The sequence below is a fragment of the Microtus oregoni genome, unplaced genomic scaffold (assembly GCF_018167655.1).
Source record: "Microtus oregoni isolate MIOR12 unplaced genomic scaffold, Mior012 000015F_ref0000493, whole genome shotgun sequence".
In the NCBI taxonomy this organism is placed as follows: Eukaryota; Metazoa; Chordata; class Mammalia; order Rodentia; family Cricetidae; genus Microtus; species Microtus oregoni.
The window spans coordinates 8,225,468-8,369,646 of record NW_024543074.1 but is presented as its reverse complement, the minus strand read 5'-3'; the positions used below and the strand labels follow the sequence as shown (position 1 = coordinate 8,369,646).

Here is a 144,179-nt window from a genome sequence, read left to right as displayed (position 1 = left end):
TCCATCCATTCGACATTTATTAATTAAGCTTCAGCAAAAGATGAGCATTGTGCTTGAAACTGGAAATAACATAGTGAAGACCACCTCCATAGATTTGTGCTACAGTGTGAAGAGACGGAATTAAAACATAACAAACATTTAGGAACCAAATTCTTTTTTTTTTTTTTTTTTGATTTTTCGAGACAGGGTTTCTCTGTGGCTTTGGAGCCTGTCCTGGAACTCGCTCTGTAGACCAGGCTGGTCTCGAACTCACAGAGATCCGCCTGCCTCTGCCTCCCGAGTGCTGGGATTAAAGGCGTGTGCCACCATCGCCCGGCAGGAACCAAATTCTTACTGGTTATGGTAAGGACTTCTCTTGGGTGGGAAAGACCAAAGTGATGCTTGCTGATGTCTGGAAAATCTCTTAGCAGGTGACATGAGTTAGCTTGGAGGAAGAGAAGCAAGTCGAATATTCTAAGGAGAAATAAAAAGCCAATATCCTCAAGCAGATAAGACCTTCCTGGGTCAAAGACACAGAAAGCTGGTATTAGCTGGAGGCCAGATAGACAAGAAGGTGGCACCTTGAGCAAGGGGAGTAGCTACGGAGACCTATGGGTCAGGGATGCATCAAAGTGTTACCTTAAGCATTTTGGGAAGCTAAAAGACAGTTTTAAGTAGAGGCACACACTACAATCTGTTTTTAATAGAGAGTTGTGGCTACCATATGAGAAAGAGTCTGTCTTGGGACAGGCAACAAGGCCAATTATGAAGCTTCAGTATCACAGGTAGGAGATGTTGCGTGCTGGTTTTGTTTTTGTTGGGCACTGTGGAATTGCAGTGGCGAGCTGATTGGAAATATACTTTGAAAGTGCTGTTGACAGTATTTGGACGTGGGGAGTGGGGACCACAGGAGACTCAACCCGTGGGGTTCTGGTCTTTTGCCTGTGAATTCTGCTGGACGAGCTGCAGACCTGCAGAGCCTGGTGCTTTGGTCTGGACTCAGTGTGCTGATGTTTAAAGGTTGGTGCTGAGCTCTTCTCTCCCTCCACTGCTTTGGAATTCTGCTGTAGGGCAAAGAAGACATAAGAATAACCTAAAAGCAAGAGGCAAAAGGGATATTGAAACAGAAAGTGACTAAGGCCTGCTTCATTATTCGCCTTGTTAAATGTGATTGCCACACTCAAACTAAATCAGAGCCCCTGCAGGTGTGTCCACCCAATCCGTGGCCCACATACCTTTCAGGACAGCTGTGAATGAAGCCTAGTGCATCGGTAGATGACACTATCATGTCACAGTGACAGATTGGGCACCCCTGCATGCTGGCTTCTCTGCCCAGGGCACTGAGTAGCTATTAGGTTGCTTTCTCATTAGGTAGAGAAGATTTCCACAAATGGGGGCCTTTTCCTTTCATCCTTAAACCTTTCTCCTTCTTTTGGCAGTTGGAGAGAGGAGGCTCAGAGTGTGGGAGTTTATTTGCATTTTGCATCTGCTTTCCCATTTCGGCCTCAGGAATGGTTTCTTCAGAAACGGAAGGAGGGGGAGGAGGCTTGATTGCACTCTGGCACATCAAGGGAAATTGAAAACAATTGTATTATTATTTCCCAGCAGAACAATGGTGCACATCTTTCTCATGGAACCCCACAGTAATATGGTCTCAGGATAGCAGCTTTTTACCCTTGTTTCCAGTAAAAAGCTCACCCCTCCACCAGGACAGGGTATGTCTGTCACAAGAGAGGAATCTCTCTATAGAGAGAGCTTCTCCCCTCCTCCTCTTCTCCTTTCTCTTGTTTCCCTTTCTTCTTCCTCTGCACATGTATGCACAGGTGTGTGTGTGTGTGTGTTCATGTGCACGTGTGTATCGTACACATGCACGTGTGGCCAGAGGCTAGCAACAGGTGTCTTCTTCAGCCACTCCAATGACTTCTGAGTCCGAGTAGCTCACTGAATTGGAGCTTACTAAGTGATCTAGGCTAAGTGACCAGTAGTGGGCTTTACTTGTCCCCATGTCTATAGCATTAGGATTACAGGTGCATGGACCTATGCCTAGTTTTTTTTTTTTTTTTTTTTTTGGTAATATCCATACTGGGGATTGAACTTGTCTCCACGCTTGCCTAGCAGATACTTTACCCACTAAGCCATCTCCCCTCCCTCCCACATTATTTTTAACCCGGATTCTTTCTGCCGGGCAGAGACCAGCAGACGTGGCCACACTGCTCCTTTCCTTGCAGAAGATGTGAAAGTCTATTCCCCATGCTGTGTAACGATCTGACTATTTTTAGACTTGGGCTGCTTGAGATAGAAGTTGCTATTTTCGTCTGCAGCCTGGTGGTGGGTAGACAGCTCCTACTTCACCCTACATGGAGCACTTTCCATTTCAGCCGACCTCAACCATCTGCGAAGCCTGCTCTTCCACCCTTTGGAATTCCTAGTAGGGTGTGCGCCTCGGAGCTCAGTTGTTACCTCTCAGGGCGCGGATGTGGTGGATCCTCAGATTCTTGGGGCAGTACGGAAACATTCTTCCCCAGGGTGTAATTCCTGTTACTAATAAGAGCTGCACAGCGGTGCTCTCATCCCATAGGAAATGAGTGATAGAATTTAGGGGATTACCAGGGGAAAGGAGAGTAGGCTAGGACATGCCTGGATCAATTCTGAAGCTGCTCGGTGGGTCCTTTGTCCTTCCATGGTAGTGAATACACTCAGAAAGTTCAATTAGGGTCTAGCTAGGCATCTAGTCCAAGTGAAATGTCTTCACACATGCCCACCCTGTACTGGGGATGGACTTTTCGGGGACTTCCTGTAGTGTCTTTCATTATTTGATCTGAGGATACCAGGTTCTTTTTTTTTTTTTTTTTTTTTTTGGTTTTTCGAGACAGGGTTTCTCTGTGGTTTTGGAGCCTGTCCTGGAACTAGCTCTTGTAGACCAGGCTGGTCTCGAACTCACAGAGATCCGCCTGCCTCTGCCTCCCGAGTGCTGGGATTAAAGGCATGCGCCACCACCGCCCGGCTACCAGGTTCTTTCTAATCAGGGGGGAAATCTTAGTTTGTCTTTTTTTTTTTTTTTTTTTTTTTAAAATGGTTTAAAGATGGGTGAGATTGAGTACTGGCAAACAAACAAAACGACCTCCAGACTGTCTGGATTTAAAAAAAAAAGGCTTTTGCTTTGCCTTGTTTTTTTTTTGTTGTTGTTGTTTTGTTTTTGTTTTGTTTTGGTGCTTTGCTTGTTGACAGGTGGAGCTCTGGGATTTCAAAGCTGTCAAGGCTTTTATAAAACCGTTTGTTTCTCTACCTGTTGCTTTGCTCTTTCATTCAGCTCTCTCTCCCTGTGTGTGTATGTGTGTGCGCAAGTGTGTATGTATTTTAGAGCCACGGCATCAAGGACTAACAATGTGTGTGGTGTTTGAAGCGAACTCTTTTCGCTCCAGGAGCATGGAGGTAAAAATGTGCCCCGTTGTTTAGGTGGCCTGGACACAGCTGGGTATCAAATAAGCTGCCTGGTGCCAGAACAGGTAATACAATACAGGAAAACTAGTCTGGCAGGCCCTCTAATGTAGGATGCAGGCTGTGCAGATCTGCATACAGAAAGCGTAAGGTGTCGTGTCCTGAGTGAGAAAGCAGAAACCTTTCAAATGCAGTGTGTACCCTTTTGTTTAGTGACAATAACTAAAAGGCAGGGGAGGGGGAGCAGAAATCCTTACTTTAAGGTTTAAAACTTGGTTATGCCCCACGCCTTTGATTTGGGGGTTGGGAGGCACAATGAGTTTGATACGGTTTCTGTTTGCTTTTGCTTGGCACGAGGTTTGTCTGTTGAGCAAACTCAAGGACTATTTTTCATCAAATAAACTAGATGTTTGCTTTAGATTCAGTGTTGCGGCGGGCCAAATTGACACCTCCTTAATGGCTTTGGTTTTCTTGTTGATAACAGCAACCTTTTCACTTAGAAGGGGCTGAATGACCACTGCAGGCTTCCTGCACAGCCAGGGTGGAGTGTTTCTCATGTTATGGCTTCTCTGTTTCCATAGTTTCATGAACCATCGGGCCCCAGCCAATGGCCGCTATAAACCAACCTGCTACGAACATGCTGCTAACTGCTACACACACGCAGTGAGTACACCTTTCTTATCGCCGTCGTTCACACGGGGCTCTGGCGGGACAAAAGACCTCTCTGGTAACTTTAGCACTAGCGATTGGAGCTGCTCATCCCTTTGACCTTAAGTACCTGAGTGTCAGTGCTGGGTTATGTCACCAGAATCTGAGTGTTGTGAGCATGGAGAGCGCTCTGGACACTCTACCCTGTAGCCCATATTTTCCTGGACTCACGGGCCTCAGTACATCTTCAAAAGATAGGAGAAGGTACCCTGCTGAGGGGACAATGAGGAAGCTTGCTTATTGGGTGCTGGGACACCTTGAAGAAAAGACTGCTACTTGGCCGATTTGGCAAGGGCGTGTCATGGTTTGTCGGAAAGGGGGGGGTTTTTTGTTGTTGCTGTTTGGTTCTTTGTTTGTTTATCTTACCAAGTGATTCTCTGAGACCTGAAGGCTGAATCTTCTCACCCTCACACTGGCCGTGGCATTTTCTTCTGTCATTCCGTTTCCTTTACCTTTGGCTTTATTATTCTCTTTGGAAGTTTCATTCTGTGAGACCCTGGGAGGGAATGCACGAAGAAGGGAAGGTGATGGATGAACTTGCTCCTTCAGTGATGAGTATTTAGACGATGCTTACATTACGGTTGGGGTTGGGCCAGTGTGGTGGTTTGGATATTCAAATACACAGCCTACCTTTAGAAATAACATGTGTGTAGGATGGGCTGAATTCTCCTTTCCTCTTCTCCACATGAAACGGTACTTAAATGGCAGTTTAGTAAAAACTTATAAAAGCTCCATGCTAATATTTTAGAACAGTGATCTTGTTAAATATATGCATATTTGGGAGTATTATAGACCCGTGATATTCCTAAAGACAGAAAGTATTTGCCGCCGCTGTTTCTGTAAAGAGAAGGTATTATCGGATGTGGTGATGCATGCTAGCAATTTGAAGGCTAGTAAGGATTGTGACAGCCCGTATCAAAACACACCAATACCACAGCAAATAGAAACAGAGAGGATGGATGCTTTCATACGAAAACAGTAAAAGGGACATCATCTCTAATGGTAATTTTCCCCAGACAAGTAAGTTTTTTTCTATATGAAAAATCATTATTATTCTCCCTGCTCTTGTCTTGTACTGGAGTAGTGGAAACTGGCATCTGATGTTGAGATTTGGGTCTATGGTGTAAAATATAACACAGAAGCTGACCATAGTGGCATGGTCCTGTAATCCCATCACTTAGGAGGAGAGCATGGAGAACTCAGAGTCATCCTTACCTACTTAGTGGTTGGAAAAGAAGGAAGAGGGAGGAGGAGGGAGGGAGCTGCAATCAGAATTTTTAGATTCTGGTTTCCTCAAACTTTGGGCTTCAGAAATAGATTATTCAACATGTACTATGTAAAATGATGAAAGCCCCCAAACCTCTTTGTTCTGCAAGCACTCCCAAATAGATGAGCAAGTTCAAAGTAAAGATCAGGACATACTAATTCCACAGCTGATTTGGGGGGGGGGTGTCTTTTATACAATATAATATGGGCTTAATTCACTACTTGTGTATCCTTTACTTAAACAGTGGGATCGCAGGCAGGATGGAATGCTTGGAAATCAGACCTCTCTGGGGATTCTAGAATGTACTTGATGTTTGGATATTTTTAGTACCTGTTCCGTTGAGATTAGAGAGGAGAATGGAACAGACTCTTATTAATGAAATTAGGGTAAAGAACAGCCATTTTGCAACAGCTGGGCAGTGTTGTGTCTTTGCTCGTTTCTGCACCCATTGGCTGGCCCAGTGCCCTGAAGCAGGAACATCTGCTTCCAGTACAGCTACGAACTCCATCCGCCTCTCGTTCTGATTATCCAAGGGAGACGAATGTTTGCTTAAAATTTGCTTTCTTAAAACTGGCAAACCTCTGTGTTTTTTAAGCGGAAGTAGACGCCATGGTACTCACTTCTCTTTCCCTTCCTTCCAGCTCCTCATTGTTCCAGCCATTGTGGGCAGCGCCCTCCTCCACCGGCTGTCTGATGACTGCTGGGAAAAGATAACGGCATGGATTTACGGGATGGGCCTCTGTGCCCTCTTCATCGTTTCCACGGTGTTTCACATAGTGTCGTGGAAAAAGAGCCACTTAAGGTACCCGGGGCGTGGCATGTCCTGTGCGTATGGACGCAGTTGGCTAAGCGTGGTCTCAATTCCCAGGCTGCTACACTTTAGTCAGGAGGGTGAAGAGTGGGCTTTTTCCTATCCTACGGGCTTTGAGAGGTCCCTTAGTTCAAGACATTCTCTTTGGGTTGGGCAAAGTTTTAAAGACCCCACTGCCTTGTTTGAATCTAAGGAAGCGGCATCCTAGCTGGCTTTCGAGGGCTTGCAGCTGAACCCGAGAGCTTATTTCCAGTTCTCTCACACACACACTAGAAATACTGGGAGAGCCGTAAGAGCCATAGCTGTGGCCCGCAAGGAAAGACGTTGAACTTTGCACTCCAGTCCTCCTGTGTTTAACCTTGAGTAAGTAATTCCACCTCACGGAAAGAGCCCCAGTTTCTTCCTTACGAAACTGAAGCTTATTGTGCTGCCTCAGAAGGCTGTTATGACGCAATACAGGGAATGAGGTGATACCTGGGAAAATAATTCAGCAAATAGAGAAAGGACGGGGTGACTAGGAAATCCCTCACAGTGAAGATAAACTGTGGGTTACTTTCCAAACAGTACCATAGTCCTTGGCCTGCCAGTAAGACTGCTGATGTGTTTAGATCTGTGCATATTAGAACGAAGAACAGAGCATTATTTATGTGAAAATGGCTGCTTACCAGATACAACCTTCAATACTTGAGTTGGTCAGACCCCAAAGAGGGAAACCATTTGCAGAAGAACGGAAAACGTGGAGCAGGTGGCAGGTGATTCAGAGGAGCCTGACACTTGAGCTGAGCATGGTGGCACATGCCTGTGGTCCTAGCCATGAAGAAGAAGTGGTAAGATCACAAGCTTGGGGCCAGCTTGAGCTGTAGAAATGACACTGTGCTTTGAACCAGAAATGTAAGAAAAGACCTTTGGTTTCATAGTGTCCAGAAAAAGAAAAAGGAGAACAGTATCCCCTGGTGTGATGGCCCTCATGTTTACAATTCCAGTGCTTCAGAGACTGAGACTGAGGAATGCCATGCGTTCGAGGCTACCTAGGATTACAGTGGGTCCCGGGTATAACTAGTGAGCTACAGCGTGAGACTCTGTCTCGACAAAAAAAAGCAAACAAGAACAGCAGCAAGAAAGAACCATTGCTAGTGGGGAGGCAGGCTTGGGCGGCAGGCTTGGGCGGCAGGCTTGGGAGGCAGGCTTGGGAGGCAGGCTTGTGGAGGCAAGCTTTCAGCCTGCACTGTCTTTTGTCACCGTGGCCTTTACAATTCTGCACGAAGCCTGCTCTCTGCTACCCCTTTCTGTAAAGTGGCAGTTCCATTCCTAGGATTACAATAAAACCACAGCATTAAATCCCAAGGGCACTCTGGGCCATACTCACAGGAGAGTCACAACAGTACCTGTGCTGGCTTCCCGGGACACAGAGTCACGGGGCACAGAGGCCCGTCTGGAAGCCGAGCACTTCATTATCTTCTTGGCACGCCTGATGCTGCGGTTGCCTCAGCTCACTTGGCTCTGATGTCTATTTCTGAATCAATAAAGAGTTGTAGATGCCTACTTCATATTCGGGGCCTCCCTGGCAGAGGCTAGAGGAGAAGGTAGAATAGAAACAAGATTCCCTTGTACCTTGAAAGGCATTGCTAGAATCACAAACCACATGTAGATTTTCTTTTCCTCAGCATTCAGTCACTGCAAAATGCCCAACAAAGTCAAATTAGGAGAGTGAAGGACAGTCCCAACTTCTGAGTTTGTGCTGGGTACAGCACTGAGAACATAGCCTACATTTACCACATTTTGTGTTCTCTCTGCTCAGATCGGTCCCCTTCTTGTGACATGGTGTGAATCAGAATGGTGGCCAGTGGAGCTTTTTGTTTTTGTAGTACTGGGTACTGACTCTAGGATTTCATGTGTGCTAGGCAAGTGTTTTGCCACTGAGCCACATCCCAAGCCCTCTTCTTGCGTTTTACTTGGGGAACAAGTTGCACTTGGATGCTCAGGATTGTCTTGAACTCACTGTGTATCCAGGCAGACCTTGACCTCAATATCATCCCGCTTCAGCCTTCCAGTAGCTGGGATCACAGGCCTGTATCACAAGGCCTAGCTGCTGGCAGAGCAGGAGGAAAGTTCTAGGTTTGACCGTCTGCCCTAGCAATGTCTAGAAAGCAGAATTAGAAAGTCCTCAAGCCTTGCTAGGCATCAAAATCATCTCAGAAATTCAAAACAAGAAAGTAAATTCTTCCTTGTCTTCCCCTCTCCTGTTTTCCCAGCTCTTTCAAAATAGACTCTTGCATCCATGAGTTTATGACTACCTTTATTCCCAGGTTTGTAGAGGTGGTGAAGTTTGGATGTTTGCTTCATTAGACCTGCCTCAGAATTATCAGGGAGTGATTGCAGCTCCTGCTCCATGCATTTTCACCAAGCTGTCTTTTATTTATTCATTTACACCTCCTTGTCAATCCACTTTGCCCAGCAGTGTATATAGTGAGGCTGCCCTGTGTGCTGAGGCCCCACAAAATGGTAGCGTTTACATCCTAGAAACCAAAAATAGACTCAAAATAATGTCGTGGGCCTGGACATTATAGCACGTGTCTGCAATCCCAGAACTGTGACAAGAGTAGGCAAGAGGTTCAGGAGTTCAAGCCCAGCCTCAGCTACATAACAAGTTCCAGGCCAGCCTGGGCTATGCAAGACCTTGTCTGAAAACTAAACAGTAAAGACCATCCTCTGTGCTTATATTTTCATTTATTCATTCATGCATATTTTAAAAGATTATTTATATGTATGTATGTGCCCATGTGTGAATGTATGCCATATGTGTGTGCTGATGGAGTCCAGAAGAGGACATTAGATTCCCTAAAGCTAGAGTTATAGGTGGGGGTGAGTTGCCTGATGTGAGTGCTGGGAACCAAATGCAGGTCCTTCAGAAGAGCAGATCCCACGGAAGAACAGTACATGCTCTTAACTGCTAAACCATCTCTCCAGGCCCCGCATTTATAATTTTAAATGACCTCAACAAAATACTGGGTCTTTTTGACATTTCGTGAGTCAACCTCAGTGAGTTGGATCTTTGTATATACGCTTCTTGGCTTTGACTCTGGACCAATTTACAAGTGCAGTGGCTACCCTTTCACAGCAAAAACACCATATTTATGTTTGTTATTGCTGGCCCTAAATTACTGATTTTCCCTTAATACCATGTACTGTCTACCCTGGCATGTTTAAAATTAGAGATGTGTAAAAAAACAAGAATCTGAACTCAGCAAAACAAAAGACTTGAAAATGGGAGGGGGAACCTAGCGGAAGGAAGGGAGGGGAGCTGGGGATAGTAAGAGATGGTGGAGAAATGAGTAGGACTGAATGTGTTGTGTGGGTATAGGGAATTGTCAAAAATTAAGGTCAGAAAAAGGATTTGACCACAGCTCAGGGCACATTAGCTGGGCACTAGGACTGAGCCCTGTTCTGTGATAGGAACCAGACAGTGGCTCTGGCAGAAATTCTACCCTCACGGAATTTTGTCTTCCAAAAGAAAAGGAAAACATCCGAAAAGACTCACGTCACCTGACTATCGTGGGGCTCCACCGTCTCATGCCTGTTACATGTACAACCTAAAAATATAAAGCTTTTACTGTGACTTCCTGTCATTAAAAAGAAGAGCCACAGCTTTGAAGGGCGAGCTATGAGTGCCCTGAGAAAATGAAACAAGCGTGGGGCTTTTGACCTTGTAGAGTGATAGCCCGTACTTCCTGTCTGAGCATCTTGACAAATTTGCTTGCTTTGTTGACTTTCCCCCAACAGGACAGTGGAGCATTGTTTCCACATGTGTGATCGGATGGTCATCTATTTCTTCATTGCTGCTTCCTACACTCCATGGTGAGACAGACTCCGCGGGCTCTGGAAAAGCCTCTTGATGATTAGAAGCCCTTACTCCTTTCCTCTCTTTCTCCCCATCCCGCCCCGCAGCCCTCCTGCATGCACTCCGCCCCTCCTACACTGCATACACACTTGCGCCTCCCCCCCCCCCCCCCCCCTCCAATTTGAGTTCCTTGGTTACAGTACTCAGTGCTTGGAAGGGCTATCTGGCATGAAATCATTTCGAAGGAGGTGCTGTAGATTTGGGTGTAGCTAGCAGACTCCCCGTTCCCCTCCATCTTCTTCCCATCTATCTCTACTGCTTTTCAGAATATTTGAAGAGGAAATTTGGCAAATGGAAATGCTGTAAATACGTACGAGGAAAAGCAAGCTTCCTTTTGTAATGTATACTGTTTGTTTCTGCCCACTTAGTACCCTTGGCTTAGTAACTAACCAAACTAGTTAACGCCTTAAACTAGTCTCCAGTGCCGTTCCCTTGATCTTCGTGCCCTTCAGATCCAGACCAAATGCAGCCTCTTGTTGCTTTAAAAGCTGAAATTAAAGAAAATTTAGTTGTCCTTTATTAAGACCTAGCCCAGTTTTAAACACTCAGCAAGGTCCTGTTGAGCCGTCCTTTGCTGTTGTCAATAGAAACTGCAGGCCTCCAGAATCCGGCTCATGCAGGTGCAGTCACTCAAAAGAAATGTAATTATCTGTTAGAATGAAAAAAGCATAAGGCCTTCTTAGCACCTCTCACTAAATTATAGGTCTGATTCATGTAAGAGCAGGCATGCTTTAAAGCTTTTGTGAAGCAATTTAAAATAAATATATATATATAAAATTAAATGTGAACGGAGCAAACACACGTAGAGTAGGAAATTTGTTCCCGTGCAGTTTTAGAAATGTCCGTGGTTAATTTTCCATTTGGGAATCTTAATTTTATAGTTAGAGCCAAACTGAACTTTTTTTCATATTTATTCTTCATATGCCAGGGCACATGAGGTTGTGGTATGTTGAACTGTGATAAGAGACGCCCATACCACAGGCTGCAGGAGTTCTCATATTCTGTCTTGGCAGAAAGATTACTAAAAGAGACATGTATTAGGTGTCTACTGTGGACATGTGATCCTGGTTCAGGATTGTATTCTGGGTTCTCAGTGAGCTTTGTAAGCATTCCAGATGCTTGGTCAGAAATAAATCAGCCAGCGGCCTTTCCTTCAGTGTGCCCTGCTAGGGAGAGTCAGACTCAGCGGCATGCTGGCGTGTCTGTTTTTAGCTGGTACTATTTTAAAATCATGTCTAATCCCTAATACTAGAATTTGACCAACGATCTTACCTTTGGATGATTAATTTCACCAACCTTCCCCAACGCCTCCCTGCTGTGCTGGAGGCCTGCTGCCCTTGTTTTCAGTTTGCTGTGACTAGGAGAGCCTGGGCTCTGAATTCCTGTCATTGACCCCTTTGTTGTCGTTTACATTTGTAGGTTAAACCTCCGTGAACTTGGACCCCTGGCATCCCATATGCGTTGGTTTATCTGGCTCATGGCAGCTGGAGGAACCATTTATGTATTTCTCTACCATGAAAAGTAAGAGAAAAGTCTCTTCCATTTGATCGTTTAACAGTTAACTGCCTAAATTATTCCTGTGTTACAGTGCGGTTTCCTTCGTGCTTGTACCTCACAATAGTAGAAATACATAAAGAGAAAATATATTGCTTTTAGTAAATCTTTACCTCCATTTGGTATTCGCTGTTGCTGGGCAAGTAGGGGTGGGAAGGCATAAATGGCGTGTGTATGTCATGATGAGGTTGAAAGACCAGTCCTTTTAGAGCCACTGGGACCTCATTTCTCATCCAGAGGCCAGCTAGCCCTGTCCGTTTCATAGACATCTTACATAAAAAATAACCCTCCAGTTTCCATGGAGACCAAGGATAACCGATTGTGTCACAGCACAAAACTTCCCTAGATAGAAATCTGGAGAATGTTTGAGAAAAGAAGCCGACACTGGACACATCTCCCCGACACCACACACTCATACATAGCTGTAGTCAGAAGTGTGAGCGACATAAACAGAGGCCTATGGAAATTTCCCATTTGCCGTGAGATTGTGTCTCTCGGGACTGTCAGAAGCTACGCCCATGTAGTTTACAGACATAGCCACCTGAATCGTATCTAAACAAAGAGAATACCAAATAGACATATTGATGCTGAGCCTATCACAGACACCTGACTCCAAGTGCCCTTTGAATGTAACGAATGCTAAATGTATTGTGTAATGTGTATCACTCCAAGGCAACATTTGGTTCTTGGGTTGACACTCCCAGGTGATACCCTCTAGACAGCATAGCAGGTAAAGGCAGACCTTTCTGGCAAAACAAGCTCTTGGAGCCCATTCATCCTCCGCTGGGATTAGAGATCTCAGATGTCCTGCATCCCAGTGGAATGAGACTGGAAATGCATGTACGAAATGAAGAGAAGCAGGAAACACATCCTTTCCTCTGGTTGCAACTCCACCCCTGCAGAAGGCTGTTCCTACCTGTTCTCACCATTTTAAGGTCCTTTATAACTCTGGTGGAAGTGGTGGTGGACCAACCCATGCTGGGAAAGGGAAAAATAGCGTACTGGACTAGATTACAACTAGCTTTAATGGCAAACCCGTTCTAAGCAGCCTGTGTCAATTTCTGCCTTTTTCATCCTAGAAGAAATGTTACCTCATCATTACCCAGTTTGGTATGTTAGGGAGAGGCTTGGCGGTCTCCTACTGGGAACTGAATTTCCTTTGAGTGGTTTAAAAGCTTCTCTTTCCTCTTTCAAAATGAAGAAAGGAGAAGCTGGCATGTGCATGATCTAAGCATTCCTGGGATGTGCGTCTAACTCCTCCTGTGTTCCTGCAGGTATAAAGTGGTTGAGCTTTTCTTCTATCTCACAATGGGATTTTCTCCGGCCTTGGTGGTGACATCAATGGTGAGACACAGCTTTATAATTTTAGTTCCTTCCTTCTAAATTCCTGATACTCTGATGTAATGCTAGGTAGGCAGTTTTGCCTTTTGGAACTATGATGTGTCTTTTAACTATAGATTGAGAGAGAAACCCACATAGATGATGCAGTGTGCCACCGACTAACACTGGGTACCACACAAGGGTTGGCTGGCAAAGCTGTGTATGTTAGGTTTGTTATGTATTTGTTTTGGATGATGGATCTAGTCCCCCACAACACACACACTAGGTCATCACTCTTTTTCCAGGGAAGAGTCTAGTCAAACCATTTGACTATAAAGAAGTGGCTGTTTCTGGTTAAATAATGTAGCTGTCAGAGCCTGAATCTCTGGAAGAGGTTATTAGAGATTAAACCTGAATTACTGACTCATAAAAATCTGAAGAATTAGGATTATGGTGGCCCACAACTGTGGTCCCTACCCAGCCGAGAAAGAAAAATGACAAGTTTGAGATTAGAAAGTTTTTCTCCCCCCCCCCCAAAAAAAAGAAAGAAAAGAAAGATTTAAAAATAAACACGCACAATTTGCTTCTGCATCCTATTGGATAGTTTTCAGTTCCTTTAGTTCTTTTTTTTTTTTTTTGCACTTGCTTTTAAATAATATTATCTCTTTCTGAAAAAGGAAAGTAGTCTTTTCTTGTTTGTTATTTTGCTTTTAACTCTGCTTGAAGATAACCTTTGGAAACTTAAAGTATTATGTTATCTTTAGTGGACTCTTGCATACAACGTATCTTAAATTCTCTTTCCAGTTGAATACTGCTTAGAAATCTATGCTCATCTCTCACTTGGACTCAGAAATATACATTGCAATCTGATCTAGCGCTACTGGCTCGTTGCTTATGTTCTCTGGTGCCTTGTGTTCAACACAGGGCATTAGCCACCGTGCTAATTAAAGAAGTCCAGCTTGCTCAGTTTGAACTCTTTTCTTTTTCCTCAGTTGCCCTGAGTCAGAATTGTGCTTGAGATTTTATTACTGAGTTTTTCCTTACAGTGTGAGAACATAATCCCACTACCTAGTGCCCTCCCTCCTCAGAAAAATGCCTCTCAGAGCTGAAACCTGGTTTTGAATATTCCAGAAAGATGCTTGTGAAAATGTCAAAAATTATATTGCCTTGAGATGTGAGCTTGATGATGTGCCTGACCCCATCATATATACATATATAAATACATACAGATCGATGTATATGTGTGTTATGTGTGTATACATAGGTATATATAGTTTATTTGGTAAAAGCACCAGAGAATGCAGAGAAAAGGGAAGTATGTGACCGAAATGAGAAAATGGGTCATGGCTGTTTTATCGTTAGAGGGCAATTCAGGACATCCAGAGCCATATAGGCAAAGTCTATGTGGATTGGTTACTAATTATTAGAACAGAATTTCAAGTCAATTCCCTCCGGCTGTCATAAAAGCAGGTTTGTCCGGTATTTTTACTAGCCCAAATCTTTAATCAGCCTTTTCACAGGTGGTATAATAGCCCGTGACTAATGTTTATGAAAATGAAGCAGGGTAATTCACACACTTGCTGCCACAGAATGTAGGGTCCAACACGCAGATACAGTTTCTGTTGGGTAGGAGACTAATAAAATTTTATAACGTCCTTGATGGGGAGGGGGGGAGATGAAGGAGGACAACTCGGGTTGCTATGGGAACATGAGATCGAAGTACTAAAATAAGTGATAGGTAAGCTGATTCGAAAGACGGGTAGGAACCGGGAAGTGGTTAGATGAAGCAGGTGTTACTGTTAGAGCATACAGCAGGTCTCAGAGTGAGTGGCACTGTCTTTGGAGAACTGATAATTGTCTGGGGAAGCAGAGTCCGGATCAAAAGGGTTATGTAAGAGTGAGCGCTCTACACGGTGGATCTCAGATTTAATCCCTCGGCCACAGAGAGACAGAGAGCTAGATAAAGAATTAAAGCATCTGGGTTTTCCGCATCGAGCACAGATAGTGCGGGACTGTGATGCTTGCGGTAAGAGAAGCCAAAAACTGAGCTCTGTGTTCTGCCACCTCCCCCAGTGTCTTCCTGTAGACTCCAGGAGAGCCCAGAGAGCAGTAGTCTGCCCACACGTCCGCTGGGAGACAGTTCATGGGCAGGGACCTAGGGAAGAGATTGCTGTCGAGAGAAACCTTTAGAAATCTACAGACGAGTATGCTGGGCCAAGCATCATGCTGGATTTGTGCAGGGCAAGATTCTGTAAGCCCTTACTAAGAGTAACCATTTGAAAGCAGTAAACAAAATGGTGATCCCAGAAGCTCCCGTTTCAGGAACACTGGAGTTCCTACCATCCCAAGTGGTGAAACCACACTGGACCTCAAACATCTTCCGCTTTCAGGTGACCAGAGTCACCTCAGGGCCGGAGTTCCTCTGCCCCCTTGTCTTAGGTGCTTTTTATCATTGTGACAGAAAGCTCAAAAATAAAAACAAAACAAAACAAAAAGCCACAAAAAAAAAAACCAGCAGGAGTATTTCTTCTGCCTCTTAATTTCAGAGCCTTTCGTCAACCATCCCTTGGCTCTTGCTTGTGGGCTGTGCATTGCAAGGCACAGTGTGGAGGAGCAGGATGGCTCACCTCATGACAGACAGAAAACTGGCTTAGGAGAAGCCTGGGACAGGCTAACCACTTCAGAGGCATCCCCCCAGCAACCTGCCTCCTCCAACAAGATCCCACATTCTAATAGGTCAGTATATAAATTCTTTTGATCAAAATAGACAGCATACTAGGCTATGAAATAATCTTGGATGCTAAAGAATTGCAACTGCCCCACAAAAAGAAGAGATAGAGAACATGCAAATGTCTGAAGATGAAACAGCACACTCCTATATAAACTCATGGGTCTCTGACTAGACGAAGAATCAAAATGCAACCTGACAACTTGTGGGCTGCAACCCAAGCGGTGTTGGGAAGGACTGTGGTGCTTCAGCTTTCTCTGTGAGTGTGCAGGCTAACGGTGTGAGTCATCTTGACCAGCCCAAGGTACCTAGATGTTTGTCAGTTACCAGCCTAATGGTTGTGAAGGTACTTCGTCAGTAATGTTAGCATCCAATTCAGTTGTCACAGAGTACATTTCCCTGTAATGTGGGGCCTCAAGCAGTCCCCTGAGGGACTTAGGAGAGAAGGTTTTGCTAGGAAGGGTCCTGTGCTGCCTTTGGATGCCAACTGCAGCAGCAGCATTTCCTGGACCGTAGTCAGTGCACCCCTGCAGAATTCAGCCTTGCTGCTCCGTAGTGACACAAGCCAGTGCCTTACAGTCTGTGTGTGCATCTGTGATGCATGCAGACATCCACATATGTCTTAACTGATTCTGTACCTAGTCCTACAACAGGGTAGTCCTGGAAATCTGGCTAGGGTGATGAGAGAATGAAGGAAGAACAGACGCGCATGCAGAATATCTGGGATCGGATAGCATGCCAGTGGAAAAGAACGGGAACTGGACTTTGTAGATGACCATCACTGTATAGAAGCTGGTATTTACAGAAAAGTCCTAGACATGAAGAATGAGTGTAGCTCAGTGAGTGGCTACACGGTCACAAGGAGGCCTCACACCTGCTTGTGCTACTGCCATTGTCTCTAGTGATCCCTGAAAAATTTTGATATTTTGTGAGTATTCAACACTTAACATCACTGGGATGCTGGGAAGATAGCCACCACAGCCCTTAAGGGTGTGGGAAGGAGATGGGTTTGTGTAGTGATGGAGAAAGACGACCCTGACCTCACCAAGAGGACTGCAGAGCTCAGGGAGGATGGGGTGGAACATGTGATCACCATGTGCAGAAGCCAGGCCCTTAGAAGACCCAGACAGGTCCCTGAACTGACGAAAGGATGGAAAGTACAACGAGGCTCTGACCAATGGTCTAGACAAGTTGTTCTGTGAGGACCCAGGGCAACTGAAGAAGATTGGAGCCCATAGAGGGCTATGCCACATCTGGGGCCGACAGTTGTCTATGGTCAGCACACACGACCACTGGCTTCTAGGACTGTACCCTGGGTATGTCCAGAAGAAATGAGTGTAGACCTTTTCTGTTTATTTAGGAAGCAGTGACATTTATATATGAACATGACTCGATTGAAGAAGGGATATGTTTTTAGGAAAAGGCTTAGAACATTTTGAGTGTCGGTTTCATGTCCTGCACAAACTTAATTTGAAGTATAGGCTTAGCTATAAAGTAGCTAAGTCTAAAGTTTCTTGAAAACAGAAACTTCAGGGACCTGGAACATCTTGTCATCAGTTTTAGGATAGGCACAGATTTTGTGAGCTACAGAAATAAAGACCATGATAGAAGAAAAGCATGTTGGGGAGTTTTTCAAAATTAAAGTCTTTGCTTCTCTAAGGACTCAGTAAAGAAAATGGACAGGCAGTCACAGTTTGGCAGGAAGTGCTTGCTGTGTCCGTAATAAAGGACATGTATCCTGAAAGCAGCCATCTGTTAAATATATGCTCAGTCTCTGAACCTCCAAGTCAATCCCAAAGTCATTTAAAGATGGGTAAAAGATTTTAACAGAAAGAAAAAAATATATAAAAGAACCCATAGCCCTTTGAAAAGACATGTATATAATTAGTGGTCAAGAAAATGGAAATTAAAACCCCTGTGACTATCACATTATACTCCAAAGAACAGGTATGATTAAAAATAGGAGATCCACACTAGTAGCCAGGATGTGAAATACCATGCCCCACCTCTACATATTTTGTATTAAATGATAGGACCCACCTCCAACATTTTCGTTTCTAAATTTTTACTTTCTAATCAAATTAAGATTTTTTTATCCTGTGATTCAGTGGTTTACTTAACAGGAATAGAAACACATATCTCCAAAAGGACTCATGAAGTTAAGATTAGTCTCATTCCTAGCAATCCCTGAAATGTCAAGAATTAGTAAGTTATGTTCAATGAGGAACTACCAAGCAAAAGAATTGACAAGTGTGCACCGGGCGATGGTGGCACACGCCTTTAATCCCAGCACTCGGGAGGCAGAGACAGGCGGATCTCTGTGAGTTCGAGGCCAGCCTGGTCTACAAGAGCTAGTTCCAGGACAGAAACCAAAAGCTACAGAGAAACCCTGTCTCGAAAAATCCAAAAAATAAAAAAGACAACACTTGACTTCCTCTGGAATTAAGTCTGTTCTGGTCTATCAATATCTGATGAGATAAAAGTCTTTCGGGGAACTGTCTCTTAAAAGAATGTGTTTTAAAACTTACTGGTGTACTTCGTTTGGTCTCTTGCTTATTAGGAAAGAGCAGTGGAGTGTCTCTTAACAGAATGTGTTTAAAAACTTACTGGGGTACTTCATTTGGTCTCTTGATTATTTGGACAAAGAGCATTGGAATGTTTCAAAACAAAGCCAAAGCCAAAGCCTGGAACAGAGTGGAGATTGCCAGCCATGTGACTTTGTCAGGCTACTACTTTCTGAGTCTCCTTCCCTCCAAATAAGGAGGTATTACACGAGTGCCCTTCCACTTGGGGTTCTTGCTCCCCAAAGAATCTGTGGCAGCCATTATCCTTCTCGAACAGTGCTCCTAATGCATGTACAAGGATGTCATATGGGTGTTGATAGCTCTATAACCTATATGATATAGTACATGCCTGTGATAAATTGGCTTGGTGGTTTTTGGCTTTTTGTTTGTTTCTTGTTGTTGTTGTTGTTATTGTTTTTAAAGTCTGGTTGAAGTCTCTTCTGAATAAAGAAAATCTGTTACCGGTCATTTTGAGTCCTCCCTAATCTTTTAATCCTACAAAACCCAGAGGTTCATATGAATGTGGAAATAGGGCTGATCATCACACCTGGCCTGATGTCCTCCCACCTGGCACTTAGCGTCCTCTCGGCTGAGGTCGTTGCTTCTGCCTAGGCCTATGGGCTCCTTCCTAGCAGGTGGCTGAGCTGGAATTTCCCCCTTGCTTTTATCTGATGTGGCCACTGGGACTTATGGACTTGCTGTCCTACGGCATCCACATTCTCTACCAAAGCCTCCCCACCCTCTGGCCTGGCTTTCTGCTCCCCCTGCAGGGCCGTCTGCGGCACTGTCTCCTTCATCACTGCATTCATTCAAGTCAGGTCACAGTGTTTTCTTGTAGATGGACCTTTGACTCTCCCCAGACAACCTTAGAAATCCTTGCTTTTGACTTCAAATACACAGGATTTTAACACCTGGCAGCACAGGGCAAATTAGGAAATTCCTTGGGCTGTGTGATGTCGGCAGTTTGAGTGCCCTAAATTCATACATGCTGCAAAAATCTAAAGAAGTGCTAGAGAGGTCAAAGGCCTGTGATAAGCCTGGCAGAGATAGGAGTTATAAACTAGTTTCTTGGGCCTGCCGCATGTGGCAGGAAGCTTTCAAAGGGCAATATGGGAAGTAAAGATTACTCAGGCCTTTGGAGGCACTTTTATGGCCAGCTGTGATTACAGTCTGCTTAGATACACAGTTAAATGAGAAAATCCCCACTTTGTCCTGTGGAGCCTAGAATGTGTTCAGTGGTCAGATCATGTCTGCGGATCCAAAGGGTATTCCGGGCCAAGCGGGATGAGGTGTGTTGGGTTTGTTTTATGTCTCCACATCAGGGTGGTGCCCACACCACACTTAATACGTAGAAAACCAGGAGCCCTTTGTGGGGAAAGAAGGTGACTCTGACCTTGCCGCATCCAAGTAACATCCACCCTTTCCCTTTGCCTCTGTTGACAGACTAACACAGACGGTCTTCAAGAGCTCGCCTGCGGGGGTTTGATTTACTGCTTGGGAGTTGTGTTCTTCAAGAGCGATGGCATCATTCCATTTGCCCATGCCATCTGGCACCTGTTTGTGGCCACAGCAGCTGCCGTGCACTACTATGCCATCTGGAAGTACCTTTACCGAAGTCCTGCAGACTTTATTCGACATTTATGACCAGTCTGTGCTAGGTCGTCCCATCAGTATTATCTCATTTGAGGCACTTGGGTCGGGGTAAGAGCTGAATGTTGCACAGGGAAGAAGACGAAGAAGAAGCAACTTGCACTGACGTGGTTTAATTTTTTTGACTCTAATTACTGTGAAAGTATAAAAGCTGTGCCCTGGAGTTTTCCTCCTCACAGCCAGCAAATGAGGTAGTGAATTAATTCTTCATTCCATTCCACTATCATGAAGGACGCTGGGTAGACTTGGCCAACTGATGTTTACAAACCAGAATTTTGTATTTTCGTTTTACAGATTTTCCTAGATGAGTTTTTCTAAATTCCCAGGCCAGGTTGTCAAAGTCAGTACAGTCAAGCGACTTCCTTTTTAAGAAAAACAAAGTCGTTTCTACCCCTTTTCCCGGTCACTGTTAAAGAATCATGGAAATGTCGCACTACTTTCTACCATGTTTCATCTTGACATAACATGGTTGTTTTTTTTAAAAAAAAAAAGAGGCTGTAGTTGTTTTGTAAATTTTTTAAAAGCTGTTTCATTGGCGTGCGCCCACACCGTTCCTCCTTCATGTCCTTCTGCAGCAAGCGGTCAACATTCCACAAACAAACGTACCTCTTCTGATGGTTTTATTAAGTGTAGAGAATTTGCCAATTAAAAAACAAACCCACAAAACTGCAGTTTTCCAGACCTTTCTGCCAATCTCTGACCCTGAATTTAGTACTGCTGTGGGGCTCATAAACCTGACCTGGTATGGTCCACCAGGGATGAGGAAGTATTTGGACATCATCACCTTGTTCAGAGGACGTCGCTTCGGTCCATGCCTTTGCCATGTTTTCTCCAGGGTCTCTTTCCACAGCGGAGGGGGATCCTGTGCGTATTATGATAGTATTGTTGGGTTGCCCGTCGGCCAGACACTTCTCATGAGCATTCTGAATTATGGTGAATTGTTGTAATGTCACTTTGGTGGCCAACGGTTCAGTCGTCATGGTTAAGTCACTGAACTTTCTTGTATCAGTTTGGTATTCATTTTAAATTGGGGGACTAGACATATAAATTCACATTTCTGCCTTTTCCTCTGCAGTTCTCCATATACTGTTTCTTTTCATACCATTTATAAAACTTGGATTGACACATAGAAACTCATATCAGTGATCCATGGTTTTATGCTGATTTCAGTGGAGTGGTATTTATATATTATTTCTAGTTTTCTCTCAATGTCTTATATTAAGATTGATGTATTAGTGACTTTGCTGTTCATCTTTCTTGGGGTTAGAGAAATGAAGTCGCCTTGCTTTTAGATCAGATGTGAATATAACCTGTTTGCTTAGAAACAGGCTTGCTCGAGGGAGCTGTCAGGTAAATAATCTGCTTTATGAGTTGAAATTCTGTACCACTGTAATTTTAAAAGAAAGTTGATTTTGCATGTATGTCCAGGCTCTGATTTTGGGACGTTGTCAAGGCATGACAGAAGAATGGATATTGCTGGTGATTTCTTCAGAAGGCAAAGGGCACCCAAGGATCACACCACCGGATCGCGCTCTCTGCATGATTCTGAACAGCGAGCTGCCTGTTGTTTTACTGTGTATAATATTTTATTTTACATATATTAACCTCCGTGGATTCATTGAAGGTCTACTCATAAGCAACACTGTCAAAACCACTAAAATGTATGTAAAAACTTGTGCTGTAGATTAGAATAAAGTTGTTACTTGGGTTGACTTCCGTTGTCTGGAGCATATGGCTGAAAGTCAGGCTGGGTATTTGAGAGCTCGAGCGTATCACACATTTGTAATTTGTGTAGTCGTCTTCCAGAGCTCAGAACGGAGAGAAAAACAAAACGGCCCCTTTCCTTTTTAACTTTCTGATCTGCCTGCTGAATACTGACTTGCCAGAGCTAACTCAAGCACCCATCAACACGTTACCAGTTTGCATGCTTGCTGGGTGTGCTGATGTTCATGAAATCTCAGCATTTAGGAAATGGAGCTGGGAGGGCTTTAGGCCAAGTCCCAGCTACATGGTGAGAGATCGTAGCATATATATAATAGGATTTTGTGTGTGTGTGTGTGTGTGTACAAAATGACAGCGGTTACTTTTAAAAAGCCAAGCCACACAGCTTGATGAGATCACACCACACCTCCCTGCAACTCTCTCAAGACAGTTAGAGGCTGCTTGTGCTGTGGTCTAATTGTTGCCTCTGATTTATGCTCCTAACCAGCACCTGGGTCTTCCAAGCTCTTTGTCACGTATGCTATTGAATTCAATCACTTGATGTGAAACCTCCCCTAATAGGTTGTAAAAAAGTTCAATTTCTCCTCTGTCGGGAGTTGGGTCTAGAGACTTCACTGGGGATTTGTTCAAGGAGGTGTTCTCAAGACAGCTCTCTGAAGAGACCCTTCCGGCCTTCTCCAATCAACCGTCTTGTGGCAGAGTGCTTGCTCCTTGTCTCTCCCTCTCCTCATTGTCAGTCCTAAGTGAAACTCCTCTCCAGGTGTCTAGGAGAGCAGCTCCTTTGCTTTAGGGCCCTGTCACTGTTCTTTCAGTATATGATAGCATCTCCTGTGTAACACTCTTCCATCCCGAGGCCTGAAAGTTAGACGTTCGTAGATACGTCTTTACCCAGGGCAACTTTTGCTTAGCTTATTTATGTAATGCTTTGTGTAATTCAGATTAAAAACTTTCGTGTGACCAATGGCTAGGTTAGACAACCCTATAACTCTAACCACAGCTCAAGTGTTAGTCATTTCTTGACTTTTGTTTCTGGTGCTGGGGATAAAACTTAATACCTACATGCTGGGTAAGTGTTTTACCGTGGAGCTACCCCCCTAGCCCCACTCTGTACTTCAGGCAGTAAGAGGGAGGTGACTTGCTTCTGACTGCTCTATTCTCAATTGAGAAAAGGCCCTGGGTCACCCCAGCTCCAAAGCCTTGCTTTTGCCAGGTACCACTGCCTTGCTAGAGTCTGCAAAGTCAAAGAACTTGAACTGGGCATTCGCCGAGCGTGGAAATGGGAAAGAAAATGGTTTCCATACAGTTGAGGGTCTCGGTAAGTACCAGAAAACACTTCAATGGCAATTTGAAGCCATTTCAGGAATTCTGTCCACTAGTACCCATTTCTAGAGTACGCCCACCTGCACTGCCTCCCTATGTCTCCTGTCTAAAGCAGTCCTTAAAGACTAGATCTCTCTCATTCACCACCAGTCCACCTGTCCTTGATTTCTCCTCCCACTGTTCCCCACAGCCAGTCTTTACAGCTGCAATCTGTGCCTTTCCTTCCCCTCCATGATAGACTTCCTTGCCCCGCCGCCACACACACCCCCAGCAAGGCTCTAGAAAATCCTAGCTAGTCCTCAGACTACTGTAACCGCCCTCTTGTTGGTTTCTGTCCCTGCAGAACCTTCTCTGAACAAGCAGCCTCCACACTGCTGCCAGCATCATCTGAAATCAGACCTGTTATTGTGGACTCCGCTTTGCAACATCCGTAGATTCCTGGCCAGTGCTTCTGCCTGGACTCTTCTCACACAGACTCCCTTGTAATGATTTTGCCTCTCCTAATGAAGCCCATGACACTCACCCGGTGGTGATTTTCACAACCTCCCATCCAATGCCTGTGTCTGCTACAGCTAGGCACGAGTTGTGCTTACCCGAACCCTTCTTACCCAGCAACATGCTCGTTCCCAACTGCCAAAGCATGCTAAGCTTTTTGACGTGGACGTGGGTGCCTGGCATGGTTAGAAGTCCTCCCGTTTAACACAGCAGCTTTGACATTCCTCTTGCAGCCTATCACGTATTGATGGTGTTCTCTATCTCCTGGTCTCTCATCCTGAGAAGGAAGTCTTTCAAAAGAGAGATGAGTCCTACCTACCTTTGTTTTCAGCCTCTAGTATGGCAGCGCTGGGCTCCAGGTGAGAAAATGTGAGAAGTGAACGAGAAGGAAGAGTGGTTGGGGAGACAGGAGGGTTTACTGTTTTAGATCTCAGAACCTGGCTTTTCTGGAGTAGTTGGAACTCAGCTTTCGGCTTCAGAAAACTTGTATAAGCCACAAGGAAGTTGAGAAGCTGGGCTGTAGACGTTAGGCACTACTCTAAATAAAGAAAAGTTACACTTGCTCATTGAAGCTTTCACAAAACCCATCAAGAGTTTCCAAGCTTCGAGAATAATCCTTGCCTACCTCATTTCCCTATGGCCCTTCCTCCTTTTCTGACTTCATAATAAAATGAACAGAATCAGCGCTTGGTTCTGCAGCCCTGGGGCCATGACGCAGATTATGCTAAAGAGTAATAACTTTAAAGCACTTATTGATATCATACCGTGTATTTTATCCCCGGGTCATGCATGTGTACAATTCCTGGAAAAATAAAGATAGAAAAAAAAATGAAATCTCTGAGTTGACTCCTCGGAATACACCTCCATATGCCTCTTGTCAGTCTTCTCTTCCATGGTTATAGGACTTGGTTTTGGTTTTATGCAGCTATCTCTCCCATACCTAAAAAATGGTAGGGGCTGAAGAGATGATTCGGTGTTTAAGGGCATAGATGGCTCTTGCAGAGACCTGTAACTCCAGCTCATGAGGAACCCAATGCCTTCGGCCTTTGCAGGCACCTGCATTCATGGGCATGCGAACAGACATATAAACACGTACGCAAAATGAAAAATTTTAATAAAAACAAAATTTTTAAGAATGTTTATATGGCACTCCATTTTCCACACTTACCACATGCATTGAAAACTCTTATCTAGCTCTCGCCTGGTGAGATAGGACTAGCTGTCTAGCTCAGCAGGTCAGGGCATTGACTGCCAACCTCAGCTCCATTCCGGAGACCTACGCAATGGAAGTAGAGAACTAACCCCCAAAAGATTTCCTCTGACCTCCGTGTGTGTGCTGTGGCAGATGTGCAACAGACACACACACACACAAACATAAATGTTTTCCAAGTGTGTATGATATATGGTGGCGGACCTCTCGACCTGCGAGGATGAACGACCACCACATCAGGATTCTACTCAGAACACGCTTTACTGGAGTGCCCTTGATTGATGGGGAACAGGAAACAAGAGGGGCAGGAAAACAAGGGGCAGGAAGGGAAGGGCAGGGAGAGCATGAAGCGAAGGGGCAGGGAGCTAAGGGGAGAGACAGCATGAAGCGAAGGGATGAAGGGCTCTTAGGCAGCTGCTTAAATAGGGAAATGGCACACGGGTCGCCCTGTGATTGGCTGCCACCAACTGCCACCAGACCGCATCGGGATAGGCTCAAGGATCCTCATCCACCCGCATGCGAGGGGGGGGGGGAGGGGGGGACTGCGCAGCTCTCAAAGGCATAGCCAAATATGGAGTTGTTTGTTTCCAACAAGACAGGATGTCGGCGCCATCTTGTAATGGCGATCCTGTCCGGCTCACTACAATATATGTTCTAATACATCATTTTAAGAGGCAGAATATTCTCGTTGACGCAGTACTGCGCACCGAAGCTGAGATCTCATGCATGCTGAACAACAGAACCAGAATTCTCTGTGGCTCTACCATTTCCCAGAAGTAAAAATTCTGCTTAACCATGCAGTTAGTTTTTGGATTTTTTTTTTTTTAGGGCTCTTTTTCAATATTTTAGTATTACAAACAGCGCTGCAAGGAAATTAAAGTCTGTCTGTATGATTTATGATATAAAGGCAATAAGCCACTGTGTTTATTTGATTTTATTTTTATGCACATGGGTGTCTAGTCTGTATGCATGTCTGTCTATGACATGCATACAGTGCCCAGGGGGTGCCATAGAGTGTTGGATTCCTGGAAGAGGAGTTTGGGCATTGAGCCACTATGTGGGTCCTCTGAAAGAGCAGCCAGTGCTCTTATCAACTGGACCATCTCTCCAGCCTCTGCATGATTCTGAGAGGGAAAGCACTATTCTGGTTTACCTGAGTTATCTCATTCAACCAATTAAAAAATTATTGTTGGACTTTTTTTTTTCTGATCCCATTTTACACAGGAGGAAGTGAGCACAGAACATGAGTTTTTCCCAGGGTTAGTGGTGATGGCTTGGGAGCCAGGAAGCCTAGAGGCTGTTTTTCATTTTTGTCAGTTCAACATCTAGGTCAAAGTTTCACTGATAGGCTTATCCAGAGGAAGATTTTTCTAGAGATAGTTTTCTCTTTATATCTCTATTTTGTGTGTGTATGTGTGTGTGTGTTTGGTGTCTTCTTATGGCTCCTGCCTTATGCCAGTTAAGAGTTGAATAGGAAATGACCCTGACCTCAGAGAAGCAACTTCTCCATCTTGAGGAAGCAAACTAAAGTTTCCCCAGAGGACCTGGACAGTCTTTTTAGTTTAACCAGGCTAGGTTTACCGCTCTCAAGTCTTTCTGCTGCTCTTGCTGTTTTAAATAGGCTGCACCAATGTGCTCCTACATTCTGTGCCGTTCCCACCTACATCCCTGCAGCATCAGTGGTACTCCCCAAGAGCTGGGGCCGCTGTGCACTCCAGCTGCTTTGAGTGGTGAGTGCAGCTATTCCCATCGGGGCCTGCTTGCACCAACAACCACCCCCCCACCCCCCCACCCCCGTCATTCTGTGTAGCTTATGATCACTCTGAGGCTCACTGCAGCCATAGGCTTTAATTCAAAGTAAACTGAGTAGGCTGAGGGAATTTGGGAGACTCCATCTCAGGGGAGAAACCATTGTGCCGGGCCATTCTTAATATACCCGGTTGATGTCAGCCAATGAAAAAAACAGGCCCTATTTCCACCACACATATTTGGTTTTCTTAAAACTGCATTAGTGTTTTCTTGATCCCTTTCAGTGAATGACGTAATCTGGTCAGCATAGAATCAGAGCGCCTGGAACACATTGGCAGGATTAGCTTAGGCAACTTACACTGGATCTCAGTTCCTATCTGCTAAAGGGGTTGATCTGCTTCCGTCAGTTCGATTAAGAGGGGGAAAATGCATTGCATCCTGGGATATTGTTGGCACTAGATAAAATATTCAAGTGCTTCGTTACCATATGGCCAAGCTTTTGAAATGAAGGCTGGAGCCCACCTGCGGAGATTCTTCATGCAGAAGCATCCTTAAGGAACTTTTTAAAATGTTCGTGCATTTCTTAACTTTTAAAAATAACAGTGGGAGCTGGGCGGTGGTGGCGCACGCCTTTAATCCCAGCACTCGGGAGGCAGAGGCAGGTGGATCTCTGTGAGTTCGAGACCAGCCTGGTCTACAGAGCTAGTTCCAGGACAGGCTCCAAAGCCACAGAGAAACCCTGTGTCGAAAAACCAAAAAAAAAAAAAAGAATAACATCGGGGACTGGAGAGATGGCTCATCAGTTAAGAGCATTTGCTGCTCTTGGAGAGGACCCGAGTTCAGTTCCCAGCATCCATGTCTGATGCTTCGCAACTGCCTTTAACTCCACCTCCAGTAGATCTGACCCCTTCTGGGTTCCATGGGCATCCTCATACATGCGTGTGCACAAGCAAACCTATTTTTTTAATGGCCCATACTTTCTAAATGGTGTGTGTGTATGTGTGTGTTTTAAAAAAATCAATTCTTTAAATATTTAACATTTTTTGAGGCAGAGGCTGTGTGTTTATGGAGGAAGATGGACAAGTTATTTTATGCCCAGGTGATATTCTATGCTTAGTAACTTATCAGGCCTTCAGTAAAATCTGTTGTTACTTAATCCTGTCTCTTGGGGAAATCACAGACCAGCAGTTTCTCTCTCCCCACATCCCCCACACCCCAGGAGTGCCTTCCAACTATCTGCTCCAATGCCTTTATCTTGTTTCTTTCCCAGGAAAGTATCTCCCTTCCATTCAACCAATGTTTATTGGGCTTCAACTATGTGCCAAAGACTGGTCAAGACATTGGGATGCTGGAATAATAGTAAAAGCCAAGCTCTAGCGTGATGCAGGCTGCATCCTTCCTTGCCTCCCTCTGTAATCTGTATTGGGGTCTTCAGGAGCTTTTGTCAGTTTGTTGGCACCGTATGAGAGGCCACTAAACACAACAATATGTGCAGGCAAAGAGAAACAAATGCTGGTTTACCTAGATTTTCAGTGTAGGGACCTTTCTTCGCGCCACACACTTGCTTAGCCGGTAGGCTGAGTACAAATTGTCCAAACAGCACACACTTTAAGGGAACCTGTGAGGAACTCTGCCTTCAAATGAATAGCCTTCACAAGGGAGTCAGTCACCCTCTTCTTGGGCTGCACTTGACTTTGTCGGGCTCATTTGGAAGTAGAATCGATTTCCCAGGCAAGAGATGATGCCAGAGAAACACCTGCCTGGGCTGAGATGTTTTCCTTGGCTCTGGGATGCCTATAGTGTCTCCATTATCCATACCAGTCCTTCCAAGTGTCATCCTGGTTGTTGTGGCTGGGAATAAGGGACTAAATTATAAGGCGAGTCTGCCACGTGGGCTCATCCAGTCTCCAGAGGAGGGCAGGAGAACAAATGGACAATTACAACTCAATGTTTATATTGGGTGTTATTGTCAGAGGAGGGAGTGATTAACTTGCTTAAGGACTCAGAAGCTTGCCCTGAAGAAGCACCATCTTAGATGAGACTTGAAACATGACTGAGGCATTGGCAAGGAGATTGGGGAGGGGATGGGGGGCGGTCAGGGCAGTATGAGTGCAGAGTCAGGGTAGGGGAGTGGCACAGGGAGAGTGAAGGCTGCAGGGGTGTCTGGAAGGGAAGACAATAATAGCAGCTAATGTTGATTGAGCTCCCACTAAGAGTCTGGCCCATTCTGTATGGTTTTCATCCATATTGACTCATCTGTTTTTTTGAGAGCGAGGGTAGTTTTGGAAACATGTAAATTCTTTTCCAGCCAAGTAAATTTCTTAGTCTCAATATTTCTGAATCTTTTTGCCTTTTATCTACCCCCTATGATCATGCACCTCTCTAAAACTGTTACGGAAGAAAAATATTTTATGGTCCATAGGAGTGAATGCCTGTGTTAAAATTGTGACAAAAAAAAAAAAAAACCACATGGTGAAATACATTATGAATGGGTCACGAGTCATTTGTCATCGGGAGTTATTGTGCTCTGCTCCTGACATGCATAATCAAGACTGGGAAGTGTTTACAGAGGCTCCATTCAGGCATTCGATTCATTCAACTAAGCCCTTCCTATGCACCGCCTGTGCCTCACGTTTCCCGGTGCTGGAGTGCAGACAGGGCGCTGCTTCACGGCATAGGCACTGTAGACTGGAGGAAACAGACAAAATCAAGTCAGGAAACAGTGTGTCAGGTGGTGGTAAGTTCTAGGGGGAAGAATGGGTCAGGATGGCGTCATAGGGAATGCTGAGATCGATCGGGACCTAGAAACACAGATCAGGAAAGGCCTGCTGGAGAAGTGGGTATGAGAGCAAACGGCCTGGCCACCCTGAAGCTTGCTGGGAAACGCCTCCAGGCAGAGGTCACAGGAAGTGCAAAGGCCTCTGCTGGAGACACTGATTTGGATGAGGGGGATGATGGAGGCATGACAAAGGCCCTGGACCAGGCTTGAGTCAGGCTCTTCCTGACTGGTTCCTGACCCCCTGTGTCATTTTCACAAAATCCTCTGCTGGGGATAATGGGTTGAAGTCCTTGTCCCTCCTCGCCTGGCCTTCAGCAAGACTCGGCCTACCATTGATGTTTCTTCTCAGTAATTTTCCATCCACTGACCCCCACCTCTCCCTCTGGGCTCTGATTCTCCGACAGTCCTTGTTTTCAGAGTTCATCCAAATAGCCTGGCTGGCTAAACACCGCCTTGCCATCATTGAGAAACGTCATGAATTATTTTCCCTTTAATGGTGGTTCTGAATGACAGGCTACCTAGGGCCACGTAAGGCCCAAAGGCACATGTCTGGCGTAATTATTACTGGTGGCATTTCTTGTACAGTCTTCCATACGGCAAGTAGTGTAATTATCCTGGCATGTCCATTCAGAATACCAGACTGAGGCCTGGCTCCCAAAAGGTGGAGGATACTTGGACCAAGACCTCAGTCTCGGTTCAGTTCCTGCTAAAATGCAGGTGATTCACCAAGGCCGTCGACCTCACACAGCAGGAGAACACTCTGAAGACGAATTTTTAAAATGATCATATTTATTGATTTTGTGTGTGTGGTGTGCGTGTGCGCATGTGCTCGTGAATGTACAAGTATGTGTAGCTGTTCATAGGCTAACGCCTTCCTCTATCATTCTCGACTTTGTTTTATGGAGACATAACCTCTCACTGAACTAGGACTTCATCAATTCAGCTGGACTGGCTGGCCAAAGACCCCCAGTAGCCGCCTGTCTCCATCTCTCAATGCTAAGGTTATAGTGGTATACACCAGCATCGGCTTTTTATTTGGGTGCCGGAGGGTCTGAACTCAAATCATCCTGTTTGTGCAGCAAGTACTTGGCTGATTGGGCCATCTCCTCAGTCCCTTCTGATGCTCCTGAAGATAAAAGTGCGCCAGCATACTCCTAAGAGCTCCACGAGTCTGATTTCTTGGGTGACTGCGGGAAGGGCTGGGGATAGACTTGCCACTCAGGAGGGGGAAGCTGAGATACCGGCTGAACTTCCTCCCTCCTCTCCTCCCACTGGCACCACCCCGGCTGTCCTCTGCTCCTCTGAACAATGATGGTATCTCTGGAGAGCTTGGCACCTCCCTGCTGCAGGCTGATGGAGCTGCATTCCTGTGAATGTCTCTCCGAGAGATAACATCCTACAGCCAGCCAGTCTCGTTTTTTTTACTTAGCGTTAAGGGATTGAGGGTGTCAGCAAAAGTGAAAGGCCCTGGGAAGTTTTGCTTAGGCAAGTGAAGCCTGGCGACCACTGGGGAAGAAACGAGGGATAGGTGGCTTAGCATGCCCAGGCTTGCCGAGGCAGGGAGACGGCTATGCATCTAGCGCCAAGGGCCGCTGTGTAGCTATTTACCTAAGTGTCCAGCATAGAATCTGAGACTCAATATATGCTAAGCTCTATGTCCACTTCTTTTCTTCCCATAAGAGGAGCTCTGACAATTGTCAAATTGTCCTTGGCTAGGAATCAGGACAGAGCAATGTAGGTGGGCTGGTCACATATTTAGTTCCTTTTATGTCATATGAGTGGCAGGCAGCCCTGGCGCTAACACATCAGTTGCTGGACCCTTACTTAACTACTGAGTCTCACCGCCTCTCCATTTGGGGTCTCCTTTATATTTACCCTCTATAAACCTACATAATGTCTGGGCATGGTCGTGCATGCCTTGGCCCTGCTCTTCCTGACGTGACTACCTTTATTTCCCGCGTGCATTCCTGACCTCTTGTTCTGAATCTTTTTACTGCTTCCTCCCATTCTTAGGGCCCTTGAATCTTGTTTTCAATGATCCCCTCTTCCCCTCCCTACCCACTATCCCTTGGCGATCTCACTGACATCTATAGTAAGAATCTGAAACCCCGCGCCAGCGCCTGATTTCCAAATCCCACAACCTGTTTATCTGCTAGCTATTTCTGACAGGTGTCCCTCCACACCTACATCAAAGTCAACATTTTCAAAGGTAAATTAATCATCTTTTTTCTTAAACTGAATTCTCATACAAACCAACACTAAATACCTGTATAGTCACCCAGGCCAGAGATATGGAATTAACTCAGAACTCCTCCCTCTACTGTGTCTCTGCCCTCCATGGTCCCCGGGTCTCTACTGAAATGTCTACTCACCCTCTCCACAGATACTACCCTGACTACCTTGCTCCGCTCCTAGTTGGTGTATTATGATAGCTCCCACAGGTCTACCTGCTGCCCACTCCAACTCTCCTAGGCCCGGAACCTGCTCCTCCATCACATTCTAGTACATTCCATTATGCTAGCCATGAATCACATTGTATTTTGCTCACCGGTTTCCATAATAAACCACAAGGTAGAGACATTTCTCAAATCTTTGTACTCCTCATCTTCAAGAAGTTTCTAGCATGGAGGCATCACTTGGAGCTTGTTTCTAAAAGGAGTGGGTGAATGACTTGAAGACATGAATGAAGACTTGGTGGTCAGTGTACCGAGGGGAGCACTCATTGAGATGACGGCATGAAATGAGAGAAAAGTCCGGGAAAGACAAGAATCAAGGAGGCCAGGCTGTCCCCTGAGTAAGCTAAAGTCTTCAATAATGACAGCAAATGAGGGAAAACACCTTGAGGCAGGCTTAATTCCAGGTGATCTATACACCACCCCTACCTATAAAGAACACCGCTCTCGTTTCCAGGTTCGGCCTGAACAAAGCAAAATTAAGACCATAATAACCTCATGACCTTTTAAAATGACCACAGTGCTGAACTAGAAAGAGTCATACTGCTTAAGAGGAACTGTTCTTTGAGGAGATTCTGTTTCTTGTAGCATGGATATCAAGATTAAGTATGTTGTCCAAGGACACTCCTTCCTGATGCATCAGAGCAAGGTCACACCTTACAAGGTGAGAGTTGTGTCATATCAAACCAACCAGGGGACCAGAAAGAACATGGGACTCTGGAGAGCTAAGGTCCCTTTCCAGTCACACAGGCAGTTAGGGTCCTATCACATTTAATGCCAGGGATGTTGAGATCCCTGAATTATAATGACCATCACCATCACGCAGGGGCTCCTGGGAGCTGCAGGAATGCGGTGTCTCCCCATCCTAAGACAGCATTCTTTAAGACTTGGGCACCTTCATGCCTGCCACTCTGGCTCCTCTTCCGGTTTTCTGGAGGCCACCGTGGGGCAAATGTCCCATATCTTTCCTTCCAGCTGAGAAGCAGAGCCGCCTAGGAGGTTAATGGCCAAGGATCACACAGTGAGTTGGAAAGCCGGCCAGGCCCTGTGCCCAGGCACAGTAACTTACGAAAGGCTATTTTACCAAGTCCTCTATAAGGCCTCATCTGTTCTTTATTTAAGTCTGGGGTAAAATTAAATTTGGGCAAGAAGAACAGAAATATAATTAAAGGATCTGGCAGGAGACTATTATATGCTCCCAGGGGAGCAAGTCATTCCATTGTGCCTTTTTCTTTCCTTAATTTTTAAGCTGCTTGAACATGCATATGATTTTCTTTGTTCCCCCCCCCCCCCCCCCACACACACACCCAAATGTTCCTCTTCCTATTAAAAGCTAATTCTTAGAGCCCCCAAACCCAAGCCTTTCAGCACCTGGCTGCCTTGGACCTGACCTCTCCTTGATGAACCCTACAGGAGCTGACCAAGTGACTCAACTTTGGTCTTTTAAAACCTTTTAAAGTTTGCATTAGAGATAATGGCATATGTGTACAGGAGTTCACAACGACGCAAGTCTAACACAGAAAACCTAGCCCAGAGATATTATAAACCCATTACTATCTCAAGACACTATGCCATTTCCAGCTGCCCCGAGGCAGAATGAGCTCAAGAGTTGAAGAAAAATGTCTCATCCAGCTTTCCCTGCTCCTACCTAGATGGCGCTGGGAAAGTCACTGAGAGGAGGCTCACTTGGTCTGATCGCAGGTTAACCAACCTTTAGAAACTCTGACGATCCCATAGTGAAGAGATGCTGAAGACCCTGTTCAGTAAGTTGGACAGTGCTCTGGAATGTGAAGAACGGTTACTAATGGTTCTCAGGATTCTTGGAGCCTCAACAAGCAAAGGTGTTCATGAAGTGGACAGGAGGTGTTCCGCGGTGCACACCTTCTGATCAGACTCAGTGCTGAATCGATCACCGCCCGCCATGCGGAACTGATCAACACTCGCCATCTTGTTTTATTTTTTTTTTTCTGCACACTTCACTACCCACGTTGGTACCGCTTTTGTTTTACCTCTGTTCATAAATAATCTTGCTAACAATTCTTGCCCCACTTCCACCCAGGTTCCTCCAGTCCCAGACCCTGGTTTTGATACCCAAACAATACCAACTCATGCTGGCTTTGGCTAGACTTTCTCCAAATGACAGCTGGCATTTTCTTCTTCTGGAATATTCCCGATGGGCAGAATCCCCAAGCAGCAGTGAGAACCCAAGAAAGAAGCAGCATAGGCACATGGGGGAGACCAGAGAAGAAAGAGTCTTCTAAGCAGATGCAAATTCTTTCTTTGGACTATGGAGAGACATGGTCTCCTTATGAGGAGGTTTAGGGACCAGTGATGACCAAGATGAAACACGAGACCTCATGAAATGTTAAAATGCAGAGGGGGAGATGATTGGGAACAAGAAAAGATAAAAGTGATAATAAATAAAAGATAAATACTTCAGATGGAAACAATTCAGGGTAAGGAACCAACAGAAGACTTGGACTAGAGGGAAGTTAACTCAGATGGCAGGGTAAAGGTCAAGAATTGTGCCCTGAGTTTCCTGGGTATCCATCCCACCACATCCACAGGAGCCAAGGAGGCCCTGCTAACTGCTGGTCGCCCTCCCAAGGAAAGCAAAGCAAGCCATCAGTGTAGATAACGAAATGCTTTAGACTTGGGTTCTTGAAGCTATGATGAAGAAAGAGAACTCTTAAACCTTGAGGACCTCCCCCACCCCCACATTGAGACCTTCCCATTGGCTGAGTGAATGACTTCTTCAGGCCATTTTGATTTTCAGGCCCCAGCAGCCACAGACACTGTGGCTAAGTTATGCCTCTCGTGGGTTATTGTTCCCTCCCCCAGGTAGTTTACCCATCTAGCCACTGACTGTTCTGCCGTGAGACTCTAAAAAGACCGAGTTCTTCTTCTTCTATTTCCAGGGATGGCATTAAGAGTCTGAGGCACTGCTTAATGTGCCTAGCATATCAATGACACCTGACAGATGTCTGACAGACTGAACCAGGTGAACAAGTCACGGGGCTGCTTTAAAGGTGAGACACCGAAGGAGGTCCTCATTTCCCCCAAGACATTCCAAAATAAGACCACAAAGTCCTTTCTAGGTCACAGAAAGCCTTCACGTTTCTCATATAATTTCAAACCTTAACCTTGTACTACTCCAGGGAGTGCCATTATCTTCTCTTTATGGATGAAGAAATAGAATAAGAAAGGTTAACTTGGTAAGGTTAAATCAGCATGGCGCTTAAGCAACGCTCAAGGATAGTCCGCCTCCCACACTTTTCTGGGCTCTGTAAATAGATGGGGTGATACAGTCGATATCCGGGCTCTGGATATGCCTTTAAAAATGACCCGTGTGCTTATTGACCTAGGGGAACAAGGATGCGGTGACTGTCAGTGTGTCCAGAACCCATTGAGCACTGGTAAGACCACAGATTCGTTCCCAGACCCAGAGCCTGTTTCCACTCTAGCTACACCAACGCTGTCTGCACACCCAGCAGACTAATGGGACAGAAGGTTCTAGAGAAGCCTGGGGATATGAGTCAGTGCTAATCATGCGAGCAAGAGAATCTGAGTTCAGAGCCACGGAACCCTTGTAAAGGTGGGGGCAGAGCTTATGTGTCTAGTACCAGTTCTCCTAACAAGAGATGGGAGATAGAGATGAGAATCCAGCAAGTTTGGGGGTCACTGTCCCGGCATTCTCAGCAGCAAACAACAGACTCTCGCATGAGGTGGAAGCTGAGGACCAACACTCCACCAAGTTGGCATGCATAGTCCATATTCACACACATGAACATGCACAGACACACATGTCTTGGGGTTCCCTAGAGAAACAAAACCAATGGGATGAAATATATATGTAACAATAGAATCGAGAGCTGGGAGCCTAGTCACTGCTCTCTTCCCCAGACGGGGTGGTTCCTTAGCAGTTCCAACATGGTACCAGAAGCCAGGAAGTTTCTGGAAGTCTGTTGGTCCCTAGTCTACAAAGGAAGCTTGAAAACGCTGGTTTATATCAACAAAGAGAGCAACAGCAGTAACAAGAGGACAGATTAACTCAGTTGCAAGGGGGAAGGCCATGGGAGAAAAAGGAAGCTGCTCTTCCCTGGACCATGCCCACATCCAAGTGGGTCGCCTCATGTCAAACATGGCAACCAGACACTTCTCATTTGTGACAAGTTAACATTAAAACCAACCATAGTAATAGATAAACACTCACGTACCACACACACACGCACACACCTACACATACACATACACACACACACACACACACACACCACATACAATTTTTAAAACGAACCCTTGCCTTCTAATGCTAGCAAATGGCGAGTTTTATTTTTTCATTTTGAAATTCACCTTTGTTTTTAAATTTCATTTTATTTTTGGTATACTTTTATTTTAGATTTACAGAAAAACTGTGATGAAAATACAGAGTTCCTACAAAGCCCCATGGCCAGTTTGTCCTATTACTGAAATCTTAGACTTCAGGGTGTGTTAATCGTGGTTAATGTACTAAAATCAATAAATTGTTAGTAAAGTTTATACCCTGTTTGCCTTTCCTTATATTTTACATAATTCCCTTTATGTGTTACAGGATCCCATGTTACATTAAGTCATGGTGTCTTATTTGACTCTTCTGGGCTGGAACAGTTTTTCAGTTTTGTTGCTGGTAGTGGTAGTGGTGGTGGTGGTGTGTGTGTGTGTGTGTCTGTTTTGAAGCGTGCTGTTTGGCTGTGTTGTGTGCATTCATTTGGATTTCTCTGATATTTTTCTCACAATCAGCCAGTGGTTCTGGGTTTTTGACGGAGACCATAACGCTCCAGTGATATTTGCATTCTGTGTTCTCAAGAGAACATTCTTCAACTGTGATTCATCACCGGTGATGCTGACCTTCGTCCCTGGCTGAGGAAGTGTTCATCAGATGGCTTCTCTCTAAGTAGTCCTTTCTCCCCTTTTCCACACTAAGCCCTTAGGAAGGACATCACAGAGCTCAACCCACAGTTAAGGAACTGGGAGTTACACTCTGCATCCTTGAACACAGATTATGTACATGAAATTACTTGGAATTCTTCTCCAGGCATTTGGCTATTCCCCTTCCTTTTACTTGTTCTTCCCATCATTTGTTTCTATCCGTATATAGCTGAGGGGTTTATTTTATTTTCTGAAATATGCCGCTTGATTTGTTCGGCTGCTCAAATTGCTCTGGCTTTGGCCACCACCGGAGGCTCTTTTCTTTGGCTGACTGAACTTTTAACCCACACAGATGTTCCGATGTCTCTGTGGGAAGCAGTGACAGAAGAGGATTATTGTCACCTCGAACTCTTCCACGAATTTTCCTGTCACTTTTGTCATGTCCCAGCCTACCTCTCCTACCCTTCACCTGTGCAGTCAACCTGACACCTTGTGCTTATCATCTCTTCTGCTCTGGCTGTGACATCGCCATGACAGTCTAAGCAAGAAAGGACTGTCGAAAGCGAAACACGCGCAGGCGAATCGTAAGCACCGTTTAAAATCACTTCTGCTCTCCTCACACGCATCGCTAGAGCTTCATCGTTTATGAAACTAAATAAGTAAGTATTTTCATATTCTCAGACTGAGCTTGTGAATGTGCTGGGGAAGCGAAGGGTATAGCCTTGCTTCCTGAGATGTGGCAGGTGGGAGGGTGGGGGGATGGGACAGGACCAAGTGATGGATGGACACATGATGGCACAGCATTGGTGTGCCGGGACACACTGTCTCCAGCTCAGTTCATTTCCAACGGCAGCTTCACAAACTACGCTGGGCTTCAGCTATGCAGACCTTGGGCTTGGAGGAAGCAGGAAAGCATAAGATAGGAGAGACACCATCAGGGAATTTACAGCTGAGGAGGGTAAGCGACTGTTCCCATGGTGTGATACATTTCATGGGTAACAGAAATGCTCATCAACAGGAAGCATGGCTTAACCTGTTCCTTCCACCTGACTGAACACTTAAGTCAAGCCTAGCCCAGGCTGGGGCTCTCACGTTTTCTTCTTTTAGGTCCTTGTCTCTATGGGTCTTAGTTTTGTAGGACTGTGTCTGAGTTTTAAACCCCATGCACTGGCCAGGCGTTCCACACCTTAATTCATGAATAATCAATTTGACAACACAATGCTATCCAAAAATCTTAGATTGCCAGATTTTCTTGAGAAGTCCACACTTTTTTTTTGGTGTCTGCTTTCACTCTGAAATAAACTTTCTCTTGGCTTACTTTGTGTTGTCTTTAAATCCTTCCACTGATGGTAGCAAAACCTGGAAGAACTAGGTAGAGGTCTCCATCCGGTCTCTCTCACACAGCCTTTGAGACCTCTGGAGCCTTCACCCACCAGCATCCATTCAGTTGTAAATGTCCCAACAGTCACTTAAGACTATATGTCTTCACCATATTCTATTTCTTGGTGTCTTAGCTAGGGTTTCTATTGCTGTGAAGAGCCACCATGACCATGCAGCTCTCATAAAGGGAAACATTTAATTCAGGCTGGCTTACAATTTCAGGGGTTTAGTTTATTATCTTCCTGGTGACGTGCAGGCAGACATGGCTCTGGAGAAGGAGCTGAGAGTTCTACACCTTGATCCACAGGCAGCAGAAACAACTGAGTGTTCCACATGGGGCATAGCTTGAGCATATGAGACTTCAAAGCCCACACCCACAGTGACACACTTCCTCCAACAAGGCCACACCTACTCCAACAAGGCCACACCTCCTAATAGTGCCATTCCTTTTGGGGGCCATTTTCTTTCAAACCGCCATACTTGGGAGCAGTCCTGACTAATTGTATATTAGGGTAATACTAGTTTCGGGTAGAATTGAGACATGATCAGATATTATTTGGGGACAATAACCTGGAGCGTTGTAAGGATGGGGAAGGACATGCTAGACTATTGAGGTGTGCACGTGCATGTGCGTATGTGTGTGTGTATGTATGTATGTGTGTGTGTATGTATGTATGTGTGTGTGTATGTGTGTGTGTGTACCCTTGTAGGAAGCAGGGGCCTCATGAGAATGGCACATCAGTTGGAAAGTTCAGATGTGAAACAGTGAACGCTTGTCTTAGCAGCAGCTCCTAGGATGGGATAAATAGAGAAATGCAAAGGAAAATGAATTTAGAGCCTGTCCCAGAATCACCTGCAATACTTATTAAAATATAAATCTCAGGGTCCTGCACCCAGAGATTTTAATTTGAGAGAACCAGCATGGGGCTCAAATACTTTTATTTCTGTTGACTTTCCTTATGTCACGGCTGGGATTGGCCTTCGGGAGACTCTGGGGACTTTCCTTTACAGGACTCGGTGGCCAATACATCAATACATCAAGAGAAGCAGAGGGAAAAGTCTATGACGATTTCCAGGTCCCTGCTCTTGCCACCTAGGAAGATAAAGACAGAGTAGAACCTTGTTTGGGACAAAAGGAGATGAACTGAGTTCAGGTTATCTGTCGCTTGGATCTCCTGTGGGACCCCCCAGGGGAAATATCTATTGGGCATTTAGATATTTGTGATACTATGTTTGGGAAACAGGAAGAGAATGAATCAAAGGATAAGCTCCCACAATACAAAAAGCTTTACTTGTGCCTGGGAAGCTGGCTCAGTTGGTAAAATGAGCTTGCTATGCAAGTACGAGGATGGGAGACCTGAGTTCAATCCCCTGCAATCACAGAAGAGCCCGGGTGCAGCCACACAGGCCTGTAACCTCGGTGTTGGAGGACAGACAGGCTAGCAAGCCTGTAGCCTTGTATTCAGATCAGCGGATGGCTGGACCTGGTTTTGACTCTACAGATGGTAGACCTGGCAGAGGGGGACAGTCACAGCTCCTGAGTGTCCTCTTTTTCCTAAGGCCTGCTCCTGTTCTCATTTTCTTTGGGAGACACAGAACTTCCTTTGATTCTCATACTGTTTTGCACCAAACAAAACCCTTTCCCACCTGAGGAAGAAGATCCCTCGCCTGCTGTCATGATCTGATTACTCCACCTAAGCAAACTACCTGCCTTATCTAATCCAGCAGCCTGGATTCCTGTGAGGTCTGGGGGGAAAAAAAATCAAAGTTAAATTTGTGAAGCTGGCTTGACATCTCTCCTAGTCATTCACATTTTCATTTCCAGAGATTTCTAACGTCCCCCCACATCCTGGTGTGCTAATGAAATACATATTCTTTTTTGGGTTACTGCTGGGCACACAGAGAAGCCCAGGTGCATTTCCTAATGATTTCTTTTCCAGCTGAGCTGAACAGAATCAAAGCCACAAACCACCAAGGAGGACCCAAGATATCTGAAATAACAAAGGAAGCCATTTAAAAGGGCTAAAAATAAAACCAAATCAGATACCACTGGGATTCTCTGCAGTTGTTTTATTAAAGGATGGGGAGATTGTCTTATATGCATATAAATGCATAGCCTCAACAAATTTTCCTATATTAAGTTGTGTACCAAACAACCAGCTATTTTGGTGCTATTAAAAGGGTATATACCGAGGACAGAGGAGGTGGTTCTATTGGTAAAGTGCTGGCTGTCCATGCATGAGGAACTGAGGAATTTGGCACACATGTAAAAGCAGCAACACATGTTCATAACCCCAGCTACAGGGGCCAGAAACAAGTGGTTCCCTAGAGCTCACTGGTCAGCAAAATTAGCCCTATCTATGAGTTCTAGGCTTGATGAAAACCCTGGCTCAAAAGATAAGCTAGAGACTGACTGCAAATCAGCTAACAGTGGCCTCTAGTCTCCACACAGAACAAGCACCCGTGTGCACACTCACATGTGTCTATCACATATATACATGCAAACACACACACACACACACATACTACATATCTGTATAATAGCCTCTCATCTAAATAGTCCTTACTTTTGCTCTCTCTCCAGCCGCTACCACTTTGTCACCAAGGACCAACTAAGTGACCAACAAACTCCCCTACTTTCCCAGACATTCTTTGAACATCTGCTGTGTTTCATTCCTTTGATGAAAACACAAGATAACTGTCACCTGCTGTGACCTGCATGTCTGTGACCTGCCAATCATGTGTTGAAACCCTAGCCTCACTGATAATAGTATTGAGAGGAAGGGGCCTTTTATATCAGAAGAGCAGAGTCCTGGTGAATGGGATTGAGGCACCTAACAAAGAAAGTGGAAGGAGATGCCCTTTCCAGTGGGGAAAGGCACAGAGGGAAGATGCCAGCTATGGCTGACACCAAAGTCTAGCAGCACCATTAGCTTCCATTTCACAACCTCTAGAACTTGGAGGATCGCATTTCTGTTGTTTGTAAGACACCTGGTTTATGGTATGTTGTCATAGCCGCCCAGTGTTTCTACATGGCCCTACTCTCCCACAGTGCAAGCCTGGATGGCGGGATAGGTGTCTCCTTTGTTCCCCACTGTTCCTTTCGGACAATTATCCCTCTTAAAGCCAATGGAAACCACACCACCTAGCCAAGCTGGGGCTGGTGTATATCACCCCATCCTCCCTCTCACTAGTTACCTCCCTCTCTTGGTGAAGAATTTAGGACTTGCTGCCTGATCTTCGTCTCCTGCAAGCACACACTCCATTCACTTTGAAGCAGGTCAGCTGCTTTCCCAACGAACGGGCATTCTGAACTCGTGGGCCTCCTCACTCCTACCCCAGCTCATCTGCTCACCAATGCACCCTGGTGTCACCTGCTCACAGATCCATATGCCTTCCCAAACCATGGTTTTGCAGCTCTCATCTTCAGACCCTTCTTTTCAGCACTTCTTTGCCTTTAAAGAAACCTTCAATCTGTTAGTTGAACGACATGTTTATCTCTGGTCTGCCTCTCATGCAATCGGTTAGGATCTAGTGGGGCCAGCCTCCCCCTTGCCATTGCTTCTATTTTGTCCTTCCTGTCCTGTCGTCACAAATTGAACAGTCCCCCTTTTGCCCCAGTGCCTCCTTCTCTGAACGGGTCTCAATGCAGCCCCTAAGGATGTTTTACCAATTCAAAGTCCAATGCACTCTCAATTAAGAAGGGACTGCGCTCTGAGAGTTGATCCGGCGCTCAGAATTCCTAATGCTTAATTCTTCCCCCAGAGAAATCACTTCTGCCTTGATTTCTAGTCTAATTCACAAAGACTGCTGAAGGCACGCTGTTCTCAGAAACTTCCCAAGGGCCAAGAGCCTGTCTTATTCATCCTAAAACTTCAGCTTCATGGAACTAGGACTCAAGTGCCATAGGACTCACCCACCACATTGTACCTCTACGGCATTTTCATCCCCCTCCTTCTAACAAGTCCCATGCCCTTCAGCAACCATTACCCCATCCTACACCACTCCATCCCTAGGCAACCATTAATCTATTTTTGGTCTCTATAAAATTACCTATTCTGGACATTTTCTGAAATAGGTTTGTGCACTTTGTGACCTCTTGCTAATGGATTCTTTCATTTCACACACCTTTTTTACACTTATTTTGTTGTGGGGGCACACATATGTCAAAGAGCACTGTCAAGGTTAAAAAAAGGACAGTTGTCAGAGTTGGTTCTTTCCTTCTGCCAAGTACGTTCAGGAGCTCAAACTCAGGTATTCAGGCTTGGCAACGGGCTGATTCCCACTGAGTCATCTCAGCACCCAGAATAATTGTTTTTCTTTTTACTTGTTTGTTTTTAGTTTTTTTCATCCATGTTACATTATCATGTATCTTCAGTATAGCTGAACCATGTATGAAGCCATTTCAGCCAAGATACTATATGTAAACCAGTTGTCCCAGAATATCACAATGAGACTGAAAAACCCCTACCGACAGCGGTGGTGGAGTTGTAGTGGTACAACATGCTACGGGTGTGTTTGTGATAATACTGATGTACACAGAGCTATTGCACTACCAATTGTAAGGACAGCAATGCAATTAACGACCATACAACAACATTTGTTGATAAGTGATAAGTACCCATGCTCCTGTTTAAGAAATTCTTGAGCTATGCTCTTGTCAATGTTCTAGGGTATACTCCTGTGCATTTTAAAAATGTATGATGTAAAATAATATGCCCTACTAGACCAACATAAGCCTTATACACCTCATGATTGCCGAATCTCTTGATTACATAAAGCGGCTACAACAACAGCTTCACCTGTACCATGTAGGTTTGTTAAGTGCAGTCTATGATGTTTATATAGCGATGAGATCACCCAGCAATGCAGTTCTCAGAACATATCCCCACTGGCAATCCCAGCATGACTGTGCTTCATTCCTTTTTATTGCCAAATACTGTTCCGTGTGCATGCTGTTTATTCGTTCATCCACTTACGGACATTTGTAGTGTTTCTACTTTTTAGCTACATAAATAATCCTGCTGTGAACATTAGTGTGTGTGTTTTTGTGTAAACTTAAATTTTAGTTTTTCTAAGAGTGGACTCACCAGGTGTTGTAGCAATACTGTGTTTAGCTTTTTGAGTATGTACCAAGTGGTTTTCCAAAATGATTGTATGTTTATTTAGATAATATTATATTCTTCTGGGGTCTTTGATGGAATTGAAGCCAGAGATAGTTATAGTTAAAGTTTCCCTCATTTAGGATAAAAGATAAATTAGATATAAAACTTTAGACTCATAAAGAAATATTGTAACTGTAATTCTTGCGTGATACCTGTTTTGTTATATGTAATTTTACTATGTTAAAGTTAAAACCTTCCTTTTTATTTGGACAGAAATGGAGAGATGAGGTGGAATTCCCCTCTGTATGCTGTGAATATGTTTTATTACCATTGGTTAATAAAGAAGCTGCTTTGGCCTATAGCAGGGCAGAATAGATCTAGGCAGGAAAACTAAACTGAATGCAGGGAGAAAGAAGGCAGAGTCGGGCAGACACCATGTAGCTGCTGAAGGAGAAAGATGCTGGAACCTTATAGGTAAACCACGAGCTTCATGGTGATATACAGATTAAAAGAAATGGGTTGATTTAAGATGTAAGTGCTAGCTAGGAATATGCCTGAGCTATTGGCCAAACAGTGTTGTAATTAATATAGTTTCTGTGTGATTATTTGGGTCTGGGTGTCCGGGAAACCAAAGTACAGTCCCCATTTACAGTATTGATTTTTATTCTCTGTGGATTTGTCTCTGTAGTACTTTGAATGTGACTTTTCCCTGTTTTCTAGCCTGCCCTGTTTCCTACGAGAACCTGACCTTCAGTGTGTAGAGAGCCCTGCTCCAGGGTTCTCTCTCATCTCTCTGACATTTGAGCAGGATGAGCCTGACTGCTGGTCTTTGTCCATTCACATGTCTTGGTGTTCATTAATCTCCTGGATGTGTAGACTAATGCTCTGCATCAAATTTTGGGCATTTCATTCATTATTTCTTCCAGTGTGTACTGTCCGTTTCTCTTCATACCATCTTTGTTCTCATTTCATGTATGTTGGTGTGTTGCATGGTCTCACATAATACTGGGGTTCTAGTTACTTTGTTTTTTTTCTTTTTATCTCACTGTATAATTAATCTCTATCAATCTGTTTATCAATTCATTAATTCTTTCTTTTACCATTTTGTATCTGCTATGGAGTCTCTCTCTGGAAGTATTCAGTTTGGTTCTTACGGTTTTCAGCTACAGATCTCCTTGTTTCTTTGGGAAGTAATTTGTCTCTTTACTGACATAATGAATCTGGTGAGAGTTTCATTGTGCCTTCACCTTTTCTGTGAGCAAGTTACCCTTGGAACATCAATGCAGCTACTTTGAGATTTTTGTCTGCTAAGTGCAACATCTAGACCCTCCCCAAACAGGTTTGGGGGGCCTGCTTCCCACTGTTTTTATTTGTAGGTCACATTTCCTTGCTTCTTTGAATGCCTCAGAGTCATTTCTTGGCGAATGGACAAATCCGACAACCCACTGTAGCAGCTCTAGGCCTCGGTCTCCCAGGAATGGTTGTTTCCTTGGTCATTGGTCTAACTAGTGGCAAGGCTGGCACAATTCTGCAGGCTATTTTATATGCAATGTGCAGCCTTTACTGTCACTGCTTGGGTTTTTTTTTTCCTCCTTCATTTTATCTTTTAGCCAAATGAAACTAACTAGCCAAATGCTGTTATGTTCCAAAACCTTTGTCCATGTGGTACTGTGGTTATTAACACAATTCAGAGGGCCTTACTACTTTTCTTTCACATGTAACCAAGTAACCATTGTTCAGTGGGTCCCTCTGATTCCCCATTTGTGGGTGCAATCTTAGACATGCACATGGCTTTCCGAGCAGTGAGGGGTGACTGACTTTACTTCTAAGTCTGGCTTTCTTGTATTACTCATGCTGATTGTTCAGGCAGCTTTTCCTTGATAAGAAGTTGTGGGTAAGCCATTTGTGTCACCAGCATCCACTCCGTGTTGATGAACCTGTGGGTGTTAGGGTGATCATTTTAACCCTGTTTCATATCCTGCACTGGTTGCTCCGAGCTTAAAAGGGTCTCTGACCCCTCGGGGTCACAGCTTGTGAGTTTTTCTAGTGTTGGTAGCCATTCAGGAAGTCCCCTGACCTGCCTCTATAGACTAGGATTTCTGTAGACTGAGGCTTTGGATTTGATGAGAAACACATTCTGCCTTTCTAGGGGAGAAACCACAGCTTCAGACTGGGGAGAGGTTACACCCCATCAGCTTTGTAGTCCCACATAGCATGACTCAAGTGCTGCAGATGCTTTTGTTCTTATTGAAATGTTCTAGATTTTCTAGAATGAATGTTCTACCATAGCTATGCTTTTGTTCTTATTGAAATGTTCTAGATTTTCTAGAATGAATGTTCTACCATAGCTATATGGCACATAGCAGTGGTTCTCAACCTTCCTAATGCTGCCTTTAATACAGTTCCTCATGCTGCGGTCACCCCAACCATAAAATTATTCCGTCGCTATGTCAAAACTGTAAACTTCATAATTGTAATTTTGCTACTGTTGTGAATCGTAATGCAAATATCTGATTTGCAACCCCCAAAGGGGTCACAGCTCACAGGTTGAGAAATGCTACTATATACTTTCTGGATACTTTAAGGAAGACATATTTTAAATAATTTTGTTTAGTTCAGTTGTTGTTTTTCTTAAGAGAATCTCTACCAACATTTCTTGGACAGTCATTCCAAAGACATTGTTTTTAATTCATCATTATATGCAGACCATAGCATCTTTTCCCAAAACATGGGAGTCAGAGGCACAGTCTGACCTGCCTAGAATTAAGCTCCTCTTCTGCCACTCACTATCTATGCTCTTTGGGGTGAGTTATTAAACGTCTGGTTGCTACCCCACTTGTTATTAAACTGCTATGAGGATAAATGAGCTAACCTATGGAAATTGCCTACCTTGGAGCTGAGAATTAGACCCTGCTGTCAAGACCATCTTGGAAACACCTGCATGGCCACCAATCACCACCAGGGGGCGCCCAGCCCCATGTGTTATGCTGAAGGACTCAAAGGTTTCTAAGTCATCCCATTAGTAGACCAACCAGAAGGAAGTGTCTTTCTAGACAACAGAAGGTGTACACCGAAATAGTTTCCTAACTATCAACATCACATTTCATACAAAAAAATAGATGATCATGATCCTTCCCTAAATCGCTGGGCAATGTTCTCAAACTGGAAAGTTAGCATATGAATATGTTGCTGGGGGCGGGCATCTTTCCAGTTTGTAAAATACTCTTCCCATGTACAAAGGTATTGTTTCCTGAGCTGGAGAGAGGGGCAATAAAACATACTACATTGTTGTCTACTCATTGGGGGGCAGGCTGTATACTAACGGTTCTAATGGCCTAAACACCTTGGCCCAATTCTTCCACTCTGAGGTTGCTGGCCAAGCTGAGGGGTGCCCCTGGAAAGGCCTCTGGCCAAGCTGAGGGGTACCCCTGGAAAGGTCACTGGTCAAGCTGAGGGGTACTCCAGGAAAGGTTGCTAGCCAAGTTGAGGGGTGCCCCTGGAAAGGTCACTGGCCAAGCTGAGGGTGCCCCTAAAAAGGTCACCAAAGACTGGTGCAAACACTGTTATAGCAGATACTTATATATTAAATTTTAAAACCCATAATAGTTAAGAGAAATGAAAAAATAACTTTTGTTTTGGCTGGAACAATAATAGAAAACCCAGCTCTCCACTTACTATGCTTCCCTCTTACCTTCTAACATGTCAGAGGGTTGTGGCTTCTTACAAACTGAATTGAATGCTGGGAAAAAAAATCTCAGGTGCATCTCCGTGTGGCAGTCCTAAAAAACAACACCATGACCAGTCAGGTGACTGATGAGGACCCAGGTAAAGGAAGGGTGTGGGGAAGGAGAAGATGGAGCAGATTGTGACAGAACACCTGTACCCCAGCTGGCACAGGTGCCCTGTTCAGTCCTCACCACATCCTACACTCTCCATCTCCTTCTGTGGCACTCTTTACTCTGCCTTCCCGTATATTCTGTCCACTTCCTGGTGCTAACACAGCCTCGGCGTGTGAGGCCTGTCTGTGGCATTAATCTTGCTTCTTGTCATCAATTCTAATTCACAGTTGCCTCTCATTCTCCAAAGACAGTCTTGCCCAACCCTGCTCTGTACGTGAGATCACCAGCTAGCATGGGCCTGCAAGGCTACTCATTCTACAAGGATATTCTAGCTCCTGGGACAACGGAGAGAAGTGGGTGAAAAGCACTCAGCTACTGCCCGTGTGTAGAGTCAGAACCAAGGAAGGGAGTTTTGTTGGTAGGCTAATATTAAATGATGTCTTATGGGTTGGATACATTGCTAAAGCACACGCATGCACACACATGCATACACACATGCATGTAGGTGCCCACACACACACACACACACACACACACACACACACACCCCTAACAATAAATAGCTAAATCATTAGTAGAGTGAGGCTCAGATTCACATTGTACTTCAAACCTCTTACACTTGGTATTCTGTTGATTCTAGACTTCTTTGCCTGCTTGGCAAACCATCCATATTTAATCCTACTCCAAAAATCCCACCCTATTTCTCATACCTAGTCAGAAGGCATCCACCAACATGAATATGGGAAGGCCCTTCTACCATGACGTTACTATGAATTCTCAGCACCATATCTCAAGATTACAGATTCCACTTTATTTTGTTAAATTCAATAAACCCTCACTGAGTGATAGCACTATCTATCTGAGACTGAATAAAAGAAAAGTATACAAACATCAAATATTTCAAACCACCTTTATAGCCCATCTCATTACGGCATAGAGCAGGCATGACGGGGATGGTTGTCTCTTTCCTAGAGATGAAGGAACTCAAGTATAGTTGGACAACCTCATGCTAAACAGACCTTGCCAATTCGTCCAGGTCCAATGAAGCCAATCTGAAGCCCTAAGTTGTCTCTAAAGAAATTCCTGCTGGACTGTGGCTGTACAGTTGTCAGCACCCTGGTTCGGTTTCTATCAGAACCATCCACAGTCTTTTGGGTCCTGACAAAAATGGGGATTTTATGAACTGTGGGGTTTTGTTGTGTTTTGTTTTGTTTTTACAAACATAAACAGAAAGCCAATCGCATCATTAGTAATCTACAGAATACTTTGAAATAAATACTCTCGAGAGAACTGGCTGGTTGCCCTCTGACTTACAGACACAAGGTCAGACAGACGGCAACAGGGATAAGATCCCTGCAGGCAGCCCCTGAGAGGGCAAGGTACAAAGACGTGACGATGAAGGCAGAGATCAATGAAGACTACGGAGATGCCCACAAGCATGGAATGGCTGCCGAGGAAACAGGCAAATAACAAGCAGAGCCACTGATACATAAGCAGACATCAGCCAAAATAAATTGCTCTCCCTTTTAAATCATTTTGTGAGGTAGGACGGACATATGGTTCAGCAGTGGAGGACCAGTCTAGCATGGGCAGCGCCCTAAATTCAGTCCTCGGTGTGCCAAAGAAAGGACGTCATACATTCTTACTTTTAGGTATTGTTACAACAGTGAGAAAAGCAACTAATACAGTAGCTCAGGCTAATACAGTAGCATGCCATCCTCCTGCCTCATCCTCCTCAGCGCTGTGACTACAGGCAAGTATCTCTGCAGCAGGCTTAGGATACGTCTTTTTAAATGAATCCTGACATTCCAGATGCTTGTCACACACTCTACCACTGAGCCACACCTCTCGTCCCCATTGCTAGTTCCTCACGTCTTCTTTTTGTCACCTTGTTCTCCTCTTTCCTTTTAGAAATATCATTATTCATAGATCTGTCGGCATGTTGTATGCTTGCTGTTTTCTCACAGGTCTCTGACGATCCCTGCTTATCCTGATCAGGTTTTTTTCCCTCCCCGGACTTCGTAAGCACAATTGATCCACTCTCCAGCTCCCCTGTGCAGCAAGCTCCTCAAGCCACCACGGTTATTGTATGCTTACACTCTACAACATCTATCCGGTTCCTCCTTATAACTTCTGCTCTCCGTATTGACAGTCTCCCTTCAGCTGGGCTTGTTCTCACGGTTCCCCTGCATTCTTTGCATGTGGGTTATTTCTCTGAGCATAGTGATAATCGCTGATTTGAAGCCTGAGCTTCCTCACGGGAAGTTTCCGTGGAGCATTTCATCCTCTGAACACAGGCTGTACACGCTCTCCTTATCTCTGTGCCTATCAAATGTTGTTGCTGTTGAAATATGGATAACTTACATGGTACAATATGGCACCCATGGAAATCAGATAGGAGCTCCGCTTGAGAGTTTATTATTATTGCCATGGTGTTTGCTTGTATAGCAATGTTTCGGAACAAATTCTGGGAATTCTCCACTCAATCGGTTGGTGGTCAGCTAACGATTGAGTAGAGATGATCTTAATGCATTATAGTATTTAGCCAGGGGCCTCTCTGTGAGCTTTTTGATGAGCCTTCTCCACTCTTGCACAGTGTTTACAACGCTGAATCCTTGGTCTTCACTCCCTGCTAATGTGGAGCCTCACTGTCAACTGAAAGTAAGAAGTTGGGGTGCTCATAGGTATTTTCTGGGCACAGCCCTGCACACATGTGTGGTCTTTTAGATCTCTTTAAAGATGCTGCAGCTTTCCAAAATCTCCTGGGAGCATCTCGGGCTTGAGTGTTTCCTTTTATGGCTTCTCAGCTTTTTTGTCCCAAATGTGGCCTCTGCTTTAAGCAACCCAATAGGAAACATTGCTCATGACTGTCCTCAGCAATGCCCCAGCTTGTCCTATCAACAGAGCTCTGGACAGATCAAATAAAGTAAAGGTCTTGCTCCTCGATGCACAGGCACAGGCAAGGACTATTTTGGAAAGGATTTCCCAATAGCCCATAAAGTAATAGCAAGCATTGAAAACCAAAAAGACTTCTGCATGCAGAGGAAACACTCAGCAGAGAAGAGAAGCCTATGGAATGGGATGGAACATTTGCCAGCTATTTGTCAGACAGGGGCTGATACACACAATCTATAAAGACCCCAGAGGATTCGTCCAATCCATATGTGGGGAAATGAATGGAACAGACTTCTAGAAAGTACAAATGGCTAATAAATGCTTGAAAAAAAATGTCCACCATCCATCACTGTAAGGGAAATGCAAAGCCAAACTACACAGAGAGACCATGGATCTCATAGGAGAACCTACTGGTGTCCCTTTACTAGATCAGCATAATCCCTAACTAGACTCTAAAGCCCAACCTTGTACCCACAGAGCAGTGTAGTTCTCACTCCTCATCCAAGAAGACTCTCTTGGCAGTGACTAGAGACCATTAAGAAAACCACAACTGATCATATTACAAAGATCAACAGATCAGAGGGTGCCAGGTCCAGTGGATATAACTCAATCTATAACACACACCCATGACACAGTTCCTTCACCTTAGGATCTGAGAGCATGGAGGAAGAGGGGACAGAAATACTAAGAGTCAGAGGGACAGAAAGTCTGCTGTGAGACCGCGTCTCCTAGAAACGAGAGAGAAGCTACACCCATGATACCTCAACAATATGACTTTCTAAAACAGACCTGAAAATGGCAATACCAGTAGTCAGGCTAATGTGCACAGTGGGAAATCTCACAGAATCCATAGACAAAGAACTTAGTTGTCCCCAGGGCTGATTCTCTTGAGTGGTTATCCAATTCCAGATGGTCAGCCCTAAAATCATATACATACAAGTAAGACTAAATAGACTTATCAGGTTTCATTTGCATATCTATACATGTATATATACACATACACACATATATGTAAATGCATAATAAATACATATAAAATCAATAACAAAGAAAATAAGGCCATGAATTTTAGATGGAGGAAGTGAGATAAACAGAAAGGGTTGGAGGGGGGAAAGGAAGGGAAGGAATGGTATAATTATATCTTAATTTTAAAACTAAAAAAGTATAGATGAAAAAATAAAGACTCACAAAACTACACTGAAATTCTGTTTCATACTAGTCAGCAATGTCAAAAAAAAAAATCAAGAAAACAAGAAGCCAGGTGCTGGTGGCTCACGCCTTTAGTCCCAGCACTTAGGAGTCCGAGGCAAGCAGATCTCTGTGAGTTCGATGCCAGTCTGGTCTACAAAGTGAGTTCCAGGACAGTAAGGACTACACAGAAAAACCCTGTCTCAAAACAACCAAAACAACAACAAAAACACCCACCACACAAACAAAAAGAACAAAACAAGCAATAACAAATGTTGGAGAGGATGTGTGGAAAGATGAAGTCTCATGCATTGTTAGTGGAAATACAAACTGAGACAGCCATTATGGAAATCAGAATAGAGGTTTATCTGAAAACTAAAGGTAGGATTACCATATGAATCTCCCATGTAAATACATAATTAACATACTTCAGAGATGCTTGCACAGACCTATTTGTCCCTGCAATATTCACAGTAGTCGAGATATAGGACCAGCCTAGATGTCCACCAATGGATGGATGGATAAGAAAATGTGGTCTATATACACAGTAGGGTTTCATTAAGCCAAAAAGAACACCATTTGTTTAAAAAAGGAAGGCTTTGGAGGTCAGGATATTAAGTAAAACAATCCAGATGCAAACAAATATTGCATGTTTTCTCTTGTGCATGAATTCTAGGTTTAAATACATATGACACAACAATACACACACATACCCACATAGGACATAAAATTAAAGATAAGGATGAGGGAGGAGAGAGGGACTAAAAGCAGAAGACCATGGGAACAGGAGACAATAATGGGAAAAAGAAAGACAAAGCATTATGTTTTCTCTCAGATGTAGAATCTAGATTTAACTATAAGCATATATACACATATACACATATCTCCATCTACCTATATCTACCTGTCATCTATCTAACATGGAAACAGAAGCGATGCTGCTATTTAGGGAGAAGAAGAAGATCAATGGGGGTGAGAAGAGACAGGGTAAAGTAGTGGGAAGGTAAACATGAGCAAAGGCCATTGATATGTGTGCCTATGAAAATATCATAATGAAACCCATCTTGGCACTAAAATTAGTGCTAGTTTTTATTTGAAAGACAAACTCTGCAAGTGGAGATCTTCAGGGAGTTCATGGATGGGCCAAATAGCAACAGCTCTCTGTGTTGGGTTTTAGGTGGTCCCCAGCCATGCTCTGCTCTCCCTGGGCCACTAGGGTGCCCATTTTCCAAGTCTCCAAGACTGCGAGGCCATGAGGTTTCATGGCTATTGGATGCTGGGAAAAGGAGACACGGGTGAGGTAGAGGTCCTAGTTGCTTTTCTTGCTGCTTTGGTTAAACACCCTGACAGAATCTACTGAAGACAGACAGGGTTTATTCTGGCTCTCAGGTCAAGGATACAACCTGTCATGGAGAGAAGCCACTGCAGCAGGAGCTTGAAGCAGCTGATCACATGACATCGTCCCACCTATAGGCAGAGGGCAATGGGTGCATGCTCCCTGGTGCTCAGCTCTCTCCATAGCAGGCTTTCTTGGACTGCCAACCCACAAATCATGACACAGAGACATTATTAATTATGAATGTTTGTTAGCTTAGGCTTCTTTCTATTTAGTCGTTGTTTTTAAAACTTAAATTAACCCATTTCGATTCATTTATGTGCCTCATCTACCTACTGTACTTTCTGCTTTCTTGCTTCCCTAGTGTCTGGTTAGTTGGCCCGGGTTGGCTGGTTGACTGGCTGGCTCCCCTTTTCCCTCTGTCTGCCAGCCCTGCCTATCCCTCCTCCTCTAAGAAGCTATTGGCCATTTAGTGTTTGAGTAGACTCATCAGGTGCCTTAGGCAGACAAGGTAAAACAGCAACACACACTTTCACCTGGTTAAACAAATGCAACATAAACAAAAGGAACACATCTTTGCATAGTTAAGCAATTATTCGGCAACAGACACAAAAGCAGCGCATATTTATACAGTTAAACCAATATTCTATTCTACAACACCGCTCCCTTTCTCTGCTTACGCAGTCCAGGACGCCAGTCAGGAAACCATGACACGAATGCCTAGAGACCCGCCTTTGGGTTTCTATTGCTGTGAAGAGACACCATGCCCACAGCAACTCTAACCAAGGAAAACATTTAATGGAGGCTGACTCACAGTTCAGAGGTTTAGTCCGTTATCATCGTGGTGGAAAGCGTGACAGCACACAGGCAGGGCAGACGTGGTGCTGGAAACAGACGTGGCATAGAGTTCTACATCTGGATCTGCAGGCAGCAGGAAGTGAAAGCCGGTAGACCTGGCTTGAGCTTCTGGGACCTCAGAGCCCCACCCCCTTGTGACTGAGGACGCACTTCCTCTTACAAAGACACGCCTACCTCGTCAAGGCCACGCCTCCTGACAGTGCCTGTGGCTCCCTCTGAGCTTCCGGGAACCATTTTTATTTAAACCACCACAAAGGCCCATCTCCAAGGTGATTTTAGATCTGTGAGTTCTAGACCAGCCTGGTCTACAAGAGCTAGTTCCAGGACAGGCTCCAAAACCACAGAGAAACCCTGTCTCGAAAAACCAAAAATAAATAAATAAATAGATCTTGTCAAATTGACTGAAGTACTAGCCATTGCAGTAAGTTAACATGTCCCAGAACTCTCCGGGGCTCCCAAGCTCATTCAGAGGGCTCTGGTGTGCTCCGAGGCTGACCAGTATTTTTAATCACGACACCATGTAATCAGTAAATGGTGGTAGATTCTCAATGGGCTGAGGATCTGCCATTTCTCCATCCATGAAAACTTCTGGCTAGCTTCCTGAGTCAGCTATACTGCATTAAGCGTTGGACAACGCCGTGGGTGTGGAAAGCTCCCGCCAATGGACACCCACAGCTTATACGCTTCCTGTCAGTCTCATCGTAGTTCCAATGGAGTGTGGACCATCTACGATCCCAAATGCAAGAGGATGGAGAAGTCACAGGCTGCCAAGAAATACTACTTTTGAGAACTGATACAGTACGGAGGAAATAAAGGTCCCAAGAGCACAGACTAGGGTCAAATTCTTTGTCAAGTTACTTGGTATCTCTATGTTTTTAATTCTTGAAATAAAAACACGTCTCCTATTAGGATTTGCAGGAGAGAAAAAGATGTGCAGGCATCACTTGACACCCAACAGATCCAATAAGTTGAACTTAGGGAATTTCATTTTCTTTCCCTGAGCAATTGCCAACATTGACTGCTAGGTGGCGCCAACGGGCGGAGCTGCTCTTCCCAGAGGCTTTTATTTTTCACCCTAGACACTAGGTAATCCTTCCTCTCTGCCAGGGCTCGGGCTGGCATTTAAAAATCCAGTGCTGCGCACAGACTTTGTGTTTTTTTGATCCATCTGCTTCATGGAGAATGTGAAACTCAGAAATACCTATTCCTAGCCAGACAGCCACAGGAGTTTTTAGATGATAAAGCTTAGTGATAGCTAACCCTGCAGTTGGGCATTCAAAAGAAGCCAGACGCACTGAATTAGTCACCGGTGTCTGTAAGCTTACCTCTGTCTTACATTGGCAAGGCTGCAGAGAGGTCAGGAATTCAAGTCCAGGCTGTGTGGGCTCGTGTGTCGGTACGAGCATTAGCTCGGACAAAGGATTTGATCTCGCTGAACCTCATTTGGGCAGTTTTGTTGTGATGTGGAGCTTGTGATGCTAATGAGCTAATACACGGGCGATACCCAGCGCAAGGCCAGGTACTTCCCAAGTGTTCACTGGGTATGAGTGCTGAGGCCTGCAGGAGTGTGAGCTTTGGGGTCAGATGACTATCGTTTCGACATCTTTGCTCTCTCACCTGGAAGCCGCTTGTCCTTGAAAAGGTTAGGCAACCCCTCAGCTTTCCGTAGGGTTTCTATTGCTGTCATAAAACACCATGGCGAAAAGCATCCTGGGAAGGAAAGGGTTCATTTCGGTTTACAGTTCCTCATCACTTTCCACCATGAAGGGAAGTCGGGAAAGGAACTCTAACAGGACAGGATCCTAAAGGCAGGAGCTGATGGAGAGGCCACAGAGGGGTGCCATTTATTGGCTTGCTCCCTGTTGCTTGCTCAGTCATGTTCACCCCAAGATTACCTACCCAGTGGTGGTCCCACCACAATGGGCCGGGACCTCCCACACCAATCATTGATTAAGAAAAAGCTCTATCAATTTGCCTACAGACCAATCATAGGAAGACGTTTTCCCCACTGAGCCCTTCTTCCCAGCTATGGCTCGGTTTGTGGTGAGCCAACGAAAGCCCAACAGGGCCCCATCTGCATCTCACTTTCCTTGTCAGTGGCAGAATATTGGGAAAATTACAGAGGTAGATACATTAAATATTTTACTTGTTTAATGTTGTTCTCCTTCATCTAGGATTTGAGCTTACTTATCCAAAGGGGGGGGGGGCAGAAATCTATTCAAATATTAGTTTCTTTTAATTGTCAGGATCAAGATGGAAGAAAAGCAGAGAGAAAACAAGAAAAGAATAAAGGTAAGATTAGCATTTTATGTCACATCACACAATTTGGTAGATATGCTACGGTTGGGTCACAGTTTGTTTTTTTGTTTGTTTGGGTTTTATTTATTTTTTTTTCTTTCTGGCCTGGAGTATCTGAGCAGCCAAGGCAAGAAAGAGAAGAGGAAATATGGTTGGTGAGATGACTCACAGGGCCACGATAAGTGCAGAGGAGTTCTGAAGAAGAAATCTAGCTATTCCTAGGCCCGAAGCTTAAGACACAGTAGCACATGGAGGATGCGCAATGGTTGTCTAAATGTTAGCTGTCCTCATCTTCGAGCACAGAGGGAAGAGTCAGCCTAAGAATAAAGGCGATAAAGAGGTAACTTTGGAGCTGAATTAGCCTGAGTATGAGATCCCTAGGCGCCCAGAGAGCCAGAAACAGGGTGGAGTCTTTCTATAGGAGGAGCACTGCAGGATCTGTAAGGTGCCCACACATCAAGCCTGGTAATTTTCAAGTACAGAGCCCATGCAGGGGAGATGTTCCCTTTCGGCTCAAAGGCGCAGGAACTTGTGGTATGAGGGCTTGGAGGGGAGGGAGGTCTGGGGAGCAGTGTCCAAACAGCTGCTTTGCTTTATAGACTTTCTTTACTGGACATCTGGCACTTAAGGGCAATCCGCAGCAGGACGTTGTCCTTTTGTTCTTTTGTGAAGTGGGTTTTCTTTTGTTCTGTCTTCCCTGGAACTGAGAACAGTACCCCTTGAATGAAGAAAATGATGTTATCTTTCCATCCACACCTTTTCATTCCCTACAACCGTTGGAGACATAGTCAAGGGGCAGAAGGAAGCTGGGAAGCAGGAGGGAGGAAGGGAGGATTCTGTTACTCAAGTGGCTTTGGAAAAGGAGGAGCATCGCCTTAGCAGGACACCAGCGTCATTTTGTCCTTTGCTCTGTGGCATCTCAGAGCTCCTCAGTTCATAGACAAAGACCAAGGTCGTGAGTGTTGTAATGTTCAGGTCACATCGGCCACACAGGTAGCCTCTCTCGGAGCAAGGGCCAGTGCCTCTGGACTCCCAGGTTTGGGAAGAACACGTTGTTCCAGAGCATGGGTTCTGAGTAGGAGAAGAGATCTGAGGAAGAATTTTTGGTCTCATTCCCCATGGCAGTAAAGTACACATGAAATAGCTTCAGGGAACAGCCAGGGGCCTTTGCACAGTCTGACGGCCGTGTGTCTGCCTCCTGGTGCCACACTGGCTCCAACTCGCCAGCTGTAAACTCAACGGGCCTCTTACTGCTGGCCTGCTGGAGGAGATCTGAATTGTCGTCTTAAGTAGGCCAGTTGTCTACATGTAAGTGTACAGAAACATTTGCACTGTACAGTAGCTGCCGTGTGTTCTGTCAATACCTGGGGCTCAGGCGGGCTACCTCCTCTTGAGGCTCCCTGTCTAATAAACAGGCTAGGGTCAGTGTAACCATCAGGAAACAGGAAAACAATCTATGGGAACATGGAACAAGGAGTATTTAAGCAGCCTGGGAGAGAAAAGGTGGCATGGGAGGCGAAAAGAAGCTACCTGAAAGCCTAAGGGTGGAGTGGGCACTGAATTGGAGAAGGACTGGGGTGCAGGAGACAGAGGTTGTCACTGGATGAAGGGATGGTGCATGGGACCAAAAGACATGTCCAGAAAAATAAAAATGGTTTGTTCACTGAGTGAGTAGTCTGCAGAGGACGTATTGAATACCGGGTTCGTAGGACTGGCGTAATAAACCGTTGCAACTGGTACCTTAAACTAACCGAAGTTCATTCTCTTATAGTTTAGGGGACCAGAAATCCAAGCTCAGAGTTCCAGTGGGGGCTTCTTTACTCTCTGAAGGCTTTAGCAAAGGGTCCTTCCCAATCTCTTTTAGCTTCTGGTGGCTTTGAGCAAGCCTAGGCATTCCGTGGGCTATCACTCTGCCGTTAGCCTCTGTCTCCATCATCCCATGGATTCTCAATGTTGAACTCTTGGTGCTTTATCTGTATGTCCTCTCCTCTTCCCATAAAAACAGCAGGCATTGGATTCTGGACCCACTCCAATCTAGTTTGACCTCTTCTCTTTAAAGATTACATCTTCAAGGGCCTTATTTCTACATAAGATTGGATTCTGAGCTTCTAGGTAGATTCCAGAGAGAAAAATCCATAGTTTTTATTTAATTTCTTCTTTGAAAAAGTTCCCTGATACAAAATTCTTGAATCGTTGCCTAGGTAAATTTTGATTTGGGAAATGGAGAGAATCATTGTTCATCTTAACCAACACACTGTCGCCTAGTTCTTAACCCCAAAGCCAATCAGACCAAGGGCCAATAACTCTCCCTAGCAGATGGTTTCTCAGCCGCATAGGACCCTTTGCCAAAATGTGCTCAGTCAACAGGTGGAGACAGGAAGCCGAAAATGGCTGGGAGTTGTCTCTCTGCTCCTCTTAAGGGCTCTCATCTGTACAATGGGGCATAAATCATCTCTCAGCCCTTCTTCAAAGCTGCTGGGGGACAAAGCGTTCAGCATAAGCAGTTGCGAATCTATTTTCCAGGCTGTGAAGACCTCACAACTGTAGGGAAAGATACTCTCATTGGCACTCACACCAACATCATGGCTCCTTTCTCCTTCCTTTTTCATTTTCAAATTTCAGTTCTTTAAACACATTCTCTCTCTCTCTCTCTCTCTTCTATCCTTCTCCATCTTCCTCCCCATTTCTTTCTCTCTTTTAGAAGCGGGAAAAGAGTGGGATAAACTTCGCAGAATCTGCTTCCTTCTCCTATAGACAGGGAAGGCAGGGTGAAGGACCATGCAAGTGTTCCAGCCCCTTGGGACTTTGTCCTAAACCAACTGGATTGCAAGGACATAGAGCTGCTGCTTGGAAGTCCTTGTTCCCAGGAGGTTGAAATGAGCTAATTAGTATTCTCAATGAGATTCGAATTCCTGAATACAACACTTGGAATTACTGCCTTGCTCCCGGGGACAGTGGCGTGAACAGTCACCCATTCCCAGGACTTCAGCTCCTTTGAGCTCTTCTGCACAGGACAGACGTAACCTGGTTACAACAGCCCAGGGTAGGAGCCTCATATCTCAGCTGCCATCTGGTTCCTAAGAACTGGCTCTAGGACAAGTTCTTGGTCCTGCTCTAACTCTTATCTTTGCATCCTCAGGGAATGCGACATGTGCAGTCTGGCCAGGAATCATGAAAGGGAGAAGGGGTTTGAGGGTCCGGATAGCTGAGTTCTAGGTATGCAAATTTATATATGTTACTTTTAGTTTTCAATATTCAATTTTATCAATGATAAAAATAAATAAATACACAATGTATTGGGCTGAGAAGATGCCTCAGTTGGTAAAAATCTTGCTTGCTTTGCAAGCACGAGGACTTGAGTTTGACCCCAGAATTCATGCAAAAACAAATCTGGCTGCTGTAGAATCCAGTGCTGGGGAGGTGAAGGCAGGTGGGCTCGGGGGCTCTCTGGCCAGCTACCCTAACCTACATGGTGCGTTCGAGGCCAGTAAGAGGCCTCGCCTCAAACCAAGGTGGATGGTGCTTGAGGAACAGCACCTGAGCTTCTCCTCTGCCCTCCACATCCACACATGCATGTCTGCACTCCCCCACACAAGGACATGTGCACGCATGGAGGTCTTTTGCTTAGTTTTTTGGCATTACATATTTTAATAATTTGACTTGATAGTGAAGAGAAACATCCTAAGTGTCATATTGTTCGTGAAAGAACCTTGCCAATTTCCGTTACAAGATAGTTTCAGTTATGTGACTCATGATAGCAACAATTTAGAAAGAACATGACCCAAGCTGGCAATTAAACTTAATGATGTTGAGACAATAACTGTGAATAAACAACCCATTTATGGGGAGACAGAGTCTTTAGATACAAGAAAAAATTATTTTTAAATAGTATTTTTACTAACTCTTTGAGAATTTCATACAAAGTATTTTCATCGTTTTCACCGAACTTCCCCCAGATCCCACATCTCCTTGCCAACTTAACCTTTTGTCCTCTCTCCTCTCCTCTCCCCTGCATTCTGTGAACACTATTGGTTAATAAAGAAGCTGTCTTGAGCCTGTGATAGAGTAGAATAGAGCTAGGTGGGGAAAACTAAACTGAATGCTGGGAGGAAAGAGGCAGAGCAAAGGAGAAGCCATGGTGCCACCGTCAGAGACAGATGATGAACCTTGCCGGTAAGCTACAACCACATGGTGATATAAAGATTAATGGGAATGGGTTAAATTAAGATGTAAAAGCTAGCCAATAAGAAGTTAGAGCTAATAGGCCAAGAAGTGATTTAATTAATACAGTTTCCCTGTGGTTATTTTGAAAGTGTGGGTGGCCAGAAAACAAACAAGCAGCCTCCCTACAACACATATCTCCCTGCCAACTTTTCATCTTCTTTCCTCTCCTCTCCCCTTTCTTCTCCTCCCCTTTTCTCTTCTCTTTCTTTAAAATTCATCAAGAAAAATTTGTGTTGTCCAAATACTCTTGGGTGTGGGTTCTGCCCTAAGGCATGGCTGACTTACCGGTCCCTCTCTCTCTCTCTCTTTCTCTTTCTCTAACAGCAGCTACCAAATGCCAATAATTCCTCAGCTAAGGATGAGACTTAGTGGCTACCTCCTCCCTCTGTGTTGGATTTTTTTTCTGCCTTGAGTTTCTACTGGTCTTGTGTACACTGTCACAACCACTGTGAGTTCATATGCCCTATTGTGTCTGGAAACCAGTCTTTTCTTGTAGTCATCTGCCCCTTTATAATGTAGTCATTCTAAACCTTTCTTCCCCTTCTTTTGAGATGATTCCTGAGCCTTGAGGATGTGTGTGTAGATGTCCCATTTAGGGCCAGGCACTCCACAGTCTCTTATTCTTTATACCTTGATCAGGAGTGGGTCTCTGTGTTAATTGCCATCTACCGGGAGGAAGGTTCTTCACATACAGCCTAGGCTGGCCTCAAATTCGACACCCCCCTGCCTCAGCCTTCTGAGTGATGGGATCACAGGTATGCACCCCCATACCTGGAAGGAACCGTTTTCTTATGTATGGGTTCTTCTGGAGGAAAGGATCCATGGCTACCCTCATTTTTTTTGAAATCATCTGTAACCAACAGAGATTAAGAACAATCCTTTGGTTCTTCAGGAATGTCATATTACTAACTGTCGAGCAGCTTTTTGTGGATTACCTACTGCAAAGAGGTCCTTGGGTATGGCCCAAGGCTGCTAAAGCATATAAGACCCCTTTCAAGGAGGCCATTCTCCCATGGAAAAGGCAAACCTATAGAGAAAGGATTACAATAGGATGTAACATGTAATAGTGAGACCCTCGTGATGTAGAATAGCGTTGATGTTCCCAGGCTGTCTGGGCAACATAGAACTCGTAGGAATGTTTGGAAATTGTATTCTTACCTGCAGGAGAGCTGTGAATTTATAGAAAAAGAGGGGTTTTGAGGTTGTTGCTGCAGGGTCTCACTGCGGGAAACATACACCCTCAAGTTCCTCTGAAAGTCCAAGTCGCTGGCCTTCTCATGCTCAGCACCTCTGTCTGCCATCTCTTTCCTTCTGCTGTCATCCACATTGTCAGTCTTTGATGGACATGGGCCTCTTCTTTACTGTCTCCTGTGTCTTCTTCACACTTCTGTGGGGTCAGATGCTCCACATGAATGAGTTCAGTGTCTTTCAGCTCTTTTTTGCCCTCTGCCCTTTTCTGGTGGCCTCCCATGGCCTATTCTGTGACCCACGTTCCAGGAAGGTAGATGTCAGAGATGCTGGTACACGATCACGGCCCACACTACGTTACTGTAGTTACTGTGGAGACATTAGCGGTCCTCATTGACCAGGTCACCTGGCAGAAAGCACTGTTGGCGGGCTGGGTGGGGAGTTTCGGGCATATTTACACTGGCGTATAGTATGCCTGGAGCAGATGGTTCAGCGGGCTTGAACACTATTTCCTATTCTCTTACTTGCCTGCTTGGTTCAGGCCTTTCCATCGTGTCCAGGCTACCCTCACCTCTGCCATGGACTTTTCCACTCAACTTGCGTGCAAGCCTCGTTCTAATTCATTCGCCATATGGCAGCCAGAGGGACCACTTTGGAATGTAAACCAGAACAAGCCTGCCCTCTGTTAAAACTTTCCAAATATTTTCACTGCTTTTAGAGTAAAACCCGAGCTTCATACCATGCCCCCATAACCTCTTCCATGCGTTGGCATCTGCCCCCTCTTCTCTGCCCCTGTGCTGGACCCCTCTCCATCCTACCAAGCGCACTGATGTGCCCATCCCTGAATCAAGGTTCTTTGCCCTTGCTGTCTTCTCTCCTCTTTCCTCAGATGGAGGCATGGTGTCTTCCCCTTATGAACCATGTCTCAGTTTTAAAAGCTTTTTTTTTTTTTTTAGATTCTCTCCTGACTGTCGACCTCTTCCCCATCATCACAACTCTTTAGCTCCGCTCTCATTCAGTCTCTGCACAGTTTTCATCATAATCTGAGATCATCCTTTCATTCGCTTGCCTGTCCTCCCTGCCATCTTCATCACCGCTCACTGCTCCATCCCCGTCATCTGGATTACAGACTGACTAGCAGGCAAGAGATGAGGAACAAATCCTTGTTGGATGGTTATGGTAAAAGACATGTGATAGATACATCTGAGAACCCACAATTCTGTAGCAGAGAAACAGAGAAAGGAAAAATGGCTGCATAGGTAATCCATCATCTATAACCCTTAGAACAAGCAGATGCAGTAATAGAGTCATGTGACTGTTAAAGATCTGCAAAGTCAGGGCCTGGCGAGATGGCCCAATTGGTAAAGTGCTTGTAACCGACACGGGGACCAGATTTCAATTTAAAAGCAGGGTTAATGCCGCACACATCAGGCAGAGACTAGAAGATCCCTCGGACCTGCTGGCCAGCCAGTCTATCTACCTCAGCAAGCCCAGTGGTCCACAGGAGACCCTATTTCAAAAACTAAAGTGGAGAGCAATTGAGGAGGATGCCTAATGTTACCCTCTGGCTTCCAGAGATGCATGGACACAGATGCACAAGGACACACTCACACACACACAAAGAAATGCAAAGTCAGGTGGCTTAAGAATTTTGACTGAAATCATAGTTATAGGCTGAAATACATTTTCATCAAGAGTTAGGAAAGAAAGGCAGGGAAAAGGAACTTTAAAGAAATACATTCCAAATTTTAAGTCTTGGCAAAATGATAGTCATTCACTGATAGTGGAACTGTACATTACAAGTGGCTCAAAAATGCAGTCTGTGGCTCAGGCCGTGTTCGAATATGTTGATACTCCTTACACGTCCGATTCACTCTGAACACCTCCATCATGCTCACCATTCATTCAGGTGCACATAGGCTCTATCCTATCTCTACTGTTAACAGCCAGACAGCATATCAGGTGGATGGTGGCTGTAGGGATGAGTCACTGTCATGCTAAGGGCATGCTCCCTGACAGCTCCTGAAGAATGCAGTTCCCATTTAGATCAGTTGCTCAGACTCTCTCCTCTTGACCAAGTAAGATAATGGCTATGATGCCCATTGCCCAGGATTCTGGCATGGAGGAGAATTTTTTTCCCCTACCAGATCCATCCCATAAAAAAAAAAATACAGTTCACATGACTCTTGTGGTCTTTTCTTAATCCACAATCTGTACAAGCAACTGAAAGTAATAAGCATAATTCAAGTGCTGTGTCTTCCCTAATTAAAATCTACCCCAAAAGGGATTCCAGAGTTATTTTAGTCTATGTGGCCGAGGAAGTTCCATTATACAAATCCAGGCTTCTAAACCAAGTCCAAGGGGAGGTGTTCCCATGCATGTGTGTATCACATGCCTGTAGTATAATTTTGGGGGGCACCACCAGGAATGCGAAGTTGGCCCTGAACAGGTTGGAGGATCTGAATTTCCAAAGGCAACTGCTGACAGAGCTTTGGGAGTTGCTTTGGAGGTTCCTGCGGCTGGTAAAAAAAAAGTCCTGGAGTCTGCCCTGGCCTCCTCTGGTGGTTCTGAAGAAACAGACTTGAATGGTTTTTCCATGACGGAATGTTGTCTGAGCTCTCTCAGGAGAGGCCCCACATGTTTGGCGACCCTCCTTGGAAACACTGGTTGCCAGTACAGCTGTATCAGTCTGGCTTTCCCCAGAAAAGAAGAAAGACGGTCAGCAAGCCCTCTGCTCGCCCAAGGGCGTCTTCCCAGGTTCAGTCCACACAGGAAAGCAACCCAGGGGGACGGCCAATGACAGTGGAAGAAGGAGGGTAGAAGAAGGACAGCTCGGAAAAGCAAGAGGTTTTTCAAAGCTCAAGCTGCCGTCTCTCCGAGGGTGGGTTTGGATTTTCAAGGGCAACAGACTATTTCCGCGTGGGAGGACAGTTGGCAGAAGTCTGAAGATAATGTGGAACATTCTTTTTCATTTTCACAGAATTCTTCCCATCACCTGGCCATGAACCCTCACCACAACTCTGTGAGTGTTTTGGAAATGGACATCAATCTTTCGATACATCTGCTATCCCTTGAAAGGAACAACAACAACAAAATGTTTCCTAGATTAGCGTAGATAAATTGTTAAAGGAGTGTTCTACTTAATTACGGGTGTCAACTTGACATAGCCCAGAGTCACCTAAAAAGGAGTCACGACTGAAGGACTGATCCATATCACATTGGGTTCGTTGCTAATTTGTGTAGGAGGGCCCAACCCATTATGGGCAGCACCTTCTCTAGGCATGCTGTCCTGGTCTGGATAAGAAATGCTAAACCAATAAATGAGCCAGCAAGTCAATCTCTATGGCTTCTGCTTCAAGTTCCTGCTTGAGTTCTGCTCTGACTTCCCTTGGTGATGGACTGGGACCTGGAAGGATGAGCCAAATAAACCCTTTCTGGTTCGAATTTTATCACAACAGAAAGAAAACTAGAATAGTGGGAAAAAACCATGATGGCGCATACCTGGATCACCAGCATTTGAGAGGTTGAGGCAGGAGCATTGTGAGTTCAAGGCTATCCAGGGCTCCGTGATGCGACCTTGACTCAAAATGAAAAGGTAAAGAAATTCCCCACTCAGCACGGGGAGAGGTAGGGGTAGTGGTTGTAGTTCTGAGGAGGTTCAGAATGGAACAAGTGTGAAGGAAGAAAGGATGAGGAGGAGGAACACACAGGTGAGGAAATAGAAAAATCATTTACACCTGACCTAAAGAGAGTCCTTGGTCCACCCAGTTCAGCCTCCAAGAAGGCTCCAAGGCAGCGGGATAAGGGCTGGGAAAGTGTCTGGATAAGTTGGCTTGAAGCCCTATATGCTACATATGTGCAGATTCTAGTTGATGTAGGGGGGACACCAAAGCTGAAAGAAATGAAGGACAAGAACAGACTAGGTGATCAATAACGTGACCTCAGGATGCAGAGACTCCACTCCTAGAGGCCATGTCTGGGAAGACACGTGAATCTCCAGAGAACAAGATGAACACTACGACTCCAGTCTCAAATATCCCAGAGATTAGCACAGACCTGAGGCCAACATGGGGTTCGAAACTCTACCGTTCACTATCATAGGACTGATAAGTTACATCTGACCCCAATAGACAACCTTGAGAAAGATACCAAGGAGAGAAAAATCATGAACATTTGACCTTTGAATTGATCTTCAAAGGGATTGTGCTGAGTGGAAGGAACTATTTTAATTTAGAAAAGAAGAAATTACCTTTAACTGAACAACTGAGTTTTGAGGGACTGAAATAATGAAGTCAGCTATAGGGCTTTTGAAGAGATTCCTTTGCCCCCCCAATTGAGTCGTTACATCCAGTTCTTGACCTGTGTATCATAATGACTTTATGCAGCTGTACAAGTCATGTCCCTGTGTGTTATCTTTTGTAAACTTTACAACAGATCAGAATAGCTGGCAATATTCCCTTTCTTGGGGACGGGGAGAAGAGGGAGGAAAAAGAGGAGCGCTCAACAACAGTTGGAACCTTAGCCAAGTTCAACAACACAAAAGGAACCCTTTCAACAAAGCTATGCTGGGACTCAGTCTCTTGCAGTGGTTTTCAACTGGGTGATTTCTGGTGGGAAATCCTGTTGTCATAATCAAGGGGGGAGTACTACTGGTATTTAGTGGGGGGACACCAGGGATATAGCTGAACATTCTATGGTGCTCAAGGCAGTTCCCCCCAATAAATTGTCTAACCTTAAATGTCAATAGTGTCAATGTAGAGAAACGTCCTACCACGGGACAGGAGGTCCTGAGGATGGAAACGCTTCTGAAAATGGACAAGGGCCAGAAATTTAATAAGAAGCTCCAAGCAATACACCTCCTTGCCAGAGATAGCACTATAATTGAGTTTTGTTTCCAAAATTCTGTGGAGGATGTTGGAGGTCTTGTCAAAGAATGGATCTCCACAGCAGGGGAGTACCCAGTATTGTTTGGAAAGCAGCTAGCTTTTAATTTCCTCTCCTCTGTCTGTCTAGTGTAATTATTTTTAGTAATGTTGCAACTTTTAAAAAGTAATACTAGCCAGACAGTGGTGGTGCACGCCTTTAATTCCAGCACTCAGAAGGCAGAGGCAGGCGGATCTTTGTGAGTTCTAGGCCAAGCGTGGTCTATCAGAGCTAGTTCCAGGACAGGCACCAAAGCTACATAGAGAAACCCTGTCTCGAAAAACCAAAAAAAGTAATACTATTGGCTAGAAAGCCATAATTTGGTTCTTCAATTGACTGTCTTATTTTTAAAAAAAATCATGGTAGTAAGATAAATATAATGAATTGGGGAAAAAAGAGTAGTTATAATGTTTTAAAATTTTCATTATTTTTTGTTTGTCTATTGTTTTAAGATAGTATCTCACTATGTAGAAGAGGCTGGTTCTTACTCATCGTGATCCCCGTGCTTCAGACACTCAGGGAGCAGAAATTATAGGCAGGTGCGGCCAGATCTTTCTTTTAGCGTGTTTTGTATGTGTGCAGTGTATGTGTGTGTTTGCACATGTGTGGTGTACATCCTTGTGCATGTGTGTAGAGACCAAAGGCCCACCTCCAGTGCCATTATCAGGAGCCATCCACCTTGGTCTCTTAGACAACCTCTCCCTGGTACCTAGGGCCACTGGGCCCCAGGGAGCCTCCTGTCTGTCCTCCCAGTGCCGAGATTACAAAGGCATGCCTTCACACTTGCCTTTCGTATGGGTGCTGGGGAAGGACTTGAGCTACATTACACACCCAGCTATCTCCCCAGTCCCTCACTACTGTATTTCGAAAGGAAAAACACTCATACTTGAGTATTGGCCTGTTTCAAAATTATTTTTATTATAGAATTTATGTTTATGCTTTAACATAGGTAATTACATGACTGACTGACTAGCTGTCAAAACTTAACATTTTAGCATATTCAGTCAGTGGATGGGATAGCTTTTTTCATATCATGCTTTTTTCACGTGTGGGCAGTTGGAGAAGTTTAACAATCTAATCTCTAAAATTCTCTTTCACATAAAGTGACGAGGTTACAAATAGGAATCTCCCAAAAAGAATTTGAATATTCATGTGTGTCCAAGATCAGCAGTGATTCATTTTTTAAAAATCCCATTTCCCACTAGATTCTTCCAAATTACAACACCCCTAATGTCTTTGTTTCCTTCGGGGTCTAGTCGAACAGTGCTCCAAGTTTCTGCAAGTAAAACTTTCCACTGAAATATCTTCAGCAGAAATTTCATAAGTCTGATTGTAAGTGTTTAGATCAATTTAGTCTGAGACAAGATAAAATGGTTGGATAATAACGACTATTCTCTCATTTCAGATCACTTCAAGATAGGCCTGGTGGCACACTCCTGTGATCCTAGTACTTGTAACGTGGAGGCAGAAGGATGAAGAGGTCAGTGCCACCCTGAGCTGCAGGACTAGTGAAGAGACAGTCTGGGATGCACGAAAATCCTATTTCAACAAGACAGAACAAAACAAAATCACTTCTGAAAAACTGGCTTCTTATTAGCTGTCCCCGGGCTAACCCACCCTCCCACCAGCCTTTGGTGTGCACCTCTTGAGGGGGATCCCTTGAGGAGGAGTTTTGTTAGGGTTGGGCTATATGTGGCAAGGAGGCCTCCATTAACAAAAATGGTGCTCTGAGATTAGATTCTTTACTAAGTTTGCTGTGTTTCCTGTGTGTTTAAGTGTGCATGTTTCTGTGTATACATGTGTACAAGCATGTATGTACGCATGGGTTTAGAGATCGGAGGCCAATTTCAGCTATTGTTTCTTAACTATAATCCACCTTGGGTTTTTTCTTGTTTGGTTGTTTTTGTTATTGTTTTGAGACAGGGTCTCTTGTTGGCCTGGGACTTGTCAGGTAGGCTAGCCTGCCAGGCCAGCTGGGGTGACAGGCCACTCACCACACCCAGCTTTTTCAATGTCTAGTTATCATTTGTTTTATTTATGTTTTAGTACATTCTGGGGGATCAAAATCAGGTCCTCGTTCTTGCAAGACAAACACTTGACTGACTAACCATCTTCCCAATCTTTCGTTGTGTTTCTCACTTAATCTTCACCAAAAGCCAAGAAGAGTTTGTTGAGTTTCTTTTAAAAAAATAAAATCTTTGCAAGCCAAATCTGTGAAAATACAGAAACACATTTTTAAAAAGATCACACAATGAAGTAGTCAGGGTTTAATACAATCACAGCTGCAGGCCCCGAGCCTCTGTCCTCAGAGATGCTGGCATCTTTTGAATCAGTGACAAAATGGACCAATGTACTCAGTCCCCATTATAGGACGTCAGCCATCACAAGGGAAGAACATAAGCAGCCTTCGTGGAAATGGGGGAAATTCTAAGGAGGGACCAACCACTGGCAACATGGGAGACTACAGGACATTTCAGAGAAAGGGATTTCAATTTATAATGAAGAGTGGGCAGGGCATAGATATATAGAGCATATACTACATCCTAGGAGGGAGTGGACAGAAGGGATGAAGGCCTTTCTCTGCTCATTTCTCCATCTGCAAAACAAAAATCAGGCCAACTTCGTCCTTCGGGTCTAGTATGGGGAGACAGCCAAAAGAGAGAGAGGGTACCACATTAAACACTGTGGGCTGGAAAGCGAGGGCTGTTCAAATGTGATTGTATGTAACTGTGTGCAGGAGAGAGAGGGTACCACATTAAACACTGTGGGCTGGAGAGCGAGGGCTGTTCAAATGTGATTGTATGTAACTGTGTGCAGGAGAGAGAGGGTACCACATTAAACACTGTGGGCTGGAGAGCGAGGGCTGTTCAAATGTGATTCTGTGTAACTGTGTGCAGGAGAGAGAGGGTACCACATTAAACACTGTGGGCTGGAGAGCGAGGGCTGTTCAAATGTGATTGTGTCTAACTGTGTGCAGGAGAGAGAGGGTACCACATTAAACACTACGGCAGGAAAGCGGGGGCTGTTCAAATATGATTGTGTGTAGCTGTGTGTGGGAGAGAGAGGATACCACATTAAACACTGTGGGCTGGAGAGCAGGGGCTGTTCAAATGTGATTGTGTGTAACTGTGCGCAGCATTCTGCAAGACACCTTTCTTGTCAAGACCACAGACTTCTCGTCCAGAGTGTGAAGCGATTTGCTAAATGAAACACAGAAAGCGCACCTTCTGATCATGTTGTGATGCCAGAAATTAGTATTTTAAGATGGGAAATTACACTGTCGTTTTGGTGACGGGGTCTCAAAGCTATGGCATGTATATGAGGTCACCGTCAGAGGGCCAGGAGGTCTTGGGTGCCATCTGGCTTTTCCTCTTTGCCATCCTCTGCCTGGAATTATGAACCACATCCTCACTTTCCCTGGTGCCATCCCCACCTCTTGTCCATGTGCAGTTATCCCCTGGCACACAGCGGGAAGGAAGTGAGAAAGCAGGGGAGCAAAGAAGAAAGGAAAAGGGGGAGATGAAAGACCGTAAGATGGAGAGGGAGATGGGCTCTCAGCACACAAATATCTCAGATTCAAGGCTCCCCCAGAGAGCTGGGAACCCAAGGAACAGCTTGTCTTCTTTCTGTACACCCACCTATCTCCTCTTTCACATAGCAGCCTCTGCTTCTAAGGGTCATCTTCATTCAAAAGAATGAAAAGCCTTTGGTCTTCTAAGAGTTCTTTCATGCATCTCTTCTGTGTCTCGGCTCCTGCTCTGCTCTGTCTGTAGCTGTGGGAGAAGGCGACCTGAAAGAAGGGTCGCAGGGTTCTACAGCGCTGCCCGGTTAAGAGGTAGGCATCTGCAGACAGGGAGGGGCATTGCAGGAAGCTCTGGCAAAGAACACTCATTTTAACTGCAAAGTTTTGAACCGAAAAATTAGGGAGAACTAGATTCCAGGTGTGAAGGAGGTTCATTTCGGGAAAGGCAGCCCTGTCTCGGATGGAGTCAGCCTCAGACTGTCATCTCCTTTCCAAATCATACTCTTCCATTTCAGGGGGAGTGGGTGGGAAAGCACTGGGGCGCAGGCTAGGGACTCGGCAAACTGCTTCCGGTGTTCATTTTCTTGAATTTATTCGAGATCATATAGTTATGACAGCGGACTTTGAGTGTGTGCGCAGAAAACCGAGAGTGACACGTGCCCTCCCCCGACCCACAGCAAATAAGGCTGGGTCATGATGCACCACCCCCTTAGGAATACAGAGATGTCAGCTCGCCTTACCATCGAGGTCTGTCCCACTTCTCAGACCTTTGGGCGTGGCTTGCCATCATGAGCTCTGTTTCTTTGTTCTGCCCTGAATACCTCCCAGGGTTTCTGAAAGGGCCCTGATGAAAACCAGGTGAGGGAATATCGTTCATCGTGTGCAGTGATATTCAAACGTGGTGGAATCCTCCTCATTGGGAAGGGAGCAAGCCGTGACCCCCTCTTCCAGTGCTGCCTCCTCCTAGGAGTTCCTGGGAAGACTGGCTACTTTCCCTCCTCCCTCTTGCTCCTTTCCAAGACATGAGATCCTGACAAAAAGGCGATTGATTTCTGGGGAAGGAAACTGATTGCATCTGTGCCTTGTGGCTCACACCACAGTCCACCCAATCGACTTCCAAGGAAAACGGCACAGTTTCTAATTGGTTGGTGACGGCAGGTTCATCTACAGGACACAGATGTTCAGTCGGGGGGTTCTTCATCGAAGAGGCTTGGGGGTTGCACTCTGAGTGGAGAAGTTACAGAACTGAAACAAAGCTATGTTAGCAAAAAAAAAAAAAAAAGCAACCTGTTCACTTGTGCATATACAAAATTGGTGTGCCTTTGGGGAAGATGTGGGTAGAAAAGTCCACAGGGCTTACACTACTACATCACTTTGGGGGTGGATGGTGATGATTGTTAAGAAGCTGTCTTAGTTACTTCTCTAGTTATATTGATAAAATATTCAGATAATAGCAACTTAGGCAGGAAGGGTTTATTATTATTCCAAGTTCAGGGCTCTGTCTATCATAGTGGGATAGTCACAGGAACTTGAGGCAGCTGGCTACGGTACAACTATAGTCAGACATGGGGAGTGAGGAATGCTTGCTCAGCTCATCATCCCACCTCATCCCATGGAATGGTGCCACTGTGGTGGGTGGGTGAGTCTTCCCACCTACATTAACTAACCTCACCAAGGTCATCCCTCAAACGTATGCCCAGAGACTCATCTCCCAGATAATTCTAGGTGTCATGAGGTTGACAGTTGACATTAACCATCACAGAGGTGTATTGGTGACTTTTCTCATTGAGGTGACCAGATAGATAGCAGATATTAAAAAAAAATTAAAGAAGGTAGCAATTACTTTGCTTGATGGTTGCAAAACATTTGGCCCATGGCCCCTTGGTCCTTGTGCTTGGCAAAACAATATGGCAGCAAGAACGTGCAGCAAAAAGAGGAGTTCACATCAGACAGGAAGGAGAGGGGTTGGGGGGGGGGGCAAGAAGAAAACAGTGATCCCAAGCATCTCTCCCAGTGACTTACATCTTCCTTCTAGGTCCCAGCTCCCAGAGATTTTGAAACCTCCAAGAATAGCTTCCCTGGCTGGTGACCAAACATTCAAACTACAACTCTGGGATGGACATGATTGCTAAACAGATCATAACAGATATACGGACATGGTGGGACTATTAATCCACTTCTTGTCCTCTAGTACAGGAGAAACCTTGCAAGTGAATCTAGCCTGAGGGACAAAATGGCTAAATGGGCTCTTTGTTTCCTTATACCCCTCCTGCTGCTCATTTGATTTTCAAAGGCCAGATAGAGGACACTAATCCTGAGCCAGTTCATTGTAGGGACTTCTTATCTGTCATTTGGAATGTCCAAAGAAGAGGAGAGAGGACTGGACAGTATTGGGGAGCAACTCATATTTGCTAGGAATTATATATCTGCCAAGTGATACATACGTACATACATGCATACATCATATGCACTCACACACATATATGTATATATACAATCACATATATATGTATGTATGTAATCTGATATAATGTAAATGATAATAAAATAACACTAATACTCCAATTCAGAAATATTAACTATAAAGTTACCAGCTAGGAAGAACTGGTTGTAAGAAATTGAAGCCCTCTCAAATTAGCCCTTTACAGGGTGGAGTTGGAAACGGTAATTACACGGCTATTGATTTTAAGGGAATTTTAACAATGAGGCACCGGGAAGGTCAAAACTTGGGAAGTCTTGGAACACTGAAGAAACACAAAGGCCTTTATAAGACTGTCACTCATTGCTGCCCTGGTCCCTTTAGTGCCTCTCCATCATTTTGAGGCGTATTTTGCAAACTTGAGTGTGCACAGGGATTAGCTTGCTTTAACCAACTGTCAAACTGGTACAGCTGGTGGAGGGCAATGTATTCCCAAGAAACAGATGTACACAGGCAAAATGTAAAGGGGTTCCTGCCACTTTTATATGTAATTTTTGTCCTGAAAATTGATTTGTCTAAGAAAGTACTTGATGAAGGCTCCAGCTGGATGCTGTTCTTACTTGCTGTGTAGTTGGGCCGAGGATGATTGTGTCTACACTGCACATGCTCGGACCTCCCCCCTCTTCATCATCCCCTACAAGTGCATCTTCTTACATAACACTTACGCTGTAGCAGGAGTAGGCATCTCAGAGGTGATTTACAGCATCAGTTGGAGGGCATATATAGGCTACATGCAAACACTGCACCACATAATATAGAGGCTTGAGCTTCACAGGTTTTAGCCACCATTGAGAGCCAATCCCCTTCAGATCTGGAGGGTCAGCCATGCTCGATCACAGGTAGCAATTAGCTGGGAGCAGAAAAAAAATTCAGATTTCTGGGCTCCCACTCAAACTAGTTTCATAATCTGGGCCCCTATAACCTACCCCTGTAATATAATATATAATATATCTTGTGTTTGAGCACGGACCCAGATTAGCTTTTGTGATCTTCCTCTGTATGGTACCTTAGTCAACAGATCAGTACGCACTTCTGTAGCTTCTACGTTCATCACTTAGAGAACACTTTATTTTTAAATTTTTATTTTATGTGCATGGGTAAATTTTGCCTGTAGAAATGTCTGCACCCACAAAGACCAGAAGAAAGTGTCAGATCCCCTGGAACTGGAGTCATAGGTGGTTGTAAACTGCCATGTGGGTGCAGAAAATTGAACCTGGGTCCTCTGAAATAGCAGCCATGGCTCTTAACCATTGAGCCAGCTTTCCATCTTCTTATGTAAGTTTCTTAACTTACTCACATTATCATTTCCTCGTCTATAACAATTGTTACTTCATTATTTATTTTGGGACTTCAATATTCCATGTGTATGATGCAGTATTTGTTACATAAGTCACTCACAAATGATACTTTCTTACTAATTATATGGTATAATTATTATCATCTATGCAAATCTTTGTCTATGACTTGTTGGTTATGGTGACAGAAACAGAATCAACTGCTAGCCGGCTGTTCATAAAAAGAATACATGAAAAAAAGGAAAAAAGTCAGTTTATTAAACATTTAGAAGAACAAATAAAGTTTTGGACTTGACAGCATAAATACCACCAACATCATGGTGTACAATTACACTCACCTCCAGCTAACTTGAACCTGTTTAACAGATGCAATCTTTGTGGTGTTGCCAAAAGGATAATAGCTAATTGTTATGTCTGGTGAGGAGGTAAACATTTACAGATTTTACATCTCCACTGAGGTACCCATACACAAACACACATTGCCTTGCATACATTTTGGCAAACTCCATTGGCTGTAGGTACTAAAACTTCAATCCATAAGGACCTATGTCTTGTTCATTTGTGAAGGACACTGACTTAACAAAACTCCTGGAGTAGAATTTGGCTTCACCAGAGGGATGTACTCAGGAGCTCTCAGCAGGAAACGAGCAATGTCAGAGCCAGAGCAGAAGGCATCTGCCACAGAACGGGCATGGCATCTCAGCCCGCTGAGGACCAATCTCAAAGTCAAATACTGGCCTATGGAGACAGGCCACATACAGTCCAGTTGGCCCCTGCCTGGGGACCTTATATCTAACTCTGACAAAGTTCGAGTTTTCCCTCAAAGGAACAACAAGGATAAAAATAGATGAACCCTTAGAAACATCAAAGTCTACCTTGCACAACGTCAGTTGCTTCACTTTGGGGCAGGAGAGCAGTTGATATCAACAACTCACCCCATCCTGCAAGATCTCCCAAAAACAAGGCTGTGGCCCTTTCAAGGGCATATTTAGAATTAATGTAAGTTTCTACACCACGCTAATGGGCTAGAAGGACCCTCTGTGTTCTCTAATCTAGTTTCCCACTCACCTGGTGACTGAATCCCATCACGACATTCTCAGACACAGGGTCCTTCTGCTTCGTGGGATGGTCCCTTAAGAGCCTGTGCTTTGTAAAGACAAAGCCTAGGCCAGCCATGCCTGATGTGGTTTGTGAATGGCTCAAAGCGCCACTTCCTCTAGAGTCAGAGATCATCATTATAGCCTTCCCATCCCCTCAAGGCAGCATGAGCAGAGAGACTCGCTGATCAGCCATTTGTTTGTTTTTATTTTTTACTTTCTTTAAAAATAGTTGAAAAGGGACACGATGTGACCTGATAAGAAAGTGCTATATGATTCATTCCAAATCATGCCTACCTGACATGGCATGCTATAGCTTGAATACATTTTTTAATAGCCAAACAGTCATTGAAAGATGCCTGGGTTGAAACGGTGACAGTTGAAAACAGGACTTTCCTAATGGCCATGACCTCCTGTAATCATCTGACCCTGGGTCCCAACTTCTCGGGACATTCAGCTGCATTGCCTCATCTAGTTAATGTCCATGGACAGACAGAAATCAGCCTGGGAAAGGAGGGGTGACAATGACCTACATATAAGGCACCTGTGGAGACTCCAAAGTGTTGTTTTATATTGTTTTTAGTGAGGTAGGTTTCTAAAACCTTTCCTGGCATACAAAAGAGTAAGTTTTATTATGGTCTTTTTATGTCTTATGCAGAAAACATTTGTAATGTTCATTTGGTGCAAACAATTCCAAGAAAGACCGGTATGCTTTTCTGTCAGTTACTACTTAAGAGTTCCATGAATCTGGATGGTCCACGATACAACACTTCAACACTCTTCGACTTAAGTCTAGATAGATTCGTCTTTGCTCTGATGAATATTGTCATTGAACAGTTCTACGGTTCACCTCCTTATCTTCAGAAAGACCAACTCTCTGTCACCTCAGGGCTATTACCAAATGATCTCTGATTCAGTTCCACGTGATATTGTCAAAGTATTTTTTTAATTAGTAATCTGCTTGGAAAATGTATTGCAAGTCTTATACTCTCTCATCTCCCGCCATTATCTATGGCTTGAAACAAAACAGGTACCCGGGAATCAATCCTAAAGGTCTCATCTTCCAGAACTCTAACACTAGCCAGAAGTGTGGCTGATGGAATGGGAAGGGCACCACCAGCTCTGCAGAGAATTCCGATACCGAGGAGGCAGAAAACTGGAAAACATCCATGGATGAAAGGGGATTTTAATCAAGCACAAAATGTGCCTTTGAAGAAACAGCAGACTCTCTTGACATACAACTCAGTGAAACAAAAGTCCAACCATCTTTATCATCAAAACATCTATCAAATCATAAGCCATACACATAGCACCGAGGTCAACCTTACACTGCATGAGATACACAGGCCAAAAGAGAGCAAAACCACTTGGGGCTCTGGCAACAACACTTCAATCCAGCAACTCAGAATTTTTCAGTGAACATTTATGTGGCAGATGCGTTTCCTAAAAAACACTGTAGCATCCAATAAATATTTGACTAAAACCCATTTTGTGCTTTTGGGTGACGTTAACTGACTTCCTTCTGAGACCTAATAAGAAACAAGAAAGCGTTGGAGTAGGATTTGTCACAGCAAACCTCAATATTGTCATAAAATTTTAATTTTAAGCAGAAAACATGCTGATGTGTCAGTAATAGGTTTAAAATATTAAAGACTTCAAAAACCTCCAAGCACTCCTCTGAACAGCATTGGTGAATATATATCTTTGCTATATAATTTTAAAACATGGAATAGTTTTCCTTTTTCTCTTTTCTATATATAATATATGTCTTCCAAAATACATTGTCAGTATTTATATCTGAAAAATACTGTACAAAAAAAAGAACTTCCTATAATTACTCTGTATAAACATTAAACAATTTAATAATCTCTCCTTTTGGTCTATAGTAAACATTTAAATCGATTGGCTAAACCACAGTTTGTGACAACACCATCCCCTTCTGAGATACACCAGTGTCTTTTACATTCATTTTTCAGAAGTCCACTTGGTAGGCGCACATATGTTCAAAAGCAAACAGAGGGTAAGAAACACAGGCTCCAGGATCGTTAATTTGTGAGGCATTCAAAGAGGACACCACAGAGGGAAGGGGGGCTTTACAAAACACCAACTTTTTAACCTAATTAACTGATTTCTAAAAACAGCAAAATATCCTCCCAAAAAATATATGTTACAAAAAGAAAGTGGGTGAATTGAATCTTAAGTAATTCAATCGTTTTGAATATCAAGAGGGAAATGGAACAAAGTTAACTAGAAAAGTGGGAGTGGGCCGGGTGTGGGAGAAGGGAGACGGCAGAACGAAGCACATCCATGGCAAAGGCTTCTCCAAGATGCATTATTTTTTGGCTTCCATACCGATAAATCAACCCCTCATTCTGAGGCCTCCCATTGCCCTCTGCTTCCCTGTCCTGAGAAGATTCTGGTCATGCGCAAATGCATTACTTTAATTTTGATTTTTAAAAGACAGTGAGATTCCTAGGTAGGGAGTAATTCCTACGTCCACTAGTAATACTCAGGCAGCATGCTCTAGCGTACACTAGGATTATTGCTTTAGGTACAGACAGTGCAAAACACACTCTGTGTTCTATAATGGTACTTACTTATCTGGGGTTGGTAGGATGAAAAGGAAACTTAGTAGGTAGCAGTAAGTAAATACGGGATCTACTAAATCTAAACAGCACTTTAAATTTGACGACAATTATCACCAAAACTTAAAGGAAAAATGAGAGAGGGTGGGAGAGAGGAAGAGGGGCCAGGGAGGGAGGGGAGGCAACCTATGAAGGGATTCAGCTGCGGCGTAGTGCTAGTAAGGTATGTTGTGCACCTTTGTAGCATGGTAACTCATGGTTGGGACAGAAACAAGAGCTTATGTTCTAGGTAACTGAGATCCACTGCTTTGCCAGGGCCCTGCTTCCTGAAGCCACGCAGACCCTGGAAAAGTAAGTTCGCAGGAACATGAAGCCAGGAGGAAAGGGGCAGGAGTGGAGAAGGGAAGGGAGGAAACCCCACAGGGGTCCCAAGAGTCTAATAAAAACATGGCACCTTTCTTGTTCAGAACTAAAAGACAACAAGAGGACTATCTTCCAATGGCAGGTGTGAAGGAACACACACACACACACGCACACACATGCACACCGCTGAGCACACACGGGACCGTAAGCACGTGTACACGCACATACACACATACACACACAGATGCACACCGAAACATGAGTCGGTCGCATTTATGCCTCTGGTAAAGTGCTGATGTCGGAAAGGTTGGTTTGGGTGTGGTGCTACCAGACAGGAAACAAGCTGTCCATCTATTCAAAAGCCAGCCCACAGAAATGCCATCCTACAGGGGCCCGTGCCTGGACTCGTACTTGGCAAGTATGTTCTTGCATTTGCCCAGCTCCTTCCTTAAGTCAGCCACCTCCTGGCGGAGGGCCGAGTTCTCCTTCTCCAGGAACGAAGCCCGGATGGCAATCTGGTTCTCCTTCAGCCGCCGGGCATCACGGGAGCGCTTGGCCGCCATATTGTTCTTTCTGCGCCTCGCCCAGTACTTGTCATCCTGCTCATTAGTTACAGAAGGAAAAAAGAAACAAGATATTAGGTTTCAGCCGCACGTACTGGGTGTCAGCCAGGGGTGTGCTGGGACACCAGCCTGGGCTTCTTCATTCCTGTCTCCTTCTTTCACAGCTTACACGTCTGCGGGAATGGTCTGCCAGCCATGGCTTCCTTCCTAGAGAAAGGACCGACCTGTCACAACAGGCTTGTGTGCCCAGCAAAGCAGAGCTCAGAGCTCAGCTGAGAGCCGGAGGCTCGCCACACACCCTAAATTCTGTTCCAATTTTCTTCACTCTCTCGGTTGAAAGTCTTTTATAAAAACTTATTTTTTTCTTCAATAAATACACATGTAGGCTTTTTTTTAGGTTGGGACCCTGTCCCTGGAAGGCAATATGGTGATGTTTCTCAATATTATACATACATAATTTTTTTGTTTTTTAACTAACTAATTACCACCTCATGATAGTGTCTTGAATTACCCAGGCTGGTCTTGAACTCGCTTTGTAGCCAAAGGTGGCCTTGAACTCCTGCCATTGGCTCCTTAGCACCATCATGCCAATTCTCTCTAAAATCTAGCTTCATGAATACGCAGCTGATAAAGCAACTCCAATTCTATGGTTTGTCTCACATTCTCCATTTACACAGACACAGGCACAATTTTTTTTAACTATAGAATTGTTTGTAAAAGCTAAAAATGAGAAAAACCAATCATCTACATTAGAGGTGATAGCTACATTATCACAGAGCCACACAAAGGGATACTTTACAGTCATTAAAAATAAAGACCTTAGGGTGGGGGAGGCCACAAAGATGTGTGTGATACACTATGTTGTAGGGAGAAACAACAGCAATCTGCTAGAGAACATGCATGTTTATCACAGTTTGATTAAAATTATCCTTTACTAATAATGAGAGGCCCAGGTGGATTTGTAGTGGCCAATAAAGGTGCCTCTAAAAGAGGGACCAAACCGGTGAAGTAACAGACAAGAGGAGGATCCCCCACCGTTTTAGTTCATATCCTGAGCTATCAGAACGTCACATAAGGGGCATGTACACTTCGGTAATTGAAAACAGAAAATTAAAAAACGTATTAGCTCACATTACTCAATGTACTCATACCAGTGGCTAGCATTTAAATAATGTATTCTAATTTCCTATTCAATTGAAGCTTACTCGGCTCCAATTACCCTATCTGGAATTCCCAGATCTGCCTCCATCATTGCGCTCTCTACCAAGAAAGCTCCTAGGAGGATTGAGGGGGATCTTTTGGACCTTCTTAATCCATTGACGGGATGATGCCAAAAAGACTCCTTTTGTATCAACAACTGCTACAACGCGGTACCCCTGTCTTAGCAAGGCTGAGACTGCAGTTCAAGTCACCTAAAATAAATGGGTGAGGCCAACCCATCCCTGCTCTCAGGATGCCAAGAGACAGTTGGCATTGGAGAAAGTCGTTTACAAGGGTGGGGCTCAAGGCTGCAAAAGAAGTGCAGGATCCATGGTCCGCCCCTACTCCTGCCCATTATCCTCAGCAGACATGCACCTTTGGTGAAGACTGTGTGTGAGATGGAAAGTGTGAAAGGTGCTTCCTGTCTGCTGGTCACAAGATTGTCCCTTGTTCCTAAAGTGTCTCTAGACTTCGATATGTTTCATAATGTGTCACGGGAGGAAAAAGTGATCTTCACTATGGCTGGCATGAGAATTCTCAGGGAGGAGGCAGCTCTTTGAGGAATAGCTGAGCAAGTGTGGACAGGTATGCTGTGGCTGTTGATAGAACTTGTTGCTTGTGCTTCTCAAAACTGGTGGGAAAGGCAGAAGGGGAGAATGGCTGGGAGGTCCTGGGAAACCCAGTGCCATCACTTAGGCGAGGGGACCCAAAGGTATCTTCATGCGGCCAGCTTTGACGGAGGCCGTTTGTCTCACTCGGTTGCCGTCCTCCATTCCACCCCCGGTAGCGTGTTAGGAAGCCTACCACACTTGTCAAGATACCCAGCAGTATGGTTTCCAAGAGCATTCCCATGAAGGGCTGAGTCAGAATGGAGCAGGACCTACACACAAGGCAACATGAGGGCAGGAGGGGAGGCTGTCCGTGAGCACAAGCCCCTGGGAAGCTACAGAATGGATCTGTCACCCTACGACAATTCTGACCATGTCTCTAGGGACCACGGAATCATCAGCTGACCTTAGTGTAACAACTAACTCTTCTTACCCAGCTCTCTTCAGACTTAACTCGGTTTGTGTTCGGACCTCTTATCACACGGAAGGTGCTTTCTCCCCAGTCCCATCTGCCCACATGTGCATATAAGCTACACGTGTGGAATGGAGAAGAAAGCTCGGAAGCAGGAGGGAAGCAGAGAACAGAGGTGGTACGAAAAGATGGAGAAGACAGGAGTGATGGGAGAAGGGATGCTCTAGCCTAGAAAAACCGGCTCACTTCCTTCTGTCATTCTGATGGGAGCCAGGAAGGCAGGATCTCTAGTAGGAATGATAGATTTGACACAGGGTCCCCTGTTCCATCCTCTGCCTGCCAGGAGCTGAGGCTATCTGGCTATTCAGTTACCTTCACACAGCAGGGACCTACTTGTCCCTCCCACTTTTAACAGACTGGCACTCCCCTCTTCTCTACAGTCTAGAATTCCTATAGGCCCAAATACAGTGATCAGTGATAGTGTTGGCTCACTTTAGCATCTCCCAAACCTCTGAAAGATGTCTGTCAGGCGAATGAATGACCTTTAAGCGTGGTAAGAAGTAGATGTGACTATGTTACATCTATTATGGTATCCATTAGGAACCCCTGTAGATCATCATTTAGCTCTCCCTCTGTATGCATGCTAACCAAAGACAAAAGTTAAGCACTTGTAGGGAAAACCATTCTTGATTTTCCACCCCATTCTATTGGTTTTCTTGTCATTCAAATGCTGAGGGCACCATACACCTTGTCTCCCACCACCCCAGCTCAGCCCTGCCTGAGGAAAGAACACCTCCCAGCTCTTCTTCCCACTTCTCAGCAGCTCCTCATTTGGGCCTTGTGGCTCCACCTGCAATTGACAAAAACCCCTAAGGGCACATTGAAGGAGAAGGTTCCTGCCAGTTCCCTAACCAGCATGTGAAAAGGGCAGGCTTAGCCAGGACAGCAGTAATATGTATCATTCCAGCACAGATGGTTTATCACGGCCTCTTTGCTGCCAAGAATACACGGGCCATTAAGTAGGCTCACTCTTCAAACACGCAAACTTGGAGACTCTGAAGGTCTGGCTAGAGGTTCAGTCTACAACTTGTTAGCATCCTGTCAAAGCACCTTCCAGTCAAGAAGTAGCCCCAGCTGAATAGGCTTCCTGGTTTAGGTGAAGGGCGAAAACTCTGAAATACACAGAATTAGATGACTGAGAACTCAAGAGACCGGAAGGCATCCAACTGCAAGAAGGTATTTAACTTGGCTGGGACCTAATCTCATAGCCCCTTACAGTCTAATCATCCAAGCCCTGAGAGGTTTCATTTTTCTGGAATTTTTCTTGTAGATTTTCTTAGTTTTGATACTTAGGGTGACAGCTCTTGATGTTTTTATGCAAGGGCCCCTTGTCTGGGCTTACACGCTACAGTGCCCTTTCCAGAACCCGCCTTACTCTAAAAGTAGAATTCACCTCAGTTCCCCTTTCTACATCCTCCACTGTAAAAGGATAACTTTGGACTTCAGCCCTGACACTTGCCCGTTCTGTAGCAATTAAGGAGTTCTCAGATGTGAGGATAACAGCTGTCTTTAGATCTTCTAGGTACATCTGCCTCCTGTGTTCTTTCTAGACACAAAAAGGTGGAAACACTGGCCTACACCAGTTCACCCAATGAGTGTCCCACACACTCATTTTCCTAGGGAGTATCTCTACATATGAAGCATATTTAGGGCTTGGCAATGGGGATCGGGTGTCAAAAAGGACTAATTATGCTTGGTACTAATGCTTTGCATGCATAGAATCATATATATTATAATATAATAATTATAATTTAAAATGCATATAATCACTTATTGTTCTCACGATCGGAAAAAAGCATGAACAGAAAATTTCCTATGAAATAGCTAATCATAAATAGTTCTGTGCTGGCATAATTTTCAGAAATCTCTCTCATCCCAAGGTAAATGTATCAGAATAAACAAGCAAGTCTGTTTCCCTGGATAAATAATGCATCCCCTTCAACATGGTTGAGGAAACCCACTTGGAGCTAACTGCTAAGTTAACATCAAAAGAACATGACTTGGCACGCACATTGATGGCCATGGACCCACCGTCTCTGCCCACAATAAGCTATCCTGGTCACCCAGAGCTGGCAATATGGAGGGGGGAGTTCAGACTTGTTTAGACTCCAAGGCACTCGGGAAAATGGTAACGTTCACTATCAGCAAACAATGAACAAAGGAGGTATGCCTCAGAAAACTGAGGTCCAGGTTCCCTTCTCAAATCATCTTTTATTATTATTATTAATTATTATTATTATTATTTTCCTTTGCATCCTTAAAAGATTCGGAGTTGATACATGGGGCTCATGGGATCCCTTGTAAAGAGGAGCCAATGTGTTTCCTTTGGGGACTTTATCTCTCCCCAGTCTTTTATTGCTTCTCCTTACTCCTGATCAGTATCAAGACATGAAAGCATACTTCAGAAAACTCCTAGAGAAGAAGTCACATGCCAACAAACACAACGAGAACTCACTGGCCCTTGCTTTCCAAGTGTGTGTAGCGTTCCTGGAACCACCCCTTTAATTTCTCCTAATCCCGCCTTCTGTCCACCCACAACCTGATTACCAGTTCCAATTTACCTTCAAATCATCTGGAATGAAGACTTTGCGAGCTTTCTTAATCATGGGCTGTGGCTTCAGTTCTTCCTCAGAGAACTTGCGTTTGCGAGGGTCAAACATTTCCTGCCCTGGGATGCTGGAGAGGGCAAGATCTGCTGGGTCTGGTTCATACCCGACAGGAACCTGGATGGCGTCAGGATCAATGGGACTCGGTGTATTTCGGTTTGCTGGCAGCAGCTGGCCTGGAACAACATATGAATTTTCATTTATATTGACTCTAAGTCAACCCAAGACACAGCCACTTAGTCATTCTCTAGGCGAGTTGAGAATCTTTAACCAGCTTATATCTGGCCCTACTGTCATTTGTCCTTATTCATCTTCACTGTGTTTCTGAGAACACAGTAGGCAGAATATGATTGGCTCATGTCTTATCAGGCAAAACATGGCATATACATACTTGTTCACAAACAGGATTAAGAAAGGTTAAAAAATATATACATCCTTATTTGCCTATTACGTTCATTGTGCTGGTTAGTTTTATGTCAACTTGACACAAGCTGGTCATTTGGGAAGAGGGAACTCAATTGAGAAAATGCCTCCACTAGGTTGGTCTGGGCAAGACTATGATGCATTTTCATAATTGATGATTGATGTGGGAGGACCCAGCTTACTGTGGATGGCGCCACCTCTCCAAGCTAGTGGTCCTGGGTGCTATAAGAAAGCAGGCTGCGCAAGCCTTAAGGGACAAGCTAGTAAGCAACACTCCTCCACGGTCTCTGCATCAACTCCCGCCTCTAGGGTCCTGCTCTGTGTTTGTTCCTGCCCTGACATCTTTCTGTGGTGGATTGTGAAGCTGAAGTGTATGCTAAATAAACCCTTCCCTCTCCAAGTTATTTTTGGCCATGGAGTTTTATCACAAAAGTAATAATCCTAACTAAGAAAGAAATTGATACCAGAGTAGGATGCTGCTGTGACAATGATGTTTTGGGAAGGTCTGTGGAAGGGCTGGAAGAGCCAATGAGCGCTCAGAGATCAGTGGATTATTCTATGGGAGCTGGGAAGATAATGCTCTGCAGAATAGATTATGGAGGCCTGGCGTGTGAAGTTTCAAAGGAAAGTGTGCATTCCTTAAAGACCCCATCAGTGCCATTTGAGAATCTGTGGTTCTGGCCAACAGGGTCTGAAGAGTCAGCTGTGATTAACCAGAGACCAAGACCACGGAAGTGAAACCTTTGCTTTACTAGGGACAACTGATGCTGGGTATCCAGGTTAAGAATTTTGGTGAGTAAGAAGAGATTAACATCACTGAGATGAAATCTTCTGAGAAATGTTTCCTTAGAGTCAGCACAAAGAAGATGTGTTCCAGAGATGGCCAAGGTTGTAGAGCATGCTGGGAGCCAACCCTGGCCATGTGTAAGAGTTTCCCGGATGGTACTGGTTTTGAAGGCACAAAGGTGTCATGGAGATTAGCTGACGCTTGGCACCATGGGAAACTAGGTGAGGTCACTAGGAGATGTGCAGCTTCAGTTGAAGTAAAAGTCCCAGGTCGAAGGGTTCCGGGAGAGAAGCTGAGGCTTGCCATTATGTGACTGGATCAGAGTCCTCAAAGTGAGCCTAGGACAGGCTATTTGTGAAGGTGCAGCCGAGCTTCAGTGTAGACCCCAGCGGTCAGGACCACTGGAAAAGCACCATGGTGTTTCATCACAGCAATAAAAACCCTAAGACACACATGGAGCACCAACACATGCCAGATGGTGTGATGGATAGAATTATAGGGCTTTAAGAATACAGTTGTGGGACACTTCAGGTGTTTCCCAGGTGAGCCCCAGAGACAGACCTATATCCAGCCAGGTAGGGTAGAATGGAGTGGTAGAGTATGGAAGGAAATCTCATGTGCATCTGGTGTGTAGTAAACCACACATAACATAAACAAGGTTAGGGGGCGATCCTGGTGATGACACCTGGTCTAGCTGCATCCTGGAGTAGATAGTGATCAGCAGAAAGGTACTCTAGCTACAAAGTGAAGACAGACATTTTCAAGTATTTTGGTGTATGTATGTGTTGTCCTGAATATGTGCTTGTCAGTGTAGGTAGGCACACATATGCACATGGGTATGCATGTATGTTTGTGAGGCAAGAAGGAGACGGTGGGTGTGATTTCTCAATCATTTGCCACCTGTATTTTTCAAGATGATGTTTCTCATTGAACTTGAAACTCATGAATTTAGTCAGGCTGGCTAATCAATAAGCTTCAGGGGTCTCCACCCTCGCTCTCTTTTGGGTGTTCACCTGGGTTCTAGGGATCTAAACTCAGGTCTTCATACTTTTGTGGCAGGTACCACTGAGCCATCTCCCGAGCCCTTTATTTTCTCTTTCTTCCTCACCCCTCTTTACCTCCTTCCTTCCTTTTTTTTTTATACTAGGGATCGAACCTGGGGCCCTGAGCATTGCAGGCGAGTGCTGTGCCATTGTGCTACATCCCTAGTCCTCCAGTTTGCATGCTTGAGAAGCTACAAATAGTCTTCGGCAGTTGGAACCCAGAACCAGAAGACAGAATACGTTTAGGTAAAACTGCAAGAGATGTGGTCACCAGCATGGAGAGCTGTGGGAAAAGGACAAATGACTGAATGTCACAGAAGGACTTGAGGAGCGAAGTAATGAATAGCTGGCTTAGAAAAAGGTTGTAGTACAGTGGACTGAAGGGGGCATAGGTGGAGTCTGTCAGAGTCAAGACTGCTGCAATAGACAAGGGACACTTTAACAGTGGCTTACAGATGCTGAGAGGGGAAATTAAAAAAATAGATTAGAAAGGACATCATGGAGAAAACCTAACTTCCACTTGAACCCTCTACACACTAAGCTACTGGACTACACAAACTTCCATGGAACAATGGGTGGATTGTGTTTCTTTGTCTAGCTGGTGAAAGTGAACTTAATAACAGACCAAATGTTTATGCTGGGAGTCCTGAAACTTAACTTCCGGTTTCATCTGAGTTTTACAATTGCTTCTTTCATGCTCGAGCAATAAATAAGAGGATACAGCTTGGCTGTGTTTGGCCCAGCTCCTCTTCTTCCTCATTGCCAAAGGCAGGTCCTGTGTATGAAGAAATCTTTAGGTTTCATTAAAAACCTACCCGAGGATGAAGCATGAAGTCCCTTGCTTATACTGTAGTGAAACCAAAACCCTGCGTGCCTGTTTTTCAAAAGACCTGGAAGGGAACTTGAAAAATAAATGACCCAGATGACCTTCTAGGTCCCTTCTCTGCTTTGAGCTCTCTGTGTAGTGCTTGCCAGAAAGGAAGAGACGGCCCCTGAGGCGTTGGCAGATGATGGGGTTTTCTCATTAGCCAAGCTGCCGCACAGCTCCAGCTTCTGGGGACTGCAGAGCTTCGTATTGGATGAATACAATTTCATCTTGTGCCTCTTGACCTTGCTTTAAAAAGGAACCTCATCTCCATCATCTAGGGATGCTACTTTTCATGAAGGAAATCTCTTTGAACTTAACAACATTGCCTAATGTCCTAACATCACCCCACCACCACTTCGTAGGCTTCTATTCTCTTCTCACAGTCTTTTTGTTACATTGCATTCTATCTTGTGTGTGTGTGTGTGTGTGTGTGTGTGTGTGTGTGTGTGTGTGGTGTTGTCATGCATGTGGGGTCAGAGGATAATTTTCAGGAGTCAGTTCTCTTTTCCATCCTATGAGTCCTGGGGCTTAAATTTATGTTGTCACTGAATTTAGATTATTATTATCAGGCTTGGTGTCTCTATCTACTCAGCATCTTACCCACCTCTTTCCCTAACCCCTCCCCCTTTGCTCATGCTTTTTTAAGACAGGGTTTCTCTGTGTAGCCTGGGATGTCCTGGACTCACGATAGAGTCAATCTAGAATGGCCTCTAACTCATAGAGATCCACCTGCCTCTGCCTCCCTAGTGCTGGGATTAAAGGTGTGGGCCACCCTGCCTGGCTCTGAATCATCTCTTCATGCTTCCCAAGTAGAATTTCTTCATTATTTGAAATTCCTTTTTCAGACTTCAGTGCTGTGGGACAATGGTCTTGTACCCTGTCACTTGTACTGTTTTAATAAAACACTGATTGGCCAGTAGCCAGGCAGGAAGTAGAGGTGGGGCAACGAGAACAGGAGGATTCTGGGACAAGGAAAGGCTCAGTCTGCAGTTGTAATCCAGACACAGAGGAAGCAAGATGAGAATGCCTCACTGATAAAAGTTCCCAAGCCATGTGACTGACACGGACAAGAATTATGGGTTAATGTAGGATGTAAGAGTTAATAAGAAGCTGGAGTAAATAGGCCAACCAGTTTATGATTAATGTAGACCACTGTGTGTTTCTTTGGAACTGAATGGCTGCAGGACTGGGCAGGACAAAACCACTGTCAACACTTCAATATTCTGTTTATCATGCTATCTTAAATGTTTTTAAACTTTACAAACATGAGCATGCATCTGTGAACACACACACACACACACACACACACACACACACACACACACACACACCCCACACACACTTTCTACCAGAGTGCATAGACCTTCACATTTTGACTATTTCATAACCATACAACCCCTTTTTATGGTATCTGCTTCCATGTTCAGCTTTGGTAAAGAGCAACCCTTTTTCTTTGGTTGGTCCTCTGAGACACTGAACTCTGACATGCATCCATGGCCCTTCTAAGAGGGGCACTTCCCATTTAGGCAGAACATTCTAGCATTCTATCTCTGCAGCCCCTTTCTCCAGAGGAGCAGGCCAGCATTTCCTGCAGAATGGGAAAATGGAAGTGTACCTGAGCATAAGTAAATGGCTGCCCTAGGGTCAAGCAGAAAGTGGCTAATGACGAAGGGACAAAGCCGGATCCCTCTTGTCATCCATCTTTTCTGCTACATTACCTCCTGCTGAAGTTGTCTTACCTTTTACTGAAAACTCCCAGGAGTCATTGGGTCATAGGAAGAAAGGCTTTTTGTTATATTTTTTCTCTATTTTTTATGAATTTTTCAGACTTCTAATGTAAGAATTATTGACTTAGAGTGAAGCATTACATTTTACTTTTGAATTATCAAAAATGTTCACAGCAAAACCTCAACTGCAGAATGTGTCAAGAAAGTAAACGTGCAGTTCTCATGGCTCTTCTCTCTACAGCCCCTCTAACCACCCCACCCCCAGGGGCGTGGATGAACACCTTGATGAAAAGCTCTTATTTATCATTTGAAAACTTTAGGTATTGGTATTGGGCATCAAACCCAGGGTTTCCAACATGCTAGACAAACACCCTACCACTGGGATATACCCCTACCTCATTATGCCTTGGCTTTTTACTCATAAACAATATAACCCAAATGGTATCGTGCATCTTATATTGCTTTTTTAATATTTTAAGACATTAAAAATATCAATACAAATAGTAAATATATGTGAGGATCAAACCCAAGGACTCTTGCATGTTAATGAGGTGTTGTCACCCCACCCCCAGCTCCATCCCAAGTCTCTACTTTGTTGTTAAAGAATCAGTGTTGAATATAATAATATATTCAATAATTCTTATATTCAATAAGCTTTTTCAGCAGTATTTATTTATTTATTAAAGATTTCTGTTTCTTCCCCGCCACCGCCTCCCATTTCCCTCCTCTTCCCCCAATCAAGTCCCCCTTCCTTGTCAGCCCAAAGAGCAATCAAAGTTCCCTGCCCTGTGGGAAGTCCAAGGACCACCCACCTCCGTCCAGGTCTAGTAAGGTGAGCGTCCAAACTGCCTAGGCTAGAAACTGGGCTGCTCACATGAAGCCAAGTACAATTTTTTAATGTTGTGATGAATGTACTTCCAAATTTTGCCCTAAAATGCTATTCTATTCATACTTATACAGACATAAATGAGAGTCCGAATTTCATATAACAAAACATTCATTTCAAAAATGGTGCCAGTTTGATCAGCACAAAATTCACTTCCCTGGTGACTAGTCATGCTCATCATCCCACACATTTATTGGGTACCCACTTCTCCTCTGTACCCCACATATTTTATTCAACCCCAACAGATACATCTACAACACAGCTCCTATACCTATGGCTCCCAGAACATGGGGGAAGAGGGGGCTGAAAGATTGGGAGACTGAGAGGACCAGAATGTCTGCTATGAGACTAGTCTACATATAATAGGAAAGCTACACTCATAAAATCCCAACAGTACAGTTGCCTAAAGAAGACCAACACAATGATATCACCAGTTGACATGCAGATGGGATGGGGAATCTTACAAAGCCATACCTCCAAATGTAGAGCTTCCGGTAGTAAATGGCTCCTGAAAGGGAGAACTGGTGTTCTCCTCCAGAAACAAATCCCTCCATATAGATATACACACATATATGTATATATATATGCATATATATACACATGAAATTAAGTAAAAGGTCATAAATTTGAGAGGGACTGTGAGGTGCACAGGTAGAATGGAGTCAGAGAGGGAGGAGTGGAACTAATAATGAAATCACAGTATGTATATATATTTCTCAAGAAGACTTAATATGATGTAGATTTTATTAATGTTAAAATATATATATTATATTTTATTTATTTTGTGAGCCTGTATGAATATTTGTGTGGGCTCATGTGTGCATTCAGAGTTGAGGTCAGAGGGCAACTTGTGGGAGTCAGTTCTTCCCTTCTACCAGGTGGATCTTGGGTATCAAACTCAGGCCATCATCATGCTCAGTGGCAAGCACCTTCACCTATTGGGCCATCTTGTGAGCTCAGTGTTTATTCTATAAACATCGTCTCATCTGGTTTACATATAACTCTTTGCCAACACTGTTTATGACCTTACAGTTTTTCACTACTGAGAGATTTCCCATTGTCACTGTATGTCTTACATATGCATACAGTGTGCCCATATATCTGTGTATAAGCCTGTGCTTTTCTTTATTACAACTGTAGCTGGTTTATTCTGAGTCACCCAGAATTTCTTTTCACATACAGCATAAAAAGGATGTTAACTAACGCTTTCCAAATGCCAGCCTCTAATGACTGATATCGGGTAAGTATTAACGTTTGACAGCACAAATTCTGTCTCTATTGTTGTTCTTTGTTTAAAATGTCTCTGGTTGCTCCAATACACACATCCTTTCTTTTAGGTGAATTTCAGAACGCATTTGTTAAGTTTTACATAAAATCTTCATTAGGAATTTTGTCAAGATCACAACTGAGCCCTGCAGGAACAGTTATCCTTAACATATTAAACATCTCATTTTCATTTTCGGCATCTTAAAAAAAACATGTGTTAGTTCAGTTCTTTCATCAGCCTTAACTTCTCAGTTTTTTGCTGTTCATTAATTTTAAATGCTCTACAGCAGTTGAGCTGAAGTTCCCTTGTTTCCTGACTGGTTACTGCTGGCTTGTAGGAAGGAGCTGGTTTTACGATGCCAGGCTCATATCCAGCCACCCCTCCCCCGCCCATCCTGCTTCTAACAGTTTCAGCAAGTCTGACTTCCCTGAATAATTTTATCAGCCGCCTCTAGGGCCAGTTACAGCTTGTTTCGAATGTTTATAATCCTCACATCTTTCTTGTGAAGAGTCTTAATCTCTGCAACAGCTGTACCTGCGACATGAGGCAGATGATCCCACTGTCCAGACGTCAGTGGGGCAGTGGAAAATGCTGCTGACCCCTTGTGCCATTAAGTCTGAAAGCGTCACACAGTCTCCCGGTTCAGGAGTTCCACCCTTATTGTATTGGCAGATGCTTTTTTTGTTTTTAAACAGAAGTAAGAACATTAAATTTCCTCAAATGTGTCATCACCTTAAAAAAATGTAAAGGATAATTGTATGGTTGTTCCCCTGTATCTTCTGTGTTCAAGCTTGATAGTTCTCTATCTAGGATTTCATTTAAATCATGCAGGTTCAACCCTATTATGTAAATTCCATAGTCTACTGGGCATGGTTCTTCGTCTACAGGCCTCGTGATGACATTTCCAGAAGAGCCACGGAAGATTCTGGAGGAATGGGGAAAATGGAGGCCCTAAGAAAATCTGGCAAGAGATTCAAAGTCACTCTGAAACCCACAGTTGGTCTCTGGTCACCACAGAGCATGCAGAAGCCTCCCCATTCCTCCCCTTCAGGAAGAGTTTAGCAGCCCCCGTTCAGTTAGCTGATGAGCTGGCAGACATCAACGGACAGGGAGAGCAGCAACCTGCAACCTTTCTGCTCAGGCCCTGGGTTTGTGCTCTTAATCTGTGGCTGCATCGAAGCAATAAATCATTATTTTATTTATTACTTAGACTCACATCTAGTTGCAGCAACCACAACCCCTCTGGTGCTCTCCTCATACGGGTAGCTAGGTAGGCAGACAGGCATTAGACGTAAAGCAGCCGTGCGGAAAGAGTCCGAGACATATCGCTCAGCATTTGTTACTCAAGAGCGTGAGCAAGCCGAGGGAAACCATCCTCATCAAGAAAGGCCAAGAAAAGGAAAGGTGACGTCTACATTGATGGAAGGGGACCCTTTCCATCTGATGAGTCAAAAGGAAAGTCTTGTGATCCACAGCTCAGTCTTTGGTGGGTCTTCCTCTCCTGCCTACTTCTCCTCTCTCTGGTCTCAGTTTGGGTCTGTTTGCTTGTAATGATCTTCTGAATCCCAGAGGGTCATAACAAGATCTTTTATTCTCTTGGCATCTTCCAAATTTCAGAAGAAAACCACACTGGGGTTCATAGCCTGCTTGCTTCAATATAACACACCCCTGTTCCTGGACCCTTTCGAATGTAAAAAGCCCATTATCTTGGGGGACTATAATGATACTTCAGGATCAATAAGGAGAGTTTGATAAATGTACAGAGATTAAATAACCACCCCCCCGAGCATATCTAAAAGTGGGAGTTTCCCCAGACTCTGTGTCCAGGTCAGCTGGTTTCTGCTCTGATGGCAGGGGATGTAATTTCCTTTAACAAGTACCCTACAAACTCAGGTATGTCCCAATGGCCCAAGGTCCCATCCCTCTCCTGCCCATGACTTTCCCACGTGGCTTTGCAATTCCAGGCAAAATCTGTTTCCTAGCCTCCCAATTGTGAGCTGGTCTCCTACCTTGCACTGGCCAAGAGAATAAGGGAAGAATGCTTTGGTGTTTTTGCAGCTGGGCCTAAAGGCACCATGCAGGTTCCCATCTCTTTATCAGTACATGTGTGTCATTACCACAAGCCTGTCTGGGTGAGCCTGTTGGAAGATGAAGGGCACTGGAGAGGCCAGAGGATCCGCTCAATCACCTGCTCTCTAGATGCGTGGGTCCAGCTAAGGTCAGGACAGCCACCGTCTGACTCACAACAAAAGCAGAGGAGCAAACAATAAATCCTTACTTGCGTATGTGCCTGAGTTTTTGCAACTGGCTAGCATTCTCACGACAGCAGATGACTGACCCAGGAACTGAGCTGCAGTACACAGGGGATGTTTATGGTCCTGTTCACAATAAGCCAGAGGTTAAGTAGGTGATGTTGAACTGGGAATTGCAACGTGCTTGGCTTCTTTCTAATTCCAGTTATGGTACCTGTACATTATACGTCAGACACTTGTGAACAGAAGAACAGAACAAAGTGAGTTGTTCTGCCATACACATCAAAGTCTGTTTGGGAAAAGGAATGATTGCGCTCTCTCTCTCTCTCTCTCTCTCTCTCTCTCTCTCTCTCTCACACACACACACACACACACACACACAGAGAGAGACAAACAGACAGACAGACACAGAGAGAGAGACACACACACACACATACAGAGACAGATATTGAGGGGGCGAGACACAGATAGACGGAGACAGTGATAAAGAAAGAAGGAACTGGAGAGAAACAAAGATGGGGAGAGAAAGAGTGTGAGAGAGAGGGACAGGGTTGGAAAGACAGAGCTGTTGTACGGTATCTTTCTGAGTTTTTATTCTCTTGACCACAAAAGAAGATGAGCATGCTGGCCACACAGCCAGGGAGAGAACTGTGTGAAGATGAATGAGACAGAGCACCCAGGTAAACGGTTAGCATAATACACAGTACCACCTGGAAAGAACTGGGTGAGTGTTCTATACATAACCACAAATGCAAAAATGTAGATTCCGTGATCACAGAGACGGACTCACACAAAAATGCGTCCCTGTTTCGAGGCCAGCACATCCCTCTCCTGAACCTCGGCACTCCTAGCTATTGTCTGTCCTTCCATGCCCCAACCATGTAATCCAGCTGCCAGAAGACATTCTGCAAGCAGACACCCAGGCAGGTCTCCTCTAGTGTCAAAGCTTCCAGAAGCAATCCACTGTTAATGTGACAACGCTGAAGACTCCTCTCCCACGCTAGCCCTTTCTCGGCACTCACACATCCAGGAGCCTGCTGCCTCGGGCCTGGGTGTTTGGTTTTGTCCCTACCTACTGTCAGGGAGACAGTCTTCCCTCCATTGTCTCCCTGCTCCTTGGATCACTTCGTTCCGGCTCCACTGCCATCTCCTTTCCCCTTCTTCTGTGCTGTAGTCCACCCCATTGCCCATCGAGCCCCTCTGGGTTTCCTCTCAGTATTCACCTCCATTCACAATATTAGTTTTTATGGCATTGGAATGAGGGCTAATCTTTCTCATTTTCATTTTCTAAGGGGGTATCTCGGCTTTTCAAAATCTGAAAAATAAAAAAAAAACACTATTTTTAAGTGCACATGTTTTCTTGGATATGTTGTAGGGAGCTGTGCTAAATGTTGCTGAGGGAAGATCACCCAAGGAGCTAGAAAGTAGGAGAGGGGGAAGGAAGGAGGAGCCGAAGAGATGTCAAGAAATGGCATGGAGGAAGAAACCGAAGAAGGGACACAAGGGTGAACGAAAGCAGAAATGCAGATTAAATAAAAAGAAAGGATGTGGAAGGGGAAATGAGTTAAAAGGCAGGGGAGGAAAGGAAAGAAAAAAGAGATAGAAAAGGTTTACCCCGGGCTGGAGAGATGGCTCTCTGGGCACACAGAATGGAGATGATTTCAGGTCCCAGTATCTAAGGCACAAGGACAAGAAAGCTGGGCATGGGCCTGCGGGTGCTATAACCACATCACTGAGGGGGCAGAGACCGGAAGATTACGGGGGCTTGCTGCCCGCCAGCCTAGCTCAGGGGAATGAGCAGAGAATAATACAGCAGGCGGTTCATCCTCCTCTAGTCTTCACATATACGTGTATCACACACACAGTGTGTGTGCACATGCGCTCACACGCGCTCACACACTTAAGTGCATGAACAAAGGGAAGGAAAAAGCTTAGCCTAAGATTATGTTGGAAAGGGTTCTCTGCTCCCTCAGGAACTAGAAGTCTGTCAAGACTTGGATGTTTTTAAGTGTCCTGAGCCTGGGATACTGGGCACTCATTCTGTTTCTCTGTATATATAATATAATATAATATAATATAATATAATATAATATAAATATACAATATATATGTCTCTATATATCTATGTCTCTATGTGTGTGTAATCTCCCTCTTTACACACATTCACACACACACACACTTCAAGACCTACTCAGACATGGTGCCAGGGAGTCTTCATTCTCAAGACGGCAGCACAAACACAAAGAAAGTCCCACTGTAAAGATGCCTTTGATCTCCAGGCTCTTATGCAACACCTCTGTTCCCGGAGTAACAGGCTGTCAGCAGAAACAAGGGTAGGTAGTAAATCTGCAGAGCCATCTGAACCCTGGTGTGTAAGCAGCGGGAGGGGAGCTGCTCTGTTCCATCTAGTGTGAAGAGCGACGCAGTGCATCCTGGGGGGCAAGCAGGTGGGCTCCCTCCCACGAGTATCACTGTTACTAACTGAGGGGGAACCGGGTGGAACCCTTGTTTCCACCAGGCTTTTCCGAAAGATCAGGCTTAACCCTCACGTTAGCTCGCCCAGGGTGGAATCACTGGGATCCTCCTTCTCTAGACATGGAAAGGAAGGAACAGAAAGCAGAGGACCAAAATCAGCTCTGAAATGCTGCATCATCTGCCAGGCGTCACCTCCTCGTCTTCACTCTGCAACAGGAAGATGTAATAGTAGTGGGGCCAGGAAGCCTAGTCCTGCTGCTAGGGCAAGCTAGTGGCGGCCCCGCATCATGACTGGGCTAGGGATTCTCTGAACAGAGCCACTCTCAATCATCAGCCTGCCCTGCTCAGGGGACACCGTCTCGTGTCTTACAGAAGAAAAGGAGAGAGGTCCTAGTGATGAGACCACTGACACCGGGTCACTCAAGTCAGCCGGGACTTGGCCACCAGTCAGGCAGACCCTGAATGCGTACGCTCTCCTCTACTTCACCCTCCCTCTCACAGGCAGCAGAAAAAGAAAGAGGACCTCTTCCGATTCCCACATCTCCAGCCCAGCAGGCACCTAGACCAGCCCCAGGAAAGTTGGTCTCCACCGTTACCCCTCCTCCCTCTGTGTCATCGCTCCATCTCCACCCGGTTCTGGTTCCAGACTAGTGCATCAGAGCAGAGAGAGGGGACCACATTTGTCAAGACAACCACGGGCTAGCACCCCTGCCACTGTGGTCCCTCACATCAGCATATGTGTGAGCCAGACATCCCTCCTCCTGAGGAGACAGGATGCCTGAGCAACATCATGTACACCTTGTATGTGATACAAAAAGCTGGCTTCCAGGTCACTTCATGGGGAAGAAGAGTTTTATAATTATACTCTTTATGATTAGCATGACAATCATTGTTTGGCGTGGGTAGAATGCTATTCTGAGGCTCTCACTCATGCCTAGGACCATACTCTAGGGCCTAGCCTAGAGGAGGGCACATCGCTCATCAGAAATGCAGGCAGATCAGGGCTTTTCGCCCATAGAGCTCTGAGGCCCGGGGCCAGTCTCTCTACCCTGAAGAGTCCTAACTCCTCACCTGCGAACTGGGGAGACAGACAATGCTGCACACCTCACCGGGAACCATGGCATACACAGAAAAAGGAAAGGCCCTGCACAGGTCTGGACGCTAACCTCTCTCCTGCCGTGCCCCATTTCCTCCAGCCCTAGCCTTGCTAAGCCTGTTAGACACCACCAAGTGTGACCCTGTGTCCAGGACAAGCACTTTGCCCTGGGGCTGTGTATCAGTACTCAAATTGGCCCTGACTTGACTCGGCAGCTTCTAACTTGGCAGGAGCTTGGCCCTGAGGATTAGTGAGGCCTCTCATTCCAAGGGTGTTTGTCATCAGGCCTCTTGCCAGAGCTGTCAGCAAAATCTGCCTTCTTGAACCCGCTGAGCGGTGGGACCAGAGCTCACAACCACAGCCTGGCAGAAGCCAGTCGGGTGGGGAAGGAACAGATGTTTCAACTAGAGGTCAGTGTGTGTGTGGCCCTAGGCCTTCCCATTTTTATTATCTAGAAGAGGACAACAGATCACCCTGTAGCTGCTCTTCCCGAGGCTCAGAACTTCTTGCAGCCCTGGGTGATGGCATCACAGAGTGGCAGAAATCGGCACATACGGCTCTGTGGTTTCTCTATAGCCGTGACAGCACTTCAGGAGGCCACTAACAAACTCACAGTGCCAGCAATGCTGAGCACCAGCGTGAGTTCCATTTGGGATCTCACAGCTTTGAAGCCCTAGAACTGGATACACATGCCGGGGATGCGGAAGGTGGATACAGATGCCACAGATGCTATGGGAAATAATTACTCTCCCCATCCCATACCTTGTCCCACACTCATCCCAATATTTGGAAGTACACAGAAATAGTTTCTTAGATTCTCCTTCACTTGTGAGGAACGGGCAGGTAGGGCTAAGTCCTGGGGAATGACAGGTGAAATCAGGTAGCCAGTTACTGACTGGTTGGAATTCTATAAACTGATTGGCATAATAGTGGCCCCTCTGAAAGGGTTCCCTCTTCCCACGACTGCTTTGGTAACAGGGGTGTAGTCAAGAATGGCCATCCCCAGCTGTCTTTGAACAATCACACATAATAAGGGACAAGTCAAAGGGTCCAGTGGAGTGGGAAGGATGGAGACAGACTACAGAGGCCTCTGTGCTATGCAGGGTGACAGTGGCCAGCAGGGCCACCGCATCTCCACAGAAGAGGGAGAGCTTCTGCTCTTTTGGGATATCTGCTTCCAGCCTATGACCTCATTCTGTTCTTCTGCCAACCCTGTGAAATGGGTAGGACTAAAAGGGTACATTTTACGGGTAGAGGAACTGAGCCAGTAAGCAATCTACCTGACTGCCCCTAGGATGGGCGACCTCCTTACAGAGCCGGGAAATGAGCTGGCCCATACCTGCGGTCTATTTTCAGAAAGCGGCGCTTCCCTTTCTCAGCGGTGATGCCCACCACTGGCATCAGCACTGCTAGGTCCCCCGAGACTCTCGAATCGCTGGAGTTGGTGGAAATCTGCAGGCCTAGTCATTTGAAACCTGCAGTTTACAAAGTGCTGCCAGGGTTGGTTATTACAGGGATGGTGTTCCTTTGGGCTACGTGCAAATTTTGGTTTGGATTTAGAGAGGGGGCAGTGAGGCAGGAGAGCAAAGGAAAAGAGACTGTTTGCTCTTGTCCATTCTGAACCTGGGACCGCACCGCAAACAAAGGGCCTGTCCTCTCCAAGTGACACCCTGGCCCTCTCCCTACCCCCAGCCCAAACTAAAACAAAACAGAGGAAGGAAACCAGGATTGTTTGAAAAGCCAATTTCTGGGTAACACAAATAGCATTCAGGTGTGTCTGTGGCACCTCAAGGAGAGCCACAAATTCTTCTCTGCACGCGGCACTAAGTTTGGCACCCACAAGTAAACGTGCTTCCCTTCCCCCAGCCACCCTCCTTGTCTTGGCTTCTGGCCAAGCGCTCTCTGCAACTCCCCTGAACTGAGGTTCACACAGAGTGCTGAGTGCCCTGCCGCCTGCCAGCCAGCGCCTGCAACCTCACTGTCATTGGCCTGCATGTCTTCAACCAGGATCACCCCCAGCTTCTGCTGACCTTCACCCTTCCTGCAGGGCTCCTCGTGCCTAGAAACTGGCTCTTTCTCAATGCTGTCCGGCTTTAAACGTTAACCACTGACTCCCAGGCAGAATGGAGACATGAGCCATGGGCTGCGCTCCAAGGGCCCTCTATCAGTGATGGCAACCCCGGGGCAACTCCCTGAGCCTCAGCATGCAATCCTGCGAACTAATGAGCTAGGAGGCTGAGAAGAAGCTGGGCGGTGGTGGCGTACACCTTTAATTCCAGCACTTGGGAGGCAGAGGCAGGCAGGTCTCTGTGAGTTCGAGGACAGCCTCCAAAGCTACAGAGAAACCCTGTTTCTAAAACCAAAAAACGGGGGAATAAAAGGTTAGAAGCTAGACAAGGCTCCTTCTGGGTGTGGTTATCAACAGGGAGTCGTGGGTAGCCTCTCCTTTGTACTTGGTTCCCCTGTCACGGGCTGGATGCAGTAATGTTCACACAGGACTTGGACAACCAAGCTGTACTTGTACCTGGTCTTTCTGCCATCTGGTATCCCAACAGAACATCTTCGCCATGATCAAAGCAGCCCATAATTTTCCACTGCCTCTCAGTTTCAGCTCTTTGATGGTGGATGACCTTCATGGAGCGGCATATCAGCCCTGTCTTGCATAATCTGCCCAAGCCAAACTCTTGTCTTGCCTTTGCCTTGGGCTCTCTGCCCTACCACCCAATGAGCCCTGATACCAGTCCTCCACCTCCCAGGAACTATGACAAAGTTAGCTGGAGTTAGGGCAAATTGATCTCTCTTAGGACACTATCTATGCCATTTTTCAATTAGCGTATGCCTGCCTGGAGTTTCTATCATACTAAGTGACTCTTGAGTTTTAAGTAATTACCAGTTCTCAAACTTGATTGCAAATCTTTTCAGGCAAGACCACAGCCACAACTAATGTTTGTGTGTGTGTGACTTGCTTCAAATAGTTCTACTGGGTGCCTACTGTGGACTGGGTTCTGAGAACATGAAAGGAAATCTAAACTCTAGGAACATGCAGGCTGTTTGTGGAGAGTGGGAAGTACACGGATGACTAGAGCAAGGGTGTTAAGTGATTGAAAGAACTCTGTCCAAAGAGCCAAAGGTTACAGTGGAAAGGTTGGTTGTTAATCTATCGCTTTGGAGGGAATACAGGACATTAGGAAATGCTTTTCAAACCGAGCTGGCATCTATGCTCGGCCAAGTCTGGAAAGTGGCCAGAAAGTAAAGAGATGGAGATCAAGGGAAAAGAACAAACAAAGACTCCAGACCCAGGAGAAGTCAGACACCAGTTGGGGAGCAGTTGGAGCTCAGGGGCAAGGAGTGTGCACTGACAGCAAAGAAGAGTTAGAGACGTCCAGATTTTACCATCCAGAAAATAGGGGGCAGCTGGGAGGTTCAGCACAAGAACATCACATGCATGGCTCTTCTCTGGGAAAAGATGCACGCGGCTATTGCACGGAGGCGGGGTTAGACAAGAACCAGAAAGGGTGAGGGTCCACACACACCAGGGGTCGAAGACTCATTACTGTCGTGGGACAAGTGTGGGTTCTAGACACCTGGATGCAAAGAGAAGGAGAGGATGGTGTTAACGTGGATACCTGGGCAGGAGGACTTATCAATCATCGATGAGGGAATGGGCAGAGTGAACACATTCAGAAGAGAAGGCAGAATCTGGTGGTCTGCCTACGGACGCCTGGTGGAGAAGCCTTGAGGACACGTACTCGGTTTTATGAGTAGATTTAGATGTCTGAAGAGCTTTGTTAACCAGTTACAGAGTGATCCTGAGGCCGCTCCAGGAGAGAACACAGAGTAACAAGAAAGTCAAAAAAAAAAGATCCTGTGGGAAGGCACATTGACCCTTTAGGGACAGGCAGAAGAGAGGACTCGGGATAGTACACTTAAAAGAGGCCACCAGCTTCTTCATAAAACAGGAAAAGGACTGCCCAGAGAGATCCTCCTGCCTACACTGTTTATCACTCAGGAGCAGTTACCAAGCCTCCTAAGCAAGCAGTAGACGAGAAACAGTATAAGCTGAGCATGGGTGCGCACTGTAACCCAGCACAGGGAAGTGGAGACAAGAGGGTGGTGAGTTCAAGGCAAGTCTGGGCTAGTAGCCAGATTCTGTGTTTAAAAAAAAAATAACTAAGCCAACCAAACAGACAAACAATAGAACTGAACAAATTAAGTCCTCGCTGAAGTTGAAATGGTGTGTTGACAGAGGCTATATTCAAAGTTAGGGCTAACTCCAAAGTCCTTTCTTTCTACACCTCCACTCCCACACACCCAAGACCATCAAAGATATCACTAACACAAACAGCTAATGCCAGACAATCTCCTTCAGGCAACACTCACATGGCCCCCGCACGAGGCAGGAATGCTGGGGCCCTCACATGTGTCTTGAGATGTTAGGTGGAAAAATTCAGGGAGGTGCTCCTAAAAGCAGCTTCATAGGCTGAAAAACCTAGTTTGACAAAGGCCCTTCTTTTTACTGTCTAGTAAACCCTGTGGCTGAATGGCGCTACGTCATCTTTTCATGTGTTTTTATATCTAGATCTAGAAAGTGATATTATGAAAGAGGAAAGAATGGCTAGGGAAATGTCTGCAGAGACATCCTATACGGCCTGCTCTCAGGGACATCTGTGAAAACAGCACCGAATATTGGTCGTTCCCCCTCTCTATATTTGCCATTGATAATTCGGAAAGATTATGAAACATGTGTTGTCAGGTGGGACTTCCAGGGTGTAGGGGTTGGTAATATGCTTAGTCAGGAATATGAACCTCAGAGGACAAACTGAGTTAATTCCACGGGGTCAACTGGTGCCTAAACAAAATGACTTTCATGTTTCCAAGACTTCAAGGTGAATAATCTCCAATGCCACAGTCTTTGCACTCAATGACAGGCAGGGTAGTGCCACGCATGTGTTCAGTGCCCAAGTCTTTTTGTGTTAACTGGTATGTGCCTGGTGTATGCTTTCCTCATAGCACGGAGGACAGCAGGAAAAAGCTCGGGCGCCATTGTCAGTCCCTGAGGCAGTAGGGAAGGAAACACTACCGAGCCACGTGACTCTTAACAGACACCCATAATCTCAATTAGCAGTCATGGAGGATATATCTGATTTTCACATCCAGATGCAAGCCATGATTTGGAGAAAGGCCTACTCAGACTTTCCAAATAAATTCAAGCCTTGCATGGGACAGTGTAACAGTCACTGAAATAGCAAGCAAGAAAAATGAGGGGGCTTCTGAAGAGGGGTACAGGCAAATCCTCATGCGCCTACCTAAGCATACAGTCGTTCGGCTTTGCCCTTATAGCCAAGCCGTTCTCTTATACATTGCATGAGAACAATCTTCCACACCAGACAGTTTCTTAGAAATGTGTTATTTCAGTTAAAATGTCCCAGCTTGCACTAAGATTAGCCAAACTGAACCCATCTGGCTTCTGCATAATGTAGTCTGTGCAGAAACCTTCATGGGACAAAACCTGCTTTTCTCTTTCACAGACACTAGGTGAGGTCTGTGGGCTTCTTGGTAAACAGACACTCAGCACTGAGTCATCATCAAGCAGTTGGATCACTGATGCTCATGGCTCCCTTTCAGCTCCTCTAGCCCATGTCCATGAGGACCATGTACCAAAAAGAAGTCCCATCTTAGTCTTCGACAACATTTCCGTGGGCCAAGAACATCCTAGACCTCCAAAGGCCTTTGTCATCCCAATGTGTTGACAGATAACACTCTATTTGGTGTGCGCTTCCTACACAACACCCCATATCGAAATCAGTCCTTACCTAACCATGGGGATGAGAGAAGTGAAGAGAAAACCATTTGTAAGGACATGCTGGGCTGGATAGTTACTTTGCTGTCAACTTGGCAGGACCTAGAACCTCATCCGAGATCAGTCTTACTAAGGGATTGTTTAGATCAGGTTGGCCTGTGTGCATGTCTGGGGGGGGGGTTGTCTTGATTTTTAATTGATATAGGAAGATCCACCCTGAATGTGGGTAGCACACTTCCCTAGGCAGGCAGTCCTGAACTATGTGAGGCAGGAGGATGCTAGCTGAAGCAAGCGAGCGAGCAAGGATCATGTTTATTCTCTCTCTTCTCCTGGCTGTGGTATAATGCTTGAAGTTTCGGCTTTGACTTCCCTGCAGTGTTGGTCTAAACCTTGGAATTGTAAGCCAAATAAACCCTTTCTTCCCTTGAGTTGCTTTTGGACAAGTTTCTCATAACAGAAATGAAAGTAGAATGTTAGGAAAACCCTAGGTAGGAGGGGACAGGAGGAAGTTTCCTCAGGATGAAAAAAAGAGAAACCTGGCATGGAGCCTATAACACCAGCCATTCTCGTGCCCATAACACCAGCCATTCTCGTGCCCATAACACCAGCCATTCTCATGCCTATAACACCAGCCATTCTCGTGCCCATAACACCAGCCATTCTCATGCCTATAACACCAGCTATTCAGAAGTCTGAAGCAGGAGAATCAGAAGTTCAAGAGCAGGTTGAACCACATAACAAGCTTAAGGCCAACCTGGGTAACTTAGTCAGGATCTGTCTTCAAAAAAGGAATGATAAAACTGTGTAGGGGATATAGTTCAGTGACAAAGGAAAGGGCTTGTCTGCTATGTATGATGCTCTGGGTTTAATCCCCAGTACTGAAAAAGAAAAGGGAAAAGAAAAAAGAAAGAAATGCTATTAGGTGAAGACAAATGGTCTCTGTCTGTCTATCTCTGTGTGCATGCTAGTTAAGTGTGCACTGCGAGGGAGAGAGGTGGGGGCTGCAGAGACCCCCAGGAGAGAATGGGATGGTACCGTCTCAAAGGACAGGACCAAGGAGCTGAAGGCTGCTGATGTTTGTCTGAAACAGGCCACGCAGAAGGGCAGTAACTAGTGTGAGTCTTAAGGTGATTGACATTTTCTGTCTCTAAATGTTTCGAGTTACCTGAGCAAGAGAGAGAAGAAACAATTTCAGAAGTGGGCAAGCTTTACACCAACCTGGGACACTTCATATTGCAGTGTTAACTTTTAATATCTACGAACTAACTACTTCGAAGGAATCTTAGGCCATAACTTTTTCTTAAAAGCCTATACAAGGAAAAACTGCATCGTGATTGAACAACTACGATGCCATGCCTATCTAAATGGGATGTCCCGCTTTATGAGAATTTCGAGGAAAAGACATTATTCTGTCTCTCACAACTCACAACAGTGCATGAGGCTTTGCTTTTTAGATCTCAAAGGACACAACCAAGTAAAGACTCTTACTCTCCATCCATGACTCCTATGCTCCACCTTGTTAGAGATCCACCTACGAGGCTCTCAGGAACACTGAGGTAACACTAATGTCCGGCAACCCTGCCAGCACAATCAGAAGATGGCCTGGGCGCTCTGATTCTTGTTTTCAATGAGAGAGGAAATAGCTTTCTTCCATGCTTCCAGTGGGAGTGTGAATTGGTTGGGTTCCTCTGGAGCCTACACATTCCGATCCAGCATTTCCACATCTAGGAATTAAATTTTGGGTCTACCACAGACGTGAACGATGGCATCTGCAGAGGAAAGCGAGCTTAATGCCTAGAAGCAACGGCGAACCCCGGAGCACCCAGACAACGGGATTCCACGCATCTGGCAGCTCTGTATGTGCTAATAGGGATAGTTCTCCAGCAGATATTAAACAGGCAAGTGGTGGAACAGCATGTGCCAGGAGCATGTAAGTATATCTACATATATTTTCATGTCCCCAAACACACAATGTACACACGCACACACACACACACACACACACACACACACACACACATATATGCTTACAAAGGCAAAGGAACTCTCTGGAAGAGCATGCAAGAGTCTGCTTTCTGGAAGCTAATCCGGAAATAGACTGTAAGAACTTAAGCTATATTGTTGCATGGTTCTGACTTAAAGAATGATCCTGCGGTACTTTGGTAATGGAATATTTAAAAATAGAAAATGTCAAGAATTGTCCCTAGTCATTCTTGTGTGAGCTCAAAGTTATCAACTACTACTAAAGTGGTTGGCGGAAGGAGCCTCTGTTTTAGGGGCTTGCAAACCCTAAGCCTGCCTCCAACTGCGTTATACGATTTGCCAGAAGGTGGCGCCACAGAGGCAAGCACTGAGGTCTTTGAAATTTGCCACAGCCAATTTTTCATTAGCCCAAATCTTTCTGCCACTCTATAAAATCTCTCTTACTTATGTCCCCAAAGCACTCGGCGCTGCTGCTTATCACAGCTCGTGGAGGTCATATGCATTTATGTTTCCATGGAAATCCACAGGCTGCTCCATGCTTTCTAATACGGGGAGATGCTTCCTGGGGAATCGGGGAGGCTGGCTCAGGTTCTCCCTCCCTGTCTCCCTCTAACCTTCTTGCTGGTTTGCAAGACTGGCTGCAGTGAGCCACGTGGGGCATTTGTTCTTCTGAATTTGTCCAGACCTTTGGCCCACAGCGGATGATACTGGGTACAGCATAGTCCAGGGCAAAAGCCACGAGCTTGCCTGCCTTCCCGCAGACACTGACTCTCGAGAAGTAGGTGTGTTGCCACAGCAACTTCTAAATCATATCAATTATGCCGCCTCTAACCTCCCAACATCCTTTAAACACACTATGTTTGAGACACATGGTTTGGCGCCCCGGGGAGTGCTGACACAGACCCCACGCTGTGCCACAAACTCCGCCTTCATCTGGGTGAGAAGATCCAGTCAGGTTGAGTATTAACCACAACTTTCATTGTTTTTTTTTTTTTTTCTTCCCTCTTTTCTGACCCAGGCCCTCTGTCCTGAAACACTCTGAATGGTTCCTGCCTGTGATTCACTGGTGCGGATTTGAATCTCTTCCCTACTAATAACTGCTACACTATTGGTGCCTGCTCGGAAAAACTCATTAAGTCAGAAATCCTTCTTGTCTACAGATAGCGCTTTTGTTTATTCTTCAAGATATTGAGGATGGAATTGAGGACCATCTCTATTCCCTCTCCTGCCTGTGCCCAGATGATCATCCACATCTTCCCTCCACCACTTATCACACCCCAGTCACAATTACTTATCTCCTTTTCCACTCATAAGCTTTTCAAAGGATAGCATCTTCCTTCTACCTCAGCTGTAGACACCCAGCTCCGTGCACGGTAAACAGCTGACTCTGAATAAATAAATGTGAGGTCAAAAATGAATACGAGCAGCTCAGAAAGAGTATCTATAGGCTATAGGCGTTCATTCATTGTTATTGTTGCTAAACAATCAAGGAACTGATGTGATAACTTGAAGATAATACCTAAAATTCACATATGCACACACGCTTTTGATAAAGGACAAGCCTCTTGAACTGTCCTTTTGTGCTCCTGTTTTTCAGATCCAAAAATCACATGGGAAGGGAGGGAGGCTTCCATCTGGAGGGAAGCGGTGAAGCCCTGCAGAAGGAAGCTGTCACATTCCTTGAGTCCTCACCAGGCAGCCTGACATCTGGTCCCCACTCGGGGAAGAGAGACCACATCCTCACAGGCAGAACTATTTTTGTATCCTGAGTTGTTGAAGCCTCACTTGCTTGTACAACTTGCCTTACACACAGGAAGGGGAAGGAAACTAATATTTATCGAGTGAGGCTGATGCCCTGCGCTGCCTCCCATGAGCGTCTCCAGAGAGGCTGCTTCCTTCATGTGTATCTGGAAAGAACCCTCACCAGGTGCACGGGAAACAGATGGACAAGAATACTGAAAAGCGGCCTCTGTCTCCCACCCATATCTCCCTGGGTGCTAAAGCCACAGCTTATGCCCAACACAGGTATCCATGCATGTATCTCTACAAGAGGAACCTATCCATGAAAGCTGGAGGCTCTCTTGACTGTGTTCACATGTCCTCTGCTGCACTGGGCAGTGTGGCTTGTGACTTGTTTGACTCTGCTGAGAACTGGGCGCCAGTGGCCTGAGGTAGAACATCATTCCATATTCTTAATCCCCCTCGGCCATTTCTACATACTGCTTGATTGCCGAGTTCTTCATCCTGGGTACATCCCTGCTGCTATTATATCAGAAGGAACCAAGGTTTTGCAAGTCATACAAAAGCACAGAATTCACTTTTAAACTAAATCCTCATGATTTAAACATAAACCTTGTGTTTTGCAAGCTGGTCTGGTTGTCCTTTAAAATTAGATTCCATAGTTGCTGGCTGAAGGGAGCCTAGGACTTGAGAGATGCCGCTCGATCCAAACATCTTTTTCTCTCCTGTCCCTTCCACATTCAGGATCCCAGCACCGACCAGCCACCATGCCATATCATGGGCACAGATGCACTGGTAGTCCCCAACATCCTGCTACCTGCTGCGGGCAAAGAGCCCTCTCCCGCATAGTAGAGGAGGTGGCAGTGACCTACCATAGGGCCACAGTGCCAGACGGTGGCACTGCATCCAATCCCAGCCCTGCCGGCTGACTGCTCTCTGTGACATTCTGCTCACTTTCTCTGGGCCTCATTTGTAAATGACAGCAATAACAGTACCAAATCTACTGCTAGTAATACCCCGGGGTGGCTTCGGAGTTTAATGAGATAACTAACGCATACAAAACTGTGTAGCCCTGCACCTGAACTACCATAAGCGCAAAAGAAGGGGTTGGTAACCAGGGAGCTGTTCCTTTTCTACGTCCTGCCTGATAGAAGGTCGAAATTTGGCGTAGAGGGTACACAGTAGCTTTCCAGAGTAGGATTTCGCAGGCAGAAGGAGGAAGGAAAGCCCTATCCTTCATCCACAGAACACAATGATGGCCGGCTATTGACAAGTGCAGCTGCCCTACCCAATGGTCCTTCGTCTTCCACCCTGAGGACACTTGGGCCCAAGCTGCTCTTGGGTCTCGAGGCTGCACCTCTGTTGAGGTGGTTCTGTTTGTTTACATGTCTGTTTCTCTGGATTATTGAGAGGGGGCTCTCTCCATACGGTTTAAGACACAACCTTCCAGCAGCCCAGGATGGATGGAGCACAGAAGCAGCCCAGCCACTTAGTCGCTTGCTCTCTGACACAGTATAAACCAAGGGAATGCAGAAAAATCCATGAACTAGGCAAAAGCCAGGCTGCGTGTAGTGATAAAATGGAGGGGCAATTCTAGGAGAGATTAAAACGGAAGAAAACAGATGTGCAATCATCTCAGTTTGGTCTGGAAAAGGAAATGCTTCTTCTGTGAACACAAAAGTTCTTGCGGCCCGACCTGTAGTCGTTGGGTTCACACATGACTATAATGAACAACGGACAATATAGTGGCTAAGGAATGCCATGCAGGATTTCAAGCTAAAAAACTCTGTTCTCTCCACCTGGCAGCTAAGAGGGCTCTTCCTCTTCCTAACAGGGATGAACCAAGGCATGGTGAACACAGGCAGGGTTAATGACTCCAGCTGCTGCCAGAGACTCACACCCCGTTCCCTGGCATGGACCCACGGGATGGGATGACAGGCTCAGAATGGATAGAGGGAGGACTGAGGGCATCAGGAAGAAGCAGCTGGCCCTTCCACCTAGGGTGACACTGTAGTAGTGGCTGCAGCGAATCATGATGTGGGTCTCCTCAGCACTGGCCACGTCCTTTTCAGCGTTGACTGCGGGCTGGTGTGGAGATACTCACCATTTTGTAAGCCAGCCAAATCCTACACACAGAGAAGCTGCAACTAGCATGTCGAGAAGTGCTTGGCTTTATCTATTAATCAAAGAGAGGTAAGTCAATGGTGTGCGTGTGTGTGTGTGTGTTTGTGTGTGTGTGTGAAGTAAGGGATTTGAACTCAGGACCTAATGCTAGTAAAGCAAACACTTTACCAATTAAGCCATTTCCTTAGCCCTTGGGAGACAATTACTTAAAAAAAAACAAAAAACAAACATACATCCTCTTCCCTCAACCCACTTAGATTCTCCTTACCCAGTCAAACCCCAGGTAAGAACTTGTTGGGTGAGTTCTAAGAATTAACAGGGGGCCCGGGCAGATACAGGAGGAGTGGCTGGATTTCCAGAGGTGTCTCTGTGATTACAGGGTGAAGAACTGGAGTTTGATATCCACCTGGACTTTCAAGTATCTAAATTCTCTGCTCTAAAAGGGCTCTTCATTCTTTCCTGTTATACAGTCAATCAGAAGATAATGGCACGTAAGAAAAGCAGGTCATGACAGTGTCCTGCGAGAAGGACCCTAGGGCCTGCCCCTGCACGTGACCTCCTCCAAGACCCACTGGTTAAGGCGTACATTTTGTAAACAACTACCACATTGGGGGAAAACAATTCTGCCAGCACAAGCATCTATGTAAAGCCATTTTTAACAAAAGCAGGGTCTTGTCTTTGATACATCATTCAATTAATAAGTTCTGGCTACCGATTCTGTTGGAAAACACATGTCAAGGTGTTAGCGACAAAAACCTAGTCACAAAGGGTTGACAAGATCTCATTATGAAGTACAGAGAGCTTCGGGAGCCTAGGAGATCTGTTTCTGCAAACCTTTTCTTATGAAAAGGCAATTCTGCAGGCTTTGAGTTTGATACTGGTGAAAGGAGGGGCCACAATCCGGTCCTACTATCTTAACGGCTTAGTCCAGAACCATAATTGTTCTCTTGGTATAATATTTCAAAGATATATACTGTTATTTGTGAAATGAAATTACATTCCCCCAAGCACTCCCCAAGTGGGGCAGGGGTCAATCATCTTTCCCTAGGTGGCAAACAGTAACCAGCCCGGTATTTATTTACCATGCCTAGCACACTGAGAAGATAACGCACACATTCACAGAGAAAAACTGACACGTGCCGGACTCTCCACCCTCTCTCAGAGATTTAGTCAAGTCTCCCCACTGCCGCCACTGTCACCTGCCACCCTCCCCCCACCCGCCGTGATGGGTTTGAGGGTGTATCTCAGTGGTAAAGGGTACGCTTAGAATGTTCGAAGCCATGGTTCAAGCTCCAGTCTCCTCCAAAAAGAAATCAAGACTTAAAACTATCCCCAGCTCATATATGAAGGGAAAGGGGTGTGGCTCTGAATAGGTTTCTGAACTTCCACTATTCCTCAACACTGGCAGAAGATCTCTTCGCAGGCGCAAGGTGACTTCATCTCTGATAACCTGATGTAACCCTGCCTGGAATGACTAATGTCATGGCCACAGCGTGGATCTTGCAAAGTAGCATGCTCATCCCTCCTCACTGAGTTAAACAGCTAAGCAGCCATGTGTAAACCTGGCATTATTTTTAAAGCTAATTACCAACAGGTTTCCAGGCAGGTGGATGGGTCTCTGTTACCTGCCTTCTGCGGAGAAGGCAAAGGCTTCGCCAGAAGCTGGCCGGCAGGAAGCTGCAGCCTGGTTCTGAGAGTCTCTACAACCTCTACATGAGGAGGGGGGCCTCCCAGTGGCTGCCTGGCCTATGGAGCAGCAGCCGAGCGCTTGCATCTGCCAGGAAAGGTTCTCTAAGTCCCCATCCGCTGCTGCTTGGCCACACAGTGCTGACAGAAACCCCAACCTTCCCAAGTTTCAGATGCTAGAACGAGAGCAAGGCTTGGCTCTTGAGAAATCCTTCTGTAGCGTCTGGGTAGGGGATTGGCAAAGACAAAGTTTCTTCTCATGAGAGGGGCCTAGCTCAGTAGGGAATAGAGAGGTCCAGACTATGTCAATAATTTTTTTTTTTGACCATTCCAACCTTAAGGAGAGTTAAAATTCCAAAAGCAACTTCACTGTTCAGACTCAAGTTAGGCTTCAGGTTGTCATCGCTTTACCAGGAGAATACCAGAGGCAACAGAGGAAGACTACTCAAATCCAAATGATTCCTCTGATTCCTGTTTTGAAGTTAGGCAGAAGAGTGAACACAGTCCTGGAGAACACGGAGGTGGGGCAAGGAGCAGTATAGAGCAGGCAGGGTACTGCAGCGTGCTAAAGAGCAACGGGGGGAAAGAAAGAAATAAAAATAGACAAGGGAGGGAGAGGGGATTGGAAGAGGGCTGTTTATTTTCATAGCATTTACCATTCCAAAGGCTTGCTGGAGTTCCTTCCTTCGCTGGCTGGCTGAGGCCCAACCTTAGGGAAGTCTCAGATCTTTCGGAATGAAAGATTTGGACAATGTTGTTTTATCTGGGAGAGAAGCTCCTTTGCGCCTGGAGTCGCAGAACTTGCTTTTGATGTTATTACCCCGGCCTAAGTTTCTCCATCCCAGGAACTGTTGGCTGTGTTTACTGCTCATGCCGGGCAGCCGGGGACAAAAGGAGACTTCTCTTTCTCCTGCTGTAGCTGCCTTTTGCTGGATCGTATGGATATCTGGGCACCCCGAAGAGGTGAGCATGAGGAAAGTCAAGCACGTTCTAAAGGTCCTATCTCCTGACACACTCCTAAGAGAAAAACAACACTTCTCTAACTTACTCCCCAAATAGACACCACCAGGGATGTTCTGCCAAGGAGTGATTCGAAAGTGTGTTCCGAAGTGAAATGTAAGCTTGGCCCAGTGCCCAGCTCTCTGCTGTATTCTGCACAGAGAGCTGCAGGCTGGCGGACCAAAGAAACACATTTCTCTCCACGTGACTGCAAAACCAGGCAGCCCAAGCAGATGTCTTTGTGTTAATAAAATGTGATCTCTAGACTGTACATACACACCGACAGCCCCAGGAAAACATGAAGGACCAAAGAAACCCCTGGGCCTGGCTAGAGAGGTGCCGTGGATGCTGAACCCATGGCACACAGGGCTGGGGAATGTAAGATGAGAAGCCAGAGAGGAAGACATGTCAGGTGCTCCCGTGAGTGAGTACTGAACCCCATCAGACGGGATGTGTGCATGTCCCCTCTTTCATCATGATCCACAGGCCTAAGTCCTTAGTGGACATCTTCTCAAGGTTTGGGATATACCTAAGACTCAAGGTATCTGCTACCCAAGCCCGGATGCGGTAAGATCTTGACTCGAGTTTGCGGGGTTCATTCTGACCTTGTGCAAGGTATGGCTAGCCTACCCATGTCTGCTCTCTCATCCCATGGGGACTCAGGCCAGGGTGGCTAGCTTTCTGTGAACTAGGATGACGATATCCAAGCACAAGCATCCCCAACGATCACCTTGGTAGATCAGGATCTTGAGGAGCCTGCCCACCTGCCCCCACTGTCACTACGGCCTCGACTTCCACGGACCTCGGATGGGAGCAGCGAAAGCTTAGTGTTCTGGGGCTACATGTGTGGAGAGAGGAGGTTCACGAACTGAGGAGGAAGCGGCGATGGCAGCCCCATAGCTGCTGTATACTGGGCCTCCTTTCAACCTATTAGATTTCTAATCACAATGACTTTTAAATTCACAGCACTCACAAATTCCCCGATTTGGAAAGTATGTTGGTTGAAACAAAAGGTAGGGTGAGGGTCCAAGAGCAGAATCCCAGAGTTTCAGAACAACAGACGACTAGTGAAAACCTCTGACTGAAGAGAGTCAAAGGTCCTGGACAAAGCTGCCCCTTGGCCACTCCCCATCCCTTTACCCCCTCCCAGGCCACACCCCCACTGTAAGTAACCCAGGGCTTTGGAATCCTAGAGCAGGCAATCAGCCATAACGAACTAACTAATTAATCAGCAAGAGCGAGGAAGTTGAAGAGCACCTGGCAGACCCAGGCGTGCCTTCACCTTAGTTAATCTGCAAACTGACTAATCGGGCTCAGGATAATTGAAAGTTAATTGTATGCCGAGATCAAGTGCAGTCACCAGGAAACAACAGGAAGCAGCAGGAACAAAGGAAGTCGGGGCCACTCTCCACTCTGTGAGGTCTTTCTTCAGCAGAGTCTTCACAATGTTTAGCCTTCAGCCCTTTTCCCCAACCTTGCCCAACACACTCCTGAACCCGCCCCGCCCCTTATTGCACAGCTACCAGGATTCTAAGAATCCCATCCTAAGAGTGCCACACAAGGTAGGTATAAGGATGCCAATGGTATCATTCATGGGCTTAAAGTGAGGAGGCTCGGAGACATTTGGCTGGCTATGAGGAACACTTTGAGAGCTGGAAAAAGCACTCCTCACCCCCTCCACTGTTCTTGAAAAAAAAAAAAAATCTGAACTGCTCAAACATCACCAGGAAAGCAGATCAACAGCATAAGAGCATAAATCACCTCCCAAAGCTGGAGAAAAACAGACCTTAGATGCTCTGCCCCATCACCAGGGATAACTGAGAGACACCCTCAATTTTAAATAGACTGGCAAATTCTTCCAGGGCCACTGGGTATGGAGTGTATGACTGCTTGCCTACCAAGGGCCTAGTGTCCAGGGAATCTGTAGCCATGACCTTCCGGCCAGAGGCAGGCAAGATCTGTGGTTTGTGGTTGCCTTGGCTGGGTCAGGGGCATCTCGCCTGGTCTTCACTGGAGTTTCCATGGAATTACATGGTCAAGTTTCCAACTTTTTTGACCTTGCAGCTCCTGTCTTGCGACTGTGGAGCCGAATCAACAGACTTCCTCTCTTCCATCCTCTCTGCTCGTTTAACTAGAGTGAGCCTCCCCTAGAGACTGAAACAGAACCTGCCAGAGGCTTGGAAAAACATATTTTTTTTTCCAGGACACCGGAAACAACACTGGCCCAAGTCCTTGATCTGCTGCCCAGTGGAGGGGACACGTCCTGAAGGAGCTTCCCAACCTGCTCTGGGCTACAGCGAATACCAGGCACCAGTACTGCTGCACCTCAGCATGGCAGTCATTGCTAATTAATCACAGAACCCTTTCTTTCCACTGATCCAGGCGGGGCCTCAGAACCTTTCAAGATGACATTCCAGGCTGTGAGAGGAAACTTGCCACCAAGAACAATTCTAGAAACCTGCATCCACACACACTAAAGCAGCGAAGTCCAGATGGAAAACTGCCATCAAAAGAAGTAGCTGAGGACCGTGTGTGTAGGGGGGTGATCCCCCTCCCGCTCTGCTTTGTATGCTGTTTGCTGATGTAGCCAACCCTTGGAGCAATGATTCTAGACAGATAACTGAGGTTCAGAGCAGCTCTGGAATGTTTAAGAAACCAGTGGTTTTCTTCCAGAATAAAGGTTGTTTTAAACCACTTTATTCCCCCCGCCCCCAAACAGTGTCAATGCCTGGCATTTACGCTTCAGTTTTAAACACCATTGACTCTTATGAATGTCAGGCTGTCAGGTTCTCAATCCATTTCCATTGGCACCATGATTTCAAGAGGCTTTAAAAAAAATGTTTGTTTTCTTTCGAGGGGGGGGGGGGGATGACCCCCAAATGTAACTATTAGTGTTATCTTTCGGAGGCATCTTAGCACACAGAATCACAAAGTTAAAACCAGCACCTGCATTTCACAGACAAGAACGCTAGGGTCTTGAGAGCAGCGGTCACCTGTCCAGAAACACACACTGTCATCCTGCCAAAGTGGCTGCCAAGCCTAGATTGGCTGACTCTGAGTTTTTGTTCCTCAAGGCTACGCTACCTTTGAAGTGGTTTTGCTACGTTTCCCCCTTTCGCCATTTCAAATCCAGTGGAAAGGAATAACGCCAACCCAACTTGAGCTTAGCAATGAGTTTTGTTTGGTCCACTTTCTAACTGGCTATCTTGCATCTAGTACACAGAGAAGACAAGCTGTTTCCATTTTATAGACAAAGAAGGAAGACCCGGAGAGGAGGCTAGCATAAGACTATTCTTGTAACTAGTCACACAGAAGAACTACCCGCGAGATCTCTTCATGTCTCCAAGCGAGCATCAGGAAACTTGTGATGGCTTGGTGTAGCAACCTGAAACTGATCCGGCAAAGCTAGGAACTGCAAATGCGGTTTATAAAGTTTCTTTTACACAACAGAATGTGACTCTGAATTAAAATGACAGTCACAGCTCCTAAGGAGGCCCAGCCCCAGGTTGTTTCACGGATATCATATTTAATGTAACTTAACCCTCATGGTGACCGTGTGAAACAGGCCACCATTTCTAGATGAGAGGAGCAGAGCTCACAGTTGGTTCAACATTTCATGGCTTCCTGTAAGGGCTGTGATTTCAAATCCAATGTAATTTGGGGACACAAGGGTCCATACACGTGTGTGGATGCTCTCAGGACTATGTCTCTCTGGAGAGCTTTATCAAAGCATGTTATTTCTACATTGATCATGATTTCATGCTGATCGCCATGGTTTCTGGCCACTAAGATATGCCCGACTTATTTTTAAGCTGCCTGTAGTCAAGGTGGAAGGGCTGATGGAGAACAAAAGGAAATGTATTTTGACGAAACATTTCCAACATTCAAGCCTCCTAGGAAGAGACTGAATTCCAAGAAACTTAACATGTTTAGTCTGAGTAAATTCCCTACCCCTCTTACATGAAATCTTTAGCGTCCCCCTGGCTCACCCTTTTCATGGGAGCTACAGAGGTGCATAGGTTGGTAGGTAAGGCACTTACTCTTCAAGCATGAGAACATGACTTCAAGCTTCAGAGGCAGAGATGGGACCCACTGGGCAAGCTGACTACCTGACCTAACCAAACTGGGGAGCTCTGTGTTCATGGGAGACCATATCTCAGGGAATAAAGTGAAGAGTGTTTGGGAAAGATACCTTGATCAACCTCTGGCCTCATCATGCATTTGTACACACACACACACGCACACAAACACACACACACACACAAAAAGGAAAAAAAGCTCTTATGCATAAGGCAATGATTCCCTGTTGCATTTCGCTAGTTTAAATTTAGGAGGATTAGATCTAATATTTTATAAACAGAGAGTCCAGAGGTACTTGAGAGGATGAGAAGATATGACGGGGCACTTTAGCTGGGATGAAACACCCTTCTTATGAGGGGGGAAGATCATGTTAGGCTTGATGCTGAAGTACTATGTAACCACTTTAGGTTGCTGTACCTCCATTAGCTTTACCCTACCTTGGCCACACGGGCATGCAGCACATGACAGGGTGCCGATAAATACGCCCAAAACCTCACACCTCTAACGTGCTATGACAGCAAAGACATATCAGGTTAATAATCACTCTTCTTAATAATTGTTTTTAGCAATCCCCTTATGTTTCCATCCCATGTCAAGAAAGCGGCGACATTTCCCTTTTGTGAGTTTTCCTAGACACTTTGAGTCTCGCAGGGTGCTCCCCAAATAGTCCTGAGAAGATTCTGATGAAGGGGAGCATGGCCCTTTGGGGATGCTAGCTTTGGAAACCCACTGACGTGGCTTCCAATGTACTGTCTCACTGGCTCCTGCAGGAGTCCTAGAAGCAGTGGTTTCCATTCCTTACAATGCAGGAAATAAACGCAGAGCCTGCATGCTACTGGTAAGCAGTGGAGTCAAGACGGGAGCCAAGGGAGGAAGCTTACAAAGAATCACTTCTCAATAAAAAGGGAATGACTGAGAAGTGGTTCTGACAGATGAGTTTTCATTAGCAAAATTTATATATATATTAAAGAAACATTATCGTTGGGAATTGTCTATGACATCCTCTCTGATGACAAATCAACAGAAGAAAAAGCTACTTGGGTTTTATGTACTTATATGGAATTCTAGAACGGAAGTAAGAAACGCTTTTATATTAAACGGCACTGCAGGGGGCAGCTGGAGATAAACGGTGACAATGTGAAGGGGACACAGATGTGATCACAGAAACATCTTTGGGTCTAAGGTTCTTTGACTTCACTAATACAGACTTGTGGTTAAGAGGATCAGTATAGATTCTCATGGCCAAAGTCCTTAAGGACTATTCCCTGCTCAGGTAAGTCAAACAGGCTTCCCAAATTATGTTTTCAGAATATCTTTCTTTATAAAGAGACAAAGGAGATGTCTCAGTGGGTAAAATGTATGCAAGCGTAAGTACCCGAGTTTGTAATCCCAGGACCCACATAAAAAGCCAGGTAGGGTAATGGACATGCCTGATCCTATCACTGACAGGGTAGAGGCAGGAGGACCCTGCGACTCAGTGGCCAGCTACTCTGGCAGGATCAGTGAGCTCCACATTCAGTGAGAGAGGCTGTCCCAAAAAATAAGATGGAGAGCCATAGAGGAAGACAGCTGATAGTAATCTCTGGCCTCTGCATACACACGTGTGCACACACACACAGACATGGGCGCATGCACATACTACATACACACGGAACCAAATTATGCAAACTTCAGTATCATTGATTCAAGATCATGACATCTAAGTTAATGCAAGGCTACCACTAGACAAGCCGAAAGTCAAAACAAAAAGAAGCAGCAGACACAAGCAGGCTCAAATGTTTCTCTATGCCCAACTGATAAAATACCCACCTAGCTACAGTATACCTACAAACATCTAAGGAATCTAGTAACTGGATACTATCAGCTGGCCTTCTCTATTTGGGTGGGTTTCACTCATAAGCTAAAAATGAAATATATTTTTATACAGATCAAAACTTTCAAAAAGTCGTTCACATCCATGCATGTTGCTGGCCATTTAAACCTACTGTGGGTTCTATGAAGAAATGTAACAGTACACTTCCCTGAAAACAGAGGTCAGTACAAAGAACTCAATTGTAATGAAACGGAACCTATGCGGGTGTTATAAAGTCGGCACTGTGGGGCTGCCATCCCCAGAAAGTCCACCCAGACTTTGTTTCTCTCTCCACATTCTCCCCTTTCTTTCTTTTCTACCATCCCCCATCCCCGGGATCTTTCCAGGGCTTTTGGCCTTTTAAAAGCAATACTAGGGCAGCGGACAGCTCACTGGGTAAAGGCACTTGCTAAGTCTGACAACATGCATTTGATCTCAGGGCATACATGGTAAAAGGAAAGAAGCAATTTGTAAAAGCTGCCCCCTGACCTCCACATATGAACTGTGGCACACAGTAAGTACTCGCACAAGCGCGTGTGTGTGCGCGGACACACATACACACACTAAATTAAATAAATCTTTAAAAATACAATGAAAGTAAAGCAGTGCTACCATGATTGAATTAGATAGCCCTTCTTCCTTTGTTTCAAAGTTCTCTCAAGCAAAATGCAAGGTGTGTGTTTTTTTGTTTGTTTGTTTGTTTTTTGGGTTTTTTTTTTTTTTTCGAGACAGGGTTTCTCCGTAGCTTTTGGTTCCTGTCCTGGAACTAGCTCTTGTAGATCAGGTTGGCCTCGAACTCACAGAGATCCGCCTGCCTCTGCCTCCCGAGTGCTGGGATTAAAGGCGTGCGCCACCACCGTTTTTAAGCCCTTACCATAATGAATAAGATGAATCAAATCTTCTATGTCAGTCATGGGGCTTTCTTTGCCCACATCCTTAACAGAGCTTCTATAATACCTAGAAGTCTGATGCTCTCTGTCCTGGGTAAGCTGACTGTGTGTATCTGGGTGATCTTGCTCATCTGGTTTCCAACACCGATCCCCATTGGTCAGGGCCCTGTGGCATCCTTGGCAAATTTTCCTCTTTCGTGTTCACTCTGTTCAACTCAAGAGGCATTCCGTGTGCTAGGATGGGCAGCGGGCTCAACCCTTTCCAGTGAGAGGAGCAGCCCTCGGGCTGAGGAGCTAGCTCAGCTGGTAAAGGGCTTATCTCACCGGCGTGAGGATCTGGGTTTGATCCCCAGAACTCACATAAAAAGCCAGTGGTGTGTGGTTTGTAATCGCAGCACTGGGGGTGCAGACAGGGGGATCCCTGGGGATCCCTGGCCAGCCAGTCTTGCATAATCAGTGAGTTCAGGCCAGCAAGGGACCATGTCTCAAAGTAAGTAGACTGTATTCATGAGGTTGTCTTCTGACTCCCACGTGCACATACACGTGCATTCATGTACACACGCACACACACGCACACAGACACACACAAACTTTTAATAAAAATATGGCAACAGACCACAAAGGAGACCTCAGCCTGGATCTCTCAGCAAAGACATCAGGGAAGACTGCTACCCAGAGCTAATTAGAAGAGCAAACAGCGCTTTTCCCCACCCAAAGAGTTCTGCCAAAGCACTCATTTCTGCCGATCCATTTATGCAATTCCACTCTTTGCAAGAACATTCTGTCACAGATGATTTAGAGTTGTGGGTCCCAGGAGCATCTTTCTGTAGCACGCACTCATTGTTTTTTAGGAATCCAGGGTCTATGGGGGAAAGCCTGGCGTGCCAAGGGGTTCCCATTAGCCACCAGCCATACCTCATTACAAGACCTGCAGATTCCAAAGCATTCTTGCAGCAGTCACAACAATAATAAACATGCCAGACTAAACTTTTAAAAGTAAAACTTTTAGAAACTTGGTGGGACCGGTGATTTTTTTTTTTCTTCAGGAGAGAACAAGAGACTGGGTAGGTGGTGATTTCAGAAGGTAATGAGTCAGAAAAGAAGGAACATAAAACATTTTAGAAGATTTCATAGATACAGTCACAGGGAAACAGAAGCAGGTCCTGTATAATTTCTTCTCTAGCAGACTTATCCCCGGGACTGTCTGCTGTATGCAGCAAGATGTGAAACCGCACGACGGTCTGTTACTTATTTATTTTGACTCAAGGGAACTGGTTTGGGTTCTCCTACATCGCCCAGTCTCCTGCAAACCTACCTTGATACATATACACTCTAGGGGGACCCAGAGAGCTCATCTCATGCCTGTATCATTCGGCAGTTGTCCCCCATCCCATCACCCCCCACCAAGTCTTCTCTAGCAATACCCCCTTTGATACATATGAATGAGGTACAGTTCATTCTAATTTCAGGGAAGACAAACAGAAGCCACAAAAACAAGGTCAGATTACAACCCTGCAGCCATGAGTGCAAGGATGAGTCCTTTGTTTCTCGAGGAAAATTAATAACCTGGTGATAAACTTGGGTAAGTATTTTTTAGTTTGGTATTCCTGTTGCAGTTAATCCTTACTATGATCAAGGACTGCTTGTACCACCGAGGCATTCACGCCTCCCACACTTGCGTGTGCATGCATGCACAACTACACTCACACAAGCACATACACACAAGCACACACACACACAAGCACACACACACAAGCATGCACACAAAGCACACACGCACACACACACAAGCACACACAAGCACACACACAAGCACACATGCACAGAAGCACACACACATAAACACACACACAAGCACACGCACACAAGCACACACGCACACACACACACAAGCACACACACATATACACACCTAGACTCACACAAGCACACACTCACACAAGCACACACACAAAGCACACACGCACACAAGCACACACACACAAGCACACACGCACACAAGCACACACGCACACAAGCACACACACACAAGCACACACACAAAGCACCCACGCACACACGCACACAAGCACACACGCACACAAGCACACAAGCACACACACACAAGCACACACGCACACAAGCACACACACACACACAAGCACACAAGCACACACACAAGCACACACACACATATACACACCTACACACACACAAGCACACACACAAGCACACTCACACAAGCACACACACACATATACACACCTACACACACACAAGCACTCACACACAAGCACACACACAAGCACACACACACATATACACACCTACACACACACAAGCACTCACACACAAGCACACACACACAAGCATGCACACACACAAGCACACATGCACACAAACACACGCACACAAATACGCTCATAAAAATTGGTTCAATATACTTGTTGGCAAACCTAGTAAGCGTATAAAATAGAGGCATTTAAAAGCAATGAACACTAATGGGCTGAGTTTATTAAAATCTATTTTTTACTCCTTTGGGGCCAGCTCTGCTTTGGGACATTTAAATTCTAAACCATTCAAATCCCTCCAACTACTTTCTTGCCAGATAGTGCTTCCCCCCAATCACCAAAATTATGGGTTTCACAAGTGAAACTTAAACCCTGTGTTTTGAAATTACTTCATCTAGATCAATTAGAACATCGTGTTTTTAAAAAAGCTGTTTGATGTTGGAGGGAGACTGTTTATTTTCAAAATAATAAAAAAATGTAAGGAAATCCTAGTCTGCCAGAGGAAACTATTGTCAAGTTTCTAAAAGTGTTCCAAATCTGACCTTGAACCCAAACAGAAACGCTCACAGGCTGTTTCCCTGATCATCAACCTCAGTGCTCGCCACTTCCTCGGGGACACATTTGGGGCTCTGTAGGCTGCTAGGCACGGAGCCGCCTAGGGGATCCGCCACCAGAGCTCCTGCAGAGGAACATTCTGCACCAGCCCCCCTCATTCGGGTCCTTGCTGTCCAAGCACACTGTGGACTTCATGCCTCTGCAGCTCTGTGCCTCTACTTCCGACTCTCCAACCGAGCTCTCCTACTTCCTCTGGGGTCCTAGCACTAAGTCCAGCTCTTCCAGGAAGTCAGTCCTGGGGCACTTCCTGTAGCGTGTGTCAGTGAGGCCTGGCACTGGTCCCTTCCATCATTTTAAATGTTATGTGTCTTCTTCGTTCCCATGTCACCCTATCCTTCTCAATGGACACGTGAGTTCTCCATAAACTCACCACTTGGCCCCCAGAGCAAGGTTTGTCCTGGCACTTGTCTATGTGCTGGGAGTTTGAACTCTCTGAGACGACCGTCTGCTGTAGACAAGCAACAGGATCCTGCCTCGTCTGTCTTCCCCGAGGAGCACAGCGGAAACCAAGCAAAACCGGACGCTATACGCTATATTTGGGCCTGTCCATCCTGCCCCTGGCATCTTACAGCCTTCCCTGTCCCAGTCCAATCCCTGCATCACTAGAGAAAGACAGTGGAGTAGACCTGTGGGAAACTTAGTGTCTTGCAGAAGGAAAGTTCAGGGAGCCTGAGGATGTAAAATAAACGAAGACATGGAGGTGGGATTACCTTCTAAATTGTTAATAAACAGTTTTGCTGGACGCCAGGAGTATCAACTAAACCATCCTTTTCCAGCATCTTGAGAGGCCTTGCTCTCCTTTCTCCTGGGGTCACGTGCAGTTATTAAAACTTACTATTAAAAAAATTAGGTTGTGGCACTGGAAGATTTACTAGCAAATAACTCACAAGACAAATCTAAGCAAGGACTTCTTCAAGGTGCGCTTTGTTTGTTCACTTCCGGTTTTTAATCCTGTAAGCGAGGAGAACTGAGTAAAGTCACAATTGTCCACAGTCGAGCACCTGAATAAAACCGAGAGGCTAGTTGAGGGCCAGGCAAGGCACACTGGAGAAGAAGCAGAGAAATCCAGGGTCCTTGACCCGACTTAACTCAGGTCACGGGGGCAGTATCAAGACTCTCTGAGTCTCGGGCTATGTCCTCTAAGAGAATGACACTCGGTGGCCATTGAGGGTGCTGCCCACATGGCTGTGTACCAGGCCTTTCTGCCCTGCCATGCCCTGCTCATATGACCTTCACACCCCTATGAAAGAGATCCCATGACTATTCCAGAATTCCAGATGGGAACGCAGAAGCTCACGTCACGTAAGGGACTTACTTGCCATCAACTGGGGGCCTGGAAGTGGCTATGTCAGGATTCACACTTGGCTCTGTTTATCGGAGCCCATGCTCAAGAAGCCGTCGCTACCTTTTATGTGGGTATCCATGTCTCTGACCCAGAACATTCTGAAACACATGATAGGTGGGGAGCCACCAGGCCATTAGGTCTTAAGAAATTTAGGTGTATGGCAAAATAGTGGTGATGTCTGCAGGGATGTACATGTATCAAACACAAGGAATGAGAAGGTTGAATAGGAACGTTCCCGACATCACAGGACTGTGTGCTGTGTCACCTGTTCCTCGCCGCCTTTTGCTTGCTCTTAATGCGTTTTTCCATCTTATTACTTCCTCTCTCTTCCCTCTCCCCTTCATTTTCACTGCTAAGACATAAAAAATGATTCCCGGGTAAAAGTGGTTAGTGCTAGTTGGAAGAGAGGTGTCGGAGACACATAATAAATCACTGCTGTCTCCTCACCCTCTGGCCTTCTGTATTAGGATGGCATCAAGGCTTTCTCCCGACTCCCCCACCACCGCTCCCTTTTCTCCGCCTAATTCTGTCTTCCTTGCGCTATTTTTCTAGTCTGGTAGGCACGGCGCTGAACTGAAGACGCTCTGCCAAGACCCTTGGCAGCAGCCGGCCTCCAGGAATCCTGCCCACAGCCACAGCGCAGGAAAGACAGAGGAGACAGGGCCTCTGAGAGGCAGACCAGAGGGCCAGGCTTAGGGCCTGGCTTGGATGTTAGACAGAACAGGTTTCCCTGGCCTATCAATGGCCCTCCCTTTGGAGCTCAACTTTCTCATGCTAGGGTCAGGATTTCAATTGCTCACTGGCACTCGCTATAGTTCTCCTGGGAAGAGAAGCAAGAGGGAGGAGGGAAAAAGAAAGAAGACAAGCCAGTACACCACCCAGAGTTGGGCAAGCTCCACAGGGCATGGCCACGTGCCTGGAGCACACGGTCCTGCAGGCAGGCAGCCAGGGTGTCCAGGGCTCCCATGAGACCTGCGGTGGGGGATGGATGCTGGGTTGTTTCCCACAGGCAGAATAGGAGTCCCTAACCTAGAGAGGATAATGCTAGGTTAACATCAGGGAAGTAATTCGTTCTAAGCCAGGAGAGAGAGAAAGGTCACACCAGCTGCAAGAATGATTGTTGGGCATGCTGAGGGAGAGAGAGAGAGAGAGAGAGAGAGAGAGAGAGAGAGAGGGGCATGTCCTATTTTTGCAGAGGGAAGAGGACTAGATGAACAAATCCCTATAATAGAGAATGGGGACAGGGAACCCAGCCATTCCTTTACCCTGCGACTGCTCTCCTAAGGACACTTTCCTATACCTGCCGGGCACTCCGCTGCATCTTGTCATGCTTTATCTTGTTTTAAGCTTGATAAAACTCCAGAGGGAAAAGATTATTTTTAGCCTCCATTCTATTTCTACGTAAACTGGGGCTTAGAGAGGTTAAGAAGCAGAAACAAAATGACCTGGTAAGCCAGGGGTGAATCTAGGATGAAAACCTCAGCCTCCAGTGCCAAAGCCTAGGTTCCTACCACCATGCTTGCTTTCTTCCCCTTTCCTGGTCCAAGTATCTCTGGCTCCAGGCGAGGGATTGCTATTCTGCATGTATCAGCCACATGGATGTGAGAATAGGGTAAGTCTGTCCACTTCTGGGGCATGGTGGACAAGACAAGCAATCCTAAGAGACTAAATTCAGGATCCACTGGACTTCTTGTCTGCCTTTCAAAATTCTTTTGGTCCAAAGGAAGTAGAAACCGCCAAGATTCTTAAGGTGGTAGACACGACACCATCACTCACAGGGTTCCCAGTTAGCGGATGGACATACACAGGGTAGGAAAATACATGATCTGTAGGTCCTTCAACATAAGCTTCATTGATTTTCCTTTGTGGGACTTCCCATAATCCTGAAACCACCTGCCCAGAACTCCCCACATAATTACACAAATTCCATAGCTGGAATTTCCCTCCTGGCTCCAAAGTCCGACCACCAAGGACAACAAGAAGAAAGAGGGCACACGCTGCAGACTGCAAAGCTAGAACAATTGTCCCTCTCCCCTTCTCTCGGCGCCATTCACTCAAAGTCCTCTTTCCTCATGTGACCACGCAGAAGGATTTTCACTTTTGTGTGTACCTAGCCTTCATCATAGCGCAGTCCCTGGGCTCAGAACTGAAAAGAAAACCTTCTTAATTCTCAACTGAATCTGGGACTTAAAGTGGCAGGACATCCCAAAGCTATATTTAAAAAAAAAAAAAAAAGAAGAAGAAATGGTTTCAAATCCATCTTTACAAGCACAGGGTTTAAAAATAACTCTGCCTTTGTCTGCTATAGATGACTGTCCCTAAAGGGACAGCTGTCCTTAAAGAAGTCACTTAAATCTCAGGGCAAACAGATATTTTTCCAAGTATCCAGCACATGACATCCAGGAGCACGCTCCCCCTGACCCCCACTAGCTCTGGTGCCATCTGATGTGCAAAGGGCAAAGCCTACAGAATGACTTCTGCCATCCTGCTGGGCTGAGAACAGCCAGGATGCTGCATTCAGACCCTCTGAAGCCCCCACATCCAAAACCCACCACTCTCCCCTTCGTGGACAAGACAACCCAAGACGATCACCATCACCACCACCACAGCTTTCAACGTGTCTCTGGAGCAGGTCTTCAGGAAGAATTTTATCTCTCCAGCTATTCAGCCAGCCTTTGATCAGACACCTACCTATGTGGAGGAACTGGGTCAGGATGCTTAACATAGGGGAAGGGTCTAGGAAGCCGTCGTGATGAACAGATTTCAACTGTGCTCGGCTCGTCGTTTCCAAGACACTCTGGAGCTAGACCTCATCCTCCATGACTTGTCGGCCTGGCTTCACCACCTTTCACCCAGACAGGCAGCACTATTGACACAGTACCACTGGGCACTACTCAAAAGTTGCACACTGAGCAAGCAGTTGAAGGCAAATGTTTGTTTGAACTATGCTGAACTATCTCCTGGCTACCCTGATGACTTCATTCTATCCCTCCAAAGTGCCAAGCACTCTTATTAATATACATATTTTTCTTCTTCTTGGCAATCCATTGTCTCTTGATCTTCCCAAAAGTCTTGCCACAGAGTATTATAGGGGATAAAGAGGACTCATTTATACGATAACAACTTAAATTAAGTCTACATTTTGCTGCCCAAGTTGAAGGACCAGGTCATTAATTCTCAGCTAGGAGAGATTTCATCCGGGGCACTTTTGGAGGTGACATTTTCCCTTGCACAATTGGAGCATGGGTGCCACTGGGATCTAAAGGAGAGAGTAGGGTCATCCCTTCACATCCTGTAATCTCAAGGTTGTGCACCACAAGACTTAGGCCTCAAGGAAGAGTGCCAAGGTTGAGAAATCTCAGCTGAGTCTGAAATCTCACAGTTCCCAGAATGCTCATGGCTGCATCTGTGCTCTTCCAACTCTGAGGACTTATTTTCCTCAAGATTTACTTGGTACTTCTATTCTGGTCACTCCTGTGAGCTATGCAGAACAGTCAAGAACTTTGCCTTTTTTTCTGATTGGCTTGACATAACACATCCATCAAGCCTGTGAACCTTAGAATTGCATTTCTCAGTGTAATCTGTATCATGAGCAACATTGTAAGAATGACAGAATGTGATTTTTTTTATCTATTATCATTTGAAAAAGAGTTTTGATTTTTTTTCTTGTTACAACTATCACTGGGTTTTCAATTCAAAGAATAAAATCATTTTGAAATGTAGTTCTACTAGTTTTTAAAAGATATTTAAGTGGAGGGGTTATTTCCAGACCACTTGGCATGTTTCTTCTGTCACTGGATAAAGTGATACCCACAGACACGTGGGAATTCCTTGCTATGGGCAGCAACTCTGATGGGGGAATGCCCATCACCTGAGTCACGGACCGATGTGGTCTCTAAGGAGCTCTGAGAAATGACTTGACTCTCAAATTCTAAGATCCCAGTTTCTCACTCCCAGCAGGAGCACCCTAGACAATACTCACTGGGCAAAATCTCCTGCTATTTCCCTCCAGAGAAAGGCTGCGTACTACTAGTGACTTTAAGAAGGTATTTCAGGTGACATTGTCATAACAGTAAAAGGTAACAATGACCACGACCACTTGAACTAACAACACACCTGGAGCTAGCCATCTGATCTTGGTACTTTGTCTATAACTTCCTAAACAGCTTCATCAAATCAAAATTACACCCTTCTATTAAAGGGGAAACTGAGGCTCCAAGAGGTTATGCAATGGCTAAGGTCACTCAGACATGCAGAAAAATGTGGGAAGTGCCAGGGTTCACTCTCTGGGACTCTGTTCTCTCCCTGTGACACATCACTATATCCGGAATGGAGGGGCTAGCTGCCTCTCCCAGTGAAGAAACTGAAGATGGTGGTGCTATGCGTTCTTCATAGGAAGTCGTCTCAATCACACCAAGAGTGTGATGCAGCCTTTGTGGGTAGCTGCTGGTTAAGACTTCATTCCAACAGAACCCATGCCTAGAGTTATCAAGCAAAGTGGATTTGGGAGATGGGGTGAAATAGATCTGAAAGCCCAGAGATATATGAAAGGGTGAACTTGAACTCCAGGCCTAACCTGTAAAGGGAGGTGTGCTCTCTCCTCCTTCCCTTCCTTCCACTCCTTCCCTTCCATTTAAACCCCGCTCTGTGTGTGGCAGAAATTTCTGCCTGAGCCGAGGACACAGAGTTCAGCCGCAAATGCTAACACAAGTCTCTCATTGTCCCGTTTTCTGTCTTTCCCTGCAGCTAAGACCTTCCGTTCAGTGACCTTCCTGTCAATTTATCAGTCTGAATCTTTGTTCCTGGTACCCGTGCATAAAATGATCTTTCTTCCTTCTTGGTTGGCGCTGTGGTGAGTTAAAGGTATGGTCCGGGGTTGCCTCTGTCCATGCTTACCCCTGCCTATCTGGCAATGGGCTTTAAAGCCTGGTTCTTTCCAGGTGATGCTTTTGTTTCATTTTAAAATATCTTTTATTATTCATTTGTGTATTGTGTGAGCCTGTTTAAATGGAGAGGGGGAGATACACGTGTGTGCATGTGTGTTTGATCTGATTTGGCTGGCTGCCCACTAACCTCAGGGATCCTCTCGAATCTGCCTCCCTAGGACTAGGATTATAAGTGTGCCACCATGCCTGGCTTCTTACATGGGCACAGGGGTCAAGTTCTGGTCCTCACAGAAGCATGTACTGACTGCAGCTTGTCTCCCCAGCCCTGTCACAGCCTTGAGAAAGGTGGAATAAACATGAGGAGAAGATGCTAGTGGAAACACTATAAAGGCAGATTGACTCATGGGACACAGAGTGCTTCAAAAAAAAAAAAAAAAGAGGCTTAGCCTCACTTCACAGGAGAGCCTGATTTCTTCTAGGTCTTTCTCAGTCAGGGACAAGAGGAGATGGTTGAAAAAACAAAACTGTCGCTCACCTCTACTGGCATTGACCCCTTTAAGCCAGAGAAGAAGGCATATGGGCTAACCCAGCTTTCTGGGGGTCTACCCAAATTATCCAGCAAGATCCTATTATCTTTGTGTTTGGGGACCAGGGAAAGGGGACAGGAGATAGGATGAATGTTTACATGGACCCATTAGCTCAGTCATTTACTCTAGGCCAGAGTATCTTAAACTGTAGCCTTTGAACCAACGACTCAGAATTCCCCAAGGAGTAAGTTAAAATGAACACTCTGGCTTAGCACCCCAGACGTGAAAACACCAGCTTTCGAAGGGGAGGTCCACAGAGTCCGAATTTAACCGACTCTGCGGGTGAGACCTGCGCATGCTCATTGAAGGAGGAAGGATGTTCAGAAGGAGGAGAGGGCTCCTCTCTAGGACAGTGCGTTAAGATCTTCTACTCATGCTTACTTCTCCCCCCAACGATCCCCACATCTAAAAGGTGCACTTTCCAGAATTTACCTGGTCTGATAGGACTCTGCATACAGTTCGGAGATGGGATGCCAGGGTGGAGGGGTGCAGAGGCCCGGCTGCTGAGGTCCATGACCGAAGGAGCAGTGGAGGAAGCCGGCTGTAACCCAGGAGGGTGAGGGCTGTGGTCATGCTGCGATGGACTGGGGGGGATGCCATTTTCCGACAGGAATTCCTCCAAGTCCATGTATTCCAACTGGAAAGTATCTCCGTCGTAGGGAAGGGTTTTGTCCCATAAGGTGGGTCCCAGGAAGGCCGACTGGGGGACCGTCGGGCTGTTGCTCTCATCGTCCAGCTTCTTTCCTTTGTCTTTATCTTTGCTAAACGCTGAAGGAGAAGGGAAAGGTGAGCTTTGTTTGAAAAGCAGAAAAGAAAAGGGGGTCACTCTCTCTCCAGCTTTCCTGCCATCTGTTACAAAACTACTTCTGGCACCGAGGTCCTCTAGGTGCTGTCTTTTCGACATCTTCCTATTTACTTTGGAAAGAAAGCCCTGGTCTGTAGGACGGGGCTACCGGCTGATTTGGAGTAAACCGGCTGATTTGGAGTAAAAACAAGAGAGCAGGCTGGAGAGATGGCTCAGAGGTTAAGAGCACTGCCTGCTCTTCCAAAGGTCCTGAGTTCAATTCCCAGCAACCACATGATGGCTCACAACCATCTGTAATGGGGTCTGGTACCCTCTTCTGGCCTGCAGACATACACACAGAATATTGTATACATAATAAATAAATAAATATTTAAAAAAAGAGAGAGAGTGAGCAGTCCCCAGTGTGCTGTTTGAAGGGATAAGTCACTGAAATCTACATTGGGAAAAAAACACCCAAGATTATAGACAACTGATGTGATTTTCTCTTTAAGGAAGCCACCAACAACCTGGTATGATTTTTATCTTTCCCAAATTGATTACAGTCAGTACCTACCTGAGGTCATTCAGATTTATAAGCCAGGGTTTTCACGCTCAGTCTTAGTAAAGCATCCCTCCTACCCTTTACTTAATACTATGTATATCTCGTTCTCACACCATCCCTTTCCAGTGAACTTGCAGCTATCCCCATTTACAAGGAAGATAAGGAGGCTCCTGTCTTAGAAGGAGCCAGGGGCCTGTGGGGGAGGGGTAGTGTAATGGGTAGAGATGGGGGCGGTGGTTGACAGAAGAACTTTCAAACTCATCCATTTGCTTGAAAAGCCACTGAGACACACACAAAATGAGTAAAGCGGCTTTAAACGGCGGTTTCTTCTTTCTTTTCCCCAAACATTTCAATATTACCTAATTTACAAAGAAAGTGTACATTTATGCATTCCATCTGAAGCAGTGCTATTGCAAAGGTGCTGTGTTCGACACTAGGATGGAAGAATGCAGCGACTTCCTGCCTGGAAATTACAGCTCCCCCGGATTTGGTCTTTACCAAGCTCTCTGCATTTTGCCAATATCCAGGTGTGGGTGGAATCTAGGATTACAGAATTTGCTTCTGAGTTTTGATTCCTTAGGGATCTACAGTCCCTCTGCCACTCATTCTAATCTCCAGTCCTCCACAGTCTCATTAGAGAGTTGGACTTAAAACACCCACCGCAAAAGCTTATCGCATCCGCATCCGCATCCGCTTTCTCCCAAACGCTACTCATTAAGGCGCGGGAGGGTACAGGGTTGCGGGGCGGGGGCGGGGGTCGTATGTAGCTCGCAATCAAGCAACAGCAACTCTTGCAATGCAACAGGCGTTTTCTCTCAGAGAAAATGATGCAAACACCCCGAAGCTATTTGCAGCCAAATAATCTTTCAAGACTTTATGCAGAAGCCGCATGATATGCTTTTGCCACTGCGATACCACCAAAGGCAAGAAACTGCATCCGCCCGAAACAAAACACAAATCCGTGGGGCATCAGCTGGTTTCCCAGCCCGGTCTCACATGCATGTTCCCCACCCCACCCTATCCCTGTGTCCCCAGCTCCAGTCACTGTTGCCTAGGGAAGGTTTGAGACTTACCAAGAAAGGGCTCAAGCCAGAGGAGGCTCCTGCACGCGGTTACACGTGAGCCTGCTCAGCTCTCCCCTCCCACCGGGAAGAGTGCACCGGGAAAGTGTCAGCGCTGGAGGCGTGCACCGCTTCCCGCCGACAGACCACTCCCCCCACCACCCCCACCCCGCTTTGTGAATTACCCCGCTGCGGGAGAAAAAGCCTCCCCGCTCGAGCCGCGTGAGTTCCTAATACAAAACAGTAACGGAAACGGTATAGCAATTCTATTAGCCAGGCTGCTGAGTGAGACCCCCTCCCCTTTACTTGGACCCCCTGCTCTAACCAGCACCCTCCCTCCCATTTCTTCTCCTCAGTTACAGAGACCAGGCTCTCCCTCAGAAGCTTCTGCCCTGTCACTCCAGGCAAGGATCCAGACCTGTCAAGTTCACCTGTCACCTGCGCTGCGGGAGGACAGACCTAGACAGTTCAGGCAAGGTCCCCAGCGCTATTTTAAATGGGATCCCCTTTACATTGAGGAGAAAGAGTGGTGAGCTAGTCCCCAATTTCACTAAAGCCAGGAGAGGGGAAGAAAGATGAGGGTGCCGGGCCAAGCAGGGGGTCCCTGAGAGTGTTGTCCCTTCCCTGAGCCCTGCTGCCAAGGTAACGCTCACCGTCTTCAGGATGAAGGGGGAGCTTCAGCGGGTTCTCCAGCAGGGACCTGAGCACGCCGTAGGGAGGCGGGATAAAGGTGGGGTTCAGGGGGAGCTGTCGGGACATTTTCTCCATCGTGATGCACTCAATTGTCTTTTAAAAAGAAGGCCAATCGCCGCCCCAAAATGTTGATGAGCTTTTTCCTCCGTCCTTTGCCAACCAAAAAGTACTCGCTTTCAAAACAGTTGCAGAAAGGAAGAAAAAAAAATATTTACTTCTGTCTTTGTAAATATATCAGCATGCAAATAGCAAAATAAAAAACAAAAAAACTTTCGGGTTCTCAGTGCTGACAGTCCCGGGAAAGAGCCCTCAGCGCTGCGGGCTCCTCCGGCCCTGGACAGGATGCTCTACCTGCCTCCAAACACTCAGTCTTGCAAAATGTTCAAAACTGAAAGAAAAAAAGAAAGAAAAAACTAGGTAGATGGTAGCAGATGAGCAGAAGGCAAAGCGCGGGCCGCCGACCCTGGCGCGAGCACCCGAGGCGGTGCCGTCCCGCCCCACCCCCCTCCCCGGCGCGGCCGCTGCTCCCCGCGCTCCGCGGCCCCGCAGCGCCGGGCTCAGCGCGTCAGGCAGTCCATGTGCCGCTGCCCTGACAAGAGTGACGTCAGGGCCCGCACCGCGCGCCGATAGGCGTGCAGGGGCGGGGCACCGATCGTCCCCGCCCACCATCCCCGCCCAGCCAGGGCTGCGTGTGTAGCATCGCCGCACGCTCTGATTTTCTGGACCTTGCCGCGACAGTGGGTTGCTGAAAGCGCAGGTGCCAGATTTCGTGGTTCACTTACTGCCTTGAGCGCTGAGTAACCCCACTCACCCTCACCCCCTCTCCTTTTGCACGCTCGTTCTTTGTCTTTCGTTTACCAGAGTGAGCAGAACAATGAGGAATTCGCATCAGTGGCTTTCAACGTGGAAACTAGTGATTTTTAAAGAAAACAAGAAGAAAAAAAAAGATGGCCAATGGCATCCCAGATTTAAATTAGACCTCCTGGGGTGACGTCCTGGCAATCGTTGGTTTTCAAAGCTCCCAGGGTGGCTGCAAGTAGAAGCCAAGTTAGGAAAAGTTAACGTAGACGGCTAAGTAGATGACTTCTAAGTATTTCTCCGGGCCCCTGGTGAGCTTAGTGCCTTCTCTCTCGTCTCACTCCATAGCCAACCTAAAATAACTACTTTCCTGAATTCTAAACTGGTGCAAACGTAGAAAGGCGCCTGGAACTGCAGACTGAGCTGAAGTGAACTGTCTCCCACGCTGTCAGAGGGAATTAATGCGAAAGATGCTTGCTTGTGAAGGAAGGATGGCGTGAGAGACTCACACTGAATGAGAGTTTGGCAATAGGTACGAGACCTGGCACCGCTGTAATTGGTCTGAATTCTAATTATCATAAGTTTACATTTGTCAGAAGGTAAAGGGGATCTATTCATTTGTGACGGCTGCACTTCCCTCTGGCCTTCTGAAAGCTGTGGAGTGGCCAGTCTTTGGACATTGGTGCTGAGGTGTGGAGCACATGGGTGGGCTGTGGCCACTCAACAAGCACATGCCAGGAGAGCGTCCCAAATCTTTCAGTTCGGTTTTTCACAAAAGAAGGGACTCACTAGGAGCTAAAGAGATGGTTTAGTGGATAAAGCATGAAGACAAAATGTTGGACCCCCTAGAATCTACATGAAAGGAAAGAAAGGAGGGAGGGAGGGAGAAGGAGAGTCCGAGGAAGGGAAAGAGGGAAACCTAAAGCAGCAAAATGGGCCTGGAAACCCGGCATTGGGGAGGCGGAAATAAGAAGATCCTGAAGGCTCACTGGCCAGCCAGCCTAGGCAATGGGTGAGTTTCAGGCTCAGTGAAATGCCATATTAATCTACACACACACACACACACACACACACACACACACACACACACACACACGGGCTTCCATTCCCATGATCTTAGGAAGAGGTATCCCCCTAACTCACTTTCACCACAGCCCTGGGAGCCAGTAGACAAAGAGAGGTGCAAACATTCTGGCTGGAAACAAATGAAGATCCAAGCATAAGAAAGCACATCAGGCCCTGTGGGGCAACCCACTAGCATCTTGCAGCGCTCACCCATTCAGAGTTCCCTGCCTTTCCTCACCCCTCCATGTTTCCGCATGTGAAACCGTCATTGATCCAAGGACTCTGTTTGCCCGGAGCAGTCCTTTCCTTTCCACCCGAGAGAGCTACTACTGTGGCTTTGCATTGGTCATTGCAGGCGAATAAACCAGCATGGCGACTGATCACTCAGTGTCCTCAGAAGTTGGTTCTTATCACTTACTTTCACTGGGCCTGGTCACCTCTGGATATAGGCACCCTGGAGCTCCAACCCCTTAAACAAGTGATTCTCAACCTTTGGGTCACCGCCCTTTGGGCAACTAACCCTCTAGCTCCAAAAATATTTGGAACAAAAAAATATTAGGGAACCATTACAGTTCACAACAGTAGTAAAATTACTTTTGAAGTAGTAACAAAAAATTATGGTTGGGGGGGGGGGTCCCCACAACATGAGGAACTGTATTAAAGGGTCACGGCATTGTTTGCCTTAGATCATAGCGGCTCTCTCTTCTCTCTAGCTCTGCCTCTCTACTTCAAGGGTATACGCCAGTGTTCCAGAATTTGAGTTACAGGGGACACTGCTTCATGGCAGACTTTCTGGCGTTCTGTCTCCTATAATCTTTTGGCTCCCTCTTCTGAAATGTTCTCTGACCTACCATGTAAAAGCTGTGACTTAGGGCTCATGCCCCTCACCGTCCATTATTCTCCACATTGTGTCCAGTTGTAGTTTTCTGTGATGCTCTCTGTTTGCCAGGAAAGGGTGGCTCTCACCCTTAGCGGATTCTCAAGTTGATGCAGAGGAGTGAATCACCGTAAAGGTTGACCTGAACCTACACCCTGAGTTACAAACAGCACTTGTCCATTTCCACGCCCCTTCCATGCCATGCTATTGTGTTGTCCTGACTGTTCCACAAAAAAAAATAAATAAATAAAATCCTCCCAATCTTCTACTGTTGGACAATAGACTCCAAAATAGTGACTCACATACATCTAACATTTTATTGTTTCTTCTCACTTTGCATTGTGGGTAAAACTCAGCTGGGATGCTTGCATGGTTGGCCTTTCTTTTTTTTCTGGTAGTATCAAGGTCTTGCTTTTCCCACATTGCCTCCTTGAATGGTTTTTTTCCATGTCATTTCCCGGCAAAGTAGATAAGTCCCAATGTACTGTGTCCCTGAAGCCTTTACTTGCTGATGCCCCATTTATCAAAATCAGGTGTGTGGCTAAGCCCAAGTCAACAAGGGAGGGGAGGGAGCACACGGGGCAGGGAAGCTAGGTGGTATGGCTCATTAGGAGCCGAGAGAGCAACTCTCTATCTCATTCTGTTATTTTACTTTCATATGAAGACATCAGGGAAGTTAGTAAGTAGCGGGTACTTTTGGATATCAGCTCAAGGTGTCACGAGTTGAATGTATGCTCCATCAGCCATTCGTTCCATCCTAAGCCATGGCATGTGCAACTCTCTGCGAGATGCAAAGATAAACCAGACTGAGCCAGCATTGGGAGCTCAGTCTACGTGGACTATGCCAGGAAGAAGCATAATACATGCCTACTGGTTTCTCACGTCTTCACTCAAGCTGTTCGTGCCTGGGACACCCTGCCTTCCTGGCCCCATCTCTGAATTCCAGTGGACAAAGACTGAGTATCCTTAGAGTCCTAAGAACTTTGCTGATTGTCTTTCTTCTGACCCATCAGTTTGCTGCTCAGAGAGGGGGACAGGACAGGAAGAAAAAAAGGTTCTATGCTAGCTGTAAGGTCCCCGGCTCTGTTTTTGGAAACTGGCCTTATGTACAGTCAGTGGTTTCTACCTGTTGTCATTTCAAGAGGCATAACAATCAGGTTAGGTAGGGACACTCTGGGGCTGTGTAGAGGAAGGTGGGGAGGGCAGGTGGGAGTGAGTCATCTTGGCCCTGGCCCTGAAGCTCTCTGGAGGGACTTCTGCTATGTGAGCAATGTCTGTTTCAGACTCTTGGTGGCTGTGAAATTACAGCTCTGCCCACAGTGCCTGCCCCTGCTCCAATGCCCTCCCAGGGCCTGGGAACCTGTGCCTTGTTAGGACTGCCCTGCGATTATGAAGTGCATTGTATAGTGGGGCCAAAGCTCTGGGTGAACCTGTTTGTCCTGTTGCCAGTTTATCCAGGAATTAATTTCGCAGTGAAAAGCGTCAAATTGCCAACCCAAAGGTTGTTCCTTCCCCTTTTCTAGAGGCCTCCAACTCACCTAAAACATTGAAAAGGACAATTATAATTAGTTAACTACTGAAGACTGGATTCTCTGGATTCAGGAATATGAAAAACAAAATTAAGACATGTTCTGGGAATGCTAGACTCTTCTTTAAGAATGGCTCGTGAAAGGATCATGGCTAGACTTCCCTACTCTTTCCCTAAGTCCAGCGCTGCTCTGGTATATATCAATGGCAAATACTAAGAGAGGTGTAGAAAAATAACAGTAGGCATAGATGGCAGGATTTATGTTGGTGTGGTAGGAGACCAAGGAAATTGTTTAGAAAGAGAAAGAAAGAAAGAAAGAAAGAAAGAAAGGAGAAAGAAAAACAATGTGGTGTATTACATAGAGCGAGCGCACAATTTGGGGTCAAATGTACCTTGGTTCCTGGGTACCTGCTGCTGCTACTTTGCATTACATACAAGTTATGAGTCAAAAGCAGCTCTGCTGGACTCGAGCATGTGGGTTCTCTCCCTCTATCTTGAGAACAAATGACACACATGCCTTTAGTAAACCCACTGAATTTTCAACAGGTTCAGCGCCTAGCCTGTGACCTTGGATCATCCGTCTCATCTCTTTGGATGAGACAGAAACAGACACCTGTGTTTCCCAGCTTGCAGAGTCATCAGGAGACAGAAATCCTACAGTGCACAGACAAGGGCTTAGTAAACCTTGCCGGCTAGACTGAGGTGATCGCTTGCTATTGGAGACTTCATTTTCTCTTTCCTCCAAGGTACATCCCAGATTAACCAGCCTGCCCATTTCTTTAAATCCACATTGTTAGAGGCTATTTTGCATCTAAATATGAATACTTTTTTCTCATCTTCTTTCCCCTTCACCAGGTAGCAACATCACATTTATCCTAACCTCAAAAAATGCAACCTAAATTTTAACGATGATGATGATGATGATGATGATAAAATCCAGCATATTCCAGGTATCCAGAGTTGCTCTTATCTTGGTTCAGAGTGAGGAGTGACAGAATAGAATTATGTTGATTAGGTAACAGTTTAAAATGAGCAAAGAGCTGAAGGGAGAGACTGAAGGGAAGGACACAGGGTTTCACTATGATTCAGAATCGAATGTGTCATTCGATCAATTGATAGGTCAGGGTTAGTTTGCCCAAACTAACATTTATCACTTACTCTAAAATATCACTTCTAAACCTCAGATGACCAGAGTTCATTTTTAGGCCAAAGAGAAGAAGACTACAAAACAAGCTTCGTAGATCAAGTACTGCCATAGACTGCTTCCAGGAGAACTGGAAAGGCCTGAAGTCATGGCCAACTCACTGTCTTAGCTAAGGTTTCTGTTGCTGTGCTGGGACACCGTGACCAAAAAGCAAGTTAAAGAGTAAAGGGTTTATTTGGCTTCCACTTCCAGATCATAGTCCATCATTGGAGGAAGTCAGAACAGGGACCCTAGGAGGGCTAGAACATGGAGGCAGGAGCTGATGCAGAGACAATGGAGGAGAGATGTTTACTGGCTTGCTTCCCTTGTCTTGCTCATCCTGCTTTCTTATACAACCTGGACCACCATGGGTTGGACCATGACTGAGTGATCTCTAATTGAGAAAAGGCCTTACAGCTAAGGCTCCTTCCTCTCTGATGACTCTACCTTGTGTCAAGTTGACACACAAAACCAGCCAGCACAGTCCATTTTCATCATGGCGTGACATGGTGGCATGCAGGCAGGCATGGTGCTGGAGAAGTAGCTGATTGTCCTACATCTTGGCTTGCAGGCAACAGGAAGTAGTATCAGACAAGGGGCAGTATCTTGAACATAGATGAGATCTCGAAGCCTGTCTCTGTAGTGACACACTTCCTCCAACTATGTATATATAGTGACCACACTATTCCAACAAAGCTACACCCCCTAACAGTGCTACTCCTTTTGGGAGCCATTTTTTTCAAACCACCACAGCCAACAGTCACACAGAGAGAGGTTCAGGGCAAAGTCCCCCCTATTCATTGGGTCTTAAAAATCAAGATAAGGTTTTGGTTCCTCAACATTGTCACCATCCTATGATGTTCCTGGGCTTTCGTAGATCCATGTCAAGAGTGATTGGCTAATTTTACGTTTACATATGGTGCCTCTGCTGGATCATTGGTAATTGGCTCCCTTGTTACAGGCCAGGACAAGCTGTTTTAACTCAGACACTTGGGTGTCCCCTGTGCAGCCAGACTAGCCTGGCACGGCTTTTCTTTAGACAAGAATTCTCTCTAAGGAGCACACCAGTGCTGTTGAACTTTAAGCAATACTTAAAACCAAACAAAACACCTGTCACCTGGACAGTATGTACCCTGCCCTGTGGGGCTGCTGTTTGTGGGAGTCTTTTTGCTAAATACGGAATCCGAGCACAGGAAGTGACTAGCATGAGCTTAAAGATATGAGACAGCGCTAACCAGGAGCACAGAGTCTCACCGGGATCTCTCTAGTCCATGTGGGCATTCATCACAGGTACCTGGATTGGAGAGAAAGGCCTGGGAAGAAAGATTGTGTGTGGCCTGGAGTGATTCAGACCTTTTTACATGTGACGGATGGATTCTGACGTTACTTTTTCCTGTTCATTATGCCTCTTGGGCACCTGCTGGTCTCTGCAGCATGAAGGAGGCAACATTCCTGACTTTTCAACCTCCACTTTACAAGGCTCCAAGCCTACTACTCCCCATCTGTTAATGCCAGGCAGAGAGCCTTAGAAATGATGGGTTCTCAACAGCATTGCCTTCCAGAGATGACAGCATTATGGTCTTCTGGACACGGTCACACACACACACCGCCACTACCAGTGGAGGGCTCTTATGGATCAGGAACTGGTCTGGGTCCTGAAGAGGGGAGCAAAGGGTACTGATTTAGCCCCAAGACCTCTGCAGTCCAGCTAACTACCATTTATGTTGGGGAGGTAGCACACAGGGTGATTAGCTCAGAGAAGTCTTCAGAGGGCAGCTATGGGGAAGCTTTGAAGATAGGAGTGGACCAAGGAGGCAGAGAATGGGGAAGCTAGTCCAATCGGGACAGACAGGTGGGAACGGCACTGTTCAAAGGGCGAGCTTCTCAGTTTTCCTCCATGTGAGCATTACTGGAGGGAGAATATGCCAACGACTGTCGGGGCACCACTATTGCTTAAGATGTTCCACGTCGGTGAGGCATGTTGCTAGAAGGTTTGCACGCCACATGGTCATCCATCTTTAAAACAAACCCTGAGAGCCATCTGCTAACATAACTCTGAGTTGTATCCCAGTCAAAGTGGCTGATGCAGCCCAGGACAAGTATCAAAAGCCTCTGCATCGTCTTGTAACTTCTCTTCCTGGTGCTCCATTCCCTCTCTACACCTCACCTGAGGCGCACACTGGGGCACGCCGCACCCGGGACTTCAAGAGTTTGTTATCTTTGGAACCCCTCAACTGACAGGAAAATTCTCTCCCTTGGTTTTAGCTGTGTGTGTGTGTGTGTGTGTGTGTGTGTGTGTGTGTGTGGTGTTGTGTGTGTGTATGCATGTGTGCTCATATATTTGTGTGCACATGCGCACACACACTGGCCACAGGGCTACACTGACTGTCTGTCCTCAGGCACCATTCACCATGCTTGTTTTGAGGCAGGGTCTTTCACCGTCCTGCCCCTCATTAAGAAGGCCCCAGAGATATTCCTCTCACTCCCATTATTTGTGAGATTTTAAGTGCATGCCACCACACACAGGTCTTTTATAGGGCTTTTTGGAATTGAACACAGGCCTGCATGCCTGCAAGACAAGCACTCTATCAACTGAGCTGTTTAACCATCCCTGGGCATCGCATGGAAGACATGTCATCATTGCTTGAAGCTATATTTAGATTCTTCTGGGGTGGCGGTGGGGGCTGTGCCCAAGTTCAGGGTTATCTACCTGGGCCACATGCTTGGGCGGATCTGTTTGTAGAAGAATTGTTTTCTCTTTCTCTCCAGTTTCAACTGTTCTTCCTTGCCTACCTCTGAAGGCCTGAGCACTATCACCCTAGAGTGAGACGCTTGTTCCTTCCTCCTTTCCCTGTTGGGTCTTACCCACCCTTAAAGGTTAGCCCTGTTTGTTATCAGTGCCTCCCCGTTCTGCGGCTTGGGTTTCTGTTTACCTGCTGGGGCTTAGTCCTGACCATTCAGCTCTCCTTCCTTATTCCTTTGGGAACACGCCCAAGCACAATGGGTTCCCATCCAAATGAGACCCACTGTGGTGTCTGCAACCTCCTGCCTCCAGCTGCGAGCTCCTGAGCACTAATGTCGTCACAGAGGTCCAGTAACTAATCAGCTGGGGATCTCATACCACTGCCTAGTTTTCTTGTTTTTTTTTTTTTTTTGTTAAGAGAATGGCAGGCCGCCCATGAGATCTCCAGTTTGATTTCAAAAACATCTTATGGTGCTGAGCTATTTGAGTCCAGAGAGACCAATGCCATCCTCGGTTGCCCCTTTCCGGGAGCAGTTGAACTCGATTGGCCCAAAGATCAGGGGAACGTGTCAGAGTGCAGACCCTGGGGTCTATAGCTAAAGAGGTTGTTCTGTCTGAGGTAGGATGTGTATGTGCTTTTTAAAAAAATATATAACTATAGTTGGGCGGTGGTGGCGCATGCCTTTAATACCAGCAGTCAGGAGGTAGAAGCAGGTGAAGAACTCTGTGAGTTTGAGGCTAGCCTGGTCTACAAGAGCTAGTTCCAGGACAGCTAGGACTGTTACACAGGGAAACCCTGTCTCGAAAAATCAATGTGTATATATATATATATATATATATATATATATATATATATATATTCAACATTTATTTTTACGTGAATGAGTGTTTTGCGTGCCTGTATGTCTGTGCACCATGTGCATGCCTGCTCAGAAGAGGGCGTCAGATTCCCTAGAACTTGTTGTGAGCTGGGTGTGGGTGCCGAGACTCAAGCCTGAGTCCTCTATAACAGCCGTTCTCAAGCCGTAGGTCTCGCCCCTTTGGGGATCGCATATCAGATATCTACACTACCATGCACAACAGTAGCAAAGTTACAGTTACGATGTAGCAATGAAATAATCCTATAGTCGAGGGTCACCACAACATGAGGAACTGTGTTAAAGGTCAGTGTTAGGAAGGCTGCGAACCACTGTTCTATATGAGTGAGTTGTCTCGATCTACGAGTCATCTTTTCAGCCTGGGTCTTAGAGATGCGTCTTGTTGCCTAGAGCCGCCTAGCACAGCACCACACATTTGATGTCTGAAAACCACAGAAAGCGTTCCCTTACAGTTTTGGAAGCAAAATGTCTAGAATGAACATGTCAGCAAGGACTCGCTCCCTCTGAAAGTGTGAGGGAAAATCTGGCTCTCGTTCCTCTGGATCCTGAGAACTTTATGTTTTCCTTCCCAGCCACCAGCTTCAGCAGAATTTGGGGAGGGGGGAGATACAGTCTCCCAGTCAAAGACATTGAGCCTGAGACTTGAAATAAAATATCAAACCTGTGACTGAATCAGCAATCACAAAGGCATAGGGGCAATGTTCTTTTTCAGTTCATTCAGGATTTTGTGTATTGAAAGGTGAAGAAGGATTTTCCTCCTCTCTTTACAACACACACACACACACACACACACACACACACACAATCACTCCAGTGTCTTACCAGTATCCATTTACCAGTAAGATAAGATTTCTTTCTTTTCTGGGGCCTTAACCTCCTTTCCCAGGCCCATGCAAAGCAAAGGTTTTAACCCAGTGGAAAGCTCAGTCTCAGGACTGCTATCTGCATTGACCACAAGAACCCTTCTCTGTGGTCCAGTCTTCATTTCCTGTGTCCCTAATCCTCCAACTATCGGCTACAAATCCTTGCCTTGGTGTCTCTCCTGAGACAAGACACCGTTTACTTTTTATAAATCCTCCACTTCCTCTTTGAAGGCAAGTTTCGGTCCTGGGAGGCTCTCCAGTAGCTATGACCCCCAGGTGACCCCCAAGTCAGGCATTCTAGCTCAAAGCTGCCTTCTGGAACTCAGCAAACTTTGTCCTCAGACCTGCTCTTGGTAGCAAAACTCTAGACCACCTCTTCATACCGTTTCTCTCTCCTGCCCTTGCCTTCCTTCAGGGAAGCTTTCTCCACCTACTCATTTTGTCTCGTTTTACCACCAGGGATGAACCTCACATGATACAAGGAAAATGAAAGCTCAGGAGTATGTACTATAAACAGCATGTCCTGTCATCCCGTGTGTGTGTGTGTGTGTGTGTGTGTGTGTGTGTACACGCACGCGCTTGTGGGTGGAGACCAGGCATTGATGTTGAGGGATGTCAATCACTCCCTTCCACCATACCTAGGTTTTTACAAGGGAGCTAGGGGCCCGAACACAGGTCGTTATGATTCCACAGCAAGCCCTGTCCCTGCCGAGCCACCTCCCTAGCCCTGAACTATCAACAGTTTGTATGAATTTAGAAGCTCTTGTCTGATCCACATGTCTGTTCGACAGCTGGCTCTTTGTTCACGTGAACCATGAGTTGACGATATTAGCTGGCTCTGGTAGTGTCCAAGCTCTTACCGTGCCTGATTTACGTGACTAACGTGACACACTTAACCTGGAGTCGGCCAAAGGAGGCTCTCAGCCAGGAGGTGAGGCATTTCCTCTGACAGTTTCACGAGCGAAACCACCTCAACAGCATAAACGGCAGAGCATCCTTCTACACTAAGCCTGAAGCAGGGAGTCTGAGTTGATTTTACCCGTGTCCAGATGGTGGGAGAGCTTCCCAGCATCTCTCTCTCACTCTGGGGCAAATGCCTCAATAGCTCATGTCACCTGAGATGACAGGATTTACCTGGCTTTCGGTGTACATTCACACCTTGGTTCCACCTTCCTTGTCTATCCCCAAGTCTAAAACACACTTACTCAGCTGGTTATCAAAGACTTGGTTTGGGTACGTCTTTCTTTCTTGATAGTTTTATTGAAGTTTAATTGGCATTCAACAAACCATACATGCAATCTGATTAGCTTTGGCATCTGTATACATCCATGAAGCCATCACTAGAATCAAAATACACAAATGTTCACCCCCAAAGTTTTTCATGGCCCTTTCTGGTCCCTCCCTCCCTCTCTCCTCCTCTCCCAGACCACATGGATCTGCTTTCTGTTACTATATATTAATTTCCATTTTCCATATATTTCTTACCTCTGCATTTAGCATGCTTTCTTTAACTGCAAGTCTATATGAAGTTATTTTTAACAGGACTCTGAAATTTTCAGCCCCTAAACTGAAAATGTGAGCATTAAGTTTCAGAAGCCCCAAGCCGGCAGCTAGGGTACACGAGTGAATGGGACAGAATCCGAGAGAAGATTCATAAGATTCATGACTTGGAGGGGGGAATGTTCTGGTGTGTGTGTGTGTGTGTGTGTGTGTGTGTGTGTGTGTGTTCATATATGTGCATGAAGGGGTATGCATGTATGTGGGGTATATAGAGGCCAGAGGTCAACCTTGGCTGCTGTTTCTCAGGAGCTGTCCACTCTTGTTCTTTGAGACAGTCTCTCACTGAGCTGCTATTTAGTTAAGCTGACTGGACAGCGAACTCCAGAGCCCTGTCTGCCTCCTTTTCTCCCAGTGCTGGAACTATGAGTGGGTACTCTCACATCACCACATCCCCCCTCCCCTAGAGAGGTTGAATGAAGACCACCTACCTCTGCTCTAGGACCCCATGTATTCAGACAAGGCAACTGAAGGCCAGAGAGCCCCAAGTCATGAACAGAGGTAACGGAAAGGAATGCCAACCTCCAGACTTCTATGCAGCTGTCTCTTCTATTTCTCATTGTCAGAGGCTCCAATTCTGCAGAGAGGGGACAGAGCTGGAGCTGGGGTGCAGGGAGGAGCAGGGGTATTAGCTAGATAGTGGCACGGAAGGGCATCTAGCTTTGCAATCACCTCGCTCACCATTCTTAATCAGATAGTCGGTGCTTCCCAACCTCCGGTTTCCCACCAATAAAACCAGGATCATAATGGCTACTCTGGGAATCCTGCAAGCAACACACCTCCCTCGGTTTTTGGTATTTAGCAGAAAGTCCACTGGTTTCCTTTCTCTCCTGCAGTGTGAACAGCTGGTGGGGACTAGGTAAAATAAAACCTCGCCTCAGGATCCCCTGAACATCCTAAGCAAGACTCTGATCGCTGTACCATTTAATTGATGCGCTAGCAGTGGGCTTGACACATTCAGGCTTTAACTATCTAAACAAAGCGCCACTACTGTACTCCGCTAACACACCGAGCTCCTGCCACTGAGTGTCTAGGGCACTCATTCCTGTAGGCACTCTGAGAAGAGTGGGAAGATTAGCTGCAGATTGGACAGAAAGCTCTCTATGACAGTTGTAATGCATACAGGCAATAATTCCCACGTTCCTAAAGAACTAGACTCTTTTACAAGTCAGATTAAAACACAATACCTCCTGACACACATGCCTATGAGGCTATCCTTTTATTGAGCTGCTTTTTTTCTGGTATTATTTAGGACCCTATTAAAACTCAGCTACACTGATCTCAGAGTCCCAGGCATTAAAATCATGCGCTGGGTAAACAGGAGGAGGAGAAGGGGACGAATCTATTTTTAATCTTGTTGCAGGCACTGTATTGTCTTCCTGTGAGACACACATAATCTTCTTCTAATTAAGGACCTCAAGTTTCACTGGACTATAACAGAAAATATATCACTTACACAGAATCTAAGAGGCTGTGGCCAAGAGATTCTAGATATCCCCAACTTCATCCCCAAGACATGACAAGTTTGTTTCCTGCTCGCATAGCTATCCAGAGAGACACAGCCCAGGATGCTGTGGTGGCTCTGACATCCTCAAGGGGGTGCTTCCATTTCCAAGTCCAGCGCAGCTGCTGTCTCTGTTACAGTTGTGCAGAGGCAGCGAAGGGAAGGTGGTCTTTTAAGGACACAATCCAGAAATGCCACACGTAATCACCGCTCACATTCCTGGTGGCGGCGATCTGATGAATATAGAAATATTTTCTCTCGTGTGTAATAATCCGAGCATAGATGGTTGGACGCCTCCACAGTGCCGGGAACCATACTTCTCACCGGTTCACCATCCTCAGGAATTACCTTTTTTTTTTTTTATTTTTGGGTATGGAAGACAGCAGTACCCTTTCATGTGGGTTCTCACCGCAGCCAACAACAGAGGGAAGAGAGGGGGACAAGCACAGCCTCGAAACTGTTCGCAGTCCTTCTCTTCATGATCTCTCTATTCATTAGCCAGACTTCAGTGACATGGCCAAAGCTGACGACATAGGTAGATGAGAAATGTGTCCAGCTTAAGCTGGCTGATTTCATTACTGAAAGAGAAAGCAATATGGGAAGATAACTCCCTGTCATCGAAAGCCATTGCCAGGCTACGCTCAAGGCAGTGGCATGATTTGACGTATCTTTCAGAAGTCCTGTGGATACTGGGTAGGAAGGGAGCTCGAGAGGGAGGCACAGTCATGAAAGCAAAGAGGAAGTGAGATAGCGGTTGCTGGGTCACGTGTGTGACAGCTAACAGGGTGAGAAGTGGTGTGACTGAGGATGCATTTTGTAAATCGCTTTTTCGAATCCCTCAGCAGGACTTTCAAGGGGCTGGACACAGAGTGTGATGGAGAAAGACAGTCTGAGCGAGCGAACAGCTTCTTGGAGTCTCTCATGGTTCTGCTGAAACCTCGGCACATCCTTTTGATCCACTGCTTGGTGGCAGTCAGACCATTGCCTCATCGCCCAGGATTCTCTTCCTGGAACGCGTCTCTATCCAACGTGACCTTGTTTAGTTTCTGTTTGCTTAATTATTTTCTGTCGCTTCCACTAACAGGCATGATCCGTGGAGTGGAAATGTCCTATCCTGTTCATTACTCTAGTCTTAGCCTGTTGAGTGGTGCTTGACACCTGGGCATATGCAGAGCAGAAGCCAACTTTATTGAATATTTGCTGAATGGATGAATGCATTGAGACAGCTGAGCTACCAGGCATGGTGGTGCATGCCTGTAACCCTAGCATCTTAAAGGTGGAGCGGGACAGACTGAGGATACAAATGTAGTCTCTGCTCCACGAGGAGTTTGAGGCCAGCCTGGGCTACATGAACAAACAAACAAGATAGTTAATTCTTTTAAAGGTGATAACAGAATATAAATTAAATTAAATGACAGCGTAAGAAAAGGGGATCATCAGGATTCTACACATTGCAGAGTTTATGATACTCTTTGAAGATGGTTAAATAATGACCAACATTGTCACATATATTTTTTACCTTGTTCTTCTAAAGACCTAGTAGAAGAGTAGAAAAGACCAGAGGCTGTCTCTAGAGATTTAAGTGTGAGCCTAGAGTCAGTCAAATTATCACTCAACCACCTAGGAATTTGGGAAGTGCCCCACTCCTGCGACCTGTATTCGTAGGGTCTCTGTGCACGGTTGGAGTGTGTGATGCTGAAGTGTATATCTGTGTTACCAGCGAGCACTAACACTTATTAAACCTAAAATAAAATTGGAACGTTTTAATGGTCGTCATAAAATGTAATGTAAATGCCGTAATTCTTAGAAGGGAAGTTGCACAAT

The 144,179-nt window shown here is 45.6% G+C and overlaps 2 protein-coding genes across 3 annotated transcripts in view; one reads left to right on the top strand and one right to left on the bottom strand.

The window, feature by feature from the left end:
* Mmd (monocyte to macrophage differentiation associated) overlaps positions 1-21,629 on the top strand; it is a 25,040-nt gene extending 3,411 nt beyond the window's left edge. Inside the window, exons 2-7 of the mRNA XM_041665181.1 lie at positions 3,999-4,080; positions 6,034-6,194; positions 9,984-10,058; positions 11,521-11,622; positions 12,930-12,999; positions 19,711-21,629. Of these exons, the coding sequence (XP_041521115.1) occupies positions 3,999-4,080; positions 6,034-6,194; positions 9,984-10,058; positions 11,521-11,622; positions 12,930-12,999; positions 19,711-19,911 (691 nt within the window). The 3' untranslated portion in view covers positions 19,912-21,629. The remainder of the gene's footprint in view (positions 1-3,998; positions 4,081-6,033; positions 6,195-9,983; positions 10,059-11,520; positions 11,623-12,929; positions 13,000-19,710) is intronic.
* A 51,691-nt stretch (positions 21,630-73,320) lies between these two features.
* Positions 73,321-129,940, bottom strand: Hlf (HLF transcription factor, PAR bZIP family member). Of its 2 annotated transcripts, none has more exons than XM_041664483.1 (4): positions 129,320-129,940; positions 126,692-127,027; positions 82,534-82,754; positions 73,321-77,731 (listed from the first exon to the last, which is right to left on the bottom strand). In XM_041664483.1, exons 1-4 carry the CDS (start codon positions 129,432-129,434, stop codon positions 77,513-77,515), a joined length of 891 nt encoding a protein of 296 aa, XP_041520417.1. In that variant the 5' UTR covers positions 129,435-129,940; the 3' UTR covers positions 73,321-77,512. The 2 variants fall into 2 exon arrangements, with proteins under 2 accessions (XP_041520417.1, XP_041520418.1); XM_041664484.1 differs by having other exon boundaries at positions 73,321-77,728.
* Between the last annotated feature and the right edge of the window lie 14,239 nt (positions 129,941-144,179).

Coding starts and splice junctions, on each gene's coding strand:
- Hlf (XM_041664483.1), bottom strand. CDS start 129,434: ATGGAGAAAATGTCCCGACAGCTCCCCCTGAACCCCACCTTTATCCCG. Junction 127,028..129,319: donor CCCCCTTCATCCTGAAGACG/GTGAGCGTTACC, acceptor CTTCTCCTTCAG/CGTTTAGCAAAGATAAAGAC. Junction 82,755..126,691: donor GCAGAGTCCTATCAGACCAG/GTAAATTCTGGA, acceptor ATGTTGTTCCAG/GCCAGCTGCTGCCAGCAAAC.